At 41.5% G+C, this 135234-nt stretch overlaps 7 protein-coding genes across 11 annotated transcripts; 2 read left to right on the forward strand and 5 right to left on the reverse strand.

Moving 5' to 3' along the window:
- The first annotated feature begins 2153 nt into the window (after positions 1 to 2153).
- On the forward strand, positions 2154 to 15058 carry atp1b3a (ATPase Na+/K+ transporting subunit beta 3a). Its single transcript, XM_038275746.1, has 7 exons — positions 2154 to 2470; positions 3337 to 3465; positions 3692 to 3790; positions 4252 to 4445; positions 9276 to 9326; positions 9915 to 10001; positions 13696 to 15058. The coding sequence occupies exons 1-7, from the start codon at positions 2359 to 2361 to the stop codon at positions 13861 to 13863; spliced, it is 840 nt and encodes a 279-aa protein (XP_038131674.1). The 5' UTR covers positions 2154 to 2358; the 3' UTR covers positions 13864 to 15058.
- Positions 15059 to 24617: 9559 nt separating this feature from the next.
- Positions 24618 to 31990, reverse strand: grk7a (G protein-coupled receptor kinase 7a). Its single transcript, XM_038275730.1, has 5 exons — positions 31357 to 31990; positions 29658 to 30113; positions 27615 to 27895; positions 27129 to 27505; positions 24618 to 25061 (listed from the first exon to the last, which is right to left on the reverse strand). Exons 1-4 carry the CDS (start codon positions 31951 to 31953, stop codon positions 27166 to 27168), a joined length of 1674 nt encoding a protein of 557 aa, XP_038131658.1. The 5' UTR covers positions 31954 to 31990; the 3' UTR covers positions 24618 to 25061; positions 27129 to 27165.
- Positions 31991 to 46423: 14433 nt separating this feature from the next.
- Positions 46424 to 68982, reverse strand: agfg1b (ArfGAP with FG repeats 1b). 4 transcript variants are annotated; one of them, XM_038275734.1, is made up of 13 exons: positions 68632 to 68771; positions 62247 to 62388; positions 61880 to 61973; positions 61630 to 61745; positions 58417 to 58555; positions 58182 to 58338; positions 57968 to 58063; positions 55759 to 55906; positions 53720 to 53799; positions 53553 to 53645; positions 53237 to 53395; positions 52281 to 52375; positions 46424 to 47083 (listed from the first exon to the last, which is right to left on the reverse strand). In XM_038275734.1, exons 3-13 carry the CDS (start codon positions 61931 to 61933, stop codon positions 47024 to 47026), a joined length of 1197 nt encoding a protein of 398 aa, XP_038131662.1. In that variant the 5' UTR covers positions 61934 to 61973; positions 62247 to 62388; positions 68632 to 68771; the 3' UTR covers positions 46424 to 47023. The 4 variants fall into 4 exon arrangements, with proteins under 4 accessions (XP_038131662.1, XP_038131660.1, XP_038131659.1 ...); XM_038275732.1 differs by lacking the exon at positions 62247 to 62388 and having other exon boundaries at positions 68632 to 68979; XM_038275731.1 differs by lacking the exon at positions 62247 to 62388 and having other exon boundaries at positions 58182 to 58555; positions 68632 to 68982.
- Positions 68983 to 73561: 4579 nt separating this feature from the next.
- Positions 73562 to 81134, reverse strand: zgc:110269 (probable flap endonuclease 1 homolog). Its single transcript, XM_038275736.1, has 11 exons — positions 80981 to 81134; positions 78973 to 79039; positions 78797 to 78899; positions 78636 to 78690; positions 78481 to 78542; positions 78257 to 78393; positions 76812 to 76872; positions 76594 to 76725; positions 76377 to 76522; positions 76151 to 76295; positions 73562 to 74266 (listed from the first exon to the last, which is right to left on the reverse strand). Exons 1-11 carry the CDS (start codon positions 81060 to 81062, stop codon positions 74210 to 74212), a joined length of 1047 nt encoding a protein of 348 aa, XP_038131664.1. The 5' UTR covers positions 81063 to 81134; the 3' UTR covers positions 73562 to 74209.
- Positions 81135 to 90738: 9604 nt separating this feature from the next.
- mffb (mitochondrial fission factor b) lies at positions 90739 to 98760 on the reverse strand. Its single transcript, XM_038275745.1, has 7 exons — positions 98625 to 98760; positions 95735 to 95955; positions 95460 to 95638; positions 93550 to 93641; positions 93282 to 93452; positions 91062 to 91137; positions 90739 to 90956 (listed from the first exon to the last, which is right to left on the reverse strand). Exons 2-7 carry the CDS (start codon positions 95946 to 95948, stop codon positions 90825 to 90827), a joined length of 864 nt encoding a protein of 287 aa, XP_038131673.1. The 5' UTR covers positions 95949 to 95955; positions 98625 to 98760; the 3' UTR covers positions 90739 to 90824.
- A 2503-nt stretch (positions 98761 to 101263) lies between these two features.
- stk25b (serine/threonine kinase 25b) lies at positions 101264 to 113024 on the forward strand. The gene is made up of 11 exons (XM_038275744.1): positions 101264 to 101649; positions 102460 to 102690; positions 104177 to 104233; positions 104328 to 104436; positions 106318 to 106475; positions 108210 to 108395; positions 108495 to 108640; positions 108766 to 108865; positions 108939 to 109010; positions 112529 to 112665; positions 112740 to 113024. The coding sequence occupies exons 1-11, from the start codon at positions 101620 to 101622 to the stop codon at positions 112777 to 112779; spliced, it is 1266 nt and encodes a 421-aa protein (XP_038131672.1). The 5' UTR covers positions 101264 to 101619; the 3' UTR covers positions 112780 to 113024.
- Positions 113025 to 113994: 970 nt separating this feature from the next.
- On the reverse strand, positions 113995 to 134521 carry sept2 (septin 2). Of its 2 annotated transcripts, none has more exons than XM_038275737.1 (13): positions 134365 to 134521; positions 133541 to 133585; positions 129814 to 129928; positions 127703 to 127789; positions 127479 to 127602; positions 127241 to 127375; positions 127035 to 127152; positions 126856 to 126957; positions 126635 to 126780; positions 124462 to 124584; positions 119565 to 119625; positions 115159 to 115255; positions 113995 to 115078 (listed from the first exon to the last, which is right to left on the reverse strand). In XM_038275737.1, the coding sequence occupies exons 2-12, from the start codon at positions 133562 to 133564 to the stop codon at positions 115169 to 115171; spliced, it is 1122 nt and encodes a 373-aa protein (XP_038131665.1). In that variant the 5' UTR covers positions 133565 to 133585; positions 134365 to 134521; the 3' UTR covers positions 113995 to 115078; positions 115159 to 115168. The 2 variants fall into 2 exon arrangements, with proteins under 2 accessions (XP_038131665.1, XP_038131667.1); XM_038275739.1 differs by having other exon boundaries at positions 124501 to 124584; positions 134365 to 134520.
- Positions 134522 to 135234: the final 713 nt, after the last annotated feature.

Here is a 135234-nt window from a genome sequence, read left to right on the forward strand (position 1 = left end):
AACAAAGATGTCACACTGATGATGCAGAGATCTCAAAAACTCATATATCAAATATGATAAGTATACTTTTTTTTAATAATAGTTTTGTCTGCTGCTAAAATAGCAAAGAATCACCTGTGGGTGCAGCGCTCAAGGAGAGCTTATTCCCACAGCCTAAAACTAAACTGACATGTCTTCATTTATTCAGCTTCACTTGCTTCCCTCCAGGGGGGGGATTTACCATTAGCCAATAATAAGCAGTTCCCTAGGGCCCCAAGTCCCTGGGGGCCTCATAAAACTGTTTCCTTGTATGGTTAATACAACTATTCCTTATTTGTGCACATTATGTTTTTGATAAAAATCCTTTGGCTAAAATGCCATCAGAACGCTGATAATATTAAGTGTGTCTCAGCCCCCCCCCCCCCCCTTCAGTGTCCACCATATTGGATCAGTCCATTTGCTGCACATGTTCAGAAAGGTCCAAACAGACAGCAGCAAACCATTTGAAAACAAACCATGCAAAGAGCAGTGTTGCCAACTTAGCGCTTTAGTCGCTATATTTAGCCACTTTTCAGACCCCTCTAGCACTTTGATTTCTAAAAAGCTCCTAGCGCCAAATCTAGAGACTTTTTCTGCTACTGGAGACTTTGGAGACAACATCTAAAAGCAGCGAACTCTGCTCTCCAGAGCGAGTAGATTGGTAACCCCGCCTCCTGCTCTCCTCTATCTTGTCTGCTGTCATGATTCATGCAGCTATTATTTCATCCAAATGAAAAATGGAGAACAGATAAGCAGATCATGGCTTGTCTACACTGAAAAGAAGGACTGGGTTATTTACTTTGGCCTTTTTGGAAACACAGGAAGGAGCAATCAGCTAAGTGAGCTTAGCTGATTGCTTTTGAGGAATCTCTAACGTTCTGCTCTCTCTGCTTTTTCTCATAGTAGCTTCATCTGGTCTGTTCCTGTTTGGCTGTGACTCCATCCTGGAGAGAAATATCAGCTGTGCTGATGCCATCAACACCTTTGTTTCTAGATGTTGGAGCTTGACCTGTTTTCCAGTGTAGTCCTGTTTCTCTGACTGTGACTAACTGGATGTGCTCTCTTCATCCTCTGACATGGGAGCTGGCTCGGAGCTCGTCTGCCTGGCTGTGTGTTTCCTGGACGGGGCCGCCTGTGGAGCTGGTTGACAGCTGCCTTTTGTATCTATGCTTCTTTTTCTATGTCTGCTTCTGTCTCCTTGAACCCCAGTGGGCCTCAGCAGATGGCCGCTCACACTGAGCCTGGTTCTGCTGGAGGTTTCTTCCTGTTCAAAGGGAGTTTTTCCTCTCCACTGTCGCTACATGCATAATTAGTGAGGGATTGCTGAAGAGTCGATGAGTCGATGCAATCAGCTGGTTTTCCTTAGAAAATCAATCTGACTGGATGATTTGTTGAACTGTAAAACCACTTGAGATGACATGCTTGGAATTGGCGCTATAGAAATAAACTGAACTGAATTAAATTGAGCATGAAAAGTCAGCTGAGTACAAAACATAGAGAGGAAAACAACAATTAAAGGGACAAGAAGAGAGGGACAAAATTTAGAACAAATTGTGTTTTTTTATTTTTATTTTTTTGTTTATTTATTTGAATAGGGACAATGCACATTAATGAACATCAGTATAAAAAACAAATGTAAATATGCCAGATTATAGCTACAAAGCTAGTTTTCATCCGTAGTCCCTATACGTCTATTCTATTAACATTTCTCTATCTGTAGAATGGGTCTGTTTCATGTATTGTCTTCTCCATTCAGAGGGCCCCCTGCCTGTCTTTGCCTAGGGCCCCAAATTTCCTAAATCCGCCCCTGCTTCCCTCTGCTAGTGAATTTAGTGAATCTTTCCAGGGATCATTGCTGCGTCCTGATTTCTTAGGGTGAATCCTGGTGACTCAGCACTCTGATTGATTCCTCTACAGCAAACCGCGAGGCCACATTTAAAATAAAAGCCTTTATATTAATAATCTGCTGAAGTATAAAGGCGTCAGTCTGCGGAGCAGGCATTCAGGTGAGCGCTCTGTTCAGAAGTTGTGGGCGCGTGCGTCTAATTTTGATCAGCCAATGCGCATCTCTCTGGTCGCACTGCATCAGCTGCCACGCGGACGTCACTGCCCCCCCCTCTCTCCTCCTTCTCCTCCCTCTCCTTCCATTGATCCCGGAGCGCTCTCCGCACCGCCGCCTCATCGCATTGCTCCTCTGCGCTTATCTGCATTTTTCGTCTTTTCTTTTTTTTTTCTTTTCTCTTTTATTTTCTTCCAGGGTGGGGGCACCGGTGCATTTTTTGTAGGGACCAAAATAACGTCCCCCTTGCCTCCCCATCCCTGAGCTCCCTCCGTTAAACCATGGCCAGCACCGAGGATAAAGAGGCCAGCAAGGAGAAGGCGTCCAGCTGGAAGGACTCCTTCTACAACCCGAGGACCGGGGAGCTGCTGGGTCGGACGGCCAGCAGCTGGGGTGAGTAAAAGATGCCCCCCCCCCACCCAGCATCCAGATCTGCTGCCCTCCTCCTCTGATCTCCTCTGATCTCCTTTAACCATCATGTCTTTGCATGAGTGGCTGATGCTGGATCAGCTGCAGCCCACAGGAAGCTGTGCAGGAGGATCAGCAGGTTCACCTGATGCAGTCTGTTGCAGAACCAGACACAGAAGATTAGTTTTTTTATCTAAAAGAAAAGATCTATAGTTTATAGAAGTGTATCTGCAGAGCAACCCCCCCCCTCCCAATTATCAGCTGCATTCCTCAGCTGCCTGATCATGATGAAGATTTTTATTTTATGTAACATTTCTCCCCAGATTTGAGCTGGTAACATGCCCCCCCCCCCCCCCCCCTGACCCCCCCTCAGCCAGCTCCTATAGGCTGCAGCGGGGCTCTTCAGGCTGCCTGGGCCCCCTGCTGCTGTGCAGTGGGATGCTCCATTGCAGTTGCATGGCCGCCCACATTAGCATGCCTGTCAAGGTCAAATGGGATTCCCCTCGCTCTGTGTTTTTCACACTGGACAGGTGCATTGTGGGATACTGCTGGGGAGGAATGAGGAGAACGATGTAGGGGGGGATAGGGTGTGGGGTGGGGGCGTGATTTTATTATTTTCTGGGTTGCTCCAGAGTTTCGGACAGGATGCTGGTGAATCGGACGTTTCCTCCCTGCAGCTCTTAGATGATTAGAGCAGTAAGAACTGATCTGAACACTCTGTGGGGGGGGGGGGGTGCTATGGTAAAACCTGTGTTATCAGGTTGGCGGGGGGGTTTCAAAATGGTTTCCTCAGAGTGAGAGTTCAAACTGCGTCCCACCGATTCTCATCCTGCTCTGTGTGTTTGCTGCAGCCCTCATCCTGCTCTTCTACCTGGTCTTCTACTGTTTCCTGGCCGGCATGTTCGCCCTGACCATGTGGGTGATGCTGCTCACTCTGGATGAACATGTGCCGAGGTACAGGGACCGCCTCCCCAATCCAGGTCAGTGTCCCAACCCACCTGAGGAACGGCACCATCGTCTATAGGGCAGCACCTCTCAGACATTTATTATTCATTCTCCTCCAACTCGGATAATGCAACACTAATGTTCTACTTTACAGCTGCTTTTTACATTGATCCGTTTGGAAAACTTTCCCTGATAATAGTGATGGTTGGATGGAAGTTCTCTTTCAGTCTGTTTACTCGCCTCATGTTTGTTTTGCTGCAGGATTGGTGATCCGCCCAAACTCCTTGGATATATCATTCAATAAATCTGATCCGCTGAAGTATGCAGATTATGTCCGAAGCTTGGAAACCTTCCTCCAAAGTGAGTCCACTCCAACATATTATGCACACAATGACCTGCAGATTACAGTAGCAGCCATTCAAAATGTCCCCACTTTCCCTGATGGGTACTGGGCTGGTCCCCTTCCATTCCTTTTTAAACATCAGTCTTCGACTAGAATATTCTGTCTGTCCTGATTTGTGGACATTAAGATCTAAAGAGAAGCAGCGTCTCCTGGCCAGATCCTGTAAATCAGTGAAAGGGTGCAGTCAGAGTAAAAAAAATATGCAAGAGGGGGGGTCACTCCAGCTGCTGGAAGTTGGAGGGGATTTCGCTGGGAGTTGCAGGGAAGTGGGCTGCCATTCTGCTGGCGTTTGACTGGGAAGCGCCATTTTGAATGGCTGATACTGTAACAACTTCCTCTCTGCCTGTCCTGGATCTCTAGTTTCTATGGACTTTTGCCAGAAGTCTTAATGCACCTTTGTGCATGTCATGTCTGTCAGGATACAATGATACGGAGCAGCTGGCAGTGGAAGGCTGCAGTCCAGGAGTGTACACCGAGGAGGTGGGGGAGGAGGGCGCCCCAAGGAAAGCATGTCCCTTCAAAAGGTCCACCCTAAGCTTCTGCTCTGGCCTCTCTGACACTAACTTCGGGTACCATGAAGGAAAACCCTGTGTGCTGCTGAAAATGAACAGGGTAACACCCCCCCTCCCTCTGTCTAAAAGTTATGCTTTCTAAAAAGTTATTTCCTCCGTCTTTTTCCTTTAAAAAGTATTCATTTCCTGTGAACTTTTTGGGTTTTCTTAGAGTATAAAAACTAATTTCATGTATTTTATCGGGTAAAACTATCATAGAATGACAAATTACAGTGTTGGTGCATCAAGAACGGAACATTTTGTACAAAATGCTTTGGAGAAAAAAACTAAGATAAATAAAACCTCCCATCTTGCAATACGGTGGTGGTAGCAGCATGCTGTGGGACGATTCCAGGAATGGATCTATATACAGGGCAGTAATATATACAGCAATACCACTATAAATATATATATAGATATATATATATATAATATATATTAGGGCTGCAACAACGAATCGATAAAATCGATAAAAATCGGCTTTTAAAAGCGTTGGCAACGAATTTAATCATCGATTAGTTGTGTCGCGCGATTAATGTATCATCCGCCGTCGTCGTCATCACATCCACTTGACTGAAACAGGGGAAGAAAAAAAAAATACGGCAGAGCGAGAACATGCGCCGCAGGTGAGCAAAGGCTGTTTTCAAAAGGCAGAAACGTCAACTGTTCTAATGACCGATACCGCAAACGCAAGCTGCGTCTCAATTCGCAGACAGCCTGCGCTTTGTAAAGCGAAAAAAGTCTTAACATGCAACTTTTGTAAAAACAAATGAACATGGCGCGGAAGCACCACTGTTATGACGCAGCACCTGAAAAGGAAACAGGTTGGAGCCTCGATGGCAGTGAAGAGAGCTGATCAGCAGGGTGAGCGGCCATGTTTGTTTCATTTTAAAGTGGGGAAACGTAACGTTAGTTTCTCAGGTAGCTCATCCGATGCTTTCCTTACCGTGTTAGTAGGTTACAGACAGTGATAAGGTTGGCTACTTATTTTACTTTTTATTTCATTTGAATTAGCTTAAGCAGCGTTTATATTTTCTTTATAAATAAATTAACTTGCAAATAATGAGGGCAAGGCTTTTAAAGTTTAAATCTTCTGGCAAAGATAAAGTAAAGAAGATCCTGCAATTTATGGAAGTAAAGCAGAATAAAATCCAGCAAGATCAGTAATATGTCAATTAATTATCTGCCACATTTCCATGTAAATATCTGTCTTTGGAGGATGTGTTTTTTAGCACCCCTAGTTCTCTCATTTTTATTCCAAATACAATTTATAATTTGAATCACAGGGCTATTTTTATCTCTATGGTTCAGTATTTTCTCAAGCAGCAACTTTAACTGCTATACTTTCCTGTCTTAAAAGGCAGAACTCTTCTAGTCTAAAAAAACTCATTTGTTGAAATGGGGGGGCCTATTGTTTGAACCCCTTAGGTGCTTTTAAAAACAAAAATGTCTTTTTTTGCGCTTTATGAAACAAAGTAGCCTATATTTTGTGGATGTACAGCTACATTTCTCATGTAAGTTTGCGTAGTTTTAACACAAACATTTGTTTTTCATATTGCACCAGTACAGTTAATGAGCAACCTGTACCTGTGTGCTTGTTTGTTCTGTCTAAAATGTTTATTTTGGAATAAAGAGGTTAATATAAAAAATATTTTTTGTCCGATTCATCGATTAATCGAAAAAATTATCGGCCGATTCATCGATTTTTTATATAGGCGTTAGTTGCAGCCCTAATATATATATATATATATATATATATATATATATATATATATATATACCGTACAGACCAAAACTTTGGACATGCCTTCTTGTTCAAAGAGTTTTCTTTATTTTCATGACTATGAAAATTGAAGATTAACACTGAAGGCATCAAAACTATGAATTAACATGTGGAATTATAAAGTTAATATAAAAGTGTGAAACAGCTGAAAATCTGTCTGATATTCTAGGTTCTTCAAAGTAGCCTCCGTTTGCTTTGATTACTGCTTCGCTCACTCTCGGCATTCTCTTGATGAGCTTCTTTATTCTCGTAATGTTATGGTTTCATTCTGGAATGTTACGCTTTTAATCTGGTCATTGTAGGACTTTAATCCTGTTATATTATATATAAAGTATATATTAAGTTGCAACTCATGTTTTGTAAAGTTATGATTGTAATCTCTTAATTTAAACGTTTTATTCTGTAATCTTACAAGTTTATTTTCTCAATGTTACGACTTTATTCTCATAATTTTCAATTCTATTCAGTGTATTTCTATAGCTCCAATTCACATCATATCATCTCAGGTCACTTTCCAGTTCACCAGATCATCCAGTCAGATTGATTCAAAGTTTTCTATCTAAGGAAAACCAGCTGATTGCATTGACTCATTGACTCTTCAGCAATCCCTCACACTAAGCATGCTTGTAGCGACAGTGGAGAGGAAAAACTCCCTTTGAACAGGAAGAAACCTCCAGCAGAACCAGGCTCAGTGTGAGCGGCCATCTGCTGAGGCCCACTGGGGTTCAAGGAGACAGAAGCAGACATAGAAAAAGCCATTTTTGAGGCTTAACTCTGATTAAGTCAAGACTGTAATCTAGTAATGTTTAGACCTAAATTTTCTCTTATCTTTGTAATCATATGATTTTGTGGTAATATTACCACTTTAATTAGACATACTAAGAATTCTATTCTTAAATACTATTATTATGACATTTTTTTTTGTAGTAATCTGACTTTATGTTTGTATTTAAAAGAAAAATATATGTTGGTATGACTGTGAATCTCTGGTCTGTAAATCCATTCTGAGTGAGTTTGTGATATTTTTCCAATCAAATAAGACCAAATAGTTTTTGAAGCAGAGAGATACGTTTCCCAAAGGATGCACCTAAAATAGAGCCGTTGTTCTTTATTTACTCAGCAGAACTGTGTAGATTTTCTTTTTTTTTATTGTTTAATAGTAAAACCTTTTGAAACGCATATGTCATTTACTTCATCGAATCGGAGGTCTACAACAGGGGCTCCGCGACCCCTAAGGGTTCCACGGAGGTACTGCATGGGGGTCGCCAAAGTTTCGGTTGATTACACTTTTTTTTTTGTATTGGCCCTGCAATTTTTTCCACTAATTAAAATGTCTTTAAATCCACATTAACATGAATTCAACAGACTGTAGTAAACAGATAAATGGAGGCAGAAGATGTCTTTCAGTCATCAATGCCAGTGGTGGTTCTAGACCAAATGTACCAGGGGGCAATGAGGGGCCAGGAGGGGACCAGCGTGTTTTCATGGGGGCCCGAAAAGCATGAAATAAAAAACAGGGATTCAAATATATTAATAGAGCTCCATGAAGTGAAATTTCTATTCAATTTGGTTTAATTAAAATTCTAGGTCATCTTAGGTCAATATTGTCAGGATTTGGTTACGGAGTGTTGACCCAAAAGCAGAGGCAGGAGGGCAGAGGTGAATTTCATTAAATTTAATTAAAAAGGGAAACTGAAAACAAAGGCAGGTTATCCAAAAATCCAATAATGAAAAGGAAGTCCACACAAGCATGAAATCAGGAGTCCAAAAATCCAAAAGAATCAAACATAAAAACTAGTCAAAACGAACCAGAAACCGTGGAGATATCAGGGGAACGAGGATAGGGTTAGAAGACGGAGTTGGAGGAAGTTTGACAAAGTTTGGCAGTGTTTGACGAGGACCCAGCAAAGAGGAACTGAAGAGAGAGGGCTTTTAAAGGAGACAGAGACAAAGAGGGGGCTAATGAGGAAACTGGGAGCAGGTGTGCACAGAACAAGAAGGAAGGGGCTAGGGAAGAAGGAGAACACAAGAGGGCAGCAGAGAGCAACAAATAGAAACCTGGAAGACTGGAAATAACAACACAATGTTATATTACTAGGACTATAAAACATGGAGAAAGGAAAACTAAACAGAACCCAGACTAGAACAGTAACTGGAAAAAACCAAAGAACACAGCAAAATAAAAATAAAACCACTAACACTAGAAACCAAGGAGTAAAGCAAGACTGAATACTATAACAGAAACAGAAATCTGACAAATATACATTCAGAATTTAGGAATTTTCCATATTTTTCACTTTTATCTAAAATTACCTTCTACTCAAGAAAAACTGATAAATTCAGCCGTAAAAATTAGAGCAATTTGTTTTGAAAAAAGCATTTAGTAGATGAAAACTGGGATCCTATCTCGATATCACTGAAGCTATCAATTTATTGTGTTTAAATAATTAGTAAAACAGATTTTTTTAAAGAAAAAAATGAAATAGATCCAAAGGAGCTCTCAGTAACCATGTCTGTTCCAGCGCAGATCATCATTAGAATTTATTTGAGTATTATGTTTTTGGTACAGGGGCCAGGGCATGATCTACAGGGGCCCTGGCCCCCGTTGGCCCCTGTCTAGATCATGATCAATGCACACATTTAGGGACACACAGGAGCTCTTTCAAGCTGGGCACCGTTTCATTCACAACACCTGTCCCATCAACCAGGAATCAGAAATACTTTAATAATCCCAGGGAGGGATTACTTTAGTTACATTACTTCATCTGTATTAGAGTGACTATAGGACCAGTTTGATAGAACACTATTTCATACAATATATATAATTAAGGGTCCCCGCTCCGTCGCCATCAGTTTGGGGTCCTTGGCCTGGAAAACACTGAAGACCCCTGATTTAAACGCTTGCTGGTCTATCTCAAAGAATTCCCCCAGAAGAAGCTGCATTTTAGCTGGTATATTTAACATGACAAAAGTCAAAGAGCGTAATTGGTATGAATACTTTAGTGAGCCGCTGGAGGTCTTCATACTGCTCCCAAATGATTTGATTAGATGTTGTTGCAGTGCAGCATCCAGGCAGTGACCCGTCCACTTGTCTGTCTTCCTTCACAGATCATTGGCCTGAAGCCACACGGGGATCCCTACATCAACTGCACCGTTAAAGTAAAACACAAATAACAACTTCACATAAGAACTACTTTCTTCTATGTGTATTTTTGTCTTTTGAGTTTGTTCATTACAAAACAAATTAAACAAACATCTGAAACCACTGTGGGATTAATATTTCCTTTTGTTAGTCTTACGTTCATATTTTTCCACTTTTGTTAATCTTCCTTTTGATTTTTTTTGTGTCTCATGTCTTCTTGCATGCTGTCACTGACGTCTTTAGGGTAAGAACGAATATGTGAATTATCAGGATAAGGCCGGTAGGAATAAGAACGCATTTCTGTTATGTAACAGGTCATTATGTGGGCGCTGCTTAAACCCATCTTAGTGACATTTACGGTTTATTTTTAGCCTAATCAGTGTCATTTTCTTTTTACCCCTAGAATGTCACATTTGGAGGTTCAACACAGCTCATCTAGTTACTCGATTCATTTAAATCTTTTTTTAACCTGAGAGGGAAATTGCTTCTACTTTCTCATGTCATATTTCATGCTGTCTGTTAAACATATCCCATTTGCTTTTATCTACTAAACAACTGCTATTTTCCAATGTGATATTGACACATACGTGTTTCCTTCCTTGCAGAAAGAAAACCCGGTTCAAATGCATTATTTCCCCCAAGAGGCGCGCTTTGACAAGATGTATTTCCCCTATTATGGCAAGAAAGCCCATGTGAGTATCGGCCTTCTGGCCCACAGTTTTTTCTCTTGTCATGTACTGGTGAAGATTCTCAGCCATCCAGGTCATAGCCATTCCAAAAAAAGTAAAAAAATTCAAAAAAAATCCACTGGAATAGATAGAAAACTTTCAATCAATTTGACTGGATGATCCGGTTGAACTGTAAAGTGCCTTGAGGTGACATGTGGTGTGAATTGGCGCTATAGAAATAAACTGAATTGAATTAAATTGAATTTGTTTCCAAGTCTGAGGATGTTTCTCTTCCATCCAGGAAGCTTTTTCAATTCAAAATGTCAGATATAGCGTTTAGTTCCAGGTTTTATCCAGCAGCCCAACAAAGCCTGGTTTTAGTTTAGAAAACATGCAAATAGAAACGGATGAACGGGTCCCCCCCTTTGGAATGGGGGTCGTTTAGCTTCTTTGTTAGCCTGCAATGCCCCATACCTGTCTATGGTAAATGGTAAATGGCATGTACTTATATAGCGCCTTTATTCAAGTCAGGAGACTTGACCAAAGCGCTTTACACTACATTCGTTCACCCACACACTCACACACTGATGGTGGCAAGCTACACTGTAGCCACAGCTGCCCTGGGGCTCACTGACAGAAGCGGGGCTGCCGTACACTGGCGCCATCACCAGCACCATCAGTAGACAATGCAGGTGAAGTGTCTTGCCCAAGGACACAACGACAATGAAAGTCAGAGTCGGGTCTGGAACCGTCAATATTTCGATTTCAGGGCAAACTCCTACATCCAACTGTCGCCCCAAGTCTGTACCCCCCTTTCAGAGACATAGACAAGTCTATGTCTCTGAAAGGGGGGTCGTTAGAGGGAATTGTTGGCCTGGCTGAATAGGCGAGGTCTTCTGTTCACCCAATCCCCTAAAACCTCCCTACATCCCTTGTAGGGGCTCATCCTCCCATGACGGAGTCTCTGGCACCTCATCCTCTGTTCCCCATTGTCTGAGACATTCATTGAGGATGTCGTCTGTTGGAGCCTTGTCCTTGATGTACTTATCTTGGAGGTTTCATCCTGGATAGTGGCTCTTATGCTCATTAGTCCTCTGCCTCCTTCCTTACGGCTGTTGTACATCTCAGGGTGCTGGATTTGGGGTGGTACCCTCCGTGCATGATTAGGAGGTTTTGTGTCTTAACATCTGTGGCCTGTACCTCCTCCTTTGGCCAGCTTATTATTCCTGCAGGGTTTCTGATTACTGGTAGAGCGTAGCTATTTATTGCCAGAGACTTATTCTTGCCATTGAGCTGGCTCCTTAGGACATGCCTTACTCTTTGGAGTTATTTGGCCGTAGCCGCTTTCCTTGTTACCTCTTCAAGGTGGCCATTTGCTTGTGGTATTCCAAGGTTCTTGTAGCTGTCCTTAATGTCCGCTATTGTTCCTTCTGGGAGTGATACCCCCTCTGTGTGGACTACCTTCCCTCTCTTAGTTACCATCCGACCACACTTCAGTAGTCCAAATGACATCCCGATGTCTGTGCTGAAGATCCGGGTGGTATGGATCAGTGAGTCAATGTCTCACTCATTCTTAGCATACAGCTTGATGTCTTTACACTCTTGTTGATTATTTAGCTGAGGGGGTTCAGACCAATGCAGAACAGTAGTGGGACAGCACATCTCCTTGGCATATGCCACATTTGATGGAGTCTAAGTATCTTGCCATTGGCCTCAAGGGTGGTTTTCCACAACCTCATTGAGTTTGCAATGAAGGCTCTTAGAGTTCTGTTGATGTTGTATAGCTCCAAGCATTCAATGATCCAAGTGTGTGCATTGAGTCGTAGGCTTTCTTGTAATCAATCCAGGCAATGCTTAGGTTAGTGTTTTGGGTTCTGCAGTCTTGAGCGACTGTTCTATCTACCAGGAGTTGGTGTTTGGCACCTCTGGTGTTTTTGCCAATTTCCTTCTTACCACAACTAAATATGTAGTTACATTGTAATGAAGCATAAATGCATATTTTCCTTAATTTTATGGTATGTAAACATCTGGTTTTATCTGTATTGTCAGTGTGTAACCAAATCTTTAGCAGAGATCAGGTTAAGTATGATGCAGCATCGGATGTGCTGGGGTGTTACAGTTGTAGCCATTCAAAATTTCCCTACTTTCCTTGATGGGCCCTTTGGTGGTCCTTGGCTGGTCCTTGGATGGTCCTTGGCTGGTCCTTGGCTGGTCCTTGGCTGGCCCTTGGATGGTCCTTGGCTGGTCCTTGGATGGTCCTTGGCTGGTCCTTGGCTGGTCCTTGGCTGGTCATTGGCTGGTCCTTGGCTGGTCCTTGGATGGTCCTTGGCTGGTCCTTGGCTGGTCCTTGGCTGGCCCTTGGATGGTCCTTGGCTGGCCCTTGGCTGGTCCTTGGCTGGTCCTTGGTTGGTCCTTGGTTGGTCCTTGGCTGGCCCTTGGCTGGTCCTTGGATGGTTCTTGGCTGGTCCTTGGTGGGTCCTTGGCTGGTCCTTGGATGGTCCTTGGATGGTCCTTGGCTGGTCCTTGGCTGGTCATTGGCTGGTCATTGGCTGGTCCTTGGCTGGTCCTTGGATGGTCCTTGGATGGTCCTTGGCTGGTCCTTGGCTGGTCATTGGCTGGTCCTTGGCTGGTCCTTGGATGGTCCTTGGCTGGTCCTTGGATGGTCCTTGGATGGTCCTTGGCTGGTCCTTGGCTGGTCATTGGCTGGTCCTTGGCTGGCCCTTGGCTGGTCCTTGGCTGGTCCTTGGTTGGTCCTTGGTTGGTCCTTGGCTGGCCCTTGGCTGGTCCTTGGATGGTTCTTGGCTGGTCCTTGGTGGGTCCTTGGATGGTCCTTGGCTGGTCCTTGGCTGGTCATTGGCTGGTCATTGGCTGGTCCTTGGCTGGTCATTGGCTGGTCATTGGCTGGTCCTTGGCTGGTCCTTGGATGGTCCTTGGATGGTCCTTGGCTGGTCCTTGGCTGGTCATTGGCTGGTCCTTGGCTGGTCCTTGGATGGTCCTTGGCTGGTCCTTGGATGGTCCTTGGATGGTCCTTGGCTGGTCCTTGGCTGGTCATTGGCTGGTCCTTGGCTGGCCCTTGGCTGGTCCTTGGCTGGTCCTTGGTTGGTCCTTGGTTGGTCCTTGGCTGGCCCTTGGCTGGTCCTTGGATGGTTCTTGGCTGGTCCTTGGTGGGTCCTTGGCTGGTCCTTGGATGGTCCTTGGATGGTCCTTGGCTGGTCCTTGGCTGGTCATTGGCTGGTCATTGGCTGGTCCTTGGCTGGTCCTTGGCTGGTCATTGGCTGGTCATTGGCTGGTCCTTGGCTGGTCATTGGCTGGTCATTGGCTGGTCCTTGGCTGGTCCTTGGATGGTCCTTGGATGGTCCTTGGCTGGTCCTTGGCTGGTCATTGGCTGGTCCTTGGCTGGTCCTTGGATGGTCCTTGGCTGGTCCTTGGATGGTCCCCTACATCTTCTTTTTAAACATCAATCTTTGTACTAAAATATTCTTTCTGTCGTGATTTGTGGACATTAAGATCCAAAGAGAAGCGCCATCTGCTGGTCAGAGGGGGTCATCCCTGTGGCTGGAAGTTGGAGGGGATTTCACTGGGAGTCGGAAGACGGCGGGCTGCCATTCAGCTGGCGTTTGACTGTATTTAGATAAGGCAGCAGGGGTGAAACATGCTACTGTCATGGTAGTAAAACCTCCAGCTGCTCTGATGAAACAACCTTTCTTTCTCAATGCAGGAGAAATATTTGCAGCCCCTGGTGGCCGTGAAGCTGCTGCTCACCAAGGAGGACTACAACAAGGAGCTGTCTGTGGAGTGCAGGGTGGAGGGCTCCGACCTTCGCAACAACGACGAAAGGGACAAGTTCCTGGGCCGCGTCACCTTCCGGATCAAAGTCGTAGAGTAACAAGAGGCGGCTCCGACCAATTAGCAGCAACAACAACAAAAAATAAATGTTTAAATCAGATAAAGGTTTGGGTTCTACCATGAGAAGCTGCTTGGTATCACATGTTGCTTTGTTTTTGTTTTTTTTGCTGATCTCTACCCTGAACAAAAAGTTTCTAGACCCGCCCCGTTTTATCCTCTACTTAGTTTAGATCTTTTTATTTCTTTATTGCTGATGTGATTTAATAACCTATAGCCATTGGAACCAAGCTGTTTGGAGCTGTTGTGTAATTGCTGACCTTTCATTTGTAACCTTCCTGGTTGCCAGGTTGAGTGTGTGGTTTCCACCCCCGAGTCTGTATGAGGGACCCTCTTACTTTCTGGTTTTTCCCGGATTTTAGATCTTACTATATCGTAGAGCTGAAAAAGTAGAACACTTCCAGCGTATCTCTCATCTCAAAAAGACTTCATCGAGACATACCTTGATAACCAAGTATAGCTGATGTACTCCCTTTGAACTATAAATACATAGATGCATATTTAGGGAATTATAGATAGTGCTGTGGCGCGCATAGCCGTAGCCCAGTCTTGTGCCGTGTGTCTGGCTGTTTGTCCGTCTGCATGTGTGTTTTTGTCCGTCCGTCTGGCTGCCTGTCTTCCTGTTTGTCCACGTCTCCACTGCCACTAGCCGACGTGTGGGTGAGCCTGGCTTTTCCTGAGGCGTGGCGGTTGTGTATGGATGGTGGGAACAGCGACGCTTTGCTGTTTGAGGCGGAGAGGAAGCGTATCGAAAAATAACTGCAACTATGTACTGTATACCTTTACGTGATCTCTATATCTATCCGGGTCTCAAAGATTGTTCGTTAGTTTACTCTCTTCTTCAGCCTGTGTATCTGATTGTCTGCTGATCTATTACTCTTTAATGTACATATATATATATATAAATATATACATGCAAACACACACCACACAATATTTCCCATATTTACCCAAATCACGCTGTATTTTGTTCACAAAACACAATGTCTGTGCACTGTAAAGAAATATAATTTAAGCAAAGATTTGCAGAAGATTATCTAACCTTATTCAAAGCTATGTTTACAAAATCTTAAAAGGAACCCGTATTTAAAGGAATAACCTGTAACATCTCTTTTCAGGGTGCCTTAAGGCCTGATGAAATACATTATGGAATAAAAGTGATTTTGAAGAAAAAAGAATTTTGCTCCCCTGTGTTTTTTATTTTTTTTCTTGTTTACACTGTTTTAATTCATTTGATTAAAATTTGAAATTTCTCTGCCCATACATCGATTTTATGGAATAATAGGACAGTTACAGTAGAGGGTGGTGGAAAAAAGTACTCAGAAAGTGTACTTAAGTAAAAGTACAAATAAACAAAGGGATAAATACACTATAAACTACTTAAAGTAATAATAAAAAGTAATTTCTGAATGAACCGCAGTGTTTCACAAAGATCAACCAACTCTTTTTATATTTAATACATGAATAATGTTATTTTAATGAACACTACTGTTGATCATGCATATTTTGCTTTGACCTTCTGTCAAAGGTTACATTGGGACTTATAATTTTGGGATGATCTGTTAAGAGAAATATCATTAAAGGAAAAATTTTATCAGCGAGGAATAATCAATGGATCATTATTTATACCTAAAACTAATATTTGTCACGATCACTGAGTCTGGGAGCGGCCATTTTTGCCCAAATATAGTAGCCCCTCCCTCCTGCCATCTTCCAGCAGTGACGTCACGGTGCGGTAAGCCTAGCGCCATTCTTCCCGCTTTACAAGCTAAATCAATGGGAACTACTAGACACATCTGCAATCAACAACAATTATTGAAGATTTCCAGAGGACTTCACCATTGAAATTCACCAGAGCTATAGTGAAACTGACAATGCCCACGTGCATGGCAGCTGGATGCTGGAATACATCGGGGAAAAGTGAAAACAAAGAGTTATTTCACCTTTCTGATTCCTGATCCTCCACGGACGGGTTGGTCGTTGGATCGCCAACTTGAAGAGGGAGGATTTGCCATCGAACTTCTGGCCAGAGAAAAAACCGTAATATGTAGCCAACATTTGGAAGAAGAATGTTTTCAAGATGACTTGGATAATAGCGCGTTGTGACAAACACCAGATACAGCACTGGGACTTGATCAACAGCCGATACCGCACCGTGACGTCACTAACCAGTAGGTGGCAGTAGTGTTCTTTGACAAACATGGATGCCTCCAGTAAAGCACATTCACATGAAAATTACTCTGAATTAAAAACACTGATCATTTATTAAACAGGATGGAATCATTTCAGATTTAAAGAACTTTCAGAAGTTTGAATTCTGAATATGAGCGACTTTTCCTTTAAGTGCAAGAAAGACGACTGATTACACCTTTGAAAGTGTTAAATTCAACAAAACATGCCGTGTTTTATTTAATCTGAAGTTAGCAGATTGCTACAACATCAAACTTACTTTTACTAACAGGCACTGATCTTTTCAAATGTAAGTTTTAAATCCAGTTTAAACATGAACTCCACTGTTTAACAATAGTGTAGAGACAGCTTTGTAGTTCAGGTCAGTCAGACTTTCAATGAGGTCCAGTGTCCTGCAACTGTCATATTTGTCTCTACTTAAACGCACCAGAATCAAATAATATGATCATTAACAGAACTCTGAGAACTTCTTGCATCATTCAAATTCCCCAAAAAGTTAAAATCAATCCACTGGACTTTGTTTCCAACTCTGAAGACGTTTCTCTTCCACCCAGGAAGATTTTTCAATCCAAAATGTCAGAAATAGCGTTTAGTTCCAGGTTTTATCCAGCAGCCCAACAAAGCCTGGTTTTAGTTTAGAAAACATGCAAATAGAAACGGATGAACGGGTCCCCCCCTTTGGAATGGGGGTCGTTTGGCTTCTTTGTTAGCCTGCAATGCCCCATACCTGTCTATGTCTCTGAAAGGGGGGTCGTTAGAGGGAATTGTTGGCCTGGATGAATAGGAGAGGTCTTCTGTTCTCCTGTAAAGGGGTTGGAGCTGCAAGGATAGCGGGAAGGAATCAACTCTATCGCTGCATTGGAGGTTTTTGAAAGCTGAAATCTGAGTTCCCCCCCCCCTTCTGTTTAAGATTGTTTTTTCTCTCTTAACATAGATGGCTTCCTTCCTCTCAAACCACCTGTCTTCTTTGTCCAAAATGTGAACATTCTGCTCCTTCAAAGAATGTCCTTTGTCCATCAGGTGTAGATGTAGTGCAGAGTCTTGTCCAGAGGAGGGCGCTCTTCTGTGTTGGTCCATGCGCCTGTGGAGAGGTTGTTTGGTTTCTCCAATATACAGGTGCTGGTCATAAAATTAGAATATCATGAAAAAGTAGATTGATTTCAGTAATTCCATTTAAAAAGTGAAACTTGTATATTATATTCATACATTACATACAAACTCATATATTTCAGATGTTTATTTTGTTTAATTTTGATGATTACAAACGACAACAAATGAAAATCTCAAATTCATCATATCTGAAAATTAGAATATTGTGAAAAGGTTCAAAATTGATGGCCCCTGGTGCCACACTCTAATCAGCTAATTAACTCAAACCACCTGCAAAAGCCTTTAAATGGTCTTTCAGTCTAGTTCTATAGGCTACACAATCATGGGGAAGACTGCTGACTTGACAGTTGTCCAAAAGACGACCATCGACACCTTGCACAAGGAGGGCAAGACACAAAAGGTCATCGCTAAAGAGGCTGGCTGTTCACAGAGCTCAGTGTCCAAGCACATTAATAGAGAGGCGAAGGGAAGGAAAAGATGTGGTCGAAAAAAGTGTACAAGCAAGAGAGATAACCGCACCCTGGAGAGGATTGTGAAACAAAACCCATTCAAAAATGTGGGGGAGATTCACAAAGAGTGGACTGCAGCTGGAGTGAGTGCTTCAAGAACCACCACACACAGACGTATGAAAGACATGGGTTTCTGCTGTCGCATTCCTTGTGTCAAGCCACTCTTGAACCACAGACAGCGTCAGAAGCGTCTTGCCTGGGCTAAAGAGAAACAGGACTGGACTGCTGGTGAGTGGTCCAAAGTCATGTTCTCTGATGAAAGTAAATTTTGCATTTCCTTTGGAAATCAAGGTCCCAGAGTCTGGAGGAAAAGAAGAGAGGCACTTCATCCACGTTGCTTGAAGTCCAGTGTAAAGTTTCCACAGTCAGTGATGGTTTGGGGTGCCATGTCATCTGCTGGTGTTGGTCCATTGTGTTTTCTGAGGTCCAGGGTCAACGCAGCCACATACCAGGAAGTTTTAGAGCACTTCATGCTTCCTGCAGCTGACCAACTTTTTGGAGATGCAGATTTCATTTTCCAACAGGACTTGGCACCTGCACACAGTGCCAAAGCTACCAGTACCTGGTTGAAGGACCATGGTATCCCTGTTCTTAATTGGCCAGCAAACTCTCCTGACCTTAACCCCATAGAAAATCTATGGGGTATTGTGAAGAAGAAGATGCAATACACCAGACCCAACAATTCAGAAGAGCTAAAAGCCACTATTAGAGCAACCTGGGCTATCATAACACCTGAGCAGTGCCACAGACTGATCGACTCCATGCCACGCCGCATTGCTGCAGTAATACAGGCCAAAGGAGGCCCAACTAAATACTGAGTGCTGTACATGCTCATACTTTTCATGTTCATACTTTTCAGTTGGCCAACATTTCTATAAATCCTTTGTTTTTATTGGTCTTCAGTAATATTCTAATTTTCTGATATGATGAATTTGGGATTTTCATTTGTTGTCATTTGTAATCATCAAAATTAAACAAAATAAACATCTGAAATATATGAGTTTGTATGTAATGTATGAATATAATATACAAGTTTCACTTTTTAAATGGAATTACTGAAATCAATCTACTTTTTCATGATATTCTAATTTTATGACCAGCACCTGTAAAGATCAGAGCATTCCTCGCTGCATTGAACTGCAGACACTCTGCTCAGATTAGGATGAACTGGTCTCTGTTTAAGGATCTTGTTTGGTTTAAATTGTTGTTTAATATCTATTTTACAGATAAGTACGACTTTCTCTGATGCCATAAATATTGTTATTCTAGATATTATATCCTCTATGCCAAAGTAGAAAGAAAAGAGTAATACACAATCTTTCCACAGTTTATTGAAGAGTTTGAATGATACTATTCGATGTTAAATATAGAAAAACAGTTAAGATCATCACAGCTTTCTAAAACCCTTTGTTTTGAGCTCGTCATTTAATGTTTTGCTTTTTATGCTTTTTTTGGCATTTAATGATTACATTTTGTTGTAAAAGGAATATTTTAGAAAGCATTAAGCTGATTTCTCCTTTTAAGAAACAATCCTAAGAATCCATCTCAAACAATCATATAAAAGGATTAGAAAACAAAATTTGTTCTTGATTAGATTTTATTCTTCATTTAGTTTTTTTTTTTATTAAAAGATTTTCTTTATTTGTTATACACCCTAACAAATTATACCTCTAGGTGAGACGATGCCTACTTAAAAAAACAAAAAACAAAACTATTTTCCTTTTTATTGTATTCCATTAGTTCTTTAATTAAAATTCAAACCAATCGAAATGACTGCATTTTATCATTAGTATAAAGAGTTTGGCACTAAGTTGTAGATTTTCATTTTCTTCTTACAAAAGGTGCTCGTCTTTATTGTAACACTTATTTTCTGCCACATGAGGGCGCCAGAAACATCTCCTTTTAAACGGCCATAGAGACCAAACTGTAACAGATGAGAAACTGAAGATAGAATTTAACTTTATTGTCATTCTACTGTCACAAGTACAAAGCAATGAAATTCAGCCTCTGCATTTAACCCCTCCCCTTGGGGAGCAGTGGGCTGCCACGGTGAGGCACCCGGGGAGCAGTGTGGGGTTAAAGGTCTTGCTCAGGGACCCAGAGTGGCAGTGGGGCTTGAACTCAGGGTGCAATAACCTAACCACTAGGCCACCACTCCCCTTAAGAACTAAATGAGACCCTAAGAGAATAAACACAGTAAACTCTGTACCATCCCTTACAGAAAGAATGAACTTTAAAGCATTAAAAAGGAGAAAAACATCATTCTTGAAAAAGTATGGTGAGAATCTTGAACACGTTAACGTGATTCCTAGGAGTGATTTTTAATGAAAAGCTTACTTGAAAGCAGAATATTGAAAAGCTGAACAAGAAATACAAGATTAGAAATAATAGATTACATTGTTTTGTAGGAAGGAAAAAGGGGCAAACAGCATCAATACTGAATATTTATCAATCTCTAATGCATTTACATTAGATTGGTACCTGATGTTACCACCAAGGCTCTTAGATTATGTTGAGGAACATTCAGAACTTCACCAGCTGCAGCGTAAAAGGGAAAGTCTGGTCATGCTGCTACGTGTTCATCCAGGAGGGGTGTGTCCTGCAGAGTCAATGAGTCGACGGAATCAACTGGTTTCCATAGATAGAAAACTTTTCACCAATCTGACTGGATGATCTGTTCAAAGTGTCTCTGTAGCTTCTTGGATCAGATGAGATTGGGTGTTTTAAGGAAGGTATGGCCGTAAGCCAGTCTGGGTTCTTGGCAGGACCGGGTCTAAGGCCCCGTCCACACGAAGTCAAAACGAACACGAAACGCTAATATTTTCCAGAACGTTTGTCGTAAAGACAGAGACGTGAAATAAATGTGATCGTCCACACAAATGCATGAAAACGCTGCAAAATGTATGCCAGGCCTGTAAGTGGCGCTGTGGTGCCAAAGCAAAAATAGGCGACGAAATGTTGGGCATGCGCAGTAATATTTATACATGGTTGCCCTGCGGGTCCATTTTGGTGGTTCAGTCAAATTCAGGTGCTGAACTATGTGGTCGATATTGCTCTGTTCTTCCTGGAGATATTCCAGAAGAAGAAGATTCTGTTGTAAGCCCGACAGCAGGGTGAGTAGCATGAGCAGCAACCATTCAACACAGTACGGCGCCATTGTTGTTGTGATACTGTGTCGCGCATGCGTGTTTAGAGGCGACGCTATGACGCATGCGTGTAAGAAAAATATGCGGTTAGAGCGTAAAGATGGAAACGCGAAAACGGCGTTTCAAAATCTTCCCACTCTGAAGGCTGAATAAAAAAAAGATCGTTTACAGACCCCCGAAACGCCGGCTTCGTATGGATGAGAGGCTGGTTTGGTGAAAAATTTGTGCGTTTAGGCCAGGGTTTGACTTCGTGTGGACGGGGCATGAGACTTCTGCTCTCCCCAAAAGGGGGTGGGGGGAGGGGTGGCTAGAGTAAGGAGGGGGAGGGAATGGGCCTGTGAGCTATTAAGGGGGGAGGGAGGTTCTGGTTGGGTGGCCCATACGGGACATGTTGGCCCTGTCCCCGGGGGGCTTGTGCCTGGGGTCGTCTGGTACGTCTCTCCTCTTCCCTTGGTGGGAGTACAGATTTCCCGGGTTGGCCCCTCTGCTCTGGGGATCCGTTTGGACATCTGGGCTCACCTCGGTGCTCTGGGGGGGCGCATCTTTGGCTCTTCACAACCACTATTGAGCATTTTCTCTATGGATAAACTTACACAAGTTCACTCTCCCAAACAACTACAGGTGCTTGGTTCCAGGTACTCAGAGATTCACTTCCACACAGAAAGTCCATATTCCGATCTTCAGGTAACACGGAGTCCATGTCAGATTTAATAATACTTATACTTCAGCGATAGCATCAAGGTCTCCCTTTTATCTCCTTTTTCTTTCATCTTTTCACATGATGGCGACAGCCCTACTGCTCTGGAGGAGAAAGTAAATTCTGTTGGGCTCTTTTTGGTATCAAGATAAATATTCTCATTGCCACATTGCCAGACAGGACACTGTAAAAAAAAAAAAAAAGAATTTTCTCTGTAAAGTTTAATGACGTGCTATGAATTGATTCTATATAAGTAAACTTATTTGAAATTGATTGAAATTAATCATATTGAATTCATAGAACCTAATTTGAAAACAGAAATTTGTATATAAATATCAAATATAATAAAAAAATATATATATATATTTATAAAAAAGTAACATATGAAAAAAATTAAATAAAACTATCTTTGAAAATGGCAAAGTTATTCTCAAAACCTTTGTTTTTATTAAAAGATTTTTTAAAGTTTTATATTTGGACTGGATTTCTTTCAAATCTCAATTTACAAATTTCAAATTTCCATTCCTATAAGATGTTCTTTGGCTGCAACAACAATGAAACAAATTTTGAATGTTAGTAAGTACTGTTGGTGGTTCTGCAACATACTTTAGATGTGTCTACTTCCTCTGTGGATTTTCCTTGTTTTTAATGCTGTTTTAAACATTGTGCAGCTATGAAGTAGTTCTTCTTTATATTTCCTTAACTGTATAGTCTTTTATTTTAATGTTTGCTTCTATGTTTTTTACAGTTGCATGCATCTGCATATATTTCCATTTGCTTCTCAGTAGCCGTTTGGACGTGATTTTCCTCAGTATGGGACAATAAATGTCATTCTATTCTCTGCTGTTCTACTCTATATCTTCTTGCAGCACGTGTCAGCAGCGTTGGGTTGCTCAGAACCTTGAGAAGATTTAAAACTGATTTAAACTAAGATGGCAAAAGGGTTATCACCTAATCAGCTAAAAGTTGAACTCGCCAATGTGTGGAAATCAAGACCTGGCAGCAGTCAGCATCTTTAGGGGGATTAAGTCGATGGATATTTGTAGGATTTACTCTCAGCAGCACTGCCTCTGTGGTAACTATACCGTGGTACATAGGGCAACACCATCCAACGCGTTCTGTGAAGCTTGCAGCAAGAGAAAAAAGAAACAAAAATAAAACAGAAACACAGATTTCAAAATACATTTTTAATTTCCTTGAAAATTATTCAAGAGAAAAGGGATTTTTTTTGTACATGGGAAATTTCTACAGTTTCTTTTCATGGATATTTACAAGAGCATGGTAAAACATTTGTCTTATATTTGTATATCACATCAATGGTACAAACTCAACTCTGCTGGAGATCTGCCCGATCAGAAACAAATAACAACCCTGAGATAATTAACAAGAACAACTGAACTGACAAATTCTCCTCTACAATTAGCTTCACTGTACAATATTTTTCAATATTTGGCTAGTTTAAGTTACTGTACACTTAAAGGAAAAGTCGCTCATATTCAGAATTTAAACTTCTGAAAGTTCTTTAAATCTGAAATGATTACATAATGTTCAATAAATGATCAGTGTTTTTAATTCAGAGTCATTTTCATGTGAATGTGCTTTACTGGAGGCATCCATGTTTGTCAAAGAACACTACTGCCACCTACTGGTTAGTGACATTGTCACGGTGCGGTATCGGCTGTTGATCAAGTCCCAGTGCTGTATCTGGTGTTTGTCACAACGCGCTATTATCCAAGTCATCTTGAAAACATTCTTCTTCCAAATGTTGGCTACATATTACGGTTTTTTCTCTGGCCAGAAGTTCGATGGCAAATCCTCCCTCTTCAAGTTGGCGATCCAACGACCAACCCGTCCGTGGAGGATCAGGAATCAGAAAGGTGGAATAACTCTTTTTTTCACTTTTACCCGATGTATTCCAGCATCCAGCTGCCATGCACGTGGGCATTGTCAGTTTCACTATAGCTCTGGTGAATTTCAATGGTGAAGTCCTCTGGAAATCTTCAATAATTGTTGTTGATTGCAGATGTGTCTAGTAGTTCCCATTGATTTAGCTTGGAAAGCGGGGAGAATGGCGCTAGGCTTACCGCACCGTGACGTCACTGCCGGAAGATGGCAGGAGGGAGGGGCTACTATATTTGGGCAAAAATGGCCGCCCTCGACTCAGTGATCGTGATGATTTTTTACATTTCTTTACTGATTAACACTAAATACATTAAATCACGGTGAACGGTATAAATAATGATCCATTGAGTTTTTCTTTAATGATATTTCACTGAAAAGGTCAACCCAAAATTATAATTCCCAAGTGCGAACTTTGACAAAACATGCATTATTCACAGTATTGTTCATTAAAATAACATTATTCATGTAGTAAATATAAAAATAGTAGGTTAATTTAATCGTTGTGAAACATTTTAGTTAATTTCAGAAAGTACTTTTGTGTGATAGTGATTAAAAGTATTATTTTTATTTTTTTTACTGCTTTACGCTAAATTCATCAAATCACTGCAACCGTTTTAGTCTTAGGTATAAATAATGATCCATTAGATATTCCTAACTGACCTGACTTTTCCTTTAAGATGCAGACAAAAAATGGCCCTGAATGATCACACAGCTTCAGAACCATGGACAGCGAACTCCTGGTACAGGAATCTATTGCCCAACTCATCTGAATCTTCCACTTTCATACGCAGCAAATAAGCTGCTATTTGTGCACCCTAGTCTTCCCCAGCATCCCAGGGCCTAAGTCTCCATTTGCCTCCAGGTCGGACCTCACAGCACCAGCAAAAGACCAACTTCAATGGAGAGGTGCTTGGTCATATTCACTTCCTCTAAAATCATTTTAAACGTAAAATGCTTTACATATACTTATTTTTTTGTCTTGCTTAAATTCTTACAAAATGCTTTATGTACAACACATATATTTGTGTTTTATAGTTTATATAAAACTAAGATGCCAGGCAGAAATAAATGCTGTAATTTGCTGTAACTATGTCATCTAAGGTTGCAACGATGAAGGAAACGCGACACATTTCTCTATCGTATGCGGAGGAAAAAAAATGTGTTTGTAAAATCAGCCTGGCTGCATGGTAATATAAACAAACACAATCCAGCAGAATTTAACAATTTTAAAGTCTGGAAGATGTATTAAAACTTTTTTTTTTTTTCACAGTTTAACAACAGCTGTAAATTTAGCAATGGTTGTCGATCACCGCTTCGTTTCTGCTGCTTTTCTCACAAACGGAGGCATAAAAATAAAAAATAAAAAACAATAACCCTTGCTGCTAGCAGGACTACGTAATTAAATATGCATGCTTTTAAAAGAAGCCGTGGAGCAGAAGCGACGCATGAAATACGCGTTATTGTTCACGCTTTACGGAGCTCTGCCTGAGAAGCAGCTCACCTCTAAACCGTAAGCACCGTTGTGAGACATTATTTCTGTCTCAGCAAAGACGCCTGTCCTCACCTCTCATGAACCATGATCCACCATTCAAACCGGTGCTATTGTGCAACAGAAAGCAAATAATCGGCCCTGGATGACTGAGGAGGTCCGCCACGCGCTAAAAGCACGGAACTCAGCCTTCAAGTCTGGTGACAAGGAGGCACTGAGGACAGCTAGAGCCACCCTGAACCGTGCCATCAGGTTAGCAAAGCGGAACCATAACCAGAAAATCCAGCATCTGTTCCACGACGCCAACAACACCAGGAGCATGTGGCAAGGCATACGGGCGATCACAGACTACAACACGCCCCCTGCCCCGGTGGATGAAGTTGATGCTGACTTCCTAAACGGACTAAATAACTTCTTTGGGAGGTTTGAGGCACTAAATCGCACTCCAGCAGTGAAGGCTGTCCCACATCAGGAAGAGGAGGTTCTCTGCCTTGACACAGCCGACGTGTGGAAGACTCTGAGGAGGGTCAACCCGCGGAAGGCCCCAGGTCCCGACAACATACCTGGGCGGGTGCTCAAGGAGTGTGCAGGTCAGCTAGCTGGTGTCCTCACGGACATTTTTAACACCTCGCTGGAGCAAGCCACAGTGCCAGCATGCTTCAAGTCTGCCTCCATCATCCCAGTGCCAAAGAAACCTCAAGTCACCTGCTACAACGACTACCGGCCCGTCGCACTGACTCCCATCATGATGAAGTGCTTTGAAAGGCTGGTAAAGGAACACATCGTCTCCAGTCTCCCCCCAACACTCGACCCGTTCCAGTTTGCCTACCGGCGAAACCGCTCCACTGAGGACGCCATCTCCTCTGCTCTTCACCTGAGCCTGGCCCACCTGGAGGAGAAGAACACCCACGTGCGGATGCTGTTCCTGGACTTCAGTTCAGCGTTTAACACCATCATCCCACAGCACCTGGTGGGAAAGCTGGAACATCTGGGCTTCAACACACCCCTTCGAAACTGGCTGCTGGACTTCCTCACCAACAGACCTCAGTCAGTCCGGGTCGGTCAGAACACCTCTGATGTCATCACCCTCAGCACGGGCTCCCCTCAGGGCTGCGTCCTGAGCCCCCTGCTGTTCACCCTGATGACATATGACTGCGTCCCCAGGTTCACCACCAATCACATCGTGAAGTTTGCGGACGACACCACGGTGGTGGGCCTCATCAGGGACGACAACGACCGGGACTACAGAGAGGAGGTGGAGCAGCTGGTGGACTGGTGCAGTGAAAACAGTCTGATCCTGAACGTGGAGAAAGACGAAGGAGATCATCGTCGACTTCAGGAAAAACCGCCCCCACCATGCTCCACTGCTCATCAACAGCTCAGCTGTGGAGGTGGTCAGCAGCACAAAGTTCCTGGGGGTGCACATCACGGACAACCTCACCTGGACTGTAAACACTTCATCTCTAGTGAAGAGGGCACAGAAGCGCTTGTACTTTCTGCGGAGGATGAGGAGAGCCCGCCTGCCCCCGCCCATCCTCACAACCTTCTACAGAAGCACCATAGAGAGCGTTCTGACCAGCTGTCTCTCTCTGTGGTGTGGAGGCTGCAGAGCTTCTGACTGGAAGAATGTGAGGAGGGTGGTGAGGACAGCGGAAGGAATCATTGGGGCTCCTCTTCCCTCCATTAAGGACATTTCATCACAGCGCTGTGTGTCCCGAGCCCGTAATATCATCAAAGACCCCTCACACCCCCACCATGGACTGTTCTCCCTGCTGCCCTCTGGAAAGAGGTTCCGCAGCATCCGCTGCAGATCCACCAGGTTGTGCAACAGCTTCTTCCCCACTGCCATCAGACTGTTGAACCTTTGATCCACAATCCGAACTCTGCACCTATTGCACATTATCGGGCATCAAATGCTGCTGAACTTTTAACTTTTAGCCCTTTAAATTGTTCATCTCATTGTATTTTTCAATAACGCATTTTTTGCACAAATGCCATTTTGCACTGAACCACTGCAACTTGCACACTGTCTCTTATCCTCTGCACTGTTCACACTCTGACCACTGCTGCACTTTTTGTATTTTTCTATAACTCGTGCCATTGTGAAATATCAATGCAACGTTCATAAGCTGTATGTAACGCAATTTCGTTCTGTATGCACCCTGTGCATACAAAATGACAAATAAAGAAGTCTAAGTCTAATCGAGAGGTATATGATGTTAGGAGCCCAATGTGGGCCTGCTCAGAGGAGCGCACACGTGCCAGACTTCTTGTCGTCGTCGAAACCTCCTGCTCCCTCTTTCCTGTTGGGGTCGCTGAGCTCGTCGTACAGCCCCGTGTCGATCATCTCCTGTTGCCAGGGAATGGGCACTGCGCCCGTGCTGAACTCCTTGAAAAATTTATCATCCTTGGCGTCAAACTCGATGCCTTTGATCTCGGAGAACTCTGCAATGTCGCCGGTGTCCTTGGCGTAGACCACGTTGGGTTTGGGGACCCAGGGAGGGTCCACAAGCCCTGCCTCCAAGCGGGGAAAGTTGATTGTCTTAAACCACTCGTGTTTCCTCGGATCCTCCATGTTGTTCCTGAGACACAGAAAAATTGTCTGAATTCTTATTAACCAGAAACTACAGGAAAGCAAATCACTGCCAAAAGGGCTTACTGTTCCCGAGCTAAACCCCACGCCACTCTTACCTCATACCCAGACGCTCATCTATTTTCTTCTTGAGGAACTGCTGGATGATGTCCTTGGTGGGGGCATCAAAGCACTTGTGTTCCCACTTTGGCTCCTCGTTGAGAATGCGCCGCTGCACCTCCTCCTTCTCCACCTTCTCCTTTTTGCTCTCAGGGCCTTTGAAAGGCGTGTAGCCCGCCACCATTTCGTAGATGCTGCAGCCCAGGGCCCACCAGTCAACAGATGTCCGATATGGGGTTTTGCTCAGGATCTCGGGGGCCATGTAGGCTCCCGTACCCGCCTGGACAGCAAACATTAATAGCAGGAAATGAAAAAACAGATCAGAAGGATGTTTGGCCATGTAAGCTAAAGCATGATGCATTGCAGACAATTGGAAAATCTTTGTTTACGTTTATTATAAATGTTCGTATCAAACAGTAAAGCCATAGTCCTCCAATCAAATACTATCTGGAGTTTCTCTCCTTATTGCTTTCTGCGCCGCCTCTTTTTCTTTCATTTTCCTTGTGTGACCCTGCAAGCAGCCTTAAAGCTAGGAGCCTAATCCTAATGCTAAGCCTACTAGCTGTCAAGAGTTGTGTGCGTCTGCACACTGAGTTGTCCTGTCCCTTATATAAGGCGTATCCATTTTTGGATGTTGCGGCCGCATACAGAAATACATCCAGACATCCAAACGCAGAGCCCTTCGTACCCGCTAAGGTACATGTGATGCAAACCTCTGCTGAGCCATTTCTGTTTGCCACCCCAAGTCAGTCAAGGGGCTTTTATATCCTAACACCTTAAAGACTCTTAGTTTGAGCTCCCATAATTCCTTTCTGTTTTGGTTCAAACCTTAGATGGGCAATGAGAGAAAGTTATCAGGAATAATTCATGTAAAGAAAAGTGCAAAACATAATAATCAATGAAAGCATCAACTTTTTGAAACAAAGTTAAAGAGAGCGCCCTGCTTTGTTGGTCATATAGGACAGTTTCCACTGAATGTGTCGTTTGTATTGATGATTTGTGGGACTGGACACTTTTAGTGCCTCAAGCTCGCTCCTCTAATCCTAAATTGCCACAGAAACACATCTGTGACTTCTACGCAGAGTAGTTCTATACCGGCCCCTCACTACTTTTCTCCACCAGGACCTCATATTTAAAAAGAAGGGAAAACAGAAGCAATCTCTTGAAATGTTGATGAAAGTGTTTGCAAACTATCCTGTCTGAACATATGCAATCGAAGGTTTCGCTCTGTCTCTACATCTAATCAGGGACAGACTTGTATAATGCAGAGTAAGAGGATTACGGGACCAAAGTCAGGTTTGTCGGTAGGAGGTTAGCCCAGTCACTTTGGCTGACCGAAGAGCATCACAGCGCTGGATAATAAGCTTACTGGACTTTCAGAGAGCTGAGAGCTTACTCTTTGCTCCTACAAGTAAGTCCTGGAGAAAACCTGTGGCAGCATTGGTCACTGGTCTCACCTGATGGGTGAGGTGCATTTATGTCGCTCTCCACTAAATTGTAGAGACTTAACTATAGAGATACAAAGATACAGAAAAAAGTACAATTTGCCTTTGATGTTTAACCTTAACCTTAAGACATATGGGCTTGATTTTTTTCTTTACAGATTGTCAAGAGGTTGCTGTTCGGCCTCAATGATTGTGGATTGATTCTTTTAGCCAGACAGAGTGAAATAAATTCCTTTGCTCAAGGAATCTCTGGCTAATGTCCGAATGTATTTCCAGTGGTTGCCTATAAATGACCAAGGTATGTCCTGACTGCTAAAGGATCTAATGAATTACATAATGGATTCAGAAGCTCTAATTGCAAGGATCCTTAAACAAACCAGTAATCTCTGTCCGGATTTACACTGAAACTCTAACATAGGGTGACAGTATGGATAGATCCTACAATGAGCTCAACCTTTTCGTCACAGAAGGCCTTGCAGAAACCTTTCATTCTGGCTTATTTAGACCATTTCCTCTGTTCAAAAAATGACCTTTAAGAGAGACTAATGCTCCAACATCGGCAACACAAAAAAAACACTTCAGTGTCCATTGACTCACCATTTGGGTGACCGTTTTTCCTGGAACTATCTCTATAGCCAGACCCAAATCGGAAAGTCGACACTGGCCTTGACTATCCAGCAGGACATTCTCGGGCTTCATGTCTCGGTATATAATATCCATTGCATGGAGATGCAGGATGCCGGTGGTGATCTGTGCCGTATAGTGAATGATACGCTTCATCTCTATGCCCTTGTCCACACCCTTTCCGTCATAGCCGATGTTGTAAATGTGGTACTTGAGGTCTCCTCCATTCATCAGGGTCATGACAAGGCACAGGTGAGTCTTGGTGTCGTACGCATAGGCCAGGTTGACCAGAAACAGGCTGTTGACCTTCTCCAAGATCTGCTTCTCCAATAGGGCCATTTTTTCACCACCCTTCTTTTTCAGACGTTTTTTACATAGCTTCTTGCAGGCGTACATCTGACCTGTATTCTTCACCTGAACAGCACACACCTACAGGGAGGTTAAAAAAATATTGACAGATGCTTAGAGATACTGAAAATTTCTGCAAAGAGAAAAAATAAAATCTATTATAAAGCTAACAGACAGCAAATCCATTAAACTCTGTGGACAAAAACACAAAATGGTCTTTTTTCCTTAAAAAGGTTTAAATTGTTGAATCTTCTAGTTAAAATATAACATTTATCATATAAGTTTTACATATTGATAAGATCAGAACATACAGAATGTATGAAACCAAATTCTAATTGCTGGTTTACGCACACAAACTTACAGCTAATGTATCTTTTTTATGAATAGTAAATAAACATATAAGCATGCCTAAATCTCTTATGTTATATTATATGATAAACTTATATCATCATATTAAGCGTTTAGTTGGATTGTAGCCGAGTAAAAACTAGAAAACTCAATAAACATGCTTCTTGCAGAGCTGCTACTTTAGCATCCCTTAGCATAGCACTTCATGCGTGTTTCTCTCGCATTTTCTTGATGACAGTTTTAAATCAATCCCAGTTTCCAATAAAGTTAGAAACATTCACAAGCAACATGTAGATTACATCCTATTGACAAAATGCAGTGCTGTTTTACTAGCAAACAAAAATCCACGATAGCTGAGAGGTTAAGGTAAGCATTGACTTTAAAGGAGTTCCTCAGGGGTCACTTCTAGGACCCGTTTTTTGGGTTTTTTATGACAGCAGGCTGACAGGACAGGGGGTACGAGAGACGGGGCAGACATGGGCAAAGGACCACAGGTCGGATTCGGACCCCGGGTCGGCCGTGCCGAGGACTGGAGCCTCCGTATATGAGTCGTGCGTGCCAACTACTGCGCCCCTAAGACCACTGCTTTTGTCATTTTGTGTCCATCTGATGATTCTAAACAGCTCCCATTAAAAATTACTTTTGTTTGTCTGTAAAAAGTAGTTTTTTTGCGATTACTTATTATTTATGCTTATTTTTGCTTATTACTTGTTTTGTTTTTTACTCACGGTCATTAGATTTTATTTTTAATCAACAATACAGTGTGTTCTTTTTGGAAAGTTAGCTGTTAGCTTGAAATGAGGTTAATTCTCTCGCCTATATGCAGTTATATCTCTTACTCATGACTGAAAGATTTATAATTATCACAGCTGCAGTCTGAGCCTTGCTGTTATAACTAGCATGTTTTAGGGGAGAGCTCCAAATGTTAAAAAAATATATATATATTTTTCACAACACAAAAAAAAGTAATCCTTACCTCTCCGAAGCCCCCCTTTCCCAGAGTCCTGAATTCATAGAAGTATTTGTCGCTGATGGGCTGCTTTTCGTACTCCTTCCATTGAAGGAATTTGTCAAAGAATGGGCTGGCCTGGTATTCTGTGAAAGGTTTGCCTTTTAGAAATTCCCTCACACCATCCTGCACCTTGGTTTTCATCACTTCTTCAAAGTTGGCGTCTGTAACCGACTTGCATTTTTCCGCAGATTCCCCGCTAAGAAAGGCCAGGAAGGACTTGGAGTCGGATTTACAGTACTTATTCAGGATTTCTTGGCGAGCCTTGTCTTTAGCTGCGCCCTCGGCCAGGTCCCAGTCATACAACTCATCCAGAAACTGTGCGGCGAGCTGGAACTCAGGGGTGCTGGACAGAAACTCACGGAAAAGCTTTTTCCCTATAGGCTGTCTTTCACAAAGGGATGTAAAGTCCTTCTCAATGGCCTCTCGGAGAGCAGAACACTGCTCTGGCTTGGGCAGAGACAAACTGCGGCGGCGCTTTTTCATCTCCTTGTCGTCCCCTCCTTGGGCTTTCAGGTAGGCCGTATTGGCCACCAGGTTGTCCAAACCCCCCATGTCACACATCTTGGCGGTTGTATGTGTTCTGTCCCCCTACGTGGCTGGCTTCCCAAGGATGCCCACTTGGAGTCTGTGTGTTTATGAGAGTGCAGTTCTTTCCCGAGCCAGCGTGCAAATGAGCTGCCCCACCAAGCAAACCTGCAAACCTAAGACACACTGACACACCCAGTAATTACTCATTTAGAATTAAATACCAAGGAGGGATTTTGGCTTAAGGATCTTTGTGTGGTCTATTCGAGGATCCTGTGCACGGAAAGGGAATCGTAAGCGGGCTCTGTCGTAAGAGGCTTTGAGGACCTCTATATTTGTCCCTGAGGATATCAGTGGTCCTTTGGGTTCTGTTGACTAATGCAAAATGAGCTGGGTGTTGAGAGGTAATAGTGAGGTACAGACCATGATGTTAAATACAAAAAACAACTTTTTTCTAATAAACCAGGAATGATTTCCTTTATATTTAATCAAAACATTATGGGAGTAAAATATGATTTTTAATTCTGCATTTTTTTCTCCTATCACAAATTATCCCCTGCTTATGTGTCGTTTGTTCCCTTCCTCCCTCTCTCAACAGAACTGGCACCTCAGTCAGCTTTTTTTTTTTTTACAGTGTCCTGTCTGGCGATAAGAATAATTGTCTTGATGCCAAAAAGAAAGAGCGCAACAGATTTTACTCTCACAAGTGGAGCAGTACGGCTATCGCCATAGTGTTCCGCTTGATTTATGCATATAAATAGCTTTATTATAATCATGCAGGGAGTTTTACAGGTTATATGGACACTGCAATGTAAATACACTGGAAAAACAATCCAGAAATAAGCAAAAATGTCTTAAATTAAGTGTATTTACCCTTAATTTGAGTAGGTAAATGAGATAGTTTGTCAATGGAATGAGTATTTTATACTCTTAAAATAAGTTAATTAGATAATATGCACTTAAAATAAGACAATGCAATTGTTATTTCCTATTTTAGGTGTAAATTGTCTTGTTCCATTGGCAAAATCGCTCTTTTACCCCCTCAATCCAAGAACAAATGCACTTATCTTAGGAAAACATGACTTATCTAGATTTTGATTATTTCCAGTGTAGAACAGGAAATGAAAAACAGGAAAAAGGAGAAAAGATGAAAGAAAGAGGAGATAAAAGGGAGATAATGATAAAACATCTTCATCACCTGCAAAGAGATGGAAAAAGAACAGAACAACCAACGGATATAAGAGATACAATAAAGTAACATCTTAATACTATCGCTAAGTATAAGTAGTATTATTTAATCTGACATTTATACCGTGGGAGCTGAAGACAATAATTTGGGGTTTCTGTTGGAAGTGAATCTCTGAGTACCTGGAACCAAACACCTGTAGTTGATTGTGAGAGTGAACTTGTGCATGTAAAGGTTATCCGAATTAAAAATGCTCAATAGTGGTTGTGAAGAGCTGAAGACCCGCCCCCCCAGAGCACAGAGGCGAGCGCCAGGGGGATCCCCAGAGAAAACGCGCCCAAGAGGGGACAACCCAGAATAGTTACCTTTATATTTAATTAAAACAGTAAAATATAATTTTTAATTTGGCATTTTTTTCTTATCACAAATTATCACCTGCTTATGTGTCGTTTGTTCCCTTCCTCCCTCTCTCAACAGAACAGGCACCTCAGTCAGCTTTTTTCACTAATCTGTCTGCTTCTTTATCTCCCCTCAAACTCTCATTGGCTGCATATACGTCCTCTCATTCATCAATGGCCGCCTCTGGGTCACCAACGTTATGTTTTGGAATATTCAGAAATAATATGCAGCATGATGTGTAAAATAACCAACAACATTTTGGTTTGGAAATACATCCCATCGTATGGGGCGCCGTTTGTGAAGTTAAGCTGACTAAAATTAGCAGCAATATTTATGGTTATTTAGCCTGTTTTAAGAGAAAAATAAGGGGGTCATTTTTTCCCTATGTCATTCATTCATTTATAAAAACCTTACTTAGTTAAATAAACATTTAGTTTGGATCTAAATATTTTGTTTGCTAATTAAATATTTTGTTTGTCAAAAAAATATTTAGCTCCAAACTAAATATTTATTTGACAAAGTAAGGTTTTTATAAATGAATGAATGACGTAGTTTAAAACTGATTTGGGAAAAAATAAATGCCTTATTGTTCCCTTAAAACCAGCTAAATAATCATAAATATCTCTCCTAATTTTTACATTTAAATGCTGAAAACATAGTTTTCAACGTCTATTATTGGACTTAAGCGGGACAAAATTTAAATACCACAGGGGTCTGCACTCTGCAGCTCGAACATTAACTGTTACTAGTTTTGGACACACTAAGCATGCTTGTAGCGACAGTGGGGAGGAAAAACTCCCTTTGAACAGGAAGAAACCTCCAGCAGAATCAGGCTCAGTGTGAGCGGCCATCTGCTGAGGCCCACTGGGGTTCAAGGAGACAGAAGCAGACATAGAAAAAGAAGCATAGATACAAAAGGCCACTTTCAACCAGCTCCACAGGCGGCCCCGTCCAGGAAACACACAGCCAGGCAGACGAGCTCCGAGCCAGCTCCCATGTCAGAGGTGTCGCTATATTTAGGCAGAAATGGCCGCTCCCAGCTCAGTGATCACGCCGAATTTACTGATTAATGCTAAATTCATTAAATGACCGCGAAGATATAAATAATATGAATAAAGATTGATTTGATTTTATTTTACTTACATAGTGTGTACTTACATAGAACACACTGCCGAGGTATTCTAACTTTATTACCTTTCATTTAACAGTTTTAGCCACTTTATACAGTATAGAAGAACATCTGCCTCTATTTTATTACATGATTTGAACTTTTTGGCTCTTGAGGTCCAGATGGACTGCCATGGTTCTGGTTCTATTGCAGGTTTCTTCTTGTTAAAAATGAGGGTTTCCTCTCCACTGTCGCTGCATGCATGCTCAGTGTGAGGGATCTACTGTTGCCAAATGCTTATTGAGGAGACGTGTGTCCTGGAAGTCAAAGACTCAATACAATCAGCTGGTTTTTGCTTAATAAACTTTACCAATCTGTCAGTATTATTGGTTGAATTGTCACTAAGCCCCCTGCTGTTCACCCTGATGACATATGACTGCGTCCCCAGGTTCACCACCAATCACATCGTGAAGTTTGCGGACGACACCACGGTGGTGGGCCTCATCAGGGACGACAACGACCGGGACTACAGAGAGGAGGTGGAGCAGCTGGTGGACTGGTGCAGTGAAAACAGTCTGATCCTGAACGTGGAGAAGACGAAGGAGATCATCGTCGACTTCAGGAAAAACCGCCCCCACCATGCTCCACTGCTCATCAACAGCTCAGCTGTGGAGGTGGTCAGCAGCACAAAGTTCCTGGGGGTGCACATCACGGACAACCTCACCTGGACTGTAAACACTTCATCTCTAGTGAAGAGGGCACAGAAGCGCTTGTACTTTCTGCGGAGGATGAGGAGAGCCCGCCTGCCCCCGCCCATCCTCACAACCTTCTACAGAAGCACCATAGAGAGCGTTCTGACCAGCTGTCTCTCTCTGTGGTGTGGAGGCTGCAGAGCTTCTGACTGGAAGAATGTGAGGAGGGTGGTGAGGACAGCGGAAGGAATCATTGGGGCTCCTCTTCCCTCCATTAAGGACATTTCATCACAGCGCTGTGTGTCCCGAGCCCGTAATATCATCAAAGACCCCTCACACCCCCACCATGGACTGTTCTCCCTGCTGCCCTCTGGAAAGAGGTTCCGCAGCATCCGCTGCAGATCCACCAGGTTGTGCAACAGCTTCTTCCCCACTGCCATCAGACTGTTGAACCTTTGATCCACAATCCGAACTCTGCACCTATTGCACATTATCGGGCATCAAATGCTGCTGAACTTTTAACTTTTAGCCCTTTAAATTGTTCATCTCATTGTATTTTTCAATAACGCATTTTTTGCACAAATGCCATTTTGCACTGAACCACTGCAACTTGCACACTGTCTCTTATCCTCTGCACTGTTCACACTTTGACCACTGCTGCACTTTTTGTATTTTTCTATAACTCGTGCCATTGTGAAATATCAATGCAACGTTCATAAGCTGTATGTAACGCAATTTCGTTCTGTATGCACCCTGTGCATACAAAATGACAAATAAAGAAGTCTAAGTCTAAGTCTAAGTCTATGAAGAGCATTTAGATGACGCGTGTTTGTTCAAATAAATTGTATTAGTTGGGGGAAAAAAGAGTAATAATTAAAAACTGAAGAGTTCTTCTTAAACTGAAAAGAAATATTTAAGGCTGAAAATAAAAGTCTTAATCTACTTTTAAGATTTTTGGAGTTTTTTTTATTTCAGTTTAAAACTGCTGGGCCCTCAGTATGCTTCCATCGGTGGCCCTCACTGTACATTTATAATGATGTATGGGCCAATTCAGCACAATAACTTTGGGTTAATATTAGCCAGTGGCGGCCGGCCAATAGAGGGCGATAGGGCGCCGCCCAACCCACCAAACGACTCTGATTAAGACAGAAAAAATAAATTTAAATATGTTTTTTTTATTATTAAATTAAATTAAACTGTAAAATATTTTGAAATATATTAGTTTTTTTTAGATGTGCAAGATTAATCTTTAATGACTTTTAAAGCGTTCCATTTTTAGCCTGATTGGTGACGTATTTCCACCCGAGGGCGCAAATTTCTTTGCCCATTGACTCTCGTTAAAAGTCGTCCATGTGCAGCAGCTCCTCTACAATACATTAGGTATAGGAGAGCTCTGGGCGCACCTCTCCTGCGCCCCAAGCTGACAGGAAGTATATTTGCTCACCACCTCCCACCACAGCGCAGACGTTTTGCCAGCAGATATCCCAAGTCTCCTGGAAGTTCCAGGAGTCTCCCTGATATCGGTAGTTTTTCAAAGATGCCTGCTAGTCAGATAAATTATCCCGGATTTTAGACTTTGAGAGGTGGTGTTTTTTAAAGTGAGTGAGAGCGAGCAGGCAAAACAATAATTCACGCACCATGTGCGGATTAGAACTACTGCGACTGCGCAGAAACAACAAGAGATAGCGGGGTGTGGGGAGGAGGTGTGAGACCTGTGCAGCGTATCTGTCCAAAGCGATGCTCTGTCCAACAAGCGCTTCCAGGCGACTGGTTGATAGAGAGCTGATTGGATAAGTCGGAAAAATAAGCCAATAAGTTTCAGTTCACTCTCTGAGAGTCACCTGGTTACCACTCAAAGCTGTGAAATAGCAGAGGTTGAATTATTGAGTATAAAATGAAAATATCAGACTCATCTTACAGCAGAACAGACTAAAGTTTGTCAGTGAAGGTTGAAATATGATGAAGTGTGTATGTATGGGGCATGGTGCGGGTGGGTTGTCTTCGGTGGGGGGGTGTTCGATAAGCATCTCCCTGAAATTAGTTTTTGGAACTTGGGATGTCTGTGCGGGTGATTGACAGGTCGAGTCGCGGGAGTAAGAGACGCATTGGAGGGAGAGAGAAATGGCACAAGAACCGTCCTTTTCCAGGACCTGGTTTAGCTCCAAGGCTAGGCTAACTGCATGCAGCGAGGCTAACTGCATGCAACGAGGCTAACTGAATGCAGCGAGGCTAACTGCATGCAACGAGGCTAATTGAATGCAGCGAGGCTAACTGCGTGCAGCGAGGCTAACTGAATGCAGCGAGGCTAACTGCGTGCAACGAGGCTAACTGCGTGCAGCGAGGCTAACTGCGTGCAGCGAGGCTAACTGAGTGCAGCGAGGCTAACTGCGTGCAGCGAGGCTAACTGAATGCAGCGAGGCTAACTGCATGCTGCGAGGCTAACTGCATGCAGCGAGGCTAACTGCATGCAGCGAGGCTAACTGCCTGCAGCAAGGCTAACTGCATGCCGCGAGACTAACTGCATGCAGCGAGGCTAACTGCGTGCAGCGAGGCTAACTGCGTGCAGCAAGGCTAACTGCATGCAGCAAAGCTAACTGCGTGCAGCAAGGTAACTGTGTGCAGCGAGGCTAACTGAATGCAGCGAGGCTAACTGAATGCAGCGAGGCTAACCGCATGCAGCGAGGCTAACCGCATGCTGCGAGGCTAACCCCATGCAGCGAGGCTAACCGCATGCTGCGAGGCTAACCGCATGCTGCGAGGCTAACCGCATGCTGCGAGGCTAACCGCATGCTGCGAGGCTAACCGCATGCAGCGAGGCTAACTGCATGCAGCGAGGCTAACTGCATGCAGCGAGGCTAACTGTATGCAGCGAGGCTAACTGCATGCAGCGAGGCTAAGGCTTTATCCTGCTTTCCCTGCCTCTTTTTTCAAATGTCAGGATCTGAGCCTTGTCTGCCAGGAACTGGTTTAGCTCCAAGGCAAGGCTAACTGCATGCAGCGAGGCTAAACGCATGCAGTGAGGCTAACTGCATGCAGCGAGGCTAAGGCTTTATCCTGCTTTCCCTGCCTCCTTTTTCAAATGTCAGGATCAGATCCAGCATGGATAAAGACAGCTAGGACTGATTTAAAGCACTTTTTAGAAAAGGAAAAGAAGAATGAACAATCTGGGATTCACATGGAAAATAATAGAATATAGTCTACTTTTTCTACATGTTTGTTAATTTGCATAGTTGTTCTTAAATAAACACATTCTCAGAAAATAAAGTTTTTATATATTAAAAATAAATAAAGCTGACTAATAGCTTCTCCATTATTAAACTAGTAATTTTTTTTATCAGGTTTGTTACACAATATTGGACCATGAAAAACTCAGATTTACCTTCACAGCCTCAGAAGGGCAAGATTTATGGACAAAAAGTAAACCTGGACATGAAATTATGTTTTTATAATGTTTTTTTGTTGTTGGCATTCATGTAAATATACTGGTGTGATAACTTAGTATGTGGTTGATCTATTTTAAATGTATAGCCCCCCCCCCTTGAGAAAACTCCACCAGCCGCCAGTGATATTAGCTAATCCTTTCTCATAGAGTCTAAAGCTGTCAGCGTCCTGCAGAAGATCACAGAGCCTTCAGTTTATTTTAGGACTTCATCAAACTACTTAATGGGATGAAATTATTATTATTCCCTTATTCTCTACCTCTTTCCGTGTCTAATTGGCTAAAAAAAAGGAATATTTCATTCTAAGAAAGCCGAATGTTGAAGGCGCTCCCGTCATTGAGTCAGCCAGTGTGGACTCGTAAATGGATCATAGTGTCAGTGAAGCCCTTAAGCCTGCTGAGTGACATGTTTCCAGGTCATGGAGGGAACAGAGAGGTAAGCTCACAGATCCCTCTATCGGTTTCACTTTTACCTCACATAAAACTTTGTTTTTAATCCACTGGATGGAGAGATAGTAATGGCATCAGAAGCTGCTTCTGAAAAGACACAAATTGCAGAAAGTGACTCATAGATTAGAACATTGTTCCCTTAGTCATTTCTCTATCACTGAAACCATTCTAGCTTACATGTATGATCTTTGAGCGGCTGCTCCTTTGGTCTTATGATCATTAGCCTAGTTTAAGTAGCAAAGGTTGGGATGAGGAAACCATCGTCAGCTAGTGCTGCATAAGGTCCGTTATGTAGTCTTCACACTGTTTTACTCAATCCTATTAAGCCCCGTCAGACATGTCGACACAGACACACAGCTCACATTCCCAGCCGGGCAGAATCCTTCAATAGATAGATGGGATAGTTAGATATTTTTTGCAACTCTGCTTAAATGTAAATTAAGTGTTTTGTTGTTGTTTTTAATACTGCCAGTGCCGGTTGCAGAGATGGCAAAAGTACTGACTTTCCGTACTTGAGTAAAAGTACAGAGACTTATGTAAAAAAAATACTCTGGTAAAAGTGGAAGTACTGATTAAACCTCTTTACTCAAGTAAAAGTAACAAAGTACAGGCTTGTAAATTTACTTAAAGTATAAAAGTAAAAGTAGAAACCACTTTTTTCATGCCGTTGCCTACATTTTAAATGGATGTCTGCCAATAGGACTAGATCTCCGTTGTGTTCATTTTCAATCATCTCGTCGTCCATGCTACTATGCTAACGCCACCGCCACCAAGCTGCAATGATTTGCCGCCAATGAATACCGCCGAATCTGTCGATTCATCTTGTAGTGGTGCGTCAAATGCAACGTAGATTCCCATCCAATTAGATTGAATTTGGTATTGATGACGTGAAAAATAATAACGGTAACTCCATTGAAATGATTCAAAACTAAAGTAATGAGCCAATTTTTTAAAATGTAAGGAGTAGAAAGTACAGATATTTGTGTAAAAATGTAAGGAGTAGAAGTAAAAAGTCGCCATAAAAATAAGTAGTAAAGTAAAGTAAAAATATCAGAAAAATCTACTTGAGTACAGTAACGAAGTATTTGTACTTCGTTACTTCCCATCTCTGGCCGGTTGTAGACCAAATGTTCCAGAGGTCCAGGAGGGAGCCAGGAAGAGGGCCAGTGTATTTTCAAGGGGGCACAAAAAAAGCATGAAGCAAAAACAAAAAAACTGGGCAATTGATTCAAATATATCAAGAGAGCTGCATGAAGTGAAATTTCCATTCACTTCATGCAAAGCTGGAAGACATAGGTTCTCCCCCCCTCCTGTACAGGGGCTGGCCTTTGGACATTCTTTGGAGGAGCAGAATGTTCACATTTTGGACAAAGAAGACAGGTGGTTTGAGAGGAAGGAAGCCATCTATGTTAGAAAGAAAAAACAACCTTAAACAGAATGAACAAACAAAAATGCAGCAATTCCCTACAATGCAGCAATAGAGTTGATTATTTCCCGCTATCACTGCAGCCCCTGTACAGGAGAGCGGAGGACCTCATCCTTTCAGCCAGGCCAACAATTCCCTTTAACCACAGGCTAACAAAGAAGCCAAACGACCCCCATTCCAAAGGGGGGGACCCGTTCATCCGTTTCTATTTGCATGTTTTCTAAACTAAAACCAGGCTTTGTTGGGCTGCTGGATAAAACCTGGAACTAAACGCTATTTCTGACATTTTGAATTGAAAAAGTCTTTAAATTTGGAAACAAAGTCCAGTGGATTGTCTTTAACTTTTTGGGGAATTTCTGAATGATGCAAGAAGTTCTCAGAGCTCTATTAATGATCAAATATTGTAGGACACTGGACCTCATTGAAAGTCTGACAGACCTGAACTACAAAGCTGTCTCTACATTATTGTTAAACAGTGAAGTGCATGTTTAAACTGGATTTAAAAATTACAGTTGAAAAGATCAGTGCCTGTTAGTAAACGTAAGTTTGATGTTGTAGCAATCTGCTAACTTCAGATTAAATAAAACACGGCATGTTTTGTTGAATTTAACACTTTAAAAGGCGTAATCAGTCGTCTTTCTTGCGTAATCAGTCGTCTTTAATTTCAGATTTAAAGTACTTCTGAAAGTACTTTAAATCTGAAATTAAATTATTCCATACAGTGTTAATATTGTAATGGAATTTAAATTTAAAGCATCAAATATGGTCCAGCAGAGTGATTTGTAAATTTTACAAACTAAATATTTAGGTTATAACCTAAATATTTTGTTTGTTAAATAAATATTTAGTTCCAAATTAAACATTTATTGAACAAAGTAAGGTTTTTATAAACGAATAAATTAAGTGGTGGAAAAATGATTTGAAAAAATAAAAAAGAAACCCCTCTGATTCTTTTCTTAAAACGCGCTAAATAACCATAAATATTGCTCCTGATTTTTGACTGCTGAACTTTACAGCTGGCGGCCGATAGGGGGCGGGCTTCCCTCTGTAGTGAGGAGCAAAGACTCTATTGGTCCGTCTGACGTTAGAAAAATTTTTATTGGTCAATGCGGACACCAGGAGCGAGCGTTTTTATTGGGCTTAAATTAATCATAAATTGAAAAGAATGCATTTCTTAAAAATAATCAAATACAAATATAAATATATTTAACAATATTTAAGAATCTAAGCAATTTAAGAAAGTTAAGCTCAAAACCTGTTTTTTTCAAAAAAAAAAAAAAAAAATTATATATATATATATATATGTATATGTATATATATATATATAAATAAGTCTTACCTCTGGGTTGAATTACTTTCAAAATACAAAAAATTTTCTTCACAGAAAACTTCTCAGAAACGTTCTTTTGTTTCTATAATATAAAAAACATCCAGTTTGACAATTTAGCTCGTATGAAATATTTTTATATTTATTCAATCTCCTCCATTCATTTCCACTTTTCTAGTTTTATATATAAAACTAGAAAAGTGGAAAAAATATTTAAGTGACTTTTATATATATTTATAGAGGTTAAATATTAGCATAATAATTCATCCATTCATCGTTTATGCCGTTATTCATCCTTATAAACATATGGGGGTTATTTGAACTTTATTTCTTAACTGAAATATTTAATTATCCGTTTCATTATTTATGCATATTTTAATTCAATCAGATTATGCCATTTTTATTATCTGCATTGATTTTTCTTTTCTGAGATTTTTTTTGTAATTTTCTGCACTTTTATTTATTAATTTAAAGTGTTTCTATTTTTCCAGTTAAAGTCTGTTAATGGCGGTGGGTTTATAGTTTATTGCCCTTCTGACTTTTAAAGCTTTTAAATCGGAAAAATAAAATTAACTTACCTGTGACTTGGTGACAGAACAGTAATAAAAGTCTTTATCAGGCGCAGGAGCGGGAACCTCAAACAGCGACGCCATGTTGGGCGTTGCCATGGAAACGTCCGTTGAGACCACTGATCTCTGTTTATTCCCTGGACTGCTAATTGCTTTTTCGGGTTGATGAATTTATCTCTATTTTAAAAGTCTTCAGTCCCTGAAAATGAGAACATCATCGTTGCTCGATGCTGTAGCGCACCGATTGTTTACATAACCAGGGAGTACCAATATGGCGGCTGGTGGCTTCACTTCAACCCCGTACTGTCAACGGACAATCAGCAATCCAGGGAATAAACAGAGATCAGTGGATGATACAAGTTAACTCTGCTTTAAAATGACTTAAAGCCAAACAGTGTAGTTAAAAAATCTTTTAATTTATTTTTACATATATTTATATTTATATACACATTTACTACCTATTCTTGTAAAAACAAGTTTGGAATAGAAGTGAAAGCCAAGTTATCCAGTCGGGCGATCCAGTGATGTTTAGAGTCCCTGAAAGCTTCTTTTCCTCCTTAATCCTCAAAATAGGTCGCGTGATGCGAAGCTGCAGAAACTAACGATGCAAACTCAAAGAGAGGACAGTGAACGCAGCACTGTCCTCAGACTGAAAGAGAGGACAGTGAACGCAGCACTGATCCACCGACACAGAGAGGACAGTGAATGCAGCACTGATCCTCAGACTCAAAGAGAGGACAGTGAACGCAGCACTGTCCTCAGACTCAAAGAGAGGACAGCGAACGCAGCACTGATCCTCAGACTCAAAGAGAGGACAGTGAACGCAGCACTGATCCTCAGTCTCAAAGAGAGGACAGTGAACGCAGCACTGATCCTCAGTCTCAAAGAGAGGACAGCGAACGCAGCACTGATCCTCAGACTCAAAGAGAGGACAGTGAACGCAGCACTGATCCACCGGCACAGAGAGGACAGTGAACGCAGCACTGATCCACCGGCACAGAGAGGACAGTGAACGCAGCACTGATCCTCAGACTGAAAAAGAGGACAGTGAACGCAGCACTGATCCACCGACACAGGGAGGACAGTGAACGCAGCGCTGATCCTCAGACTGAAAGAGAGGACAGTGAACGCAGCGCTGTTCCTCAGACTGAAAGAGAGGACAGTGAATGCAGCATTTTGTCTCTGGGATGGTTAGTTTTAAAAGCAGAGGATGAAGCATCCTGCGGGACGTTGACTCCATGCGGTCTGAGGTAGCCCAAACTGGATCCCTCCCAGTAACAGTCTCTTTCTGTCAGTTTTATTCATAGAATATAGTGAATATCTGAATTATGCTACCCTGACAATCGAAGTTACAGGATCATACTTACCAACTTTAACCAGTTTAGGTAACAAGAAACAAAGAAGTTCTACCCAACAGCAAAGCTTAACTTGGTTCACCTCCATTTGTGCTCTAAGAGCTTCGTCTGCTCCTTTACCTGCAGGTCAAACACCGACTCTGCTTCGCCATCTAACGGTGTCAGCGTTGCCTCCTGCTACGGATGCTGGGAAAGAGCCAAAGTGGTACAAAAACTCTTCCTGCTGCCTGGAACCAACAGCAATGCCCCTTCCCCACTAGTTGCTGCACAGGAACACAAAGTGAGTACACACCTAAACTAAACATGGATTTACCATTTTTAGTTTTTGTAGAATAAATGCGTTTATAATCAAAACCCTCCTAATGACTAAAATGACCAATATGTAGCAGCGATGGCAACGACACCAGTGTAAATAGAGCAAAGCCGTAGTATCTGAACAAACCGCCGGTGTTCTGTTAGATCAGCACACCCGGTCAGACCAGCACGCCCTTAAGCCGGGGATACCCTGCGCCATTTTTTCAATCAATTCACGCAGCTACAGCTCGCCATGTTTGTTCTGTGCGACCCGACGCTCTGATGCGATCTACCTGCTCACTGTACGTCTAAAAACCAGGTGGGACTCAGCTCCGCGGTGAGATGGAGCTACTGGGACTCGTCTATCTGGAAGCCAAACCAGTAGCAGAGGAACATGAAGCTCACTAGAGTGAAACGCGCTGCCTTGGATATTTGGGCAATTTAGTGCTGAAAGCCCTAAAAAGAAAAGGAGACGACATATTTGGACAAAGACATGGCTGAGCTAACATGGTTACTACGGTCTGACAGTTTGACAGAAAGAACTCCATTTCACTCATTGCCCCCCCGCCATGATGCTGGGTTTACAGCAGAGAGGAAGAAGAAGAAGAATCCTCGTTCGCGCACTGAGCGATTTATCTACAACCACCTTACGACGGCCGACTGAGTTTTAAACATGTTTGATTTTCTCCGACCTTCTGATTCCTGATGGGGGGGTGATCGTTAGCGGCTGATCGCCTCGTTAGCCCCTGTTCACTACACCACGCACCATCAGGCTGAAAGTCGACATGATCAAAAAATTCTTGAACAACTGGAGAAACGTCCCAAAAAGGCCAAAAAAAAATCATAAAGTTTACGCCCGACTTTAGTAATACCCGTGCGCGCTTGATCGTTATTAGCGGTTATCGGTCCCATTGAATTGCTTTAGATTAGCTGTTATCATTGAGTGAATCCCAATCTTAACACTAAAGTCATTCTTTTTCCCCCTCAGAATTAATTTATGTGTAATCTGAAAATAATTTCACTGTGCTGTAAAAATAAATCAAATAAAGATAAAATTATCTGCATGTCGCTCGTATTAAACTACAAAAAAAAAAAAGTATCCTGTCAACTGAGTTGTAGAATCCTCTCCCTATAAATATTTAATTTTCTGTGAAAGAATCCCGATTATTCTTTAAATAGATCCTCATCGAACGGACAAAAAAAACGACAAAAATCTGTGTAAATCAGAATATAAAACAGCGCGATGGGCTGTAAGGAGAGCGGAGACAGAGGCTATGTAATGCGTATTAATAAGGGTATGCTGGCCTGATGCGGTATGCTGAGCTGACAGAACCACACTCTGACACCAAGCCCCCGCCTACAGGGCTGGTTATCGTCCCCCAGCAGTGCGTCGCAGGTATGACGCAGACATTTTTGATTTCTGCTCAACATTGAAGCGCGGTCTGCGCTACGTTATTCCACGCCACAACGCCAGAGGGCCAATCAGGAACTAGCTGTGGGTCTAGATGCGGCCGAGGCGGTGAGGAAGTGGGGGAAAGTTTGTGCAACAATGGAGGGACATGAGGGCCAAAAAGAGTGGGGATCCAGGTGGGAAAAGGGTCCCAGCGTTCTCGCGCACCTCGCTCTGCTAGCTGCTGCATCTTCACCAGTCGTTTTCCAAAATGGCGGTCAGACAAACAAAACAAACCAGTAAGGAACCAAACAGGAAATACGCATCGAGTAGAGCGGATGTAGATCTGACCAATCAGAGGCCTCCGTTTGCGGTCACCTACAATTTTGTAGAGGTGCAGCAGAGTGTCTGCATAAGGGGCGGGGCATATCTGCGTTAACTGGGAGGCAGACGAACTGGTTTCTGAGTATAAACCTGAGGAAGAGGATTAAAATTAAAAAAGTTAACAGATTTTTGAATTTTATTTCATTATGAGGAAAAAAGTCAGAATTCTGACTTTAATCTCAGAATAACGACTTAATTCTGACAGCTAACAACCATGTTAGGATCAAGCCGTAGCCTAGAGATTAAACTGTCATTTTCCACCAATGTGTTCCTGTTTCTCCCAAACTACTCACATCTTTATCAGTGAAGCTGAGAGCTCCACATCTCTGCCAAGTCTGAATTCTGAGAAAAAAGTCAGAATTCTGATTTTTTTTCACCATATTAAACAGAAATATTTAAAAAGCAGTTAACTTTATTTTTTTTAATGTCCCTAATCCTCTTCCGTATAACCCAGCCTTAACTGATGGTTGTTTTTATGAACATTGGCCATGTTATATTTTATTTCTAAAGAAAACGCCGTCGTGTTTCAGGAACCACAGTAACGGAAATGTCGAACTTAGAGCCGATCTAAAGATCTTAAATGAAAGAAAGAAATCCCTTCTGAAAAAAGGCTGCCTCATCTACTAACCATAGATCTGGATGGGACCCTGTTAAAATGTAAACTCTTAGCTATCTATTGGTCTAGGGACGTTTTTTTCCCTTTTCATTGTTTTTTTTTTACTTTTTAAAACACAAGGTTTGTGAAAACGCCTCCTTGTTAGTTCAGTCCTTATACATTATATGTACTTGTTTGCGATTACAAATAGTGATATGAACAAAGCTTACAGTTATAACAAAAAAAGTGAAATAAAAAGCAGATAATATCAGAATATAGTTTAGACAGTATGCCCCCCCCCCCCCCCCCCCCTCCATCCTGTCCCTTAGTCCTCAATATATTCCTTTATACTCCTTCATAGTGTTGTAAACTTCTTTCATGGAGAAAATAGAAGCCATTTTAAAAAAAAGAAATGTAATGCTACTAATCACGTGACGGAACAGGTGCGTTTGAGTGTTTGCTGCATGCTGCCCCCTGGTGGCTAGGGCTGTGCTACAGGAAAGGGTTGGTGGATGAACCTCCAGTGGGGAAGGGTCCAGCTGGGGCTCCTGTCTGGAATAAAGGAAAGTCTAAAGATTAGAATCCACAATTAAACAGGAAATAAACACATGGACATAACTGTTGGTCTAATAAAAGAAAAACCCACAAAGGTCACAGAAGTATTCATTTAAAACATACTGTGAAAATGAACAGGAGAGAGTTGGATGATTCTTTTCCATCATGCTTCAACAGAATGATCTTATAACCATTTCATAGAGTTCAGTGATCACTGCAGTGTACAGCTGTTTAAAACTATATATGTGACCCTGCCTATGAAAACCCAGCTAAAGTCATTTTTTGGTGAATCTCAACTTAATGTATAAAACCATTCTACACAATGTTAAGAATGTATTCTGAAAAATTCAGATTGATATCTTTAAAATTCACAGAGTAGGGCCATATCAAAGATTGTGCTGCATACGGGTTCAGAAAAACTGACTTTTGAGAAATTCCAATGTAAAGATTTGGAACTCAAAATTCTAAACTAAAAATACTTTCAACACTGATACATCTTGGAATCACAATTATCCTGGCAGTGTGTCATACACCAAATTCAAGTTTAGATTCTGCTTTTTAAAGTAATATCCAACAGATGTATATAAAAATGTTCATGTTTAATAAAAATGGATCTATTTAGTATGATGATCATGGCGAAAAAGCATACAAATTACACTGAATGAATGTCTAGGTGGTACCAGATGAAGCTGATTATGTAAGCAGTTGCATAACACAATACCATGATGTTACTATCAGATCATGTAGTCATGTTATTTCATTATTATTATTATTATTAGTAGTAGTAGTTGTCAAGTGATTTGATCTTTGCTGTGCTATTCCCACACTTGAAGGGTTGTATTAAGCTGAACATTAAACTGGATTCCACTCAATGACCAAACTGTTGTTTCATTTTTCCCTTTTTTATTCTTCTTCTTGTGTTGTTTACAGGTTTACAGAATCATTTAATTAAGCAGGTGAAAAACCTTTGAAAGAAATGAAACCAAACAAAGCATTTACCATATAGCAAATTGTAATAGTTCTGAGAAATGCAACATTAAATATATTTATGAAAATAGACTATGTTTTTAACTTTAAATTAAGACCATTTAGTTTTTAATTATCATAAAAAATGCATCAAAAAACGTATTAACGCATTTTAACCGAAGCAGATTTATGGAGGTTATTTAACTCCATAGATTACATGAATTCTTAAATAGCAATAATAAATAACCAGTGAGTGATTTTTAGTTTGTTTTAAATATGCATAACATAGACTATGAAATTTCATTTTAACTGTTAGAAGTCTATTTTAATCACACACAGAAGAAAGATGCAAAAATTACCCCGTGCAACAGTTTCACAAACACATTAATTTGGATTGTTCAACCGCAATGTTAAATCACTGAAAAAAAAAGTTACACCAGCATCTTTTCCAACCAAATAAAGCAAGCAAGCAAGACTTACAAGCCAAAATTTTCATGACGTACCGTGTGAGTATTTATAAGCTTAAAACTACAAACAAACATTTCCCGCACGTCTCAACGCCTCATCAGCGCGGCGCATACATTCTTTTCACAACAGAAATGCAAGCTTACCGGCTGTCTGTTCAGTCCTTTGCTTCCTTAATACACATTTTGCACAGCTTCTTCCACTGCCCGAGTAAACAGGGGCTTTTTATTTTCATGCTGCGATCCTCTGCTTGAACTAGGAAGTTTGTCTCACCTTTTGATTGACTGATTGATTGCACACAGGTAAACTGCGCGCTCACGCTTAAACAGCTGATGTAAACAAAAGGGGCGTTCGCCGCAACAGTAGTAGTCGTAGTAGTAGTAGTAGTAGTAGTAATTTAATAGTATCACATAATGTCACTTTGCATTTTGCTCAAGTACAGTACGTAACGTAATGAAGTCAAAACAGCTGGGAAAGTGGCACCGGCTAAAATCGGAAGTTGTTGCTTCCTCTTCATGAAACATCGTAACAGATGCGCATTGATCTCAAAGTTTGTACACTTTTTAATGATAGAAAACACAAGTCTTTCGATAGAAATGCAGTGCCTAAACCAAACCACACCCGATTTAACCGTTGTTTGTACACATAAAATAATCCCAAAGATCATAGAAAAAGCAGCGCGAATGCATCAAACTTCCGGAAATTTTTAGCAAAAACAGCACGATGTAAGGTTTATAAAATCACAAAATATGCTATTTATCATGTTAGAAATTGACTTTTAAACAAGCCATCCATAAACCTCAGTACTTAATCTATCATTTACAGCAATAATCTCATATAGCACAATTTTGACATTTTTATCGATATGACAGCTTTGACGACCTTTATTGAATATTTAGACGTTGCGACTTTAGCCGGGTTCTCATGGGCGGGGTCACATATATTCCTGCAGTTCTGGGCACTGATGCAATCTAGTGGAAGCTATTGCATCATCCCATACAGATGAATTCAATTTATTGATCATTGCACTGAAAAAAAAAGGACAGGAAGGAAAAAGACCAAACACTTTGGGTATTTTGGTTTCTACAGAGGAGCAGAGGATCCACTATTCCAACAGAATAACAAATTACAACTGGGAAACTAAATTACAACCATATCTATGCAGCTACTTTGTTGCTATCAGTGGCAGCTGGCCAATAGAGGGCGCTACAGTGCCATCCCACCCAATGACCCTGATTAACCCCCAGATTCCACATCCTCCGTCAGCGCTCTGCCCCGCTCATATATGTCGTGCGGAATACTTGTCTATCATCTTAACCAATGAGAGCTGTTCCACATCATCACTACTCCTCCGCACGTCACTGTCAAAATACGGAGCTGAGCTTTTTTTTGCTCCGATCCGATGGAAGCCGTGGATGGGAGGAACAGCTGAGGCTGTAGGCTTTGTTAGCCCGTCTGCGGCGACCAGGGCTAACGTTAGCCCGTCTGCAGCGACCGGGGCTGACGTCAGCCCGTCTGCAGCAGCCGGGGCGGGGCTAACGTCAGCCCGTCTGCAGCGACCAGGGCTAACGTTAGCCCGTCTGCAGCGACCGGGGCTAACGTCAGCCCGTCTGCAGCGACCGGGGCTGACGTCAGCCCGTCTGCAGCGACCGGGGCTGACGTCAGCCCGTCTGCAGCGACCGGGGCTGACGTCAGCCCGTCTGCAGCGACCGGGGCTGACGTCAGCCCGTCTGCAGCGACCGGGGCTGACGTCAGCCCGTCTGCAGCAGCCGGGGCGGGGCTAACGTCAGCCCGTCTGCAGCGACCAGGGCTAACGTTAATCCGTCTGCAGCGACCAGGGCTAACGTTAGCCCGTCTGCAGCGACCAGGGCTAACGTTAGCCCGTCTGCAGCGACCAGGGCTAACGTTAATCCGTCTGCAGCGACCAGGGCTAACGTTAATCCGTCTGCAGCGACCAGGGCTAACGTTAATCCGTCTGCAGCGACCAGGGCTAACGTCAGCCCGTCTGCAGCGACCAGGGCTAACGTTAATCCGTCTGCAGCGACCAGGGCTAACGTTAGCCCGTCTGCAGCGACCAGGGCTAACGTTAGCCCGTCTGCAGCGACCAGGGCTAACGTTAATCCGTCTGCAGCGACCAGGGCTAACGTTAATCCGTCTGCAGCGACCAGGGCTAACGTCAGCCCGTCTGCAGCGACCAGGGCTAACGTTAGCCCGTCTGCAGCGACCAGGGCTAACGTCAGCCCGTCTGCAGCGACCAGGGCTAACGTTAATCCGTCTGCAGCGACCAGGGCTAACGTTAGCCCGTCTGCGGCGACCAGGGCTAACGTTAGCCCGTCTGCAGCGACCAGGGCTAACGTTAGCCCGTCTGCAGCGACCAGGGCTAACGTCAGCCCGTCTGCAGCGACCAGGGCTAACGTTAATCCGTCTGCAGCGACCAGGGCTAACGTTAGCCCGTCTGCAGCGACCAGGGCTAACGTTAGCCCGTCTGCAGCGACCAGGGCTAACGTCAGCCCGTCTGCAGCGACCAGGGCTAACGTTAGCCCGTCTGCAGCGACCAGGTCTAAGCTTATAATTATCCCTGGTCGCTGCAGACGAGCTAAGGTTAGCCCATCTGTAGATAGATGAACATTCTCTCTCTGCATAGCTGTAGTAGAAGTACCGCTGGCTCTGATGCAGATACCTTTGTTTCATTTTGCAAAATGTTAATTTCATTTGTGTTTATCCAACTGTGTTCATTATTATTCCCCCAATGAATAAAAAAGTCATAATTTATTATTATCTAGAGACGATTAATAACAGGAGATGAAATGCAGCTCCAGACTAGCTTTGAATGTGGTGATGTCATCAGTACGCTGCTGTTCCGGTTGATCCAGATTTATTCTGTGTCCCGTTCTCACCAGGTATAGACTTTCCTGGGTTCTAGTCAAGAACAGACTTGGCGAGAAAACGAGTCCTTACTGACGTTCTAGTGAACTGAGAAATGGCCTTATGCTTGATTTTGGTGAATAAGCCTACGTACCGTAGAAAGAAAAATTTGCTTCATTTTTACTTCTTCATGGGGAAAAAAAGATCTTATGTGGACTATTACGAGACGTGGTTTCATTTAATGGGAAATTCGACTGCATGTTAGTTTTCTGTAAAGTGTTACAGACAAAATCAGGCGATTTGTGCCAGAACAGAAGGTGTTCAGGAATATAGGAAGACGAAAACAAGAAGAAAACGATTATTTGTTATCGGTGTTTGTAGAGTATAGTTAGCTTCAGTTGATTGTAGTTTCTTTAGGATCGCCTGATTGGATTTAGTTAACAAAAACGTTTTCGATCAGAAGTGGAACAAAATGTGACGATAAAACCAGGGCTGTGGGTAACGGTTATTTTCCAAATCGATTAATCTGTCGAATATTTTTTTCCGATTAATTGATTAATAGTTGGATAGCCAAAAATTCCTTAAAGTAGACTTTCTATGAAATAAAAAAAAAGCATATTTACGGATAAAAACGTTTTTTTTTTTTATCTTAAATGCATTTTTTTTTTACAATCTTGTTATAATTACTGCTCTAAGTGTTTCGCTCTGTCAGCTAAAGGCATGTCTCTATACTCCAGTTAAGAATTAATCGATTACTAAATTAGTTGGCGGTTATTTATATAATTGATTAACCAGGATTAATTAAGTCCGAGTCGAGGCGTCCCAGGTCTGGGCGGTAGGAGCTAAGGGGTTAACAGTCAAAGGAAAACTAGGGAAGCATGAGACTGTTGATGCTCACCATAAATGGGTTATTGGACACGCTGGGCACAGCCATTTGCTGCCCGAAGGGCGTAACGGAGGGCTTGTTCTGAGCGTAGACCGGGAAGGCGGGCCCTGCAGGAGGAAAGAGGGGAAGGAGTTTGGCTTCACTTCACAGATAAACAGGATTTCTACCATTTCAACCACAACGCAGAGGGAAAACAAAGAGTAAAACCCCAGCATGTTAGGTTGCATTTAGGTGTGAAAAAAACCTTCACACACTGGAAAAAAAAAAATCTAAATCTAGATAAGTCATTTTTTTTCTTAAAATAAGTGCATTTGTTCTTGGATTGAGGAGGTAAAACAGCCAATGGAACAAGATAATTTACATTTAAAATAAGAAAACATAAATACATTGTTTTATTTCAAGTGCATTTTATCTATCTCTCTTTTAAGAATAAAAATCCTCATTCCATTGGCAAACTCTCATTTACCTGCTCAATTAATGGTAAATACAATTAATTTAATACATTTTTACTATTCTTTCTAGATCGTTGTTCCAGTGCAGTCTTAGTTTTTCTGATTGGTCCAACTTGGCGCCCTGAATGCAACCTTTAACCCCTTGATGCCTGAATTTATATACATGTGTTTTAAAAAAAAACTCAGTTTCCTCTAACTAGTTGCCAAATTTACATTTTTTTTAATTTCCTATGTATTTTACAGATAAATAGAAATTTATGTATATCACAAAAAAAAATGTATATGATCATTTATAGCTTTCAATGCTATATTACTTTAAGGATCAGTAGAAATGAAAACAAGAGTTAACCAAAGCTTCCACAGAGAATGTGTAATAACAGACATTGGGGGAATCCATAAACTATTTTAATAAAAGGTTTGTTGCACTTTTGCACAACGGCTGGCAAGGGGTTAATAACTGTCCAGCATCTGCCAAGAAAACGGGATCAGAAAGGATGGAGGGGGCGGGGCACTAACCATTGGACTGAGGGTGATAGGCTCCAGGCTGAGAGTAGGGAATGGGGGCCTGGCCGGGGAATTGCTGCTGGAAGTTTCCGCTGAAACTGGTCGGGAGGCAGTAGGAAGAGGCGTTCCCAAAGCCGGAAGGCATGCTCATAGAGCCGGTACCGAACGAGGCTACAGGACGAAGCAACAGTACACACACACACACGCAGATACTTGAGATACTTAGCATAGCACTAGCCTACTGGTTCAATGTAACACAGTTACATCAATATTAAACTAGTCACTGGTCAGAAACAAATTATTTTTCCCACATTTTGAAAGTTCTCACCTGCAGCTGGACCTCTGCTGTTGGTCTGGAAGGGGTTGGACGCCATGTCAGGGGCTATTGCTGCAGCAACAAAAGGATTTGTGGATGGAACTGCTAAGACAAAACAGAAAGTCAGTGAGTAGCTGATAGACGGACTTCAGCTCAGTAACTGGAACACTGACGGTCACCTCCAAAGCCAGGCTGCATGTTGGCCATCACAGGTTGGCTCTGAGCGGGCGAAGAACTGAGGACGGGTCCGAAAACCGCCCTGAAGGAAAACAAAACCAGATCCATGATCAGCACTCAGACGATTCATCTGTTCTACTGGAATCGGTTCTGATCAAGCAACACAAAGAATTTTGTTAAGCTACGTTCCAAACTGCAGGCCTTGATGCTCAATTACGATTTTTTTGGGGGGAAATACGATTATTTTCGGCGGTTGCTCACATTTCCAAATAAATGTGACTTGCAAGTGATATCCTGTTTGAATGCATTCACACAACTTAAGTTTCCCGTATGAGCAGTAGAGGACGCAACGACGTTGTTTACGCAAGTAAACATGGATGGTAGTGCTGGAGAGCATCCTTCATTTCGTTCCCAACCTCAGCCGCCATTAAAGGAAAAGTCGCTCATATTCAGGATTCAAACTTCTGAAAGTTCTTTAAATCTGAAATGATTCCATCCTGTTCAATAAATGATCAGTGTTTTTAATTCAGAGTAATTTTCATGTGAATGTGCTTTACTGGAGGCATCCATGTTTGTCAAAGAACACTACTGCCACCTACTGGTTAGTGACATTGTCACGGTGCGGTATCGGCTGTTGATCAAGTCCCAGTGCTGTATCTGGTGTTTGTCACAACGCGCTATTATCCAAGTCATCTTGAAATCATTCTTCTTCCAAATGTTGGCTACATATTACGGGTTTTTTCTCTGGCCAGAAGTTCGATGGCAAATCCTCCCTCTTCAAGTTGGCGATCCAACGACCAACCCGTCCGTGGAGGATCAGGAATCAGAAAGGTGGAATAACTCTTTTTTTTCACTTTTACCCGATGTATTCCAGCATCCAGCTGCCATGCACGTGGGCATTGTCAGTTTCACTATAGCTCTGGTGAATTTCAATGGTGAAGTCCTCTGGAAATCCTTAATAAGAATGGTGCTAGGCTTACCGCACCGTGACGTCGCTGCCAGAAGATGGCAGCAGGGAGGTGTTACTATATTTGGGCGAAAATGGCCGCTCCCAGGCGATGAAAATTATTGTTCGCATTTTTTTACTTATTAACGCTAAATTCATTAAATCACTGCAATCTTCAGGGTTCGTACACCTTTTCCAAAGTCAAAATCAAGCACTTTTCAAGCACTTTCAAGATCCGTTTTAAAACTTTTTCCAGCAGCCGCCTCGCCAAGATAGCAATACTAACATTACATTATCACACCGTACTCTCAGTCACTCAGTAACTTAGCCTGTGAATTCCTAGCTAGCAGTTGCTAGCGTAAACAAAGTAGTGGTTTCATGGGGGCGGAGTCACACATGGAAATAGACTGGCAGATCGCAGTCACACATAAGCGAGCAGGTTTCATTTTCAGGCTCCCCAACATTTTATTTCTCCATTTAATAAACACACGATTCAGTTAGATAGGGATTTGTTGCGAAAGAAATAGTTACAATTTCAAGCAGTTCATCCAAAATATAAGCAGTTTTCAAACCTTGAAAACACAACGTCAAAATTCAAGCATTTTTAAGGATTTCCAGCACCCGTACGAACCCTGTATCTTATTAATCTTAGGTATAAATAATGATCCATTGATTATTCCTCGCTGACCGGACTTTTCCTTTAAACAAATGAAGTTTTTGAGAAAAACTTTGTTTTCGCAGATTCTGTTATTTTAAAATTTGTAGTTTTTTTTTTTTTTTCTTCTTCTTCTTTAGGCTGAGTCTAATTCAATTCACAGAGGTGGCTAACTGGTTAGCAACATGCTTCAGACAAACCGGCCACAACCAAATTTGCTTGCGAACCTTCTACCACAACAATCCCACCCCCTTGATAATCGACCAATCACATTCACTTTATTCTATAAATTCTATATATATAGTCGGGCACCATTCGGTAGAATTGGGAAATGCAACGTTTGGAACAGCCGCTTCCCTTTATGTAACATCAGAAAACGGGGTTCAGGAATCGTTTTGGAAGAAGTAGTAGAAGGTTTTGCGGGCTTTCTGGTGTCTCACCCTGGCACGCTGCTGTTGGCTGTGGTGGCGGAGGAGCTCAGCTCGTTGTCTAACTCGGCCAGCGCGGCGTAGCGGTCCTCTGTGCACTTTGCATTCTGCGACTGAGCTGGAACGGCACTGGACACGGAGGGAATCGGCACACCTCCACCTGCGAGCAAACATCAATGACCATTAGGAGAAAAAGCTGCTAAGTTTCCCCTCATTTCTAACTTGCAGGATGCCTCGGTATGGAGATAACTCACAAACACAAAACATGAAGGAAAAACAGAAGAAAAGGTTCGAAGCGGGCAGCAGGATAAAGGCCAGAACACACCGAACCCGATTTATCCTCTGATCCGACAGAAAATCTTGTCTTAAAGGTGGTGGCGTTTAGCGCTGATGAAAAGTCAATGCGGAGGATTTCCTGCAGGGGGCAGTGTAGCTCCAACTGAGATAGAGCCCAGGTCTATTTTAGTCGGACTACGCAGCAATTCAGCAGCAATTTCATGGGTCTGACAGGAAGAGAGACGCAAAGTGAAACACATCCGCTTTGGAGGAAAATACTAAATAAAATCTGTTGATCTCACGGAGAAAGAGTCGGTTTGGAGTCACACGCCGCGTTTATAGTGAGCAGGACTGACTGGAGCAAAAACAATGAATGAAACATTAAAATAGAAAACTTTCCCCATGATGGGAGTTCAGGAGGACAGAAACAGATAAAGTAGTGATCCTCATTGAGCCTCACACAAACCAGTTTATTGCTGCTTTTCTTATCTTTAGACGTAGATCTCATTATGTTTTTAATAGATGAACATTCTGTTCTGGTTTGAGACTCGTTAAGTAGAACTTTGCTTTATAGAATGAAAAGATGTTTTATTTATTTTTCAATAACTTTTCATGATTTGTCCCAGTCAGATGTGGGAAATTAGCCGGTTGATAACTTCAATCTCATCATGGCCTGTGGACGGCGATCATGGACAAATTGAACGAGCTCATCGTACACGTAAGTAATGTCTCAAATGTCAGATTGACTTTCATGCGGCTCCAGCCTCCGATGTTTTCCTTCTGCTGAAATGTCTATCTCGTGTTACATGTGCTTTTCTTTTGCTGCGTTTTTTTTTTTTTTTATCTCAAATTAGGGATGCACGATATAATGGGCCCCCTATCGGTATCGTCCTGAAAACTGAATATCGGACATCGGCCCCCCCCACCGATATTTAACCCGATATTTGATCAGCTTCCGAGTTTCTAAAGTCTAAAAAAAAATTTAAAAAAATATATACTTCTTCTTCTTCCTCAAAAACTTCTTTTTTACAGACTTAAAAACTTCTAAAGACGAGGGAAAAAATATTGATCCATTAAAATATCCCAATATCTTCATATGCTGATATATTGCCATTTAAAAACACCATATCAATCTCTTTTACTAATGAAATATTGCTATATGTCATCGTTATGCTACGAAATCCCCCCAAAATTCACCAAATGTTGCCATATTTTTATATGTTGATATATTGACGCGGTATCGATCTATTTTACTAACAAAATCTCACAAGAATTTGCAAAATATCACGAGAGTTTGTAACAGAACGATGAAATTTCACCAGATTTTGAAAGTAAAATAGATCGATACCGCGTTTTTAAAAATCAATTTGATATCAGCATATGAAAATATATTTGAGTATATTATTTTTCAAAGTGTCAGAAATGGATAACAAAACTGCTATTTTCAATGACTACTTATTTTTGTCCAGCTTTAACATCGGTGTCGATATCGGTTATCGGCTACATGAGTTTTAAAATATCGGATATCGGCCAAAATCCAATATCGTGCATCCCTATCTCAAACCTCATCCTGTCAAGGATAAAGTGTGAAATATGCTTCCCCCCCCCAATGTGGCGGGATATAAGGGAACAGCCTACGGGTTGGAGCCACAAGAACACGCCAAAGGCAGCGTTCTTGTGGCTCGCATGGCCTCAGTAAACCGTTGCCCCTCTCAGCCCCCACCCCAATGTATGTGACGAACGGTTTGTACTGAAACTGAAATCTTGATCACAGTGTAAATTGTAGTTGACAAAGAAATTGATTGATTGACAGCACAGAAACAGAAGTGAAAAATAATCTGCTCATCCTGCCTAGCCGGAGTCGCAGTCAGTGTCACATGGAAAAAAAAAATCGCACGCAGCCGGTGTGTTCAGGCCTTTACGGCGATGAGGATGAGGATGGTACCTGATGATGGGGGTGATGTGCTCAGATGGGATGAAATTGTAGTGTTTCCAAATGCGTTGAAGTTGGCAAAGTTGGTGTTTGAGTTACCCTGAGGTGCTGCAGCCGCAACATGGGGAGAAACCATAAGATGGGAAAACGTGCAAATGAAAAAAAACAAAAAAAAAACTGTGAAGGTGGGGAGGGGGGGGGGGGGCTCATTCGAACACAAGCTTACCTGACTGGCTTGGAAAATGTGCAAAATTGGCAAAGTTGGTGTGGGGGGCAGCCTGAGTTGGAGGAGCGGCAAAAATGTCCCCCCCCAGGTCTGAGAGCAGGTTGAACTTCTTCTCCTGGGCGGCGCTGTGATGCTGGGAGCGTCTGATCCCCGGAGACTGAAACATGGAGACTGAGGAGGTGAGGAGGCGTCTGCTGGTGGGCGGGACCTCCACCCTCAGCGTGTTCCTACCTACCTGCCGCAGCGGCGTTTTGTTAAGCTGCAGGGTTTTCAGGGGCTGGACCTCCGGGGTGCTGCCGGTGCTGCTCGCCGAGGAGCCGGACACGGAGGCCTGGGCGCTCGCCACGGCCCGCGCCTGGTCCGGGGGAACGTACCTGAGCGTTCAGCGTCAGGAGAGACCGCTTTAGTCTTAAGACTTTTTAAATTTGATTCCAGCACCTCGTTAAAACCACCAACCAAACCGAAAGCTTGTTTTCTCTTTTATAATGAATCCTTCTAATTTATGGAGTGAATTTTGTTCCATTATTTTTGCAAGCATGTTTTGTAACTAAAATAAAAGAAAACAATTAACTTTTAAAAACCTTGAATAAAAAAGCGGTTAATGGCTTTTAATAACTATTATAAATAACTTTTGTTTTTTCAAAATCTTGCATTTTAAATTTTATTGTTCATATTTAATCTTTTTATTTTTCTATACATTATATATTTTAAATTATTTATTTTTCTAATTTTATAACTTTATCACCCCCAAAAATTGAGAAAAACGTAAAATCTGAATAAATAAAATTTGAAAACAATCTTTTGAAAAAAGCAACATCTCAGAAAACACCAAGGCTACTCTGAAAACCTTTTGTATCTATGCTTCTTTTTCTATGTCTGCTTCTGTCTCCTTGAACCCCAGTGGGCCTCAGCAGATGGCCGCTCACACTGAGCCTGGTTCTGCTGGAGGTTTCTTCCTGTTCAAAGGGAGTTTTTCCTCTCCACTGTCGCTACAAGCATGCTTAGTGTGAGGGATTGCTGAAGAGTCAATGAGTCGATGCAATCAGCTTGTTTTCCTTAGATAGAAAACTTTGAATCAATCTGACTGGATGATCTGGTGAACTGGAAAGTGACCTGAGATGACATGATGTGAATTGGAGCTATAGAAATAAACTGAATAGAATTTTAAATTTAATTTCTGGGTTGCTTTTTTAATTTACATTTGCAAAATGCGTTCTTTGCAACCATAATGGAATAAAATCTACCCAAAAGTCTTCTTTCAAATGTAGAGATTTCATTTCTAAATGTTTTGCTTTATTTATATATATAAATAAAAACCATACACGTGGACAAAGCAGAGATGATCTGCTGTTACACTGAAACTATGGTTGAAGATTTGGCAAAACAAGGTAACAATTAGGCCTCAACACTTTCCACACATCCCTGCTGACACTCAGCAGCAGGAGGAGAGTTTAGTGTCGGAGGTCGTGGATGAGTCTCCTCCGTCATCCATTTTTTATTTAGAGGAGGAAAGCGGGGACGAAGATGTTGTGGAAGAGGACGCCAGGGCGGCAGAAGCTTGGTTTGGTGTAGAAGGCTTCCAGCCGTACATGTTTGAGCCCTTGCCTCGCAACGCTGCCAGTTCTGTTAGCTCTACGCCTGCCGAAGACACAGACGTCCATCCCCGTGAACACTGGGACGCAACTCAATGGGAAAGGAAAGGATTCTGGTTTCAACCGTTGCGTATATTAGCTGCGACATATTGTTAGGTTTATTCTTTTATGCATCATGTGCATTGTTACTTTATTAGCCAGATAGAGAGAGTAGAAGGCCTTCCTTCACATGGTGGATGTCACTGTGTGTATGGAGGTCATCTTAATAGGACAGCTTTCTTGTCTTTTAAAGATACACAGGATATGGGAACATCTTGGAGCCGGACTGATAAAGGAGAGCTATCTGTAATCCTTGGGTATGGATGGCGTGTAAGTTTCTGATACGGACAGCTAAACATCCACCTGGTGCAACACATAGACTCATGAGCTATAAGAAGCAGAAGATGAGCTTGTTCGGGGCTCAATCTTTGCCGGACGCTTGCGGACGTGATTTTTTTCTCTGTCCTGTAACGACCTGATCTGGAATAAACTCTGTTACTTTTTTACTCCTGTTTTTATAGTCCTTTTTTATATGGTTTTACCCAGTTTAAGTTAAGAGTAGTAAGCAACTTGCTCCCAGGAAAAGAACCGGAAGGGAAGTCCTGAGGCGCAATGCCTTCAAGGGGACCTAACCTCCTCATTTAACACTATGAAGCAAGATACTATGACCGAGAAAAATTGATTGACAGATGACCGTTGATATATGATTGGCTGAATTTCGGTGTTCAGGCTGACGTAGAACTAACTGGCCTGCAGAAGATAACGAGAAAGAAACAGATTTTAATGCACGATTTTTTTTTTTTTAAATAGAAATTTTCTAAATTTTGGGACAATATTATCTGATAAAGAATACAGTTATTATACACGTTTAAGCCAGAATGATTTGACATTTAAATATGATTTCTCTACGACTTTAAGTAGAAATGTCGGCTATCTATACTTTACTGGAGCAAATAATCTTTTGACAACTTTTTCCTTCTCCTCACATTTTAAAAATAGACTCAGTTTAGTTTCATTTAATTTCTTTACTCACCACATTCCAAAATAAAGAGTTTTTCCAGATGATGCAAAGTTAAATGAGATGCTGTTACCATTAGTTATAAATATAAGAAAACTAATTCTAAGGAAGTTTTCATCCAGAATTGTAGAAAAATGTTCTTTTAATAGAGTAGAGCAGTAAAGCTTCTGGCTTTAACAGTTTTTCCTGCATTACTTTTACTTTCATACTTTAAGTCGTTTTAAAAATGATACTTTTACACTTTTACTGGAGTAAAAAGCTGAAGTTTATCCTCTAACTTCTATAAAAGTGTTTCTAAACAGCAGGATTTATACTGGAGGAATAAACAATACGTTTCTTATGATGAGTGCATTTGCAAATAATCTGATGAGAAAAACAAGCTGATCGGCCAACTGGGTATTTTTGAACTTGAAAATGATTAGATATTATACATTTAAAAATAGATAATGGTTGTTTTTTCGCACTTTAAACATAAATCATCTTACAGTCATATGAAAAAGCCACACGAAGCGACTGCTCTTTTTCTGTTAGTCCAATAAACCTCAATTCAATACAGAAATATTACCGTGTCCATCAGTTAGTAGATATATCAAACTGAAATAACTGTTGCAAACACCCAAATATTTAGAAATTAAAATAATTAGGATTAATATGGTGCCCAAACTTTTTCATATGGGAAAATGTTCAGAGGATTTTTTTTGCAGTGTGGATAGGTTGACTAAACACGTGCACCGTTTGCTTTTCAGAATCTTGTTTCAAAAACAAAAGAAAATCTGAATCTGTTTAAATGCGGAGTTACCATCTTTTCTTCTCGTATTTTTCCTGAAGGAACTCTTTTACTTTTTGCGGTTCTCGGAAATCCGGAACGACCGATGTCCTGTCGTCATAAAGGCCCAGCCAGATGTGTTTACAGACCTACGGGGAGGAACGGGAGGAGGGAGGGGTTCCAGGTGGGGGTAGAAGGCAGGAGGACAGAGGTGGGGGGGGGGGGGTTAGAAAGTTCAAAGCTAAACCCAGACAGGAAGGTGTCATAAACACAGGCGCTGTACCTCGTTGCCATGTTTCTGTAGGAACTCGATCTCCTGCTGCGTGAAGGTGGTCATAGAGATGGACTTCACTCTGTGTGGGGGGTTCAGTCCTCGCCTGGGGGGGGGGGGGGGAGGGAGGGTCTGGTTAGCTTCAGAACAACAGACTGCAGGCGGAAACAACCGGAACCAGATTCAAACCCCGTCTGAACTCAAAAAAGTTCAGCGTCTCAGGCTGAAAATCACCTTCAATCATTCAACCATCAATGTTCAAAGGGGAAAATGGCCGCCAAACAGCATATGGGGAGAATTCTGTTCCATTATCGTTAAAAGCAAAGAAAACCTTTGGTAAAGGAAAAAAAAAATGGAATTCATGTGACAATTTACGTACTTTTCAATCTGCCTTTTCCAGATCACATTTTCTTATCTCCTGGGATCAGACTTTCCTCTGTAGAGAGGAACGATGACGCGCTTCTATGGGATGCTAGTAGAAGCGAGCGTTTGTATTGGGCCTGAAGTGAAGAGAATGTGATCTGGAAAATGCAATTTGAAAAGAAAGCAAATTGTAAAAGTCAAGCTGAAAAACAGAAATAAAAGAAAAATTTAACTTGGACAAAAAAATTAAAATATGAGAAACAGCTTGAAAAATAAACTCAGAAACAAAAACGCAGCTCATAAAAGCTAATTTTGATTAAGGAAGTTTAACATTTCTATTTCCAAAACACGTTCTTTGCTTGCATCAATAATGGAACAAAAAATGCTCCATAACATTACGTATACGTTCAGACTGCGAGCAGCAGAGGCAGCTGGTTTCCATGCAAAGTCAATGTTGGACATGCATCAAGGCGCAGCATCGTTTTTGCGCGTTTTTGCTGCTGCTTGAGGTCTGAACGTTGCATTTCTGCTAGGGATGCACGATATTGGGATTTTGGCCGATATCCGATATTTTAAAACTCATGTAGCCGATAACCGATATCGATACCGATGTTAAAGCTGGACAAAAATAAGTAGTCATTGAAAATAGCAGTTTTGTTATCCATTTCTGACACTTTGAAAAATAATATACTCAAATATATTTTCATACTCTGATATCAAATAGATTTTTAAAAACGCGGCATCGATCTATTTTACTTTCAGAATCTCCTTTAATTTCATCGTTCTGTTACAAACTCTCGTGATATTTTGCAAATTCTTGTGAGATTTTGTTAGTAAAATAGATCGATACCGCGTCAATATATCAACATATAAAAATATGGCAACATTTCGTGAATTTTCGGGGGATTTCGTAGCATAACGATGACATATAGCAATATTTCATTAGTAAAAGAGATTGATATGGTGTTTTTAAATGGCAATATATCAGCATATGAAGATATTGGGATATTTTAATGGATCAATATTTTTTCCCTCGTCTTTAGAAGTTTTTAAGTCTGTAAAAAAGAAGTTTTAGAGGAAGAAGAAGAAGTAGTTTTTTTTTTTTTTTAGACTTTAGAAACTCAGAAGCTGATCAAATATCGGGTTAAATATCAGTGGGGGGGCCGATGTCCGATATTCAGTTTTAAGGCCGATACCGATAGGGGGCCGATTATATCCTGCATCCCTAGTTGCTGCTATGTTTTCCAGCTAGTTATTTATTTATCCTCAGCTGAAGCTAGGAGTAAAACATTAGAAGAGCTATGATAGGAGTCCCATCAGGCATGGGCGGTTCTAGACAGGGGCCAACAGGGGCCATTGCCCCTGTAGATCATATCCTGGCCACTGTCATGGCGCCTGTACTGAACACATAATACTCAAAGAAATTCTGATGATGATGTGTGCTGGAACAGACATGGTTATTGATAAATATTTGAATATATATCATTTTTTTTCTTTACAAATTCTGTTTTACTAATTAATTAAAAAGAATAAGGTGATAGCATCAGTGGTATTGTGATAGAATTATAGTTTTCATCTGGTAAATGTTTTTTTCAAAAAACATTTTAAAAAAAATACTCAATTTTTTTTTTTTTACATCTAATTCAGATTTGATAGAAAACTGTAATTTTAAGTTAAATTAAGTCAAAAATATGAAAATTCCTAAATTACGAATGTATATTGACCTAATAAGACATAGAATTTTAATCAAACCTGACTGAATAGAAACTTCACTTCATGCAGCTATCTTAATTTATTTGAATCCCTTGCCCTGTTTTTTTATTTCATGCTTTTCTGTTCCCCCATGAAAACAACTGGCCCCCTCCTGGCCCCCTGAATAAGGCAAGGCTGGATATAACACTTTACAAGTTTTTGCCCTTTTCAGGTCGATTATCTAGTCGTGCAAGATTTTTTTTCAATCGGGGCGAGTTTTGGCTTAAAATAGGCTTTTACTAAAAACAAAAAGACAAATTAAACGTCCCAATTCTCCACAGGAAACTTTGCTCTAATGTTGGAGGTAAAAATGTAACTATAGCTGCTGGATGCGCCGCATCAACCAATCAGAGATGCTGATCTGGGAGTAGGGCTGGGTATTGTTCAAAAACTTTCGGTACCGGTACCAATACCGATACCTTCACTTCGATACCGGTTCCTGAACGATACTTTTTTCGATACCAGTTTTATAATATCAATTCGAAGAAAAAGAAAATTACACAACATAAAAAAGTACAAATCTTGAGTTTTATTTTAAGCTCTGATTTTTCCATTTACATTTTTCCTCTTACATAAAAAAAAAAAAAAAATCAGTGTCTAATATTCACTGTAACATTGTGAGGACCTTTTTACTTAGCAGTTTACCATGTCTGACAAACAAGCCCGTTGAATGGGATCCTACTGACAGCGCACCGCTGGTATGTGGGGGTCTGAGCGGCTCTGACAAAGAATATTGGAAGGCTGATATGGATGAACTGACTGCAGTGATTAAGTTTTCAGGTGGATTTTCCCACTTAAAAACATAATAAAACTACTTTATTCCCACTGATCACAGCAAATATAGCTGCAAGGCAAATAAAGGATAGAGTAGCTCCGCCCAACGCGCATCAGAGCCACTTTTGCACCGCGCAGCCAGAGCAGCAAAGCAGCTTCAGCCGCGCGTCAGAAGCTGGAACAAGCATCAAAAAAGGAAGCAACATACGTGATTTTGCTTCTCCTGCTGCGTCCAGTTTGAAATTGCAGCATTATTACAGCATTACTCAGCTCTGGCTTTGCTCTGCCCACGGGCTGCTGAGAGGAGGATGGTCGCGCCGGCTGCGGTCCGCTCTTCTTGCAGTCAAACACCGAGCAACTTTCCGGTCTTAAATTGTCTCCGTGCACGATGTATTGCATTGCGCACTATTAGCATCAGTCTTAATAAAGTGAAGCCGCACTTTTGACCTGGGGGGCATTTTAAAGGGTTTCCGCGACGCTCACAACCAGTTCACAACAGAAACACATGAACCCTGGCTGTAGGCGTGACCACCTGTGTATTTTTCCTGGATGACGCAATCACGTTAAGTGTTACAGCCAATCACCGAAACTTGGTACCGAAAGACGAGGCATGTTTCGATGCTCTGTAGAACCGAAGCATTTCGGTCGGTACCATAAAAGAACCGAAGTTCGGTACCCAGCCCTATCTGGGAGCTGGCAGGGAGTCAGACGCAGCACTGCTGATGCAGAGCGCTATGATCACTCCTCTGAAACAGTTTATTAACGCCTAAATTAACTTCAAACGTAGAAACCTGCCGGCAGAATATGTTGGCTTTTATTATCCTGCTGCCTGCAGTTTGTAGCACAGACCTGAAAAACGCTAACATCTACTTCCAGCCGCCACCAACAGGAGGGGAAAACCCTGGAGAGGCGAGCGGGCCTGAGGCAGCTGCTGCTGGGGATTCCCAGTGACAGCGCAGCGCCGGTATGTGGGGGTCTGAGCGGCTCCCACAGAGAAATAATCTTTGAAGGCAGGATGGTAATCTGGATGTACAGAAGAGGATTAGGGCCACTCAAAAAAAAAAGTTTACTGATTTTTCAATTTTATTTCAGTTTAATAAGGGGAGGGGTTAAATGAAGAGAGTGAATTTCTACAATGTGAGATCAATAAAATTCAATTATTATTATTAAAGTACAGGTCTAGCGCCCCTAGTGGCCAAAAGTTACACGGTGTAGCTTTAAGTAGAAATGTTTACTATCTCTACTTTAGTGCACTAATTATTTTTTACACAACTCTTTACTTCTACTCCTTACATTTTAAAAACGACGAAACAACGAGTTGTTACTTCTGTTTCATTTAAGCTTATTTTCCTTCTGGCCTGTTGGCATTTAAAAAAAATAATAAAAACCTTCAAAATAATTTGTTTCAACCAGACAATTCCACACCACATACCAAAATAAATAGTTTTTCAAGATGATGCCAAGTTAAATGTGTCACTGTTACCCTTAGTTATAAAACTAAGAAAATTAAGTCAAAGTTTTCATCCAGAATTGTAGAAAAATGTTTCTTTAATAGAGTAGAGAAGTAAAGCTTCTGGCTTTAACACTTTTTCCTGCATTACTTTTATACTTTAAGTCGTTTTAAAAATGGTACTTTTACACTTTTACTGGAGTAAAAAGCTGAAGTTGATCCTCTAACTTCAAAAAAAAAAAAAAGTTTTTAAACAGCAGGATTTATACTGGAGGAATAAAGATGAACTTTGTTTACCTCTGGTGGTGACATTATGTGGGGAACATTACTAGTTGGGACCACACACCTGTATGATCCGACATATATGGAGATTGTTTAGCTCACAGACTGTGTGCTGGTTCCAGTCTGAGCCAAGAGGAAAAGGGTCACGAATCAAACAGATTGTTTTCATACTGGGAGACCAGGCCAAGTCCAAACTGGGACATTTCCAGCCTCAGAGGCACCTTAGACTAACTAAGGAGAGGACGGCAGGAGACGAAAACCTCCCACTGAAGAGAGGAGACTCTGCATGCAGGTCAGACAGCCTGATGGAGGCTTGCGACATCCCTCCAGTTCTTAGGTAAAACCCGTGTGACGCCCAGAGCGCAGGATAAGCACAAACATGTTTCATCTTCACACCAAAGAGATTGTTCAAACCTGAGTGATGAGTAATACCCCAAAGCTCTATTCCTGCATTTCTCAGATCCTAAGTCATCATATCCAGCTGTGCGTCATGATTCTGGACGTTCTCATGGGTTTATGTACGTGCTGACCTCCAGCACAGGCACCGGGTTAGACGTCTAGCAGCCAAATAATCACAGCCAGGGAGGATTTACTATCAGAGAATACTAGGCAGGTTCCTAGGGCCCCAAGTTCCTGGGGGCCCCATAAATCTCAGCTTACATGTATGGTTAATACAATTATTCCTTATTATGTTTTGGATAAAAATCCTTTGGCTAAAATGCCATCAGAACGCTGATAATATTAAGTGTGTCCCAGCCCCCCCCTTCAGTGTCCACCATATTGGATCAGTCCATTTGCTGCACATGTTCAGAAAGGTCCAAACAGACAGCAGCAAACCATTTGAAAACAAACCATGCAAAGAGCAGCGTTGCCAACTTAGCGCTTTAGTCGCTATATTTAGCCACTTTTCAGACCCCTCTAGCACTTTGATTTCTAAAAAGCTCCTAGCGCCAAATCTAGAGACTTTTTTCTGCTACTGGAGACTTTGGAGACAACATCTAAAAGCAGCGAACTCTGCTCTCCAGAGCGAGTAGATTGGTAACCCCGCCTCCTACTCTCCTCTATCTTGTCTGCTGTCATGATTCATGCAGCTATTATTTCATCCAAATGAAAAATGGAGAACAGATAAGCAGATCATGGCTTGTCTACAGTGAAAAGAAGGACTGGGTTATTTACTTTGGCCGTCGCCTTTTTGGGCCGATTCTCCAGTCATTTTTCAATCGGGTCGACTTTCAGCCTGATCGTGCGTCATGTAGTTCACACGGGGTAACGAGGGGCGATCAGCCTCAACAACCAATAAAGGTCCGGAGACATTTTTAGTTATATTCAGTTACTTTAAACAGAATTTAACACTGAAATAAAATGAGGTGTTTATGCATCCTTGTTATTCATTGATTTTTTTTAAATAAAAACATAAAAAAAATAAAATAAAATGTTTCCATTTTATAATCTAGAGTGTTTTTGGTAAGAAGAGAACAATCATTCAGTTTGGTATTTAGACAATTCCCTAATTCACCATGGCAACCTAAAGCCCACTGCTCTCATTAAGCCATAAATAAAATAAATAAATAACAAACGCTCAGTTCCGGTGTTTTATAAAATATGTGAATCAGTAAATTGTCTAAACTTAACGATTGTTGTTCTCTACTTCAAAAAAAAACAAAAAAAAAATAGATTTTAAAATTGTTTTATTTAAAAAATTCTATGTATAACATGGATGCATAAAAACTCATTTTATTTCAGTGTTTAATTCTGTTTAAAGTAACAGATTATAATTAAAAATGTTTCTGCACCTTTACTGGTTGATGATTTTCTTAATCACACCCTGCTGAGTTTTAATTGGTGACCCCTGGTCTGTTCTATTAACATTTCTCTATCTGTAGAATGGGGCTGTTTTATGTGTTGTCTTATTGGTTCAGGGGGACCCCTGCCTGTCTCTGCCTAGGGCCCCAGTTTTCCTAAATCCGCCGCTGACCAGAGCATCAAACAGACCGACCTGCGTTCTGAGCGCCTCGGCCTGAACCACAGCAGCGTCAGCGGTACCTGCCCGCACTCCCCCACTAGCTAACCGGCTAACGGTACCACACCAGCCCGAGCGGCGCTCCCCGGAGTGCTGGAGCGAACAGCGGCTAACTGAACTCACAGGATCCCGGAGCAGGTCGTGCAGACGAAGGAGCCCACTGTCATGTTGACATAAGTCGGGCCGCGCTGGTCACAGTCGAAGCATTTCCTATTCGCGGGCAGGCTAGTCATTTCCCGGAGCATCTTTAGGTGAGTCTCCTCCTGCTTTCGCTTCGCGCTCGTCGCCATGGCGGCTCGCGGCAGATGGTGTCACCGGGAGGAGGTCTGGTAGCAGAACCCGGCGGCGGAGGGCGCTTCTACTGGGGACAGACTCGCCGCGTCTGACGGCGGGGGAATGGGAGACACCTTGCTAAGGACCGGCGGGCGGATTGAGCGAACTGACTGACAAACTTCTTCTTCTGCGGCTGAAACGTTGCCTAACCACAGACCGCCCCCCTCCTCCACAGAGGCAGCGCCATCTGCTGGTCTGGAAGGATAGCAGCACAGAAATTGACTTTAATCACTGAATGATTTTGTTCAAATGAAAATTGATGATAAATGTAGACAGTATCATGCTGTGGGACTGTTTCAACTTCACCACAAATAAACAGATGGTTGAAATTTAAAGGAAAAGTCTGCTCATATTCAGAATTCAAACTTATGAAAGTTCTTTAAATCTGAAATGATTCCATCGTGTTCAATAAATGATCAGTGTTTTTAATCCAGAGTAATTTTCCTGTGAATGTGCTTTACTGGAGGCATCCATGTTTGTCAAAGAACACTACTGCCACCTACTGGTTAGTGACGTCACTGTGCGGTATCGGCTGTTGATCAAGTCCCAGTGCTGTATCTGGTGTTTGTCACAAAGCGCTATTATCCAAGTCATCTTGAAAACATTCTTCTTCCAAATGTTGGCTACATATTACGGGTTTTTTCTCTGGCCAGAAGTTCGATGGCAAATCCTCCCTCTTCAAGTTGGCGATCCAACGACCAACCCGTCCGTGGAGGATCAGGAATCAGAAAGGTGGAATAACTCTTTTTTTTCCACTTTTACCCGATGTATTCCAGCATCCAGCTGCCATGCACGTGGGCATTGTCAGTTTCACTATAGCTCTGGTGAATTTCAATGGTGAAGTCCTCTGGAAATCTTCAATAATTGTTGTTGATTGCAGATGTGTCTAGTAGTTCCCATTGATTTAGCTTGGAAAGCGGGGAGAATGGCGCTAGGCTTAGCGCACCGTGACGTCACTGCTGGAAGATGGCTGGAAGGAGGGGTTAATATATTTGGGCAAAAATGGCCGCTCCCAGACTCAGTGTTCACGACGGAGATAATTGCTTTCATTTTTTCTACTGATTATCACTAAATTCATGAAATCACCGCGAGCGTATTAGTTTTAGGTATAAATAATGACCTTTTGATTATTCTGGACTTTCCCTTTAAAAGGTCCAACATTATGCTACTTTTGAAAAAATAAATAATAGTAACACAGAATAATACATAAGGAGAAGGCTAGAGCTTGATCGCTACGGACCGCTCTGGACAGCCTATTTCCCCTGATGACATCATAAGGAGAATGATCTTTACATTTTTAACGGACTTTAGCTAAGAAGTGGAGAAAGGCAACGATAGAGGGGAAAGGGTTCTTTTTCATTGGTGAACCTCATAAACAGGCTTCAGGACACATCTACATTGTACACCTGCATTCAGACCGAGCGTGGTGTCCGTGGTAACCCTATGCCAACTGCGAGTTTGGGTAACTGGGTCACCCAGACGCAGCTCTGGATGATCCAAAGTCGACTTTGATTTAGTGCTTCCGGGACTTTTCCAAAAATTGACTTTACTCCGATGATTGATGGCAAAGTCAGTTGTGTGTAGAGAACAATTTAGCAGCAGTCTTTAATGGTAAGTTTCATTCAAATTCTGACAGCAACACCTTGACAGGAAATGCTATGGGGTTGCCAGGGGTAACCGCAGGTCCAAACTGAAGGATCTGGGAGGCTGGTGATTTACTAAATATTAAATAATCATTGCAGCCACTAAATAAGGTCAACATGCCCGCTGTTATATTCAGGAATGACATGTGATGTTAATGTGGAGTTTGGAAGCTTAGGCAGAATACAGATTTATTTTACGTCTGTAGACCGAGAGATACAGTACATACATTTATACAATAGTGCTCGGGATCCGCGTTGCATTGTGGGACGTGGCGGCCATATTGAGGGCTACGCGAACGTAAACATAGCTCTGAAACAAAGTTGTTGTTGAAAGTAGAGACGTAGAAGTAGAGAGAAAAAAGATGTTAAAATTCCGAAAAGGATCTTGAATTTACCGGAACCGGTATGTTGACAAAATCAGCATTATTAATCATTTGGATCCATATGAAGTTCCAAACAATGAGTGGAGCACCGATGAGTGAGCGCCTATACTTCAAAACAGTTCCCAAGCTACAAGTCCTTGGAGTCTCATGTGCAGTTCATGAATGGATGGGTTCAGGAGCTGCAGATCATAAAGCCAGCAAACAGTGGGAACACAGTAATCCGTACGAAGGTAAGCTGTGATCAGACGGGCTCTGGAACCTGCTAGTTTAGTAGCTGCTAACCGCTAATGCTAACAACCACTCACGCATGTAATGTACTTTTAACTAGCTGCTATGTGTTTCAAAGGTGTAGTTAGTAACGTTAACTGCCAACCCTCCGGGTTTCTCACGTATTTGAGCCTTTTCCCGCTGCCGTTTTTATTATTTTCCCGTAAAAGATCCCAACTTTGATGGAAAGAAACAATGAAGGCTATAAAATAAAACCGTGCATCTTTAACTTACCAGAATGAAAATGCAGGGAACACACTCTCATTGACATCGGGATACTGTGGAAAGTTATGTTCGGTCGTCTTACAGCCGCGATCCAAGCTAGCCGACGACTCTTTATCTCTGACACTTGGTCTCCGTGGTTACGCAGGAAAGCGGTGGAAAGTTAACCCATTTTCTATGTTTTTCGAATGGCGATCATGTGTTGCGCTGTTACAGCCCACAATACAGCAACGGTTTACCATGGTTGAAACCGAGTTAAGTTGAAATTAATCAAATTAAAACACGGCTGAGAGGGAGTACAGTACGCGGTAGTCATAGGCAGCAGTCTGAGCAGCGGTAAAAGAGGCATTCAAGATGGCGGCGACGCAAAGTGCTTACGTCATGACGACCAAGCCCTATAACTCTCCACACACACTCTCCCTTGGAGCTATCCCACCCCTACATAAAGAACTTCTCACAACGACCATTTGAAGGAAAAACAGCTTGAGTTCATCAAGGCTGTTCCCTGTCAGGTTAATCTATCTTTCACTGGTCAGATGGATCTCCTAAAACAGCAGTCCTCCCCTTCATGCCATGAAGGAGGCTGCGTGAATTAATTTTTATCTCATGACCTTCATTTAGAGCCATTTAGAGACATACCAAAACATTTTTACTCCACATTATGCAATATATTTATATCAGGAAACGAGTGCAGCGTCATTGGGCATTATTAAAAAGGATTCTGCCTTAAGAACCAAATCAGCTCAAACAACAGTTTTACCTGCAGAAATCAGTAGCACTGAGAAAGTCGAGTATTTTTATTTAAGTCAGAGCTTAATGGGGGGATAGTTGACCTCTGGGTGAGCTGAAAAATATTCTTTAATATCTCTAAAACAACAGCAGCATTCTTTATTTTTCCATTTATATCAATGACCATTTCAAATGCACAAACCTGCACTAATGAAGCAATAACCATTCAGTTCACTGGTGAAGATTCTCAGTCATTCAGGTCATAGTCATTCCAGAAAAGTTAAAAACAATCAACTGGACTTTGTTTCCAAGTTTTGAAGACGTTTCTCTTCCCATCCAGGAAGCTTTTTCAGTTAAAAATGTCAGAAATAGCCTTGAACTATTTCTGACATTTTGACTTGAAAACGTTTCCTTCCGCTGTCCAGGGTGGAAACACTGCATCTGAAACGCAGCGAGGCGAACGCCCGGAAATCACAGACGACACTGCGTTCGTTCCGAAAGCACCGTCACGATTCCAACAACAAGTTTACTTAAAAATAATTAACAGAAAACACATAATTTGGATTTTTGATTTAAAAACTTGAACATTTACCAGTTACCAATTTGTGTAATCCGTCGACTATAATTGATTTTTTCTAGAATTTAAACTTTTGTATCTTTCAAAAATGTATATATATTTATATATAATTTCTCTGTTCCTGTTTGGCTGTGACTCCATCCTGGAGAGAAATATCAGCTGTGCTGCTGCCATCAACACCTTTGCTTCTAGATGTTGGAGATCGGCCTGTTTTCCAGTGTAGTCCTGTTTCTCTGACTGTGACTAACTGGATGTGCTCTCTTCATCCTCTGACATGGGAGCTGGCTCGGAGCTCGTCTGCCTGGCTGTGTGTTTCCTGGACGGGGCCGCCTGTGGAGCTGGTTGACAGTTGCCTTTTGTATCTATGCTTCTTTTTCTATGTCTGCTTCTGTCTCCTTGAACCCCAGTGGGCCTCAGCAGATGGCCGCTCACACTGAGCCTGGTTCTGCTGGAGGTTTCTACCTGTTCAATGAGAGTTTTTCCTCTCCACTGTCGCTACAAGCATGCTTAGTGTGAGGGATTGCTGAAGAGTCAATGAGTCGATGCAATCAGCTGGTTTTCCTTAGATAGAAAACTTTGAATCAATCTGACTGGATGATCTGGTGAACTGGAAAGTGACCTGAGATGACATGATGTGAATTGGAGCTATAGAAATAAACTGAATTATATATATATATATATATAAATAAATTAAAATCAAAAGATAATCGATCACTAAAATAATCAATAGCTGCAGGCCTTTAATAAAGCTGTTCTTTTATTCAATGTGTTTTATAGATATATAGTTAAAAATGTTAAACTGTGGAAAACCTTCATAAAAAAACAAAAACAACCAAATGCAAACAGATTTTTTTTCATTTTAAAAGAAAAATAACAAAAAGGTTAGTAACTTCAGAATCTTTTTTTTTTTTTGTTACCGTTTGTTTAGTGAAATGAGAGCAACACAGAAGAGTTAAAATTCAAGCCTTTAGTGTCCTTCTTCTTGGCCCCTTTTACACACCAGGTGCTGATTGAATATCCAGAGAAGAGACATGGCCTGTCCCTGATTTGGCCTCGCTGACAGTGAGCGCTCTGTTCCCCTTCATGGCCGGACTCCTCCTGCTCTGCTCGTCTCTTTGGCTCTGCAGGAAACGGCTCCTCCACCGTGATGGGCTTTGGTCCATTTAATTCCATCATTTCCAGTTGAGTTTCTTTTAATTATGAGTAAAATTGGCTTCCTGTCAAAGCAGCCGAGGTTGATCTGCACCAATCATCAACCGACAGCTGCCTGAATTTACGCTAATATGAAGTCAGATGTGGCGCAGCGGAGGAGGTGTGGAGGCTTCGGTCCGGTACGCGGCTGCCGCAGGTTTGAGTCCTGGCCTGCTGACCTTTGCTGCATTATTGGTCCCATTTCCTACTTTCAAAAGTAGTTTTTTGTTGTTGTAAAAACTAAGATATAAACTGACATTATTATATCAAAACCCATTATTGTAACTATTGTGATTAAGGCGGGCAGATTAATGAAATCCAGCCGTACAAAGGACAAATAAAAATTAAAGTTCAACTCATTTGGATCTTGGTCTCTTTCTGTTGTCTCCTCCTGAGGAAGGTGCATCAACGGGCTGTGAAGGACAAGAAAAGAGGAAAATATTGATTAGAGAAATATGATCGAAGACTTAATAAGAAAATTCTGGGTCAGATGTGTTTTCATTTCTTGCAAAAAGCTTCCCTCCTTTAAAACAGTTAGCTTTATTATTTAAAAAAAAATGTGTTTCCTACACCACAAGCACCCTCATCCTTTACATGATCGCTTAAATCTAAGATAATTTAGATCTAAATGAATAATATTAAACAATCTTTGAAATAATACAATATTAAATACAATGCCTTCAATTATTTTATGTACAGGGTCATAAAAACAGGCTGCCTGCAGGGATTTAAAGCTCCAGCAGGTGTCAGTATTGAGTGACGCAGCAGCAGATCCAGTTTAGCAACCAAATCACTGATCTCCGTTTATTCACTGGATTGCTGATTGCCCGTTGGTAGTACAGGGTTGAAGTGAAGCCAGCGGACTCCAGTGCTTTCAATAGGGATTCTATTTTACAAAAATGAACTCAAACATATATTTATTTATTGCTTTCCTGCTGTAAAAAAACATGAGCACCACAATACACTGATATTATTTACAGTTCGACTTTTAGTGCATTATTTATAAAACATTAATGTATAAATATCCATCCATCCATATGTTTTCCGTCACGCTTATCCCTGCTGGGGTGGCAAGGGATGCTGGTCTCCATCTATCTACGTTGAGAGGCGGGGTCCAACCTGGACAGATGTCCAGTCCATAACAGGGCAACACAGAGACAAACAGGACAAACAACCATTCACACTCACACCTAAGGAGGATTTAAAGAAGTTAACCTAACAGTCATGTTTATGGACTCTGGGGGGAAGCCGGAGTACCCAGAGAGAACCAATGCATGCTCAGGGAGAACATGCTAACTCCATGCAGAAAGACCCCGGGCCGGGAATCGAACCCAGAACCTTCTTGCTGCAAGGCAAGAAGCCCATTAGAAGCAACAAAATCAAATTTAGAAATTTCATCAACAGTTAATGAAGCATCTGATGAGCATCTGAAGGGCATTGCGTGTGTCAGATGTTCCGCTGCGCTGCAGGACCTTTTGCTGAGCGCCAACCATTGACTTTGCTTCTGCTGCCTCTGCTGCCTTAGGTGTAAACGTAGCATAAGCATCTGACGAGTTTCAGAAGCAGCAGCTGCTGGATTTAAAAATTGACCTTTAGCTGCTGGACGCACCTCATCAACCAATGAGAGAAGCTGATCTGGGAGCTGGCAGGGAGTCAGACGCAGCACTGCTGATGCAGAGCGCTATGATCACTCCTCTGAAACAGTTTATTAACGCCTAAATTAACTTCAAATGTAGAAACCTGCCGGCAGAATATGTTGGCTTTTATTATCCTGCTGCCTGCAGTTTGTAGCACAGACCTGAAAAACGCTAACATCTACTTCCAGCCGCCACCAACAGGAGGGGAAAACCCTGGAGAGGCGAGCGGGCCTGAGGCAGCTGCTGCTGGGGATTCCCAGTGACAGCGCAGCGCCGGTATGTGGGGGTCTGAGCGGCTCCCACAGAGAAATAATCTTTGAAGGCAGGATGGTAATCTGGATGAACTGACTGCACAGACCATGTTTTCAGCAGGACTTTCTCACTTCAACATAGATTCTAACTACTTTCTACCCGCTGATCACAGCTAATATAGCCGCCATTGTTCCAGGCAGAGAAAGGATAGGGTAGCTCCGCCCACCGCGCATCAGCCCCACTTTACCACCGAGCAGCTAGAGCAGCAAAGATGCTTCAGCCGCGCATCAGAACTAAACTGGTACAAGCATGAAAAATGCTGCTCCTGCTGCTTCAGTCTGAACGTAGCATTACATGTTATGATGATGATGATGACGATGGTAGCTGCGGCCGTCTAGCTTCACCCACCTGTGTTCTCTTTCTAGAAACTCTGAAGAACTTCTCCAAGCGAGTCTGCTGCAGAGAACCCGCTGCCTGCTCCTTCTTCCTCTCCTCTCGTCTGTTTTCTCGATTTCCATGGAACGTCTTCATGCGATGACGGATCCTCTCCTCCCTGGATAAAAGAAACTGGTTTGAGCTGGAGTTCCAATGGCTCCACATCCGTTCAGATCCAAACACAAAAAAAGAGCTTCACCGGATATGTCTGCTGTGAGAGAGGAAGGCCACCAGGGCCTCTTCATCAGGCTCGCTCCACAACAGCTCAGGAACGCTCGTTTCCGTGGCGTCCAAGAAGATCTTCCTGGCCTCTCTGTATTTCCAGGCTTCCGGTACGGGATGCGTCTAGAAGTGATTGGATTATACTTCGTTTTTTTCCTAACTAGATGTGGATCACAATAATGCTGATGCATCACCTTCCTGTTGATGTGCAGGACGACATTCTCGATGGTACGGTGCTCCTGGATCAGCTTCAGAGCTTTCTTTGGACCCAAACCAGGGATCTTTCCACAGTAATCACAGCCCAGCAAAATGCAGAGGTCAACCAGCTGACGGACAGTCGCACAATAAGTCAGAAGTAGATTTACTCTGAAAAATGTTTTTTGAGAAATACTCTACTTCTTTTCCCTCCTACCTCCTCATGGTTGAGTTGCAGTTTCTCCAACAGCTTTGGTAACGAGTATTCAAGTATTTCACTGCAAAAAAAGCAGAAAATCTCCATCAGATTCGCCTCGCCTCCTCCAACAAAGAACACAATGAACTTTGGTGGAGGCTGAAAATCATCAACTAGCAGCTTTTCCTCAGGTTTTGGTTCCAATGCTTTATTTTTCAAAATGGTGAAATAAAATCAGCTTCCAGTCATTCCTCCACTGTCAACATTTCCATGATTGTAAAAACAGGGGAGAAAAAAAGAATAAGAGAACTCGATCTGAAAAAATATTTTAAAAATGATAACGTTGTAAAAACAAAACAAAAAAAAATACATTTTAAAATATAAAAAAAAAAAATTTAAAATGTTAAATTTGTAAAATAAAAATAAAAAATATATTTTAAAATAGAAAAAAAAACAAGAAATAAATGAAAAATTATAAATTATAATTTTGTAAAAAAAAAAGATTTTGAAAAAATTAATGAATTTTAAAATATAAAAAATGTATTCAAAATGATTACTTTGTAAAAAAAATAAATAAAAACTAAGAAAAAAATACATTTTAAAGTACAAAAAACTAAAAATAAATTCAAAATGTATTTATTTATTTGTAAAAAAAAAATAATAAATAAAAAAAATTAAAATATAAAAAAAATTAATTCAAAACGATAATTTTGTTAAAAAAAACTATGAAAATTTTTAACAAAATATATTTAAAAATATAAAAAAGCAAAACATAAATTATTAAATAAAAAAAAATACAAATATTAAAAAAATAAATTCAAAACGATAATTTTGTAAAAAAAAAAAAAAATGAAAATTTTTAACAAAATATATTTAAAAATATAAAAAACTAAAACATTTATTCAAAATTATAATTTTGTTAAAAAAAAAACTAAATGAAAATTTTGAAAAAAGAAATGGATTTTAAAATACATTTACAAAAAATACAAAAAAATACATTTAAAATCACAACTTTGTAAGAATTAAAAAATAAAAAAGACATTTTGAAATACAAAGAAAATAAATTCAAAATAATAATTAAAGACAAATTGAATTAAAATTTTGAAAAAAAATATATTTAAAAATATAAAAACAAAAAAATATTCAAAATGATGATTTTGTAAAAAAAAAATGAATAAAAAATACATTTTAAAGTATAAAAATAAATTGAAAATTATTACTTTGTAAAATAAAAACACTATTGGTAAAGTGTGAAAAAATAACGTGAAAATATAAAAAGCAAAAAATTAATTTTAACAGAAATAAATTGCAAAAAGAACTTCTGATAATAGAGTAAAACTCTTAAAACTTTTCTTGATTAAAACGTTTTTTTCCAGTTTCAGTTCAGGATTGGATTCCCCCCCCACATTTTAAGAGGCAGAACGTGTTTTTACTGCAACAATAATGGATCAGATTTCACTCCATACCTGTCCCTCTTAGCGTTCAGCTGCCGAATGAGAACATCAGCTCCAAAGGGCAGCGTGTCCATGTCTTCTGAGGCCACCGCGTCCACAACCCCGTCCCTCACCAGCCGTGCGCAGGTTTTCTCAGCGTCCCCTGGAGCCTGAAAACAAATAAATAAATAAATATATGATGTATATTATGTTTTACAAATCAAACAAATAGAATGTGGACAATAACCAAGTTCTACCTGGATAACAGGCACACCCATGTGCTTCAGGAGCTCAACAGAATCCTTTATTTGCTGCGATGCTGCGTCAAAACAAGCATGGATAAAAACTCAGAGGCAGCGTCGCAACTTTGGAGCTTTTAAAGGCGAGGATGAAACTTCCTGCGCTGTCGTACCCTTTCCTGTTCTGCTGGGGGGGCTCCATCCAGCTGCCTCGGCTCGCCGCTCCAGCTGCAGACCAAAAGGAATCCTCATTCTGCTGTTTCTACCACACCAATTCTCCGTTTGATGATGTCAGACCATAAACGCTCCCAGAAAGATGGAAAACATGTCTCACAACAGGTGTCTTTTCCACGGGAGGCGTTCCATCCAACACAAAGACCGGCTTTATGTCGTGTTCCAGGAAGGTCAGCGTGCGGAAGAAGAGTCCGGTCAGAGGGCTGCAGAGAGGAACCACAGCTGTTTCTACATCTGGATTACAGAACCGATCGGTGGGCGTCAAAGATGGCTCACCTCAGCGAGGGGGTCGCCGCTCGGAACTGGTTCAGAACCACTGAGGTGTCCAAGGCGATCACTTTCCCTGCCGGAAACACAGAACGGAAATCTGCATCCAACTGGACAGGAAGGAACCGAGCTAATCTCATCTGTGGTTTTATTTTAATAAGAGTGTCACAGACCGGAGACTCCTAGGAATGCAGAGAGGCCTTTACCTCTTCAGTTCTTATAAGATATTATTATTGATTTCATTTTGAATTTTTTATTGATTTTCTTAATCATTTAATGCTGAATGGTGCGGTTTGAAGCACTGTTGCCTAGCAGCAAGAAGATCCTGGGTGTGATTCCCGCCTCAGGGTCTTCCTGCATGGAAGGTTTTATTTATTGCAGGTTTGCAACAATTAATCGTGATTATTCCAGTATTAAAATAATCGTCAACTAATTTTTTAATCGATTAATCATTAACTGGAGTATAGAGACTGTAAAATATGCCTTTAGCTGATAGAGCAGCAATTATACCAAGATTGTTAAAAAAATATATATACATTTTGCATTTAAGATCATCTTTTTCTTCTGTCAATCTGCTCTATCCAGAACGCCTCAAGTGGAAAAGTTTTAGTTTCAACTAAAGTCTCTTTAATTCAATCCAACTTTATTTATAAAGCACTTTAAAATTTCTCAAAGGACCAAAGTTCTGTACAGTGAAACAACATAACACCATTACTCAGATAAAAAAAAACACACAAGCATAAAAGACTAAATTAAAATCAGAACTATAAAATCTATAATAAAATAAAAATAAGAGTAATTTAAAATAATGTATCACAGACTAAAATCAACATCTCACACAGTTTAGAAAGCCATGGCAAAGAAATTAGTTTTTAAGAGCGGTTTAAAATCAGACGAAGGAGTAGACCATAGAATTTGCATGGAAGGTTGTTCCACAGAGAAAGCATGATGGCCCCCAAGCTTCTCTTTAGCTTTTTGGTCCCTGAAGAAGCGGCTGATCAGCTGACCTGATTGAACGGGGGGGGGGGGGGGGGGGGGGGGGGTTCTACTGGATTCATTTTGTTTTAGTCTTTTTCCTGCTTCACAAAGGAAGGCAGCAGCTTGACATGAAGCCATGATGGTGATTATTTTACATCCAAGTAGTATGCAGTTTTTCATACACACACACATCAACACGCACACATCAATTTCAAACAGATGGTATCGGTCAATACCGCACAGCCAGATATCGGGTATCGGGGCCAAAATATGGCATCAGCACTATTTGCTTTGTTCAAAATGTAAACAGTCCCACACATTCTCATCTTCATACTTTGGACCTTGTGCTGTCATATGGCATAGAATGTGAAGAAATAACAGTATAGTATAGTATATATAAACAGCCAGGCATTGGGGCTAAAATATGGCATCGGCGCAACACTAGTTTTAAGCATCAACTATTTTCCTGGTATTGCTAGTTTGATATTTAAATATTGTGATAAATTACCCTGGTAGGTTATAATCTATCATTGTGCAGATTTATTTCCTCACATCTCTACTTTGTTCCCATATGTCCTTCATGATATTATTCTCATAATAAGAATAATTAAAGCTACTCCTTGTGTGTTTGAAAAACAGCTAACAATCCAAACATCTGTTAATTTTGTTTTGTTTTAAAACACATCTGTTACTGATGATCAGTCAATGAAGGGTTGTTTTTTCCCCTGAAGAGCACATGGCTTTTTTAAACATTATTAAATGTATTTCATGCTGCTGGAGCCATTGTTTACCTTTTATTTGTTTACAGCATTATCCAACATATTATTAGACCAAAGACATTTTATTCACATTTAACTATTCTTCACTTCGTGGAGACGTTTATGGGCGATTTGATGGTTATTTTAGTTTGGAAACAGTTAATACAGTGAAGTATTAACCGTTTATGCAGTGATGACTGATTATGTTGAAGGATGCTAACATGCTAACATTAGCGGCTAACAGGAAATCAAGCTCTACGTCATAATTACGCCTTTATTACCAGCATAGTCTCTGATGTCCTTATGGGAAACTGCAGCTGGAGCGTCTGAACGGATCAAATCAGCCAGTTTGGTGATTCCCATGGTCCTCAATGAAGAGCGATCAGCATCCGGGCAGCAGGTGTAACAGCGAACTAGTGTCGGAGGAAACACATGCGCTTTATCATAGGTCCGCTGTTCCAAAATAGTTAAAAACAATCCGAAGGACTTTGGCTCTGTTCGAAAACCTAGGACGGGTCCTCCAAGGACGCGGTCTACCTAGACTGGATCATTCGAAGTCCTTGAAAATAAGGAGACCGGAAGAGTTTAGGCTGTGAATTCGACCAGGTCTACCCTTCGGCGGGTTTTACCGCCGTATGCTCTGTTGCTTAGCAACCGTGAACGTTGACACACAAAGCAGGAAAAGAATGAATACAGAAGTTTTCAAAACTGTTTATTTATTTCTTTTTTATTGTGAAGTGAACAAAGACTGAATGAATCCAGAGATGAATAAAGGTTCCAACCACCGGTATCAGGAACAAATCAAATCAAATGTAATGATAGAAACCTTAGTGAGTTAAATAAAATGCTGCTGTCATTTTGCACATCTCTGATGCTGCTGCTATTTTCTAATATCCATTACTGTAAAAATGTCCATAGCTGCATATTGGTTATTTATTCCCCAGTTTTATATTGTTAAAAGACTTTACAGTATTGTATTGTTTATATTTTAACTCTTCCCTATTATGTTATTCTTATACATTTTTCTACGGTCCACATTTGTGTGACCATTTTCAATAATCTTTCTGCTGCTGTAAATTTTTCCATTGTGGGAAAATAAAGGGATTTTCTATTCTATTCTATAAAAGGGGTAGAAAGATATAAGTAAATCTAAACAATATATTTATAAAAAATATATCTGCAAAATCTCTAATATTCAACAACAAAAAATACGAAGTTAAGCATATTGTGCAAAACAGCAATAAAAAGATAAAAATCCTATCAGATTTATAGTCCCCACCCTGCAAATATATTAGAATCTGTCCTTAAATTCCAGCCAAACCCATTTACACAGTAACTGATTAAAACCTTTAGATAAATCAAACACTACCGCCACATATCTGACTCAGTAACCATTAAAACAACTATTTTCATTAATCTCAGACGGAACTATTCACTGACTGGATTATATTAACCTGAACTTCCAATTTTCACCACTGTTCGGCGCCAAGTAACCTTTACTCTGATCACGGCTTGCTTGGTCTCGCAATGACTCCTGGGATATCCAAGGATACCGAGGATACATCGGACCCGTCCTTCAAATCGGTCAAAAAGAAGGACGCATTTTAAGGCCGCATAACGAGGACTCTTGGAATCCGACCAGACCTCGGCGCCGCGCTATGACGTAATCGGTCTTCAAATTCGGTCTTCTAAGGATGCGTCCTAGGTTTTCGAACAGAGCCATTGTTTCCAAGTTTGAAGACGTTTCTCTTCCATCCAAGAAGCTTTTTCAATTCAAATGTTAGAAATAATGTTGAGTTCCAGATTTTTGGCTTAGAAACAGGGGTGGATTTAGGAAATCTGGGGCCCTAGGCAAAGACAGGCAGGGGGCCCTCTGAACTGAGAAGACAACACATAAAACAGACCCATTCTACAGATAGAGAAATGTTAATAGAATAGACATCCATTATCTGTTCTAGGTTGTGTCCCTCTCTTCTTGTCCCTTTTCTTCTTGTTTTCCTCTCTATGTTTTGTACTCAGCTGACTTTTCATGCTGTCTCTAAAGGAATGAAAGATTTTTTTTCCAAAAAATATAAGATTTAGTATATATTGTGTGTATATACATATAAATACACAAATATATATATATATATATATATATATATATATATATATATATATATATATATATATATATATATATATATATATATATATATATATATATATATATATGCAATTACCATAACAAAGTAATAAATACATGTAAATTACATGTTCATCATCAATTTAGCTCTTTCGGCTCATTTCTTTTATTCTGCTCCATTAACACATTCATTATATTATGATTTATTTGTATAATATGTTATAACACATGATTTATAGACTTCATTGACTTGATAATGACTATGCAATGTGATGGGCCTATTTATTTATTATAAGTTAATCTACTGATGCTATGAAACAGCCAGTGGGTGACAAAGTGATGAATTTATCTTTATTTTAAAAGTCTTAAGTCCCCCTCAAAATAAGAAAATCATCGTTGTTTGATGTTGTAGCACATGGATCGTTTACATTGTGACCGGTCTAAATAGGGAGTACCAATATGGTGGCCAGTGCCTTTACCTCAACCCCATACTATCAACAGGCAATCAGCAATCGGGGAATAAATAGAGATCAGTGCCAGAGCTACACAGAACATGGCGGATTTAATGCAGCTGTGGAGTTTAAACAAAACTTTATATAATGTTTTGGAGGATGGGGAACTACTTTATAACAAGCTTCTTATTTAGGTGATGTTAAGCTAAATAATAGCTCATTTATATAAAGAGTTGTTTATACTATTTGATTTTATGAATAAAGTGTTGTTTGAAATCTCTTGTGATGTTTTATGGCGCTTGGTTAACAGCGAAAGTGTGCTCTAAGTTGGTGAGGGTGTGGGTGTGGGTCAGGATAAAATCAATGAATATATAAATAAATCTAATGCTATCTAATAAGCAATTATTAAACATAAACTGCATTAATAAAGGATAACATGTCTGGTTCCCTGATACTTCTGCTAATTTATACCTTGCTTTAACCTTTTCAAGGTTTCCTATTAAAATATTTCTACAGTGTAACATTATGTGTTCTACAGGTTTTTTTTCTGATCACAGAAATCACAATTTCCTGAGTGATGTTTCCCTGTTCTAAAGAGTGAACTGTTCAGTCTAGTGCGTCCAAATCTCACTTAGACTTAGACAAACTTTATTGTCGTTTTGTACACACCCTGTGTATAGAACATTTCTTTCAGTACAGCTCTCAAGAACCCCATTTTATTCAACAGTTCATCAGTCTGATGGCGGTGGGGAAGAAGCTGTTGCAGAACCTGCTGGACCTGCATCCAATTCTGTGAAGCCTCTTCCCAGACAATATATTCTCATTATCAGTTCGTATGAAATCGTACCAAAAGTTATGCACAGTATTTCGTACGTTTTTGACGTTTTTCCTCGAAAAAACACATCAGTGCGCATGCGAAACCAGACAGACGAATAAAGCAGATCCGCGGACGGACGTAAAACTGGGAAAAACAGTGCAATAATTACCTTTTCATGTCTCTAACTACGTTGCTTGCTGTTTTGTATCTTAGGGTTAGGGTTCATTGTATGTTAAATTCTATGTTATTGAATGGTGCGTAAGATGCGCATGCGCAAGGATATCTTGTCTCGAGGCAAGACGTAAAAATACAACGAAATGCGACGAAAAAAACGTCTAAAACGTACGAAATTATGGTGCATCACTTTTCCTACGATTTCATACGAACTGATAATGAGAATACACTGTCCCAGAGGGCAGCAGGGAGAACGGTCCATGGTGGGGGGGTGAGGGGTCATTGATGATGTCACGGGCTCGGGACACGCAGCGCTGGGATGAAATGTCTTTAATGGAGGGAAGAGGAGCCCCCATGATCCTCTCTGCTGTTCTCACCTTCTTCCAGTCTGAGGCGCTGCAGCCTCCACACCACACAGTGAGACAGCTGCTCAGAACGCTCTCTATGGTGCTGCTGGAGAAGGTGGGGAGGATGGGGGGGGTCAGACTCAGATTCCTTCGCAGGAATCTGAGTCTTGATATCATTGCGCTTTTTCTTCATTTTCTTTCTGTATCTTATAAAACCATCTCACACGTTCTTATTATTTCTGCCAAACTTTTTTAATTTCTGTTTAATGATGCACTAAAATTCTAATTTACTCTAATTATTTCCCATATCAGTTGTTACCTGTCGCTTCTTTTTCACTTTCACTTTAAACCATAAAGCAAATAAGTTATCGTTTGGTTTTTAAAATAACTTTTGCCAAAATATTATTTGTTTTTTTTAATTTTCATTAATCTTCATTAAAGTGATGTTTCACTTCCAGGAAATTCAGAAGCACTAAACATCCCTTTTCCTGGTCCTGCATGTCTCCAAAGTGTATGGCAGGCCATTATAACATTTAATACATTGACGGAATATGTCTTTCAGATGTCTAAAATAAATTTGCTCCTAGTCAAAATGAACATTTCAGATATCTGTTATATAGTTCTTATTAATACAGATGATGTCATGTTTCCCATTCATGTGTACTGGGCTGTCACTTTCAGATGATTAAAGTGACATCATTCTTTTCTAAAATAAACATCCTGAATATCTAAAATGTCAGATCTCTGTAGAAAAACTGTTACTGGTTACATTTTTTAATATACATAAAAAAAAACATTGCAGATGCCTTGAGTATAATTTTCAATTTGGAAAAATATATTTTTACTATCAATCAACTTTACATGCCGCATGCCGCAGAATGCTTCCCTATAGCGCCACCTTTATCTCTGTGGAAAGATCGGAGTCACACTGGGGAGAGAGAGGGGGAAAAAAAGCATATTTCACACTTTATCCTTGACAGGATTCAGTTTGAGATATCAAAAAAAAAGAAGAAAGAAAAGCACATGTAACATGAGACAAACATTTCAGCAGAGCGTCACATCGGAGGCGGAGTCACATGAAGTCAATCTGGCATTTGAGACATTAGGTGTGTGTGCATGTTGAGGGCGGTCAATTTGTCCGTGAACGCCGTCCGCAGGCCATTGTCCTTGATAAGGTGGAAGTTTATCAACAGTCACTGAGCGCGTCCAAAGATTTTCGTGGGTAGGGGAGGGAGGAGCAGTTCTTCTGTGCCCTTTCGCCATAACATCCAGGGGAGATTAGATAAAGGGGGGAGGCCGAATTCAGAATAACACTTATTGTTTTGAGAGCAGGCTGCACAGGAATTTCCCGTCAGCCATGAGTCTTTTCTTGCTGGCTCCACGTGGCGAGTCTAATATTCCAAATGTGTTGGGTTTTTCCCGCCTTGAAGCGAGCGTGCGCATCCAAGATATTCAACATATTCTCATTATGAGTGCGTATGAAATCGTACGAAAAGTTATGCTCACTATTTCGTACGTTTTTGGACGTTTTTCCTCAAAAAACCACATCAGTGCGCATGCGCTGGCAGACAGAAAAAAAAAGCAGATCCGCGGACGGACGTAAAACTGGGAAAAACAGTGCAATCATCACTTATTCATGTCTCTAACTACGTTGCTTGCTGTTTTATATCTTAGGGTTAGGCGTTAGACACTCTCTCGATGACCCCCCCCCACCCAGTCCGACGACTAGAGCAGTTGGTTAGGGGATCAAAGGCATTGCACGGGCCGGCGCACGTTCGTTGATATCTCTCAGATCCATAGCCAAGTCAGTTTGTAGAACTTGGAGAATTAGGGTTAGCTTTTAGAGTAATGGCTAGGTTTTAGGGTTAGGGCAAGGCTAAAAATTAGGTTTTAGGGCAAGTGTGAAGGTTAGGGATCGGCTAAGTGTATTTTTAAGGTGTTAGGTTTAGGTATGGGTTCCACTAATATTAGGGTCAGGGTTAGGGCTAATTGTAATTTATACAGAGATGGGAAGTAACGAAGTACAAATACTTCGTTACTGTACTCAAGTAGATTTTTCTGATATTTTTACTTTACTACTTATTTTTATGGTGACTTTTTACTTCTACTCCTTACATTTTAAAAAAATTGGCTCGTTACTTTAGTTTTGAATCATTTCAATGGAGTTACCGTTATTATTTTTCACGTCATCAATACCAAATTCAATCTAATTGGATGGGAATCTACGTTGCATTTGACGCACCGCTACAAGATGAATCGACAGATTCGGCGGTATTCATTGGCGGCAAATCATTGCAGCTTGGTGGCGGTGGCGTTAGCATAGTAGCATGGACGACGAGATGATTGAAAATGAACACAACGGAGATCTAGTCCTATTGGCAGACATCCATTTAAAATGTAGGCAACGGCATGAAAAAAGTGCTTTCTACTTTTACGCTTTAAGTAAATTTACAAGCCTGTACTTTGTTACTTTTACTTGAGTAAAGAAGTTTAATCAGTACTTCCACTTTTACCAGAGTATTTTTTAACACAAGTATCTGTACTTTTACTCAAGTACAGAAAGTTAGTACTTTTGCCATCTCTGAAAATTGCGCATCAGAGTTTGCATTCTTTTAACTTCAAGCAAAATTTAAAAAACATTGTTTTTAGCACCTGCATTGACCAATAGAAATGTAGCTTCACACCCCCCAGAAGTGAAAAGATGTGATTTTATTTATCCCTTGGGATCAGAGATGGCAAAAGTACTCACTTTCCGTACTTGAGTAAAAGTACAGATACTTGTGTTAAAAAATACTCTGGTAAAAGTGGAAGTACTGATTAAACTTCTTTACTCAAGTAAAAGTAACAAAGTACAGGCTTGTAAATTTACTTAAAGTATAAAAGTAAAAGTAGAAACCACTTTTTTCATGCCGTTGCCTACATTTTAAATGGATGTCTGCCAATAGGACTAGATCTCCGTTGTGTTCATTTTCAATCATCTCGTCGTCCATGCTACTATGCTATCCACTTTTACCAGAGTATTTTTTAACATAAGTCTCTGTACTTTTACTCAAGTACGGAAAGTGAGTACTTTTGCCATCTCTGAATTTATATTGTATATTCGCGAATGGTGCGTCAGATGCACATGCGCATACGACGAAAAAAACGTCCAAAACGTACGAAATTATGGTGCATAACTTTTCGTACGATTTCACACGCACTCATAATGAGAATAGGTTGAGATATTATCCCATCTCACATTTGAGTTCAACCACAGCAGCCAGCCAGCGTTCAATCACACCCAGCATACGGCTCAACTCCCAATCTTGATCTTGCCTTTGTGAGGGCGTCAACCGCTGCCGGCAGCCTGATCGATGCCCAAATTGCCGCCGACATCCTCTGTCATTGTGGTTACATCAGGTATCCTCAGAATCCAAACAGGGGAATCTCAAGTATCATAAATCCATCTTCTACATCGTCCACTGAGCGTTGTGAAACACACCATCCTCCAAGCCTTCCAGGAGTCCATGATGTTTCCCATGAAGTAAGTCCCAGCAGGACAGGAAGGGCCCCTTTTCCCCGTCTTCCAGTTGAGAAAATGTGATCAACTGCATACTAGTAAAAAATGTTAATTATCTCCACAGCTGCGTTTGGATATTCCGGCTGTGAGGCGGACCTTAATGAGAAAAATGGTGAATCCTAAATCACTTATACGAACGATTTAAGAACCTTTTCTTTTAATAAGAAGGCTTCTTGCAGGAGGCCTATTGTTATATATTCACTGACGGAAAAAGAAATGAATATTAATTCAGTTTATCTTACAAAAAATGGACAGAGGGGTGAGTAAATGGACATCCAGCATTTATTATACGAACAATATTTACAGACATTTCACAAAGGAATAAATTAGAAACACATTAAGCTAACTTATCCCAGTTTTAAATAAGTATAATTAATAAATTATATGTATGTAATGATCACAGGAAAACGATCAGTGCAACATGATCCACAACAGATAAATATATACTATTTAAAAACACTAGTATTTGTTTCCACTGCTGTAGTTTTCACCTGAGCATAAACAAACTGTTGCTCTTGGATTTAAACTCCATTAAGAATAAAATTATTTTTTTATTACCCACACCATATAAAAAATCTTTAAAACATGTAACATGCAGGGTAAATGTGATGGCATCTGCAGAATCCTTATTTTGACACTTATCAGCCAGTTTTCCCAGACATTCAACACTTTAGGAAATCCTTGCTGGCTTCCATCTTTAAACACATATTGTTCATAATAACTGAAGCCTGACAGCTTTTTTTCTTTCAGTGCAAATCTGTATGAAGGTTTTAGTGTTTAAACCAAGGTCTAATATTTAAATGGAATCGGGTTTAAATTATCAAAGATAAATTATTGTTTTGGAGAGTTTAGTTTTATACTAAATATTTGCAAAGGTAAACTGAACATAGTTGCAATAATGTTTGACTGAAATATATTAACATTACGAGAATAAAGTTGAAAAATGACAAAAATCTATTAATCATATTTTATGCAGGGGCAGATTTACCATCAGGCAATACTAGGCAGTTCCCTAGGGCCCCAAGTTCCTGGGGGCCCCAAAAAACTCTATTTAAATGTATGGTTAATACAACTATTCCTTATTTCTGCTCATTAATGATGTTTTTGATAAAATACCATCAGAACGCTGATAATATTAAGTGTGTCTCAGCCCCCCCCTTCAGTGTCCACCATATTGGATCAGTCCATTTGCTGCACATGTTCAGAAAGGTCCAAACAGACAGCAGCAAACCATTTGAAAACAAACCATGCAAAGAGCAGTGTTGCTAACTTAGCGCTTTAGTCGCTATATTTAGCCACTTTTCAGACCCCTCTAGCACTTTGATTTCTAAAAAGCTCCTAGCGCCAAATCTAGAGACTTTTTTCTGCTACTGGAGACTTTGGAGACAACATCTAAAAGCAGCGAACTCTGCTCTCCAGAGCGAGTAGATTGGTAACCCCGCCTCCTGCTCTCCTCTATCTTGTCTGCTGTCATGATTCATGCAGCTATTATTTCATCCAAATGAAAAATGGAGAACAGATAAGCAGATCATGGCTTGTCTACAGTGAAAAGAAGGACTGGGTTATTTACTTTGGCCTTTTTGGAAACACAGGAAGGAGCAATCAGCTAAGTGAGCTTAGTGCTTGGAAAAAATCTTTCATTCCTTTAGAGACAGCATGAAAAGTCAGCTGAGTACAAAACATAGAGAGGAAAACAAGAAGAAAAGGGACAAGAAGAGAGGGACACAACCTAGAACAGATAATGGATGTCTATTCTATTAACATTTCTATATCTGTAGGATGGCCCCTGATTTGAAGGCCGCTGCACTAAAAGACTGAATATTTCCTCATTTGTCAAACCGATGCATCACCAGATGCTGGACATTCCTCATTTTAGAGAAGAAAGTGCTTCTGGTTAGAGTTCCAATACAAAAAAACTTTATTCTCGTAATATTAGGACTGCATTCTGATGATGTTACGACTTTATTTTAGTATTTTATGACTTTATAATGTTACAACATTATTCTCATAATGTTATCACTTTATTTTTGTAATAAATAAATAAAAATCAATAGCCTGACCACAATACCACTAGATCTTCAGTAACTTTACCGAACATCATTATCAAAATACTTGCAGAATATTATATAGTAAATATGAATTATTTTAGTTAATTTCCCTTTTTCCCAGTAGTAATATAGGCACCATAGAGAGAAACAAGTGCACCCCATGGCTGTGTTTCTATTGGCTGGAATGGTTGCTAGGCAACAATATGATTCCAATCGGTGAGAGCAAAAAAAAGGGTGGGAAAAAAGGCTTGTGAGCAAATTTCTTAAAGATTTCATGTAAAGAGCAGTAAAAGAAGCTTTAAATCTGAGAGCAGAAACAAAGATTTAATGGAGAGAAGATCAGAGAAGAAGAAGGAGTTTTACATGCAAGCAGAGAGAGACGGTGCTCTGAACTAGGCAGGACAAGCCTCCATACGGCGGCACTTCCTGGGTGCCGTGGCGACCAACATCAGGTCAGCTTTTAGTCATCCAGAGATTAAAAATCTGTAAACAGAAATAACGTTTCCTTTGATCCATGTGGAATGTCAGAGGAGACCCGCGCCGAGCCAGAGTCAGGATTTATTATGGTTTCCAGGTTGGTTTGTTCTTTGGAGACGTCCTGCTTTAGCGACGTAACCAGATCCAGGTGTTGATGAGCCAGAACGCCACCGTGGCCGAATACAGCATGACCTCCCGCTTGGAGCGCTCCTTGTTCTCCTCCTCCAGCAGCTGCAGACGCCTGTTCAGCTTTACGATCTGCACGAACACAAGAACAAGAGGCGGACCGTTCACCAACAGAACCAAAACCGGTCCTGGTTTCAGAATGGGTCGATAGAATCATAAACAGAAACCCAGACTCGCCTGGCGTCTCAATGACGAAGCGTCGACTAATCCGGATTCTTCGGGGTTCATATCCAGAGCCAGGTCCAGGTGGGTTCTGTTGGAACCAGAACATCTTTGGTTAAAGTCATGTCATGAGGAGAGCTCTCCACGCAAAGCATTCTGGGATATATCTGCCTCTTCTGAGGCCTTCCTTTTCTTCTCATCCTCTTCGTAGACACTTTTTCTCTTCCGACCCTCGGCCATTTTCAAAGAACGGCGGTGAGAAAGGTGAGCTTCAATGACCGTCTGAAACCGTAGCTCACCACAGATTTACGCCTGAAAGTGCGCATAAAAAGCTAGCTAACGGGACGAGCTCGGAGGCCTTACGTAAACATATCACCAGAATGATTGACAGTTACGTTTTTTACTATTTGCTTTATTTACCTTCGATTAGATTGATTAATATTCAGATAGTCTCCTTTGGTTTGTTGTTTTTGCCATTAGCTCTCTCTGAAGTCAAATGGTCAACCTGTAATTTCTCAATTAAAAATACTTCCCTCTTAAATAATTAACTTCATAAAATGTTAAACATCGTGTGTGTTTGCTGCTTGAGACCTGAAGAGTTCTTCATGTTACGATCTGGCCACCCCTAGATGGGTCGTAACATGAATTGGGGGCTTGTCCCAATTTTTTAACTTGGGTTTTTTTGATTTTCGTGTTTTCTCTCGTTCTGTTTGGTAAGTGACTATAGATTTTTCTGGCAGTTTTAAGGCCAGATTATACTTCTGCATCCGCACACATCAGATGTCGCTTGGGTCTGGTCGTGAACCAGTTTAGCTGGTCTGCTTCTGCAACGTCGGTCTGGAATTTCTAGGGACGCACAGCAGTTTCCCGCTAAAGCGCAGGGGAGCCTATTCGAGAACTCGCGAGAACTTCGGCGGCGCCAACGGGAGTGTTTATCTTCCAAAACAACAACGGCGCGTCTGCAAGATTTCAAGGTCACAGAGATGAATCTAGAGTTGGTAAACATTGAAGAGGAACAGGTTCTGTTAATGGAGTTGGCAAAAAGACAGATTAACCTTTCGTCATAGTTGTCCATCTTAGTTTTTCTCTGGTTTTTAAAACCAGCGCACCCTGGACGACCACACCGACAGCCGGAAAGGCACCAAGGGCCAATCACAGCTGCTTTTTGTCTGTGCACTTCCTCTTGAGGTCAGTGTGGGTTTGCGACCATCTGACACCTCTGCCCAGGGGGCGTGGTCACGCACAGAGACAGATTTGACGGTTGCAGAGGCGATGCGTCAGAAGCATAAATTGGCCTTAATGCTGTACGATTTTTTTGCACTTTTCAGGCTGACTTTCCAGTCGTGCGGGAATTTTTCAATTGGGCCAACTTCCAGCCTGATGGTGCGTGGTGTAGTGAACGGGGGGGTAACGAGGGGCGATCAGCCTCTAACGACCGCCCCCCCATCAGGAATCGTAAGGTCGGGAGAAAATCAAACATGGTTGAAATTCAGGTTTTCTGCAGCAAATCCTTCTGTTGAAGCAGAGCGACAAGCGTTTAAAAGCCAATTTGTTGTTTTTCCTTCCTTGGCTAAAGGAAACTGGTTTGGAGACAACAACGTCCAGATTCTGGCCAAGGAAGACTGATGGTTTGAGAGAGGAGTTAAGGAAGCCATCTTTGTTAACCTGGTCGTCGGCAAATCTCTCAGCGGGCAAACAAGGATTCTTCTTCTTCTTCTTCTTCCTCTCAGATGTAAACCCAGCACCATGGCGGGGGGCAATGAGTGAAATGGAGTTCTTCCTGTCAAACTGCCAGATCGTAGTAGCCACGTTAGCTCAGCCATGTCTTTGTCCAAATACGTCGTCTCCTTTTCTTTTTAGGGCTTTCAGCACTAAATTGCCCAAATATCCAAGGCAGCGCGTTTCACTCTAGTGAGCTTCATGTTCCTCTGCTACTGGTTTGGGTTCCAGATAGACGAGTCCCAGTAGCGCCATCTCACTGCGGAGCTGAGTCCCACCTGGTTTTTAGACGTACGGAGTGAGCAGGTAGATCGCATCAGAGCGTCGGGTTGCACAGCGTGGGAACAAACATGGTGAGCTGGGAACTTTTAAACCCTGCGGTTTCATCGTACAGTTTCAGCTGTAGCTGCGTGCAACGATTGAAACAATCATACAGTTTATGCCTTAATTATGTGAAAAAGAATAAAGTCAAAAAATAGTGAATAGGAAATAAATCATCAGCAGTGGTGAACTGGCCTTCGCTGGTTATCGTCCAGGAGTTCCAGGACTTGCTGGTAGGCACGGCGCGTCGTGGACTGGATGTAGGACAGAAACCCTGCGGCTGTAAACAGGTTGATGTTTGCGTCTTCTGGAGAGCAGAGGGGGGGGCACAGGCGGACCGGAGGCGCAGAAGGGGAGGGGGACGCACTACCAGGGGAGGGAGTTAGAAGATACAGCAAATCAAAAAAAATGATGAAGGAAGGTTCTTCATTAAACCAACTGGGGTTTAATCAGGTGTTCCTACCTGACATCCCCCCTGCTGATGTGAGCGCTGTGACGACCAGATGTGTTCTCAATGGCGCTGCGTTCCCTCCGGGAGCGGCTGTTAGAACTGACCTGTAAACGGAGAGAAAGACGCATCAGGTTGGCGTTTCAGAAAACATCTGCTGGACCTTTGAGAAGCTGCAGCTCTTCTTTTCTGATTACACCACTCCAGCAGATGAAGAACGTATCTTAGATCCTCCATGTAATGCTACGTTCACACCGCACGCGATTTCAGCATCAAAAAGCGCCTGCTGCTTCATTTTTTTCCCCCTTGTACACATAAAGGTCAGAGACGCCTCAGGAGCATCAAAGGCGTCCAGTAAAGTGTCATGATTTGTAGCTGTAGTTTTGTAAAGCTAGAACTTTTTAACCTGTATTTAAAACTTTTTGTTTTCTCACAGATAAAACATCTAATGTGTCGTTTTATCCTTTTCAGAGGATAACATCAGGTTTTCGGAAAAGAACCGTAACTCGTCGCAGCGAGCCGTTCACTAAATGGAAAAATACAATCATATTTATGACGTGGAAACAATTTTAAGACCTAGCCGGATTTAAGACATTTTAATCCATATGATGAACCTAGTTTGATATTGAATGATTCTATGACTTTAAAGGAATAGTACACCCAAAACATGATTAGCCTTCATTTTCTACTCACCCCCATGCTGAACAACACTCTGGAGTACTTTTTTGATATCTCAAATGCATCTGGAGATCTGGGAGGCTTCTTGCTGTCTGCTGACATTCAAATAATGGAGGTCTATGGCGCCCGAGGCAGAAAGGTCCATAAAAGTCCACAAAAAACGTGTCAATATTCCTCCATACTGCTCGTCCAATGTATTCCAAGTGTCCTGAGTGGGTAGCATCCAGAATTTACTCGAAACGAAGTCATTTAGAATGTTTTTAGAGCATAAACAGTAGTGTATAGGATTGCCTAAAAGCGCGTTCACGAGTCTACGGAAACCGCGGCAGACCAAACCAGATGAAAGTGCGCATTCAGCGTCTGCTCTGCCGATAATGCAAGCGTAGAAGAAGAAATGTGCTGTTTACCTGTGCAAAGAAAGAAACAACGAAAGAAAAATGTCTGAGGACTTCAGTGTTGAGGAAGAGCATGAGTTCTTTGCCGAGCTGAATGCGCACTTTCATCTGGTTTGGTCTGCCGCGGTTTCCGTAGAGTCGTGAACGCGCTTTTAGGAAATCCTTTACACTACTGTTTATGCTCTAAAAACATTCTAAATGACTGCGTTTCGGGTAAATTCTGGACGCTACCCACTCAGGACACTTGGAATACATTGGACGAGCAGTATGGAGGAATATTGACACGTTTTTTGTGGACTTTTATGGACCTTTCTGCCTCGGGCGCCATAGACCTCCATTATTTGAATGTCAGCAGACAGCAAGAAGCCTCCCAGATCTCCAGATGCATTTGAGATATCAAAAAAGTACTCCAGAGTGTTGTTCAGCATGGGGGTGAGTAGAAAATGAAGGCTAATCATGTTTTGGGTGTACTATTCCTTTAAGGATCTGTGGGATCCCTTGGGTGCAGAATCCTTTTCTGTCGCCCTGATCATCATAACCAGAAGTGAATATTTATAAATTTTTTACCTCTTTCTGATCATCTGCTAAAATGAGTCACACAATTATTTATATCCTATATTATCTTTAATAAGCGTAATAATTTTCCTCTGCACTAGTGATTGGTATTAGCCTTCTTTCATTTATCTTATTGGCTAAACAGTTTTGACCTTTAAGTTTTCCGTATTTATCGGAGAGTTTTGTTCTGTCGGTCATTGATGGGGTCCAGCAGTGGCACCCTGTCCTGGTCCTCTGGGTCCAGGCTCCTCTATTTTCCATAGACAATAAAGCAAAGTGCTCCATGTTTGTACTCACAGCCTGGCTGGGATTACTCTGGGAGTTGGCAGTCTGGTTTGTTTCCAGGGAGTCCAGAGGCTGTTCTGTCAGGGTGAGGACACGCGGTGGAGCCTTCATGTTCAGGAGGTCCACAGACGGAACCGACTGGATAAGATCCAGGTCTCTGGGTTGAACAAACCTGGATTCTCCTTCATCGCCTGAAAGCAAAACACAGAATTAAAGGACGTTTCCTTTCTGCCGTTCCTGGCCCCCACTGATGATGGAGAAGCACTTTATGCTGAGATGATGCAAACCTGCAACGACGATTCTTTCAGGAACCTGCATCAGAGTTGTGTGCAGCAGCGGCGGCGGCTGAACAGGAATGGGCCCCGTGCCGCTCTCAGGGGCCACCTTGAGGGTCTCAGGTATCCGCATGCGCTGAGAGATGCCCTCTGTGTACTCCAGCTCATAATGGATGCGGTTTATCTGCGCCACCTCTGCAGGCGGGGTAAAACTTGGCGCACTCATCCAACCTGCAGCCAAACGGATGGAACAGCGATTTATGAATAAATTCACCAAAAGAATAAAAAACATTTAAAATCAAGTCAGAGAGATTTATGGAGCAAACAAAACTCATTTAACTCCAACAACATCTCAGTGGCAACAAGACAGGCAGACTTTCCCGCAGCAGGACAGTGACTGCGTTCTCACAACACACCTACTCAGAATTAGAGCCTCAACAATTAATAGGCTGCCCCATTTAAGCGCCGGGCAAAAAATGCAGCGGATATAAAAATTCTATTTTTGATGCAAAACGGCTGAAAGAAACTTTGGCTGCACTCATTCTGCTCCTCTGCCCCTCGCTCCCTTAGCGCTGAGCCGCTCCGTGCTGCTGTAGGTACCAGACTGCTCGGGACCCCGCCCCTTCTTATGATGTCATCATATGGCAACCCCACTCATTGCCACGGACGAACGAGTGCTCACCTTTGGAATGGGGGACGTTTGGTTTCTTTAGTCACCTGCAATTCCCCCCTTTCAGAGACATAGACAGGTATGGGGCATTGCAGGCTAACAAAGAAGCCAAACGACCCCCATTCCAAAGGGGGGGACCCGTTCATCCGTTTCTATTTGCATGTTTTCTAAATAAAAACCAGGCTTTGTTGGGCTGCTGGATAAAACCTGGAACTAAACGCTATTTCCAGGGTTGTCAACTGACTCAAACATCTCAGCGTCTTCACACACTCTTATTCCACATTCCCAATTTCGGTTATCTAACACCTGATTGGTCGCCCTGCACATTAAGGCGAAGCAAATCGATTACAGAGACTCGATTCGTGTTAACCCCGCCCCCTAACTTTGATGGGTGAGTTTGACAGATTCTTTTAATGGTTTCGATGCACTGCGACACAGGACCATGAAATAATTAAATGCACACTGAAATGATTATATATATTTTTTTAATAAAATGAAGACGTATTTTATTAAATTAATGACACATTTATATATTAAATTACTTTATTCATTTAATGAATTCCACATTTAATTAATTGTTTATCGCTGTATTTATTTATTTAATTGTGGCACTTTATATTAGTGACGTGGTTTTAATTAATTAATGACACACTTATTTATTTATTTAATGCTGTATTTATTTATTTAATTTTGGCACTATTTATCCTCCATACTTGAGTTCAGGTTTGCCTTTCTAACCCATAGAAGCTCCAGAAAAAGAACCATTTTATTTTTCAAAATGTGTTCTGCACATCCAGAGAGGATGTGCAGAACAACTCAGTGATCCAGGATTCATAGAGAACCAAAGGATTTTATCATTTCTTATCTTATTAATCTATCCTTATTTTGGTCCACTAAATATGTTAACTTAATTTCTATCACATTTTCCAAATGAAACATCAAGAAAAGTGCTGTATTGTGTCATGGTGAGTTTTTATAAAACCTACAGCCTCCTAGAAGGTCTGAATTGTTAAGCTGTTTTGACAATTGTAAGAAAATCTAATAAATTAATGAATGAAGTTTTTTAATCCTTAGCCTATTACCAAATATTCATACACAGTGAAGTTTGCATAGTAATCGATTGCACTGGTTCCTATATTAGTGCCAGATTCCTTTGGTTATTTTACTCAAACTGCAGAGAATAATTAATAAACAAAGTTGCTTACAGTATATTTAATATGCAAGTATTTTAGTAGGGCCTATTCTTCTTTACTTAACTTCTCTAAAAATCACCAGAATAGAGAAAATAATGGATATTATGAGAAAAATGTTCCACATAACTTCAGATCACTTGTTGTTATTCAGTAACATTAAATCTGCTATAAAAATCCCACATTCTGACACTTTGCTTCAGTTAAATCCTCTGAAAACCTCCAACCTATAGCTGCTCCTGTCCTCAGAGCCTTTTGATCGAACCCTGAAAGTCTAAACTATTTCAAAATCTCACCCCAAGGTTTGCTGAAAAGTTGGCAGCCCTGTGTTCGTGACATTTTGAATTGAAAAAGCTTCCTGGATGGGAAGAGAAATGTCTTCAAACTTGGAAACAACGTCCAGTGGATTGTTTTTTTACTTTTTTTTTGGAATGACTATGACCTGGATGACTGAGAATCTTCCCCAGTGTGGTTTGGACCCTCTCTGATTGGACCAAACTCACATCAAAGGGCCAGCATGGTACACCCACCAGCTCATCTTTTAAAGTCATTCTTTATTTATCTAGTTATTACACCTTATATTAAACTGTGATGATCAACAATTGAAAGAGTGTTCATTCATATTTCTATAAATGATGCTCAATATTAGCAGGCAAGATGACGTCATGCCTGCAGGTGTTGCATTTACCACTGCAGCTAATTTAAAGAGGGTTGCTCTCCCTACAAACAGTCCACTGGACAGGCTGCCCGGAGCCGCAGTAGCATCCTCGGACGCCCGCTGCTTTACCTCCTGTGCTTCATTAACTGTAGATGAAAAACAGCCTTTTTTTTCCAACAAGAGGAGTTACATAACAGCGACATGACTGGCTCTGATGCTGACACGCGGCTTCAATGTCACAGAATGAACGACGCCGCCATGTTCAGCCTGAATGGAAGGCTAATATCAAGCTAATTATTTATAGCGGCTAATGCTTTGGCTAACATTAGCCAAGCTTAAACGGTGTCGAGAAGCGCGGCAAACACACAGCTGAGTTTACTTACCTAGGGTGGAAGTCCGGGGTCTAAAATGTCATCTCCAAGAAGTGTTTACTTCCGTTAGGTGAAGAGCTTTAACCGCAGATGACCAGAAAGAGGAGGCGACAGCTCCGAGTGGAGGGAGCGCTTCCTAACATCCTCGAGCGAATGACGGTGGGGGGCGGGGCTTGGGGAATTCTATCGCTCCGAACGCCGAGCCGCTAACCGGCGGTGCACAGCTTGCAAAAGGAACGCACAACACAACAGTAGTTTAGTGAAATTAACAGCCGCCTCCTAAAGGAAATCACCTGTTTCGTTTTATTTAAATGAGTAACATGCAGAAACTACGGAAGAGGAATAGTTTCACTGAAAAAATAAAAAGGGTTAACTGATTTTTACATTTTATTTCAGTATATTATGAGGAAAAGTCAGAATTCTGACTTTTTTCTTGGAATTCTGGCTTATGATAATATTATTATTATATATAGGCCGATATAAAAATAAGCAGGACTGCTCAGTGACATGGTGGGTAGCACTGCTTCCTTGCAGCAAGAAGGTTCTGGTTTCGATTCTCGATCCGGAGTCATTCTGCATGAAGTTTGCATGTTCTCGCTGAGCATGCGTGGGTTCTCTCTGGGTACTCCGGCTTCCCTCCACAGTCCCAAATTAGCTTCTCTAAATTCTCCTTAGGTGTGAGTATGCATATCTCCAGCTGTCTGTGTTGTAGACAGCTGGTGATAGGCACCAGCACCCCTCACGATATTTAGACATCTAACATGTCTGGTAATGCATATATATATATATATATATATATATATATATATATATATATATATATATATATATATATATATAATGTGTGTGTGTGTGTGTGTGTAGGTGTCAAATGATTGAGTTGTTTTTTTTCTGTCAATAAAGCATGCAATTTATTTCATCACATGACTTTTTCAAATGAGAAATATAACAAACGCTACAGGAGTGACAGCATCATCCACTTAATAAAGAATTCCTGCATTAACATTTCTCAGTGAATCACTTTCTATTTCCTCTACTTTCTATTTTCTAACGTTAGACCCACTGTCAGTGGCTAACTCAGTCAATGTCTTCCAGTCAGTCTGAGATAGCCAGACTAATGTTTGTCTACAGACTATACTATAGGATCCATCGGCTATAGATGGATTTATTGGTTAGGTAATCCACTGACTGGGAAATTACCTGAGGGACGTCTTCCTGCAGACAGAAAACTGCTGGTTTTAGCAGCCAAATGCTGCACAGGGAGGCATTTGACTGGAAATCTCTGTGGGAGTGGGGAGTACAAATATGGCGGATGGTGGCTTCACTTTTTTCGAGAAATCAGCAATCTAGTGAATAATTAGAGATCAGTGGCATGTGTATTGTCCATGGGTATGCTGGTCTGCCTACAGAAGCACAGAAGATAAGGATAACACGCTCATTAAAGAATAGAAAAAATACAGCGGAGTGCATTGTTTTGGACTATAAGTGAGCCTCAAAGCCAAAGTCACACACCTTTGATCTAAAAGAAAAAAACGTTATCTTACCACAGCTAAAGATTAAATCTGACTGTCATTTCTAAATAATTGTTGAAGTTTTATTTTTAGGTAAAATAGGAAATTGGTCCAAGGGCCAAATAAGTAACAGTCTCCTCTGTTAGTGAATATCATTATAAGATATTGATTTAGATTTAAATGGCAACTCAAACTAGCGATGGTGGCTGCGTTCTAATTCATGGGCTCCGTCCTCCAAGGACGCGGTCTACCTAGAATAGATCCTTCAAAGTTCTTGAAAATAAGGAAATCGGAAGAGTTTTGGCTGTGAACTCAAACATGTCTACCCTTCTGCGGCTTTCAAGGATTTCACCGATACGCTCTGTCGCTTAGTAACCGTGACAGATGACACACAAAGCAGGAAAAGAATGAAAACTGAACTTTTCAAAACTGTTTCTTAATATTTGTTCTTTTTTTATTGTAAAGTGAACAAAGACTACACTGAAGAGGATCCAGAGTGGAATAAAGGTGCCAACCACCAGGAGCAGGAACTAATAAAAGCAGTCAGTTAAATAACATGCTGTTGTCATTTTGAACATCTCTGATGTTGCTGTTGATGCTATTTGTTGATGTTGCTGCTATTTTCAAATATCCATTACTGTAAAAATGTCCAATTGGTTAATTATTCTCCAGCTGAACAGTTTGATATTGTTAAAACACTTTACAGTACATGATTTTATTGTTTATATTTTAACTCTACACTATTGTTATTCTTAGACATTTTTCTAAGGTCCACATTTGTGTGACAGTTTTCAATATTCCCCATTGTGGGACAATAAAGAGATTTTCTATTCTATTCTATTCTATTCTATTCTATTCTATTCTATTCTATTCTATTCTACAAAAGGAGTAGAAAGATATAAATAAATCAAAACAATGTATGTGTAAAAATATATCTGCAAAATCTCTTATATTCAACCACAAGAAATAGTTAGTTAAGCAAATTCTGCAAAATATATAAAAAAAATTTTGTAATGTTACAACTTAATTCTCAAAATAAAAAATAAAAATCTCTAACCTGTGGGATTTCTCTGCAGTTTAACAAGTTTTTGTTTTCGAACAAAAACTACAACTCCCATGATTCCATTGGCGCGCATGCGCAGTCGGTCTGGGCCATTATTTTGTCCTGAAGCGTAAAATGAACAACAGGCTAAGCGTTCCTTGAAATGAATTAAATATTAATTCACGGAAATATTTTTTTTTCTCCGTCTTTCCTCCAGAGACCCTCTGATGGAGCGGGTCGCTCAGTAGCGGGCCAGCTCGGTCCTCCGTTGGACTCGAAGGCCGAAAACGCTGCGCGGGGTGACAGCCCCGTTACAGGCAGGCGGGCAGCGGTTAGGGTGTTTATCGGCTCGGCTAGCCGCTCTGCTAGCTTCCTACACAGCGGGAAGGGGAGAGGAGGGCAGCTAAGTCTGGAGTGACGGAGCGGAGACTGGCTCTGTCCAGCCGGCAGAAGCGATGGCTCACCTTGGAGACCTGCAGAACCAGGTACCGAACCCCTGACAGCCACTTAGCCCGGGTTAATGCCTGGCTGCTGGGGGTGGGGGGGGGCTTTAAACTAATGTTTACTACATTCATCATTTACCTTTATAGATTTAACTAAAAACATTACAATATAGATTTATTAATGTGCTGTTTTATATTTAATAGTCCTCTTTGTTATTAAAAATACATCACATGGACAATAATATAATGATAACTAATATTAGGGTTGAAACAGTCAGATTAATTGATTAGTGAAATAATCAACTAGTTTAGTAATAAATTAATCGTTTACTGAAGTATAGAGACTGTAAAACCTGCCTTTAGCTGACAGAGCGAACCACTAAGAGCAGGATTTATACCAAGATTGTGAAAAAGAAATAAATATTTAAGCATTTAAGATGAAAATTATCTTTTCATCTGTCAATCTGCTCTATCCAGAACTCCTGAAGTTGAAAAGTTTTAGTTTTTCACCTGGTTTAATTTGGGAAAAAGTCTTCTTTCAGGAACCTTTGGCTATGTGATTATTAATCGATTAATCAAAAAATAACCAACAAATCAATTTGCAGACTAATTTTTAGTTACGGCTGTAACTAATACTGTTATATATTTAAATGGATGCATATAAAACAGGAAATTAGAAAACCCTTTCATTATCTGTAGAACAACATAGTAATATCTGGAGTTTAATGTGATGGTAATAGTTTTTTTGCTTTTTATGTTAATCGGAGAACAAACTCAAACACACATATAGATTAAAACATGAGCAGTTTTCTAATGATGGAGGAGATTCTCAGACCTGACTGTCTCAAGCAGAACACCAAACTGGACCCTGAGGAGTACTTCACCAAGCAGGAGCGAATAGGAAAGGGTTCATTTGGAGAGGTTTACAAGGGCATCAACAACCGCACCAAGGAGGTGGTGGCCATTAAAATCATCGACCTGGAGGAAGCTGAGGATGAGATCGAAGACATTCAGCAGGAGATCACAGTCCTGAGCCAATGTGACAGTCCGTTTGTTACCAAGTATTATGGATCATACCTGAAGGTGAGAAAGTTAAAAAGAAAACAACAATGATGGGTGATCTACATAAAAGTACGACAGAGTATTAGGGCATGGTATTTTTTTTATTTTGAGAATAAAGTTGTAACTTTACGAGAATAAAGTCGTAAAATCACGAGAATAAAGTCATCAAACAACAACCCGTTTGAGAAAGAAAGCTTGGAGCTCCGCCCAGCAGATGATGGCCGACCAGCTCCACCAATCAGCAACCAGAGTCCACTTTGACATCCTGGCCAGTTTGATGCTGCTGCTAAAAGATTTCCTGATTTGTCAAACCGATGCTAAAGTAGAACTTCCCATGATGCTCCACATTCCTCATTTTAGGGAAGAAAGAGCTTCTTGTAGGAGTTGTCATAAAATACAACTTGTTTCTCATAATTTTAGGACTTTATTCTCTTAATATTACAACTTTATACACGTAATTTTATGACTATTCTTGTTGTGACTTTTTTCTCGTAATATTACGACAATTGTTGCAATTTTACGACTTTATTCTCATAATTTTACGACTTTATTCTCGTCATTTTATGACTTTATTCTCATAATTTTGACTATTGTCATTGCAACTTTATTCTCGTAATTTTATGACTATTCTCTTTGCAACTTTATTCTCGTAATATTACGATTTTATTCTTGTAGTTTTACGACTTAATTCTTGTAGTTTTACAACCTTATTCTCGTAATGTTACGACTTTATGCTGTAGTTTTACGACCTTATTCCCGTCATTTTTTTACTTTATTTTCGTAATTTTGACTATTGTCGTTGCAGCTTTATTCTTGTAATTTTATGACTATTCTCCTTGCGACGTTATTCTCGTAATGTTACAACTTTATTCTTGTAATTTTACGACCTCATTCCGTAATGTTACGACTTAATTCTCTAGTCCAGCAGAAATACTTCCCATAATCAGGACTGAAGTATTGTTGGAACAAAGACAGAAAGTTAGATGCATTCCACCTCAAAATAGAGGAAATAGCGAAAATTCAACATTTTTCAGGGAAGGATATATTCGTAGCTAAATGCGTTTTCCTGAATCTTTTTTCCCAGCGTTTTATTGTCATTCCACTTTCACAAGTACAGAGCAACGAAATGAACTCTCTGCATTTAACCCCTCCCCCTGGGGAGCAGTGGGCTGCCATTGTGCGGCGCCCGGGTAGCAGGGTGGGGTTAAGAGTATTTACTCAGGACCCAGAGTGGCAGTCTGTGGGAGTCGAACTCAGAACCTCAGGATTCCAGCTCTATGCCGTAACCAGTAGGCCGCCGCTCCCTAAAGCAGGCGTTAGCGTGAAGCGTCTCTCCTAAGGACCCACACTGGCAGCTCATTCACCGCCAGCTGGGATACGGTTGTCTTACCTCTGGAGCCACTATCTACATCACCATAAATCATCACTATATAAATATTTATATTAGACAGTTGTGTGTTTGGTTGTTGGTGAAAGTGACCCTCCGGTTCACCGTTTGTCTCCCCAGGGGACCAAGCTGTGGATCATCATGGAGTATTTAGGTGGAGGATCTGCTCTGGATCTGGTAACCAGCTCTCTACCGTTTATGTTGCACTGCAGCCACACCAAAAAAAAAAAAAAACAATGAATCCAAACCTTTTTTGTCTTTGCCGCTTCAGCTCCGCCCAGGACCTCTGGAAGAAACCTACATCGCCACCATACTGCGGGAAATTCTGAAAGGCCTGGAGTATCTGCACTCTGAGAGGAAGATCCACAGAGACATTAAAGGTAAACGCCTCTTTCAGGCGGTGATGTGTGACGACAGCGTGGCGCCCGCTGAGCTTCAGCTACATGCTAGCCTCACACCCAGACATGCAGTTACGCTGCTCTGGGTTTTGTTTTGTTTTTTCTCGGTGTGTGGAGCTGTGAGGTCACAGGATTCTGCAGCTGCTAAACAAATCCTCATCTTTAATATTTATTTCCTGCTTTTTGTTTGAGTATTTCTGTCTATACTTTTTTTTTGTAAATGGTTTCTTTCCTTTCTCATGGTGGTAAAAATCCCTCAGTATGAAAAACTAAAGATTTTATTACATTTTTATATTTATTTTGTATTTTGAGGAGAATAAAGATTGAGCTTTATTTAAAAGTTGAGACTAGATTAGTAGATTAGTCCTGCAGCTTTTCTCTGTAGCAAAAGAGAAAGAAGTGGATTATTTGGGTTCATCTAAACCTCATTAGTGGATTATGAAACGAGATCTGAGCGCTGGTGAAGATTCTTAGTCATCCAGGTCGTAGTCATTTCAAAAAATCAATCCACTGGACTTTGTTTCCAAGTTTGAAGACGTTTCTCTTCCATCCAGGAAGATTTTTCAATTCAAAATGTCAGAAATAGCGTTTAGTTCCAGGTTTTATCCAGCAGCCCAACAAAGCCTGGTTTTAGTTAGCCCTGGCTGCCGCAGACAGGCTAACGTTAGCCCATCTGCTGTTAGCCTCAGAGCTCCGCTGGTCGCCACGCTCCTTTCAACTTCGGAAATATTTTTTAAAATTACGCACTAAATCAATAAATGGTCCATATAGGGATGCACGATATTGGGATTTTGGCCGATATCCGATATGCCGATATTTTAAAACTCATGTAGCCGATAACCGATATCGATACCGATGTTAAAGCTGGACAAAAATAAGTAGTCATTGAAAATAGCAGTTTTGTTATCCATTTCTGACACTTTGAAAAATAATAAACTGAAATATATTTTCATATGCTGATATCAAATAGATTTTAAAAAACGCGGTATCGATCTATTTTACTTTCAAAATCTGGTGAAATTTCATCGTTCTGTTACAAACTCTCGTGATATTTTGCAAATTCTTGTGAGATTTTGTTAGTAAAATAGATCGATATCGCGTCAATATATCAACATATAAAAATAGGGCAACATTTGGTGAATTTTCGGGGGATTTCGTAGCATAACGATGACATATAGCAATATTTCATTAGTAAAAGAGATTGATATGGTGTTTTTAAATGGCAATATATCAAGAAGAAGTAGTATTTAATTTTTTTTAGACTTTAGAAACTCAGAAGCTGATCAAATATCGGGTTAAATATCGGTGGGGTGGCCGATGTCCGATATTCAGTTTTAAGGCCGATACCGATAGGGGGCCCATTATATCCTGCATCCCTAGGTCCATATAGTAAAGCTTAAAGTATAATTTTCTCGCCTCATATGATCTTAAAACTTACTTTTATTGAACAACAGCAACAGAAAAGAGAAGTTTTAACTTAATACTCTGAGCTCTGAGAGCGCTAACCTGTTAGCTGCTGCTGCCGCAGTGCATGCTGGGACAGCTGTCAGTCTGGAGGACGGACAAGTCCGCTCTGATGCATGCTGGGTAAAGAGGGAGGGCTGAGAACATCAGGGGACTTTGTCTGTTGTTGATCTGCTGTTCTAGTGAATTGGAACAGCACTAGGGCTGAGGATGATGACGTTTCACGAGAACACATTGAGAAACGACCACAGCAGTTTAATCAGATCTTTCAGTCAGATTGGTATTATTGGCGCCGTTATGGGAAAAGTAAGCGGTTAGATTAGCTGCTGCTCCTCTGCGCCTGAAAACCAACATCTGAACACGGTTCTGTCTGACTGACGCCTCGTTTCTTCTCCTCAGCCGCCAACGTGCTCCTGTCAGAGCAGGGCGACGTGAAGCTGGCAGACTTCGGAGTTGCTGGACAGCTGACGGACACCCAGATCAAGAGGAACACATTTGTTGGCACGCCTTTCTGGATGGCTCCTGAGGTCATCAAACAGTCTGCGTACGACTTCAAGGTAGAAACACAGACGGGTGATATTAATGCTGCACATGAAGGAGATTTTATGCTATAAATTCATTGACAGATGAATTCAAAATTCATCTGTCAATGAGTAGTAGTAGTCTTTTAACCAGGTTTCGTACGGGTGCTGGAAATCCTTGAAAATGCTTGAATTTTGACGTTGTGTTTTCAAGGTTTGAAAAGTGCTTATATTTTGGATGAATTGCTTGAAATTGTAACTATTTCTTTAGCAACAAATCCCTATCTAACTGAATCGTGTGTTTATTAAATGGAGAAATAAAATGTTGGAGAGCCCGAAAATGAAACCTGCTCGCTTATGTGTGACTGCGATCTGCCAGTCTATTTCCATGCGTGACTCCGCCCCCATGAAACCACTACTTTGTTTACGCTAGCAACTGCTAGCTAGGAATTCACAGGCTAAGTTACTGAGTGACTGAGAGTACGGTGTGATAATGTAATGTTAGTATTGCAGTGTTTCCCCCAAAAAAACAGAAGTTTTAATTCATTGCCAGGCCCAGACCTTAAAGGAATAGTACACCCAAAACATGATTAGCCTTCATTTTCTACTCACCCCCCATGCTGAACAACACTCTGGAGTACTTTTTTGATATCTCAAATGCATCTGGAGATCTGGGAGGCTTCTTGCTGTCTGCTGACATTCAAATAATGGAGGTCTATGGCGCCCGAGGCAGAAAGGTCCATAAAAGTCCACAAAAAACGTGTCAATATTCCTCCATACTGCTCGTCCAATGTATTCCAAGTGTCCTGAGTGGGTAGCATCCAGAATTTACTCGAAACGAAGTCATTTAGAATGTTTTTAGAGCATAAACAGTAGTGTATAGGATTTCCTGAAAGCGTGCGCCGGCGCGTTCATGACGCTACGGAAACCGCGGCAGACCAAACCAGATGAAAGTGCGCATTCAGCTCGGCAAAGAACTCATGCTCTTCCTCAACACTGAAGTCCTCAGACATTTTTCTTTCGTTGTTTCTTTCTTTGCACAGGTAAACAGCACATTTCTTCTTCTACGCTTGCATTATCGGCAGAGCAGAAGCTGAATGCGCACTTTCATCTGGTTTGGTCTGCCGCGGTTTCCGTAGACTCGTGAACGCGCTTTTAGGAAATCCTATACACTACTGTTTATGCTCTAAAAACATTCTAAATGACTTCGTTTCGAGTAAATTCTGGACGCTACCCACTCAGGACACTTGGAATACATTGGACGAGCAGTATGGAGGAATATTGACACGTTTTTTGTGGACTTTTATGGACCTTTCTGCCTCGGGCGCCATAGACCTCCATTATTTGAATGTCAGCAGACAGCAAGAAGCCTCCCAGATCTCCAGATGCATTTGAGATATCAAAAAAGTACTCCAGAGTGTTGTTCAGCATGGGGGTGAGTAGAAAATGAAGGCTAATCATGTTTTGGGTGTACTATTCCTTTAAAACAGCATTGATAACTCTACGGCTGATAATACTGAATTGCGACACCCTCTGGTTGGTTATATTACTACGCTATGGCAGGCAGTCATCCGCGCAAAACTGATTGCGGCCAACACTAAATAATAATTTTGACTATGTATTGGTATGTAATTTATGGTGGTGTAAGGTGCTGGAAAAAGTTTTTAAATGGATCTTGAAAGTGCTTGAAAAGTGCTTGATTTTGACTTTGGAAAAGGTGTACGAACCCTGTTTAACGCATCTCTGAATGTTTTTTTGTCTGAATTCTAGGCGGATATCTGGTCCCTGGGAATAACCGCCATCGAGCTGGCTAAAGGAGAACCGCCCAACTCAGAACTCCACCCCATGAGGGTCCTGTTCCTCATCCCCAAAAACCCTCCCCCCACGCTGGAAGGCCCCTACAGTAAACCCTTTAAAGAGTTTGTGGAGGCCTGCCTAAATAAAGACCCTCGTTTTGTAAGTAGGATAAAGACGCTAATATTCCCAGAATGTTCAGAGATCAGGCGTCCGGATGGTTGAACGCGTTCCTTCTGTCTGTGTTCCTGTTCTGCGCAGAGACCGACCGCTAAAGAGCTCCTGAAGCATAAGTTTATAACACGTCACACCAAGAAGACAAACTATCTGACGGAGCTGATAGACCGTTACCGCCGCTGGAAGTCTGAGGGACACGGGGAGGAGTCCAGCTCTGACGACTCGGACATGTCAGTTCCCCCTGAACGCTTTCATTCAGCATGTCTTTATTCGTTCTGAATGGCAGCAAATTTAAACCCTTCAAAGATTAAAACAGGCTGCTTCCCTCTCTCCATCTTTGATCTCCGTCCTGCAGGGATGCTGATGGCGACGTTGAGCCGACCCCCATGTGGAACTTCCCCACCGTCAAATCTATAAACCAGTTACAGCAGGGCTACCCGCCACCAGATCCAGAGGTGAGACCCCCGACCAGCCGCAGAGGCATCATGGTCGCCGGCTTTCCTACTGACGCCTCTGTCCTCTGTTCAGTCAGGAGATCCTATGAAACGACAGCCCAAGTCCCAGTGCTTGTCTGCTTTGGTAACGCCCATTTTCAGAGAGGTAAGTTCAACTCATCCTGACAACCAAACGGGTTCAGCTCCCAAATCACCTCGTTAACAACGGGTTCTGCTCCCAAATCACCTCGTTAACAACGGGTTCTGCTCCCAAATCACCTCGTTAACAACGGGTTCTGCTCCCAAATCACCTCGTTAACAACGGGTTCTGCTCCCAAATCACCTCGTTAACAACGGGTTCTGCTCCCAAATCACCTCGTTAACAACGGGTTCTGCTCCCAAATCACCTCGTTAACAACGGGTTCTGCTCCCAAATCACCTCGTTAACAACGGGTTCTGCTCCCAAATCACCTCGTTAGCAACGGGTTCTGCTCCCAAATCAACTCGTTAGCAACGGGTTCAGCTCCCAAATCACCTCGTTAGCAACGGGTTCTGCTCCCAAATCACCTCGTTAGCAACGGGTTCTGCTCCCAAATCACCTCGTTAGCAACGGGTTCTGCTCCCAAATCACCTCGTTAGCAACGGGTTCTGCTCCCAAATCACCTCGTTAGCAACGGGTTCTGCTCCCAAATCACCTCGTTAACAACGGGTTCTGCTCCCAAATCACCTCGTTAACAACGGGTTCTGCTCCCAAATCACCTCGTTAACAACGGGTTCTGCTCCCAAATCACCTCGTTAGCAACGGGTTCTGCTCCCAAATCACCTCGTTAGCAACGGGTTCAGCTCCCAAATCACCTCGTTAGCAACGGGTTCTGCTCCCAAATCACCTCGTTAGCAACGGGTTCTGCTCCCAAATCACCTCGTTAGCAACGGGTTCTGCTCCCAAATCACCTCGTTAGCAACGGGTTCTGCTCCCAAATCACCTCGTTAGCAACGGGTTCTGCTCCCAAATCACCTCGTTAGCAACGGGTTCTGCTCCCAAATCACCTCGTTAACAACGGGTTCTGCTCCCAAATCACCTCGTTAGCAACGGGTTCTGCTCCCAAATCACCTCGTTAGCAACGGGTTCTGCTCCCAAATCACCTCGTTAACAACGGGTTCTGCTCCCAAATCACCTCGTTAACAACGGGTTCTGCTCCCAAATCACCTCGTTAGCAACGGGTTCTGCTCCCAAATCACCTCGTTAACAACGGGTTCTTTAAGAACCAGTTTGATAGAACACTATTTCATACAATCTATATAATTAGGGGGTTCCCGCTCCATCTGCCATCAGTTTGGGGTCCTTAGCCTGGAAAACCTTGAAGACCCCTGATTTAAAGAATGTTTTCCCACAGCCTTGGATCATACAGCTGTCTGTGGCTCAGTCTCCATCTCAAATGTTTATAATTAAAAAATGTTCATATGTTAAAAACATAAAGAGATAAAGAAAAGAAAAACGCAGCAATAAACGGCGTGGGATGGTTTCTATGGCGACTGAGGCAGAGAGGTGATTCTCTGAGAGAGAATCACCTCTCAAGGCTAACGTTAGCCCTGGCTGCAGCAGCCGGGGCTAACGTTAGCCTGGCTGCAGCAGCCGGGGCTAACGTTAGCCCGTCTGCAGCAGCCAGTGCTAACGTTAGCCCGTCTGCAGCAGCCAGGGCTAACGTTAGCCCTGGCCGCTGCAGCCAGGCTAACGTTAGCCCGTCTAAAGCAGCCGGGGCTACCGTTAGCCCGTCTAAAGCAGCCAGTGCTAACGTTAGCCCTGGCCGCTGCAGCCAGGCTAACGTTAGTCCGTCTGCAGCAGCCAGTGCTAACGTTAGCCCGTCTAAAGCAGCCAGTGCTAACGTCTGCAGCAGCCGGGGCTAACGTTAGCCTGTCTGCAGCGGCCAGGGCTAACGTTAGCCCGTCTGCAGCGGCCAGGGCTAACGTTAGCCTGTCTGCAGCAGCCGGGGCTAACGTTAGCCCGTCTGCAGCAGCTGGGGCTAACGTTAGCCCGTCTGCAGCGGCCAGTGCTAACGTTAGACCGTCTGCAGCAGCCGGGGCTAACGTTAGCCCGTCTGCAGCAGCCGGGGCTAACGTTAGTCCGTCTGCAGCAGCCACTGCTAACGTTAGACCGTCTGCAGCAGCCGGGGCTAACGTTAGCCTGGCTGCAGCAGCCGGGGCTAACGTTAGCCCGTCTGCAGCAGCCAGTGCTAACGTTAGCCCGTCTGCAGCAGCCAGGGCTAACGTTAGCCCTGGCCGCTGCAGCCAGGCTAACGTTAGCCCGTCTAAAGCAGCCGGGGCTACCGTTAGCCCGTCTAAAGCAGCCAGTGCTAACGTTAGCCCTGGCCGCTGCAGCCAGGCTAACGTTAGTCCGTCTGCAGCAGCCAGTGCTAACGTTAGCCCGTCTAAAGCAGCCAGTGCTAACGTCTGCAGCAGCCGGGGCTAACGTTAGCCTGTCTGCAGCGGCCAGGGCTAACGTTAGCCCGTCTGCAGCGGCCAGGGCTAACGTTAGCCTGTCTGCAGCAGCCGGGGCTAACGTTAGCCCGTCTGCAGCAGCTGGGGCTAACGTTAGCCCGTCTGCAGCGGCCAGTGCTAACGTTAGACCGTCTGCAGCAGCCGGGGCTAACGTTAGCCCGTCTGCAGCAGCCGGGGCTAACGTTAGTCCGTCTGCAGCAGCCACTGCTAACGTTAGACCGTCTGCAGCAGCCGGGGCTAACGTTAGCCTGTCTGCAGCGGCCAGGGCTAACGTTAGCCCGTCTGCAGCGGCCAGGGCTAACGTTAGCCTGTCTGCAGCGGCCGGGGCTAACGTTAGCCCGTCTGCAGCGGCCGGGGCTAACGTTAGCCCGTCTGCAGCGGCCGGGGCTAACGTTAGCCCGTCTGCAGCGGCCGGGGCTAACGTTAGCCCGTCTGCAGCGGCCGGGGCTAACGTTAGCCCGTCTGCAGCAGCTCTCTCTTTGCATAGCCGTGTGTGAAGGACCGCTGGCTCTTATGGAGGTTTTTTTGTTTTATTTGACAAAATATTTATCTCATTTGTGTTTATCTGACTGTGTTCATTATTATTCCTCCACTAAATGAAAAAAGTCATAATTTATTATTATCTTGAGACTATTAATGACAGGAGGTGAAATGCAGCTCCAGACGAGCTTTGAATGTGGTGATGTCATCAGTACGCTTCTGTTCCAATTGACCCAGATTTATTCTGTGTCCCGTTCTCCCTGAGCCCAGACTTTCTTGGGTTCTACTCAAGATCAGACTTGGCGAGGACACGAGTCCGTACTGGTGTTCTAGTGAATTGAGAAATGGCGAGTGGTTTAGGATAAGCTAGACGCCATGACCTATGAGTGACTTAAACTATGGCATACGCAGCCATACATGCTCTAAATTTTCTGACATGCTCGCCATATGTCGACATGCTCCGTTGTACTTCAGCGTGCTCATAACTTATATAAAACGTACCCATAACTTATCCAACATGTTTCAGCGTTTGTTCGTATGTCAGGCATACGCTGGTCTAAATCATTCAGGTGCAACGGGAGCTTTAGGTACGATTTCCTGTCAGATCTGATGCAGAATCGGTGTTTTCTGGCCTTCAATGTTTTTAGTTTGAACAGTTTTGAACTGTTTGGAGCTCAGCAGCTAAAGTTCCTGTTCTTCTCCAAACAGCTAAAGGACAAGCGGCGGGCCAGTGGAGGAGGAGTAGGAGCTATAGAGGAGCTGGAGAATGCCTTCAGCCTGGCAGAGGAGTCCTTTCCAGGCATCTCTGACCGACTCGTCACACACATGATGGAGAGAGTGTGCAGGTGAAGCATCGGCTGCTATGATTGGACGGGGGGTGAAGCTGACGGCCAGCTCTAATCCCGCCTTCTTCTTTCAGGTTTACTTTAAACGGTAACACGACTCCGTCGTCACGGTGAAACCTCCTCTGGATGTAATGTGAGCCAGACTCGGATCAGGACCTCCCACCTGTCGTACCACTGCCGCCTCCCTGTCTACACCCCCCCCAAAAAAAGAGATCTTTTAATTAGTTACAATTAAATATTTTTACAGTTTTTCTTTAAGAACGGAGAGTATTTAACACTAAAGAAGCCATGCCATGTAGAGTGTTGTGTATGCCTGTTAGTGAGAAGAGATCTGCTATAATAAAGTCTATTGAAAACGACTCGTCTTTAACGTGTCGCACTTTGAAACCACTTCCTGTCACCGTGCTCGCTTTCACTCACTTCCACAGAAGGAAATCTGCACTCCTCCATTTTCTCTCTTTTTACATGAAACTCCGGCTTCCGGGCGACTGCCAATGAGCTTCATTGGCTTCCTGTTAAATCTAGAATAGAATTTAAAATCCTCCTTCTCACATATAAAGCCTTAAATGGCCAAGCTCCATCTGATATCAGAGATCTGATTGTTCCTTATGTTCTTAACAGAGCACTTCGCTCTCAATCTGCAGGTTTACTAGTGGTTCCTAGAATTTCTAAAAGTAGAATGGGAGGCAGATCTTTTAGTTATCAGGCTCCTCTCCTGTGGAACCAACTTCCTGAGCTATCTCTATAGTTCTGCTGCTATAGGCTTAGACTGCTGGAGGACATAGGGACCCCTTTTTCATCATTCTGCTTCATTCTATCTCTATTCTCCCACTCTGCAGAATCTGTTAGTTCAATCTCTAACGTTCTGCTCTCTCTGCTTTTTCTCATAGTAGCTTCATCTGGTCTGTTCCTGTTTGGCTGTGACTCCATCCTGGAGAGAAATATCAGCTGTGCTGCTGCCATCAACACCTTTGTTTCTAGATGTTGGAGCTTGGCCTGTTTTCCAGTGTAGTCCTGTTTCTCTGACTGTGACTAACTGGATGTGCTCTCTTCATCCTCTGACATGGGAGCTGGCTCGGAGCTCGTCTGCCTGGCTGTGTGTTTCCTGGACGGGGAGCTGGTGCTGTGGAGCTGGTTGACAGTTGCCTTTTGTATCTATGTTCCTTTTCTATGTCTGCTTCTGTCTCCTTGAACCCCAGTGGGCCTCAGCAGATGGCCGCTCACACTGAGCCTGGTTCTGCTGGAGGCTGCAGGTGATGATGTTGCTCTCCAATAAAACTGATCGGTTTAAATATGTTTCTTTCATATTTCAGAGAAAAAGCACTCCGATTAAAAATGAGATTGTTTAAAAGTTTAATAAACATTTTGTATACAATATAAGCATTCAGAACAATATTTGGTACTTCAGATGTTGGGTAGAAACAGCACAAAGAGGAATGTCAAGAATTCACATTTTTGGCTGGCTTAGGGAAAAGGTTAGCTACACAGACGTCATCGGGTCGTCGTCGGCGACTGCAGAAACGTCAAGTTCTCACGAGTCGGGATGAGTTCCCGAGTCACAGCATCAATCGATCGATTGCAGAACTCCCAAACGGATGGTGCTTTAAAGCACCAAGCGGCGTCATGCCTCGATGCTCCGTCAGTCAGAAGCACAGGAAGACCGTTAGCTTAGCCACAGTGAAAGGCAGTTCTATGGAGGCGATTTAGCTCCTTTATCGTTTAAAACGAAATGTTGTCAAACAGAAATTAGTTTCCACCAAATTCCACTTTCAGATCAAGTTTTACAATCTGGCATTACGAAAATAATTCAGAAAACACAGATCAGATCAAATTTTAAATGTAACATTTGTAAAACAAATTAATCTGTAACGTTTAAAATTGAGAAAAATAGGAGAAAACCGTTTAATTTCTAGATTGCATTTCTTTCCCATTTTTTTTAACAATAAAGGAGCGAAGTTGCCTCCATACGGTTTCTATGGCTACGCTGAGCTACAGCAGTTGCGGATAAAGCAGCGCAGCGTCTTGATAAATGGAATAACACTGAGCAGGTCGGGGTCTATTTAATGGCAGGAAGGAAGTTTTAACCGCGTTTAATAGTCGCATCTCCCAATAATTCATTTTCACAAACATCTGAACAGATTCAGCAATAGTTTGGCTTTCTGAACAGAAGAGATAAAAATTAAATCAACGTAACAGAGCGTCCCAGTGATGCCTTCACCATCTTCACTGATGGATTATTGGACTTCATTTATTTTTAAAAAAGGACCTTTATATCTGTAAATACAGTAACATGGAATATAGCTAATATATAAAAAAAAAGTAACGCCTTCAGGTTCTATGTGGTACTAGCACATGGGGGGGGGGGGGGGGGGGGGTTTAGTTGGTCAGGGGTAGTTATGCATCATTTAACCACCTATAAAAAAAAAAGAGAAAAAGAGTGATGAGACTGGAGAGAACATCTGGATCAGAACCAGCTGTGGGTTGGATGCTGACCTTTATCTCCTTAAACATGCTGACCCTCTGCCTCTCCTTCTCGGGGCTTCTGCATCTGGGCCTGCATCTTGGCGATCATCTCCTGCATCCTCCTCAGCTGCACGACAGAGCAAACAGGAAGAGGGTTTATACAGGAAGGAGTAACAGTAACCCGGAAGGAAATCCCACTGATTTCCTGTTACTAGTATAGATAATGGAGAAATATCCCAGTCATCAAATCTGTGGAAATTTTAACTTCCATCCCATCATTACTACTCAGCCGATTGCTGTTGAGTATCAGGGTCACATGTAGGGCTGCAACAACGAATCGATAAAATCGATAAAAATCGACTTTTAAAAGCGTTGGCAACGAATTTAATCATCGATTAGTTGTGTCGCGTGATTAATGCGTCATCCGCCGCCGCCGTCATCACATCCACTTGACTGAAACGGGGGAAGAAGAAAAAATTACGGCAGAGCGAGTCAGCGCTGCAGGTGCAGTGTTGCCAACTCAGCGACTTTTCATTCCCCTCCAGCGACTATTTTTCAAAAAAGCGACTAGCGACAAATCTGCCGACTTTTTACGGTGTCACTGGCGGCTTTTGGAGACTCTTACGTGAAAGCATGTATCGTTCCTACTCTGCCGTGGGGCGCCTCCCCCATCCCAACCCCGTTCTCCCGCAGGAGTTCCTCTCAGCGCTGCAGTCAGAGCCGCAGGATGTTTACCCTCAGCGTCCAGACTGCAAATGAAGCGCGCATGCGCCGGGATTGATCACAATAATTAAAATAGCCTGCGCTTTGTAAAGTGAAAATAGTCGTAACATGCAACTTTTGTCAAAACAAATTAAATTGGCACGGAAGCACCATGTTTGTTTGGTTTTAAAGTGGGGAAACGTAACGTTAGTTTCTCAGGTAGCTCATCTGATGCTTTCCTTACCGTGTTAGTAGGTTACAGACAGTGATAAGGTTGGCTACTTATTTTACTTTTAATTTCATTTGAATTAGCTTAAGCAGCGTTTATATTTTCTTTATAAATAAATTAACTTGCAAATTATGAGGGCAAGGCTTTTAAAGTTTAAATCTTCTGGCAAAGATAAAGTAAAGAAGATCCTGCATTTTATGGAAGTAAAGCAGAATAAAATCCAGCAAGATCAGTAATATGTCAATTAATTATCTGCCACATTCCCATGTAAATATCCGTCTTTGGAGGATGTGTTTTTTAGCACCCCTAGTTCTCTCATTTTTATTCCAAATACAATTTATAATTAGAATCACAGGGCTATTTTTATCTCTATGGTTCAGTATTTTCTCAAGTAGCAACTTTAACTGCTATACTTTCCTGTCTTAAAAGGCAGAACTCTTCTAGTCTAAAAAAACCTGATTTGTTGAAATGGGGGGGCCTATTGTTTGAACCCCTTAGGGGCTTTAAAAACAAAAATGTCTCTTTTTGCGCTTTATGAAACAAAGTAGCCTATATTTTGTGGATGTACAGCTACATTTCTCATGTAAGTTTGCATAGTTTTAACACAAACATTTATTTTTCATATTGCACCAGGACAGTTAATGAGAAACCTGTACTTGTGTGCTTGTTTGTTCTGTCTAAAATGTTCATTTTGGAATAAAGAGGTTAATATAAAAAATATTTTTTTTCCCGATTCATCGATTTTTAAAATAATCATTAGTTGCAGCCCTAGTCACATGTATCAGGGTTCCTACAGCATAAGGATAGTTAAATTAATAAATTAAGACCTTTTAATGCCACTTGAAATAAAAAATTAAGACCAAATTCACAAGAAACACAAGAAAAACCTGCTTGCTACAACTTAACCCAAAGGTTTATTTTAACATAAACCACTGCACTAATGTTTCAAATGTTGAAGAGCTTCCCATACAGGAAGAAAGTTAAAAACACACAAATGACAGATATATTTGAACAATTATTTAACTGAATTCACAAACGTTGTTTTAGCAGGGAACAAAACAAATGAGTTTTAAAGCCCCAACATAACCAGTGCTGAGTCTTTTTAGCAGCTATTTTTCTTCGTATGGTTTTCTTAGTATGTTTGATTTGGTGATAAGTGGAGGCGTTGCAGAGACAAGGGTGGAACTAAACTGAGAAATACCGGCTGTTTCTCTCTAACTCCATTTTGACGCTTTGTGTTTCGTGCTTCGCATGTGCGACTCCACTGCCTTAATTCCCATCGTTCTGAGCTTGAATGACTTCTAGCACTAAATCCACTGAGCCTCATGTATGTTCCCTGGTTTTAGCCATGGAGAAAACTCTTGGCTGGAGACTATTTTGGTTACATTTACACTTGCTTACGGAAGAGGATTAGGGCCACTGGAAAAAAAAGTTAACTGATTTTTAAATTTAATTTCAGTTTAGTATGGGAAAAAAGTCAGAATTCTGACTTTTTTCCCATACTAAACTGAAATTAAATTTAAAAATCAGTTAACTTTTTTTTTTTTCTCCACTGGCCCTAATCCTCTTCCGTACTTGCTCATATTTTCCAGACAAAAAGTTAATGGTGCATCTCCCAAATGTCCCGGCCGCAACAATGCATTATTGGTTCCGCTATCGGGACGGAACCAATAATGGCGAGCCGTTTTTCTTTTTTATATATAAAAAAAAAAACAAATTGTCAATTTTAACGTTTTTAGATTACAAAAATGAATCGTAATAAACATAATTCTATTTATGATGTCTTAAAAAATAAGACCTACAAAAACTGATTCAAGACATTTTAATACCAATTAAGGCCTTAGTTTTATTTTGAAGAATTCAATGCCTTTTAAGACTGGGAACCCTGTGTACCCCGCCGCCTATCAGCTAGGTAGGTTAGCTGGAGTGGGGAAGTATGAAATATTAGGACACGTTGGGAGGAGCAGAGCTGCAGGAGTTCACTACTTAGCTGAGATGAAACGGAAAAAAAACCTGTTAGTGTGAGATAAAAACTATGGAATTGGCGTTTGTCTTGTGTGGTTTAGCGTTAGCTCATTGAAGTCACTGTTTGTTGTTTAGCTGCTAAATTACTGACTATACAGACAGACGTCCATGCTAGCTTTGAACAACCCATGTGTGGCATCTTAAATATTTAGTGAGCACTTCTTTATATTAGGTTTTCTTTACATTTCATGTTAAAGGGGTCATAGAATGATTCTATAGGGTATCTGGTCCTTCAGGTCTCTAATAGGGTGATAGAATGATTCTATAGGGTATCTGGTCCTTCAGGTCTCTAATAGGGTGATAGAATGATTCTATAGGGTATCTGGTCCTTCAGGTCTCTAATAGGGTGATAGAATGATTCTATAGGGTATCTGGTCCTTCAGGTCTCTAATAGGGTGATAGAATGGTTCTATAGGGTATCTGGTCCTTCAGGTCTCTAATAGGGTCATAGAATGATTCTATAGGGTATCTGGTCCTTCAGGTCTCTAATAGGGTGATAGAATGATTCTATAGGGTATCTGGTCCTTCAGGTCTCTAATAGGGTGATAGAATGATTCTATAGGGTATCTGGTCCTTCAGGTCTCTAATAGGGTGATAGAATGATTCTATAGGGTATCTGGTCCTTCAGGTCTCTAATAGGGTGATAGAATGATTCTATAGGGTATCTGGTCCTTCAGGTCTCTAATAGGGTCATAGAATGATTCTATAGGGTATCTGGTCCTTCAGGTCTCTAATAGGGTGATAGAATGATTCTATAGGGTATCTGGTCCTTCAGGTCTCTAATAGGGTGATAGAATGATTCTATAGGGTATCTGGTCCTTCAGGTCTCTAATAGGGTGATAGAATGATTCTATAGGGTATCTGGTCCTTCAGGTCTCTAATAGGGTGATAGAATGATTCTATAGGGTATCTGGTCCTTCAGGTCTCTAATAGGGTGATAGAATGATTCTATAGGGTATCAGGTCCTTCAGGTCTCTAATAGGGTGTGTAACATTGGTTGGGCTGAAAATGGCATATTAGCTGTTCTATGAGCTCTAATGCAGCCTGGTTAGAAGCCCTAGAATGAAACCACAGGTTTCTTCCTTTTATGGTATGATCATGAATATTTAGATGAGCTGTGCTCTGATTGGTTGGTTTACAACGAGCCAAGCTGCTGAGCAAAGACGCATCATAGCAACAAGCACTCAGTCACTGAAACATCAGATTGTTGATATGGTAGGGGGACCAGACGTCCTCTTTTTCCTGGACATTTCAAAATCGTCTGGGATTTAGGTCGACTACAGTTCAGCAGAACCGAGCCATGAGCTCCAGGGCTGGTCAGGGAACCCCAGCGGACGGGGGCAGGGAGCCAGCGGGGGACGGAGCGACCAAACCCAATCCGATGGCGGTAGCCTGAACCCCGGCGGCCCCGTGCCCCGTATGTATACACACACACATAAATATATATATATGTCATATTGTAATGCCTGCGGTTTCTAACCTCAGCCTCCTTCTCCTGCAGAATCACGTCCTTGTCCATTTCCTCCGGCTCCGGTCCCTTCCTGCACAGTCACACAGTTTCAGTCATTTTTCACGTCGCCAACATTTATTTGCCATCGTGAAGCTAAAAGCAGTCAGGGAGGTTAATGCGGCGCCATTTGCTTTGAGCAGAGGTGGATAAAACAGTCAGCATTAATTAGGGAAACGATCAAAGCCACACTGAGAAAGAGTGAAATGGTTAGTGGGTTAGCTTCTAGATTAGCTCTGGATGGAGACGATTGCCTCTACTGCTAATATCTAGAGAGGCGAAAGCAGGAAGATTGAGAGGCGGAGGTATGGGGTAAAATAGCTGTCGATAAAAACCGATGTGCAGCTGTCTGAGGTCCATCAATGTGAAGAAACTGAAGGTTGTTTATTGGTTCTTTGCTGTCGGTTTATCCACACACAACATCAGATGTTTGAGTTGATAGAAAACAAGATTAGAAGTTACAATTCTGCAGGAATACAAACTACAAATTAACAAGTTCAATTCATTAATTTATTAGGCTGAAAGAAATTGGTAACGCTTTATTTTACAGTACATCAATAACCATGTAATAACATAGTAAGTCACACTATATTACTTGCTAACAAGAAACACTTTATGTGATAATTACCCCAAAATCGAGGCATAATATATAATTTGAAAGTATTTACCTGAATGTAATAATTAGAATTGTATGTTATGATGTAACCGTGGAGACGTTTGGTGGGTAATTACCATTATGTTCCCCATAACAGTTTCTATTATTGGCCACCACCTACCAATGGAGTAAACTGTAACTGACGATCAGGTTAATTAAACATTATATAACTGAACTAGAGTTACAGATAAATAAGAGTTTAGTTAAAAAGATTGGCTGCTGTCTTCTAGGTTTGGTTTTCTGTTAGATGCCAAGTGATAAACTAGTGGGCAGTTATGGATCTTAATGTAGATGGGCTCCATGGAGGCAGAGATGTGGAGCACTCAGCTTCAGTTGTTTGGGAGAAACAGGAACACATTGATGGAAAATGATGGAATTGGGAGACTTTTTCTGTCCCTGAGGGTCCCTGCTGATGCTGTTTGATTAATGGAATAGCAGAAGGTGATGAAAACAAGAGAGATGGTCTCTAAAACAGACATGGCTACGGCTGGATGCTAACATGTTTGTTAGCTGTCAGAATTCAGAGAAAAAAGTCAGAATTCCAACTTTTATCTCATATTATACTAAAATATTTTAAAAATCAGTTAACTTTTTTTTATTTTTTCAGTGCCCCTAAGTCCAACTTTACCTTGTTTCTCTAAAATTTGAAGCACTTTGGCACCAAAATTCTCCACAAAGTGTTTCTGGTTACCAAGTAATATAGTGTAACTTGTTATGTTCTTAGCAGGTTATTACCAGGTTATTACATGGTTATTATCAGGTTTAGGGCTGCAACTAACGATTATTTTGAAAATCGATGAATCGGCCGATTATTTTTTCGATTAATCGATGAATCGGACACAAAATATTTTTTTTATATTAACCTCTTTATTCCAAAATAAACATTTTAGACAGAACAAACAAGCACACAAGTACAGGTTTCTCATTAACTGTACAGGTGCAATATGAAAAATAAATGTTTGTTTTAAAACTACGCAAACTTACATGAGAAATGTAGCTGTACATCCACAAAATATAGGGTACTTTGTTTCATAAAGCGCAAAAAAAGACATTTTTGTTTTAAAAGCCCCTAAGGGGTTCAAACAATAGGCCCCCCCATTTCAACAAATTAGGTTTTTTTAGACTAGAAGAGTTCTGCCTTTTAAGACAGGAAAGTATAGCAGTTAAAGTTGCTACTAGAGAAAATACTGAACCATAGAGATAAAAATAGCCCTGTGATTCAAATTATAAATTGTATTTGGAATAAAAATGAGAGAACTAGGGGTGCTAAAAAACACATCCTCCAAAGACAGATATTTACATGGGAATGTGGCAGATAATTAATTGACATATTACTGATCTTGCTGGATTTTATTCTGCTTTACTTCCATAAATTGCAGGATCTTCTTTACTTTATCTTTGCCAGAAGATTTAAACTTTAAAAGCCTTGCCCTCATAATTTGCAATTTAATTTATTTATAAAGAAAATATAAACGCTGCTTAAGCTAATTCAAATGAAATTAAAAGTAAAATAAGTAGCCAACCTTATCACTGTCTGTAACCTACTAACACGGTAAGGAAAGCATCAGATGAGCTACCTGAGAAACTAACGTTACGTTTCCCCACTTTAAAACCAAACAAACATGGTTACTCATCCTGCTGATCTGCTCTCTTCACTGCCATCAAAGGCTCCAACGTGTTTTCTTTTCAGGTGCTGCGTCATAACAGTGGTGCTTCCGTGCCATGTTCATTTGTTTTTACAAAAGTCGCATGTTACGACTTTTTTCACTTTACAAAGCGCAGGCTGTTTTAATTATTGTGATCAATTTGCGCCGTCAATCCCGGGGCATGCGCGCTTCATTTGCAGTCTGGACGCTGAGGGTAAACTCCTCACTAAAATCCTGCGGCTCGGACTGCAGCGCTGAGAGGGATTCCTGTGGGAGAGGGAGAAAGGCGTTGGGATAGGGGAGGCGCCCCACGGCAGCAGCTGCCGCTGGAGGACAAGAGTAGGAACGATACATGCTTTCACGTAAGAGTCTCCAAAAGCCGCCAGTGACACCGTAAAAAGTCGCCAGATTTGTCGCTAGTCGCTTTTTTTTTTAAATAGTCGCTGGAGGGGTCTGAAAAGTCGCTGAGTTGGCAACACTGCAACTGCGGCGCTGACTCGCTCCGCCATATTTCTTTTGCTTCCCCGGGATGACGGCGGCGGCGGATGACGCATTAATCGCGCGACACAACTAATCGATGATTAAATTCGTTGCCAACGCTTTTAAAAGTCGATTTTTATCGATTTTATCGATTCGTTGTTGCAGCCCTAATCAGGTTATTACTTGGTTATTGATGTACTGTAAAATAAAGCGTAACCAATTTCTTTCAGCCCAATAAATGAGTGAATCAAACTTGTAAATTTGTAGTTTGTATTCCAGCAGAATTGTAACTTCTAATCTTGTTTTCTATCAACTCAAACATCTGATGTGACGTGTGTGGATAAGCCGACCAAAGAAAGTTTTACAAAAAAATTTATCTGTTTAATATGATTAATCGATTTTTAAAATAATCAACTAATTTAGTCATTAATTCATTGTTAATTGGACTCCAAGTGGGTCGATCTGTCAGCTAAAGACGTGTTTTAGAGCAGGAATTCTACTAAGATTATAAAAAATATATAAATATTTAAGCATTTAAGAGAATAAAAATCTTTTTTATCTGCCAAGCTGCTCTATCCAGAACTCCTCGAGTGGAAAACTGTAAAGTGCCTTAAGATGACGTGTTCTGAATTGGCGCTATAGAAATAAACTGAAAAGTTTTAGTTAAACCTGGTTTCATTTAGTAAAATATCTTCTATCTGATTACGAATCGCATTAATGGAAAAAAATAATCGACACATTAACCGATTAGTAAAATAATCATTAGTTGCACCCCTACTAATTTACTAAATCCAATCAGCATTTATGAGAAAGTCGCAAATTTACAAAAAAGCAGGAAATAAACGTAATGGTTCAACTCAGCCATTTAACCCTAAAATGGAATTAATTCTAAAATTAATTACCAGATTTATGAGAACGAATCTAAAACGCTAATAAATATCTTTACCAGTTGGTGGCAGTAAAGCCGAGGAAACGAGAAGAAGAAGAAAACTCAACGTTAAGCTAATAACTCATTAAAAAACAACATTTCAGCAAAGATACAGCATTCAATCGATGATGTCACTACCCGATCTGTCCCGGAAGCACAATCTGTCCTGCGCAAACAGAACGATAAGATCCGGATCACCGAAAAACTACGTGATAACGCTACCGAAAATAATTATTTACTTAAAACAATAAAGGATGTTAAACGTCATCATCGGACATGCTCAGAGCAGAATCAGAAACGTTCCAAAGGCTAAATAAGTGTTTTATGTTTTGCTTTTTTTCGTTTTTATAATATGCAATATTTACGCAAAAACACAAATATTGAAAAGGAACCGCCCACCTAAAAAAAGAAGAAAGAATAAAACAGTAAGAAAAGGGTAGTACTGCCAGACCGCAAGTTATTCTGCTTGCACAGGACGGATCGGGTAGTGATAGATGCTTCTGCTTTCATTTTATCGTTTAATGCCGGTTGGTGAACAACCTTCAGGTGCATCACCGCCACCAACTGGTCAGGAGTGGAACTGCTTCAGTAGATTTCTACCGTTTTCTAAATGAGGATCAAGGAACTAATCTAGATCTTAGATTCAGTGGCATTTATGGACCTCCATTCAGATGCCGCTCCGCGTTTTACTGGCAGCTTTCTTACCCCATACAGGAGGTGGTGAAAAGTCGGGGGGGGGGGGGGGGGACAGCTTGCCCTCCCTATGGGTGAAAACATTACCTCACCCCAGGACACAGACGGAGACAGCGGCGCCATCTCTGGACGGATGGCGAAGCGCTCCCTGTGGTCGGTTTCAGAGCTCACATTTAAACAACCTGAGTTGATCTGATGTGGAGGTTAAATCATGATGAGGGAGCTACGTTACATGACATCTGCTAATCCCGAAAGATAATCCAGCTAGTCATGCTTTCTCTGAGCTACGTTACATGATCATCGGCTAATCCCGTTTCTAATCCATAAAGATAATCCAGCTAGTCATGCTTTCTCATCAAACAGAAGTATTTAAATAAAGCTGACTCTACAGCTACCATCAGCCATCATGGCCGCTATGACCTTTATCAGTGGGGGGGGGACAGAGCAAGCAAGCAGACAGGTACGTACGCAGGAGACAGAGGCAGAACGTAACCATGTGATGACAACCTGCCGCCCCGTTTGAGGCGATCCGAGCGGAAGTTCTCATAGTGCAGGTCCTGGGTCACTTCCTGTAGGTCCTGCATGTGGGTTCTGTGGGGGGGGGTGAAATGATTTTGTCTTTTGTTGTATTTTTGTTTAGGAAAATGTATTTTATGTTTCCCTCTTGTTTCAAATTGGTCTGATCAACCAGTATATATATGTTTCCCTTGTGTGTCAGGTAGGCAGGTCTTTTCCTGTGTCAGGTTTGGATTATGCTGATTTTTGTCATTTGTTTTCCTTGATGGGCCCAGTCTTGTTTGAACTTTTGAACTTTATTTTTGCAAAATAAATTTGTTACCATTTTTGTCATCAATAACTTCCCTGTGCTTCTCTGATTTTATGGCTCGGTCCCTCACACTCCTCTTCACTGGTCCATTTCCACCATTAGAAACGCATCTTCGATCCGGAGGATTTACCATTTAAAGTTTTATTCATAAATTGATATAAAAGCTTTATTTATTAACCTTCTCATGCAGGAATTATGATAAACTCAGTCAGGATTTTTTTTACATCCACAGGAACGTAAAACAAGGTTTGAAAAAATCTCTCTTTATTCTATGAAGAAATATTTATATGTCCACTCCAGTGCACTTTATGCATTTTATAATCTAAATAAAAAATCAATTTAACAGCAAAGTAGCTGCATAGATATAGTTATAAAGTGGTATTCTGTTGGAACGGAGGTTACTCTGTATTTAGAAACCAAAATAGCCAAGATGTTTGGTCTTTTTCCTCCCCGTCTGTCAGCCATCTTGGTTTCACTTTTTTTTTTTTCATTGCAATGATCAATAAATGGGATTTATCTGTACGGGATGATGCAATAGCTTCCACTAGATTGGACTATATGCATCAGTGCCCAAAACTGAAGGCCTAAATATGTATATATAAAAAAAAAAAAAAACAACACACCTTTAAACAGCTGTAATGTCTTAAATGTGCACTTATTTATTTACGATGTATTATTTTCAGTCGTGTTTGTTCTATTACTACGCTTTCTGGACCCAAAGGGATTTTGTTGTTTTGTTGTTGTTTTTTCCTCTGCATTTTGCACGATCATACATAACCTGGGATGCTGTCAAGGAATGTTTGTATTCTTTCTAATAAAAAAATAAATTTAAAAAATAAAACAGCTGTACACTGTAGTCATCACTATGCATAAAAGGGTTAAAAAAATGTCCAACTTTTATTTCTGCAGTTTCTTCAAAGCTTCAGTTCATTAAAACTTGTTCTATGCAACAATAATGGAGCAAAACTCTACTAAAGAACTTCTATTTACTCAAGTTCTTAGTGAACTGGACTATTTTAATTAGGGATGCAGGATATAATCGGCCCCCTATCGGTATCGGCCTTAAAACTGAATATCTGACATCGGCCCCCCCACCGATATTTAACCCGATATTTGATCAGCTTCTGAGTTTCTAAAGTCTAAAAAAAATATAAAAAATACTACTTCTTCTTCTTCCTCAAAAACTTCTTTTTTACAGACTTAAAAACTTCTAAAGACGAGGGAAAAAATATTGATCCATTAAAATATCCCAATATCTTCATATGCTGATATATTGCCATTTAAAAACACCATATCAATCTCTTTTACTAATGAAATATTGCTATATGTCATCGTTATGCTACGAAATCCCCCGAAAATTCACCAAATGTTGCCATATTTTTATATGTTGATATATTGACGCGGTATCGATCTATTTTACTAACAAAATCTCACAAGAATTTGCAAAATATCACGAGAGTTTGTAACAGAACGATGAAATTTCACCAGATTTTGAAAGTAAAATAGATCGATACCGCGTTTTTAAAAATCTATTTGATATCAGCATATGAAAATATATTTGAGTACATTATTTTTCAAAGTGTCAGAAATGGATAACAAAACTGCTATTTTCAATGACTACTTATTTTTGTCCAGCTTTAACATCGGTATCGATATCGGTTATCGTCTACATGAGTTTTAAAATATCGGCATATCGGATATCGGCCAAAATCCCAATATCGTGCTTCCCTAATTTTAATTCTATTCTTATTTTCATCCTGATGCGTTTTGTGTGACTTTATGAGTGCGATAAAAACGACGTTTGTCTGGACTTACATCAGCATGGTTCTCAGCTTCAGGAAGTCGTTGTGCTCCGGGTTCTCCACTTCCACCACCCCCCACGGGTACAGGCGCCCCCTGACCTTCTTCCCCTTGGCCTCGATCTGCTGGTTGGACCCGACCACGGCGAACGGGATGCTGGCCTGAATGAGAGAAGCAGCACTTCCTGTTGCAGACGCACGGCTTCACGAGCCGCTGAGAAGCAGAGGGAAACCCACCTTGAGGATTCTGGTCTGCTCTTTAAAATCTTCGTCCTCGTCGGACTCGGCGTCGGGAAGGTGGTAGATCTTGATGCCGTGCTCGTCAATCTCATCCAGGATCTTAGAGAGGAAATAAAACTCCATGAGCAGAGAGGCCGAGTCTGCAGGAGGGAAGCTCAACTCCTCCCCCGCCTCACCCTGCGCTTCAGCCTCTCCCTCTCCCTGAGGGTGAGCGTGTCGGCCTTGGCGATGACCGGAACCACGTTCACCTTGTTGTGGATGGCCTTCATGAACTGGACGTCCAAAGGTTTGAGGCTAGTTGGAAAAGGAAAGCAAGCGGTCAGTAAAGATCAGAGAAACGGAGCTTTATCAGGCAGGTTAAGGAGGGGGCGTGTCTCTGCACCCGTGGCCCAGAGGGGAGATGAAGTAGAAGCAGCAGTGGACCCTGTTGTCCACTATGTGTCTGCGGTTGAGGCCACTTTCGTCGTGGAGGTAGCGCTCGAACTGGTCGTCGATGTAGGCAATGATGGTGCTGAAACTGGACCAGGAGAGAAACAAACATGGATTCCAGACGGTTCAAAGTAAAAAAAACAAAATTTAAAAAACATTTAATGGCATCTGTATTCAAAATGGCTTCCAACCAGTCCTGGCTGTTGATGGCGTCTCCGTATCCTGGAGTGTCTACAACCGTGAGACGGAGCTTCACTCCTCTCTCCTCGATCTCCACCGTCGATGCTTCGATCTGAACCGTCCTCTCGATCTTCTCTATCAGAGGGAAAACGCAGGAACTTTAGGGCCCATTCAATTAAAAACAGCTGGGTGTGTGTGTGTTTGGGGGGTGGATGGGTGGAGGTGTGTGCTTCACCTGCGGCCCCCGGGATGACTCTCTCAGGGTAAAGGTCAGTCAGGAAGAGGCTGTTGATCAGGGTGGATTTTCCGAGCCCAGATTCTCCTGCAAACAGAAAAGTTTCATGTTTTAAACTCTAAACACCTGAACACATCGGCATCGTACGACTTTTAAAGCTCTGATCCGATTTTTATTTACAACTTTTTGTGTTTCTTTAAAATTCCCCGCAGGTAAAGATCAATGCTAAGAGTTTGGAGATGCTCTGATAATTCTCTGATTTTTGGAAAGTATTTAAATTTTTGTTTTTTTTAATTCAGCATATTTTTTTAATATGCACATAAAATACCCCTTTTTTATTTTAGTATATTGTGTTTTTTCTTTTCTGTTTGGTTCCTGGGATCTTGTTAAAGGTATAATATTGACACCTAAAGACAAAAAGGATTTTTTGGATTTTAACACTTTCTTTACAAAGTCGGTTAAAAATCACTATTAAGGTAAAAACAAGTGTCAGCCAAAAATCATTAAATAAGGGGCTTGTTAAATTGTAGTTGTCCTTCATCCGACAAAACACATAAAATGTTGTTAAAACCCCACAGCTGAATAAAATCCTCCATGTTCTGTGTGACTCAGTGGAAGAGAAACTCCAGCCTGATTCTGGCTTTAACCTCCTCAGAACCACGGCATCAAGCTGATCCCCCTCCTGCAGTCTGTCTGCTATAGGCTTAGACTGCTGGAGGACATAGGGACCCCTTTTTCATCATTCTGCTTCATTCTATCTCTATTCTCCCACTCTGCAGAATCTGTTAGTTCAATCTCTAACGTTCTGCTCTCTCTGCTTTTTCTCATAGTAGCTTCATCTGGTCTGTTCCTGTTTGGCTGTGACTCCATCCTGGAGAGAAATATCAGCTGTGCTGCTGCCATCAACACCTTTGTTTCTAGATGTTGGAGCTTGGCCTGTTTTCCAGTGTAGTCCTGTTTCTCTGACTGTAACTGGATGTGCTCTCTTCATCCTCTGACATGGGCGCTGGCTCGGAGCTCGTCTGCCTGGCTGTGTGTTTCCTGGACGGGGCCGCCTGTGGAGCTGGTTGACAGTTGCCTTTTGTATCTATGCTTCTTTTTCTATGTCTGCTTCTGTCTCCTTGAACCCCAGTGGGCCTCAGCAGATGGCCGCTCACACTGAGCCTGGTTCTGCTGGGTTTCTTCCTGTTCAAAGGGAGTTTTTCCTCTCCACTGTCGCTACAAGCATGCTTAGTGTGAGGGATTGCTGAAGAGTCAATGAGTCGATGCAATCAGCTGGTTTTCCTTAGAGAGAAAACTTTGAATCAATCTGACTGGATGATCTGGTGAACTGGAAAGTGACCTGAGATGACATGATGGGAATTGGAGCTATAGAAATAAACTGAATAGAATTGGGTGAAGGGCAATCTTTGCTTCGGGCCTTTGGCTTATTTTCCCTATTCTGGCAAATTCCTCCTATAAAAACAGCGTTTGTGCAAATCATCCCAAAAAGACTGAAAATTGTCCATAAAAACGTGGAACACATTTTCAGGACACTCATTTGAAACACAGCGATTATCAACCGATTAAAACCGAGTTTGTGGCCGGTTATAAAGATGTCGTTGGTGTATTGCTTTTGTGCCGCTGTGGTAAAGAGCTTTCTGCTCCATATTGGATCAAATCATTCTCTGTAGGTCTAGTCTGGAGAGCAGAGGTCTGTTTTGCTCAGGGACATAATGAGGCTGAAAATCTTTGAGCTGGTTTAAACTAAATGTTTTAAATCTGAAACCAAAACTTTGGATGAGTCTATCAGTGCAAATGTATGAACTGCATTGTTTTTGAAGGTAGTTTACACATATGGTGGTGTATCGCGATTATATCCCAAATGTTCTCTATAATTCATCTCTGCTATCTGAGAGAAAAGAAAACAAGCTGCGCTGATTCAACAGGGAGACGTTTATTTTGGATTTAGAGTCGGCCTCCTCTGCAGGGCTCACTGTCCTCTCAGTCCCTGGAGGCAAACAGGCCACATTCCTTCTCTGGTTTATGTTATAGCCCCCCCCGCCCACTAAAGTCACACACATCAGGAGTTTCCCCTGCGGTGTTAGAAGCCTGCTGTCGGTTCTGCTCACCTACAACCATGAGAGTGAACTCGAACCCCTTCTTCACCGACTTGCGATGAACCTGATTTGGAAGGTTGGCAAAACCAACGTACCCCGGAGTCTCTGGGTTGGTGAACTGTCCCTGCTGTGAGGAGGAGAAGAAAAGTTAATCACTGCTCAAAGTTAACCAGAAAATAATCCAGCATGGTAACGGTGCTCTGTCAGCTCAGCATACCCTTATTAACACGCATGCAGAAGCACAGCGGTGTCAAAAGTTCACACATTTGTTACTTCAGTAGAAGTATAGATCCTGCAGTTTAAAAACACTCTGGTAAAACTTGAAGTATCAACTTGACCTCTTTACTCAAGTAAAAGTGAAAAAGTATGTGCTCCAAAAACTACTTAAAGTATAAAAGTATAAAGTAACCTTTAAAAAAAAAACAGCCAGATGCTGTATATGAACTGAAAGCTCAATTTTTCGCCTATTTCTAAAGATTCTCCAAGGACGAGGGAGGTCTGGTTGGTCTCCGTCTCCCGATACGCTCTCGCCTGTGTCCGACCTTTCAGACATTTCAACATCTTTTTCTGAATCCCACATTGTAGCATGGCATAGACCAGGCATCCCCAAACTCGGTCCTCGAGGTCCCCTGTCCTGCAGGTTTTAGAGGTTACCTTGCTCCAGCACAGCTGATTTTAATTGGAAGCTGATTAACAGGCTTTTGGTCTACTGCAATAATTATAAGCAGCTGTGCTGAAGCAATGAAACCTCTAAAACCTGCAGGACAGGGGGCCTTGAGGACCGACTTTGGGGATGCCTGGCATAGACAATTCACATTAGCAGTTTGAAGAACACCTGCTTGCTTCTGATGGTTTCCTTTAGCTAACTAATGAGTGTTTGCGTTCTATGACTCATCCAATCACACTAGTTTTCACTAGATGTGGGTGGAGCCAATGATCTGCATTGGATGGAGCACATGACGGGAAATAAAGATTTAGACGGGAAATAAAGATTTAGAAACACAGGGGTCGTCGTTAAGGATTTTTACCACTTGCCCTGAGGGCAAGTGACTTTCACATTTCATTTGCCCAGAAACAATTTTTACTTGCCCGGTATAATGTTTGATAAATATAGTTCATAATATTTATTTTTTTATATATATATATATATCAATGAAACATGTTTGTTTTTTAAATGTTTTTTTGTAATTCAGTATTTTTTAAGTTTCCAGGTTCCTGGTGTGTATCTGCATGCTTCAGATAATGAACTCCAGCCTACATTACCGTGTTAACATGCTTTTCATCCTTCCTGCTCATTCTTTTCAAACTAAACTTTGCTTTAAACTGTTGTGTGCTTGGAAAAATATAAATTGTAATGTTAAAAATCTAAAAGAAACTTGACAGGTTAAAAACTTAAGATAAATCACAAGACAGAAGTCAATGTCACAAATGAATAACTTATTTTAGAGTCACGGTATGTTGATACAAGATAATACTATTAATATGATGTGAGTTTTCTAGAGAATCATTATACATAGTTATTTTATACAGGGTTTCCACAGTCTGACATCATTTCAGAATTCCCTGACTTTTAACTGACTTAGGATTAGTTTTCCCTGACAAAATAAATGCAGCCGTTTGTCTTTTTGGTAACTACATCAAAATTACCGCTAGATGGACAAAAATCACGCCATCTGGCGGAAAATCACCCGGCTTTTTCAAATCTCGCGGCTTTTCCAAATCACGCAAGAATGTGTACAAATCAACAAAAATGGCGCCGGCTAATGGGCTGTAGAATCCTCTTCCTCTAAATATTTAATTCTCTGTGAAAAAAGTGCCGATCATTCTTTAATAAGATCCTCGTCAAACAGAAATGCAACGTTTGTTTTAAAGCTAGTGGAGGAGTTTTTTTTTTTTTTTTCATGCACAAAACTGCGGAAAAAAACATGATTAAATCGGGAAATAAAACAGCATGATTAGCTGTAAGGAGTTCAGAGACAGAGCAGACTCTATGTAACGCGTATTACTGAAGGTATGTTGGCCTGACACCGTATGCTGAGCTGACAGATCAACGGCTGGTGGCTGCATGACAGCTCACGGATAAGCAACGGGTTTTGAGAAGACCGTCGACTGGAACCTTCTGCAAAACACATCTCCATCAGTTCAGACTGAACCATCGAAAACACAACAAAGTTGAAGCCGTTTCCCTTCCTGCACCGCATGTCCAGCCTCTTTATCAAACCTCAGAGCTGACAGAAACTCTGCAGGGTGGAAGTGAGAGCTACGTTCACCATCACCAAGGTTTGAAAACAAAAAAGCTGGTAGAAAATTCGAGAAAACTTTATGAGAGAAGGACTTCAGTTGAACCTTTTACAGCAGAGGCCAAAGTGGTTCCGTCAGATTAAGCTCCATTAAACATGGATTCTTATTCCCACTCAGACTGCTGGGAAGACTCCAGGAGTACGGATGAACCGGGACAAGATAGATTTATCGTTTTATATACGTCACAGATCACATTCTGTTTACTTCTAGGGGCGGGCTTTACTCTAGATAGGAGGAGTGAAGACATTTCTATTGGTCGGCTGGACGTTAGCAACAACATTTCTATTGGTGAAGAGGGATTTTCTTTTTAATTTTCAGTTATTAAAGGAGAATTCTGGTTTTTACACTTTTAGCCCATTTTCTGTAGTGTCCAGGATGAAATCGAATGATCGACACCAAAATTTTGACAATTGCTCCTGTCTCTGCTTTTTGGCTCATGCAGAATCCCCCCCTGGCTGCTTCATAATGGCTGCCATAGTGCATGTCCGATAATGTCCTTAAAACAACCTTAAACGTTCTTTTTTTAAAATATGCTACTCACCGGGTCGTCAGCGCTGTTCAATGACGTTCCAAAAAAAGTTTCGTGAAGAAAAACCATTCCTGTAGTGTTTTATTTAGCATTTTGTAAATCCCAGAACTATTTTTTCCGATACATCACAACCGCTTATAAACTTCCGCTTCCCGTTCGAATCTGAAGCGTTGCACACTCCAGACCACTAGTTGGCGACGGTATCCTCTACCGACAAACTCAAAGTCCAATATGTCCTCCTCAAGAATCCACCTTTCGTATTCCATTTTCAGAGTTTTTTAAAGTGTTTAACAGAGACGTTAGCACCTCGACGTCGGAGTACACAGAGTGAAGCAGAAACACTTGGGCCTTGCGAAAAGACTACAACTGTGTAAACAGGCCCCATTTCCGTTTCCGGTGGCGGAGGGATATTGACTATTCCAACAGAACTCAATGGGATTTACAAAATGCTAAATAAAACACTACAGGAACGTTTTTTCTTCACGAAACTTTTTTGGAACGTCATTGAACAGCGCTGACGACCCGGTGAGTAGCATATTTTAAAAAAAGAACGTTTAAGGTTGTTTTAAGGACATTATCGGACATGCACAATGGAAGCCATTCTGAAGCAGCCAGGGGGGGATTCTGCATGAGCCAAAAAGCAGAGACAGGACCAATTGTCAAAATTTTGGTGTCGATCATTCGATTTCATCCTGGACACTGGGCTAAAAGTGGGCTAAAAGTGTTAAAAACCGGAATTCTCCTTTAAGCATTTAGCAATAATGGAACAACATCTACTCCATACTCAAGGAACATCTATACCAGGTTTGATCAAGTGAAGCGATCGGAAGCAGGGAATTCTGGAGAGAAGCAGGAATCTTGGCAAAGCCTTGCAGCTGATGAGCTCATTGAAATATTTCTACGGCTCACCTTCATTTTATCCGCCTGAGACATTTTCTTTTCTCGTTGATCGACCTGAAAAAAGCAGAGGAGCAGTTTAGGAGCAGTTCAAGGAGGAAAAAACCCTAAAACATAAAGTCCCCCCCCCACCCCCCCCCCCCAGATTGATTTCCTGCCATATTTTCACACAGAGGCTTCAATGAGGGCAAAGAGACAGGAAGTCTACTCAGAATGGCTTCTGAGAAAGAAAAAAAACTGTTTCCCTTCATTGCAGCTGCCTCCTCTTCACACACACCGACTTTAATCTCTAAAGACTAAAATCTGCCGCTTTAATTAATCCAGCCATCCCTGTAATTTGCTTCATTAGGTTTGTATCAGATTACTGTCATCTAGTGTACTTTACTAAGAACAACAAGGATGTGAACACACCCACATTAAAGATTAAAAGCATTAAATCTACGTTTAACTGGAAGAAACAATTACATTTAAAAGTTTATGTCCGTTTTGTTTAATTGTGGTTGTTATTTGAGGTGTTGAGCTAGTTTTAGTTTAGCTAATTCAATCTAGAAGGAGCATCTTTAGCAAGCTAATAAACTAATTAGCCCTGTAATTAGCTGGCTAATAAAAGCGAGCTAATTATCTATTATTATAACTAACAAAAATGACCGGAACAGACAAATAAACATGTTTATCAGACTAACAGAGCATATTAGCTGATTATCCAGCAGCTCAGGGTTAGCAGCTAGCCGCTTAGCTTCGGATGCAGGATGTTAACTAGCAGCTAACCGTTAGCTTCTCCTGTTAATGAATAATAAATAAAACATGAAGCTCAGAGCAGAATCAGGTTAACTTACAGCGAGAGAGAAGGTGGAGGAAATAAGATGGAGGTCCGGGGAGAGGAAGGACGAGCTGTCGACGGAGGAGAAGGTTTGGAGGCGGAGAGTCAGCGGAGAGATTCTTCAGATTCCGGAGCAGCAGCAGCAGCTTCCTTTAGACCACAATGCAACAGGGGAGCCTGAGGAGCCCAGAACCAGGAACCCAGAACCAGCAGAGGAGCCCAGAACCAGGAGTCCAGAACCAGGAACCCAGAACCAGCAGAGGAGCCCAGAACCAGGAGCCCAGAACCAGCAGAGGAGCCTGAGGAGCCCAAAACCTGCAGAGGAGTCTGAGGAGCCCAGAACCAGGAACCCAGAACCAGCAGAGCCCAGAGCCAGGAGCCCAGAACCAGCAGAGGAGCCCAGAACCAGGAGTCCAGAACCAGGAACCCAGAACCAGCAGAGGAGCCCAAGGAGCCCAAAACCTGCAGAGGAGTCTGAGGAGCCCAGAACCAGGAACCCAGAACCTACAGAGGAGTCTGAGGAGCCCAGAACCAGGAGCCCAGAACCAGCAGAGGAGCCCAAAACCTGCAGAGGAGTTTGAGGAGCCCAGAACCAGGAACCCAGAACCAGCAGAGGAGCCCAGAACCAGGAGCCCAGAACCAGCAGAGGAGCCCAAGGAGCCCAAAACCTGCAGAGGAGTCTGAGGAGCCCAGAACCAGGAACCCAGAGCCAGGAACCCAGAACCTGCAGAGGAGTCTGAGGAGCCCAGAACCAGGAACCCAGAACCAGCAGAGGAGCCCGAGGAGCCCAGAACCAGGAGCCCAGAACCAGCAGAGGAGCCTGAGGAGCCCAAAACCTGCAGAGGAGTCTGAGGAGCCCAGAACCAGGAACCCAGAGCCAGGAACC

This window comes from Cyprinodon tularosa, unplaced genomic scaffold, assembly GCF_016077235.1.
Source record: "Cyprinodon tularosa strain WSP-4 unplaced genomic scaffold, ASM1607723v1 ctg977, whole genome shotgun sequence".
NCBI lineage: Eukaryota > Metazoa > Chordata > Actinopteri > Cyprinodontiformes > Cyprinodontidae > Cyprinodon > Cyprinodon tularosa.

Coding starts and splice junctions, on each gene's coding strand:
- zgc:110269 (XM_038275736.1), bottom strand. CDS start 81,062: ATGGGAATCACCAAACTGGCTGATTTGATCCGTTCAGACGCTCCAGCT. Junction 79,040..80,980: donor GGACATCAGAGACTATGCTG/GTAATAAAGGCG, acceptor TGTTTCCGGCAG/GGAAAGTGATCGCCTTGGAC. Junction 78,900..78,972: donor GCGGCGACCCCCTCGCTGAG/GTGAGCCATCTT, acceptor TCCTCTCTGCAG/CCCTCTGACCGGACTCTTCT.
- agfg1b (XM_038275731.1), bottom strand. CDS start 68,798: ATGGCGACGAGCGCGAAGCGAAAGCAGGAGGAGACTCACCTAAAGATG. Junction 52,376..53,236: donor CTATCACCCTCAGTCCAATG/GTTAGTGCCCCG, acceptor TTCCTCCTGCAG/GGCCCGCCTTCCCGGTCTAC. Junction 47,084..52,280: donor TGTCCAATAACCCATTTATG/GTGAGCATCAAC, acceptor CCTTTATTCCAG/ACAGGAGCCCCAGCTGGACC.
- atp1b3a (XM_038275746.1), top strand. CDS start 2,359: ATGGCCAGCACCGAGGATAAAGAGGCCAGCAAGGAGAAGGCGTCCAGC. Junction 2,471..3,336: donor TCGGACGGCCAGCAGCTGGG/GTGAGTAAAAGA, acceptor TGTTTGCTGCAG/CCCTCATCCTGCTCTTCTAC. Junction 9,327..9,914: donor ACATCAACTGCACCGTTAAA/GTAAAACACAAA, acceptor CCTTCCTTGCAG/AAAGAAAACCCGGTTCAAAT.
- sept2 (XM_038275737.1), bottom strand. CDS start 133,564: ATGTCTCAGGCGGATAAAATGAAG. Junction 127,376..127,478: donor GCCATCAACAGCCAGGACTG/GTTGGAAGCCAT, acceptor CTCCTGGTCCAG/TTTCAGCACCATCATTGCCT. Junction 126,958..127,034: donor GGGAGAGGCTGAAGCGCAGG/GTGAGGCGGGGG, acceptor TTCCTCTCTAAG/ATCCTGGATGAGATTGACGA.
- grk7a (XM_038275730.1), bottom strand. CDS start 31,953: ATGTGTGACATGGGGGGTTTGGACAACCTGGTGGCCAATACGGCCTAC. Junction 27,896..29,657: donor GAAAAACGGTCACCCAAATG/GTGAGTCAATGG, acceptor TTTGCTGTCCAG/GCGGGTACGGGAGCCTACAT. Junction 27,506..27,614: donor GATGAGCGTCTGGGTATGAG/GTAAGAGTGGCG, acceptor TCTGTGTCTCAG/GAACAACATGGAGGATCCGA.
- stk25b (XM_038275744.1), top strand. CDS start 101,620: ATGGCTCACCTTGGAGACCTGCAGAACCAG. Junction 108,641..108,765: donor AGCTCTGACGACTCGGACAT/GTCAGTTCCCCC, acceptor TCCGTCCTGCAG/GGATGCTGATGGCGACGTTG. Junction 109,011..112,528: donor TAACGCCCATTTTCAGAGAG/GTAAGTTCAACT, acceptor TTCTCCAAACAG/CTAAAGGACAAGCGGCGGGC.
- mffb (XM_038275745.1), bottom strand. CDS start 95,948: ATGAGTGCGCCAAGTTTTACCCCGCCTGCAGAGGTGGCGCAGATAAAC. Junction 91,138..93,281: donor CTGGACGATAACCAGCGAAG/GCCAGTTCACCA, acceptor TGGTTCCAACAG/AACCCACCTGGACCTGGCTC. Junction 90,957..91,061: donor CTTCGTCATTGAGACGCCAG/GCGAGTCTGGGT, acceptor GTGTTCGTGCAG/ATCGTAAAGCTGAACAGGCG.